Source organism: Narcine bancroftii, chromosome 1, assembly GCF_036971445.1.
Source record: "Narcine bancroftii isolate sNarBan1 chromosome 1, sNarBan1.hap1, whole genome shotgun sequence".
Classification (NCBI taxonomy): Eukaryota; Metazoa; Chordata; class Chondrichthyes; order Torpediniformes; family Narcinidae; genus Narcine; species Narcine bancroftii.
The window spans coordinates 202,239,882-202,384,060 of NC_091469.1; the positions used below are offsets into that span (position 1 = coordinate 202,239,882).

General features: G+C 41.6%; 1 protein-coding gene and 1 long non-coding RNA gene across 3 annotated transcripts; one reads left to right on the forward strand and one right to left on the reverse strand.

The window, feature by feature from the left end:
• Positions 1 to 9,216: 9,216 nt before the first annotated feature.
• On the reverse strand, positions 9,217 to 22,550 carry LOC138738102 (uncharacterized). The gene is made up of 5 exons (XM_069888367.1): positions 22,347 to 22,550; positions 20,524 to 20,702; positions 18,607 to 18,746; positions 15,164 to 15,368; positions 9,217 to 10,598 (listed from the first exon to the last, which is right to left on the reverse strand). The coding sequence occupies exons 1-5, from the start codon at positions 22,533 to 22,535 to the stop codon at positions 9,956 to 9,958; spliced, it is 1,356 nt and encodes a 451-aa protein (XP_069744468.1). The 5' UTR covers positions 22,536 to 22,550; the 3' UTR covers positions 9,217 to 9,955.
• Positions 22,496 to 113,112, forward strand: LOC138738193 (uncharacterized). Of its 2 annotated transcripts, XR_011341492.1 has the most exons (6): positions 22,496 to 22,667; positions 24,313 to 24,515; positions 46,290 to 46,362; positions 63,281 to 63,364; positions 75,202 to 75,349; positions 75,907 to 76,041. It is a non-coding gene; the product is annotated as an uncharacterized lncRNA (long non-coding RNA). The 2 variants fall into 2 exon arrangements; XR_011341494.1 differs by lacking the exons at positions 75,202 to 75,349; positions 75,907 to 76,041 and adding an exon at positions 111,789 to 113,112.
• Positions 113,113 to 144,179: the final 31,067 nt, after the last annotated feature.

The window sequence follows — 144,179 nt, forward strand, 5'->3', positions numbered from 1 at the left end:
ACCATTAATTGTGAATATACAGGTAGAACAAGGATAAAGGGTACAGCATTGAGGAATAAGGTTAGTAGGAATTTCTTTGTTTTATGAGTTATAATTGTTTAAAATTCTCTGAGGCCTTGAGGATTACAATTAATTATATTCAAGACTGAACTCAACACAGTTTAGGTATCTGCAAGAATCAATGGATCTGAGAATCAGGTGAGAAAGTGGAGTTGAGGAAAAGGATTAACCATGATGGAATAGTGGAACAGGTTCCAAAAGCTCTATGTTCCAACCTGCCTCCTTTTTCATATTTTATAATTTTTCACTTTTCAATCCGATTTCAAAATCAGGAAGAGAGTTTGTATGAATTGATTCTGATGACTGCTCCTTTGGAGTTCCCTTTATTGAACAAAACCTGAGAAACATTTCACAGTAAATAGTGTGCTAATGGACTTCTCTAGTTCAACTAGATTCTGAAGTATCATAACAAGATACATTTTCCATCAGGATCTATTTATCAAAAAAGCATATGATGGCAGCCAGATAAATTCTGAAGCAATTGAAGATTTGGTTTAGGAAGACATTGGATGCATTGTTTAATTGTCAATAACATTGCCAACCCTTTGGAGAGAGTATACATTGAATCAAAAACCTCACCTACTGCCCAGAGATACACCCACCAGCTGCAAAATACAAGGAATTCTCTGAATTTGTTATAAATTTACCCTTTTTTTTTGCAGCTTATTATATTTTAAACCAACCTGTACTATTAACCTGATTGGAAATGGCATATATCTTTAACTTATGAATTTCTGCACATTATTTGGAATGGCAGAAACATTGGATTCAACGTAGGACAGAGGGATATTGCTTTCCTGCCAATAAAATTGCGAGTGATACTTGTACTTGGCTTGATATCTGCTGGAAGGTTGAATTATCTCACCCCTGTCTTGCGCAGAATGGAATACTCAAATACATTATGGAAGACACAGCAGAGAGAATGAACTCACCACACATATTTTGGAATTCCATAGTTTCCACGGAATTTGTAGAGCTTCCTTGGTATTAGCTAAATTGCCAGGTGGCATGGATTATTGACAGAAAATATGAAGTGATTATATTTTGAAACCCTCCGAGTTCTACTCAATTTCAGATTCCTGGGTCATTACTTTTCTGTTGTACCATTACATGATTTCTTGTGGCTCCTCTTTTGACTGGTGGCTTCAGATGAATAATGGCATTTTTCATTGTTGAAGTGTTTTGTGTAAACCCAGCTGTCACTGCTCCAGTCCAGCTGTGCTGGCTGATTAATCTCTGCAGACACAGAAGAGCTGGCTGGAAGTGAAAAGTTACTCCTCAATTTAGCAAGTTAATGGGTCCTATCTGGATTATGCTATTTAATGGAAGAGGAGTTAAAAAAAAAGCTCATCAGTTCACACTCATAAAACAATGTTTCAATGATTTAAAAATAATTAGTAATAATAGATTACTATTATTGAATATCTAGCTACTATTTCTGGTCTTGCATTCAACTGTGTTTTCTTCATTGGCTGTGAGCCTCAGTTAAACAAGATTCCTTGAGTCACAAACCCACCAGTCAATTTCAAAGAAGTTATCATGCCAACAGAATTTATAACTGTCTCTTTTACTAACTCTTTGTAATGAAGGATCCTAGACCAGGAAAAAATAGTATTTTCTTTCCAAAGATGCTGCCTGAACTGTTTTTGTAGAATTTCTGTTTTAATTTTAGACACTCTGACATCTGTGGATTGTGGACCTCACTTAAAATAAAGTTGTTCACCTCAATGCTGCAGATGGAAAACACATTATCTTACCCATTCTCTGCCTCCGAGAATTCCCTCAGCAACAACTCTACAACCCTCCAACCCTCTAATTTCAGCAAGTAAAATCAATCCCACTCACAAGTCTTCTATCACTGGTGGTCATGCTTCCAGATACCAAGGTCTTAAGCTCTGAAATTTCATGCCTCCAAAAATTTATTTAATCTTTTAAGATAGTTCTTCAAGCCTACTTCTTTCACCAAGCTTTAGTTATCTGGCTTAATATGGTCTTGTGCATGCTGCCATCAGATTTTGCATGATTGTGCTCCCATGAGATGCCTTAGAGTGGTTTATTTTCTCAAAGGTGCTATAGAAATGGAAGTTGTTATTCACAGTATGCAGAGGTTGAATGACTGATTCCTGCATGTACAAAAGTGAATACTTGAACTTGGGCCAAACTGAGTGAATCCTGTGATAGTTCCACTGTGTTAATAAACTGCAATGTGTTTTGAAAGGTGTTCCAGTGTAGAAATGTCAGCCAGGAGATCTTCTGTGGAAAAAAAATGCCAATTGAAATTTTTCAGCAATACACATTCTATGATTTTAGGAAAGATTTTGAATCTTAGACCCAAAAGGAACTGTGAATAATTATTTTTCATTGATCTTAATTGCTGTTCAATAATCACCGGGGAGGCACAGTTGGCAGAATGGTTAGCACAGTGCCTTTTCAGTGCCAGTGATCAGGCCCATGCCACCTGTAAAGAGTTTGTATGTTCTCTCCATGTCTGCATGGGTTTTCCCGGGGGCTCCCATTTCCTCCCACCATTCTAAATGAATTGGGGGTCTATGTTAATAGGGTGTAAATTGGATGGAATGGACTCGTGGGCTAAAATGGCCTGTTACTGTGCTGTATATCTAAATTTTTTAAAATATTAAAAAGCCAATGAAGGTTGGGAGATTCCTGGTAATGCAGTGCTAACCTGGGACATTTGAGAACCATTCATGTGTTCAATCAATTTTGTACCTGTCACACATCACCATGTCAGTTCATGTAAATCTCTGCCCATTACCATTTATTCTTCTTTAAAGAGAATGAAATAGCCATATTTTCAAAATCAGAATAAAAATTTATTGTCATGAACAGGTCATAAAATTCAGTGTTTTGTGGCAGCATTATAGTGCTGTGACAGAATATAGATATGTTTTGGGGAGATAAATTGGGGCAAGGTTTATTAGTGTAGGTCACATACAAACAGATCTTGTATAAAATACTGGAGTTCTGCTAATGCTAGACATGTTGGGACCTCAGAGCCTTTGCAAAAGCTTTGGAGAGTGCCCAAGAGATTTCACTAAAGGATTGGTGTTTACAAAAAGGCAACAGATGAAAGAGCTTGTCAGAGTTGCAGACAGTCTGGAGGGGAATTTGTGTTCTAAGAGGGTCATGTGGTTTTGCAAGCAGAGAGAGTCAAACAGGATTTCTCCGAGTGAGAGAGAGAGACTCAGACATCAGTTCTACAGTTTTACAGTTAGCAGCATCAACTTGGACTGAAACAGGTCAAACTGGCAAGCTGGTGGAAATAAAACATTTGGACGATGGGTTGTGAGTGCTTGGTTCAGCCTGGTCAAAGCCCTTGTGGTTCATGCAAGAGAAGAGGACTGGCTGTCTAACGTTTCACTTGAAATAGAAGAAACAAAAAGGCACTCTGTGGTGACCTGAAAGAAAGAAGTTATCATTTGGAGAATCCTGAGGGGCCAAGTTTCTTCAGCAAGACACTGAAGTGGCTGATGGAAGTAAATCAGTTGTGGGTGTCCAGTGAACAACAAATCTCTCTCTGAAAACCGACAATAACCTTCTTGAGTGGTAACCATTTACCTTTCAAGCACCAAAGCTTGGTGAACTTTATAAATGTTAAGTTCTGTGCACAGGATAAGAATTGCCTGCAACCAATGAACTTGGAGGAATGAGAAATGAGATTGGACTGTGAATCAAAATTATTCTGAACTTACACACACATTACATACAAGTGTGCTTAGAATTAGAAGGGGGTTGTTAGGTTAGTTAAGTCAATAGTGATAAGTTAAAGTGTGATTTTTGTTTTTATGCTTAAAGATAATTAAAAGCAACTTTTGATAAAGTAACTATTTGTCAGGGTGAATATCTGTTGCTGCTGTGTTTTGGGGTCTTCTGGGCCCGTAAGAGTCCAAGCATTCTTATGAACCACTTTTACAACAATACATTTTAAAAAAAAAGTGCACTAAAAGACAAAAACTAGGGTTGTCTTTGATTCATTGATCATTCAGGAATCTGATGGCAGTGGGGAAGAAGATGTCCTTGTGGTGCTGAGTCTTTTGGCTCTTGTACCATTTTCCTGAGTGAAGAGGGCATGGCCTAACTTATGGGGGTTTTCGAGGATAGAGGCTGCTAATTAAGACATTACCTCTTGTAGATGTCCTTGATGGAGTGAAGGCTGGTGCCTGTTAAGATTTTTGTTTTATTGTAATAAAGAAACTTGGGTTCTTTAAAACTACTACACTTTATTAGCTAAAGTACACAAATAGAGGCATCCATCTTGAATCCAACCCACCTATAAACTTGTCTCTGACTCCCTCTAGTGGTCACAATTATCACTACCAATATATCACTACATCCCCTTTCCTTGAGATGTTTAATTTAACAGCATGCCACACTAATATAGTATTCATTTTAATTTAAAGTACAATACAAATGTAAACACAAACATTGGCAGCACAAACTTTTAAAGTGTGCAGTTTTTTTTTCCAGAGATTCGGCCTGTCAGTTGCCTTAATAACGTATGTGGATCTTCTCAACACAGGTGCTTGTGTTGGCTTTGCTGTTTCACTACTTTCTAGCACTGGTAGGGTTTCCTCTGTTGCTCTGCAGGCTGGATCTTCTACATATGTCTGTTCCTGCATTGTTTCTTGCATTTTCAGTAGGGTCTTTCGATTCCTTCTTAGTATTTGACCATCCTCTGTTTTGACAGTGTAGGATCATGGATTTACTTCCTTCAAAACAGTAGCCTTTTTGCCCCATGTGTTGGAATCTCCGAGTTTCTGTGTCATGTTGGGAATTTTCTACAACTGTAGCACAGTGTATTGCTACTGTAGACAATTTAATGAATTCCATGTCTTGCAAGGATCAATTTCATATTGATCACACAAGCATCAGACATACTAGGAATTATTTCAGGATAGTTTGATAGATAATCAATAACCAGCAAGTAATTATTTCCATCCATGAGGAGCAGATCAGTCCCAGCTTTCTGCCATGGTTCTGTTGGTAAGTCAGTTATTATCATGGGTTCCTTTGTCTGCTTTGCATGATGTTTCAAATTGGTCTTACAGCTGGAAACCATCCTGCCAAAGACAGCATTTATCTCTGGTTAATAAACAGCAGTTCTGACCATTGTGATGGAATATTTGGGAATGTTTTTGGGAGATAAATTGGTAAAATTAGAGTAGGTTACATACACACACATTAAAACAGATCTTATTTGAAATAGTGAAGAATTCATATTCAGTGACTTTACAGAAACTATAGAGAATGCTATGCACATTTCACAAGTAGGTGCTAATTGAAATGATGTCATGAAATGAATGGGCTATTGTCTTGGAACAACAACCAGAGCTAGGTTGTCTGTTTTGGACCTTTTTGCAGGTTTTTCTTTTACCTCTCTGCAAAGTGCTCGCTCAGAGGTTATTGAGAAGTTTTTTTTTACCTAAAACAACAGATGGAGCAGAAGACTAACTCCTATTGTTTGCTGGAGAAGGTCATGGGTTTTGCAAGTGAGAGAGAGAAGGATATGCTGGTGGCAGGTTTGAATCTCAGATAGATAGAGAGAGAGACAGAAGGGAATCTTTGACTGTGTGTGTGACAGAAAGCTGTAACAAGCAGGAGAAGCTTGTTGGAACTGAAACAGAAGCTCCGGATGGGTGGATGGCTGGAAGTGCTATCTATCTGATGTTTCTCTTGGAATAAGAGGAACTCTGTGGTACTGAAAGAAAGAGGTTATTATCTGGAGAACCCTGATGGGGCAAGTTTCATCAGCAAGAGATTGAGGTGACTAATGGTGGAACCTCAGTTGTGGAAATCCTGGAACAACACATCTTTCACTGCAAACCTTCAAGAACCTTCCTGAGTGGTAATCATTTACCTTTCAAGCACCAAAGCCTGGTGAACTTTAAACATGTTAAATTCTGTCCACAGTATAAGAATTGCCTGCAACCAGAAAACTTGGAAGAATGAGAAGTGAGGAGGTCAGGAAGAGTAAGAAGAGGTGGATTCCAAGAGCTCCCAGGATTTTTTATTATAAACAAGGTCAAAACCTCAACTGACCAGTCCAAAACGCCAAAAAATGATGTGAGCATTTTTTAATGAAACATGACAACAAAAAGCAAGTCTGCAAGCAAGAGTGTGAAAGAATCACCACTGAAGCGAGAGGGCAATGCCCAGCAGGTACAGAGGGAAACCCCTCTAGAAGACCCTGGAGAGAAGGAAAGGGCTGGGTCCCCCCTCCCACAGCAGGATCGCAAAGTCAGGCGCGCTCGTGGCGGGTGCGAGCCCCAAGGTTAAGTCAGCGTCGGGTGTGGGACAGCATTGGCAACCCCCGTGGGGAATGGACCTGCCCGGCAAAAGAGGAAACTGCAAGAAACCAGCATTGCTGCTGGCACTAAGGGAGAGAGTGAAACTGCAAGTCTCAGTGGGAGTCCCAACAGCAAGCGACTTCAGAGAAAGCTCTGGATCAGAGGAGGCAAGGAGCACCAGCAGCAGTGAAGAGGGGTCCAGCAGTCCAGAGGAGGAAGAGTTCAATGGCCAGGGAAGACCCTGTGAAGCTATGAGCCCCAGGCGAAAAGGACTGTTAAGAAAAAGTAAGCAGGAAAGCTCAGAGCCCTCCCCGCAGGATGTAATTAACAAGCTAGGGCAGATGGAGGGCAGGCTCTTCCTAGCTGTAGACAAAAGTGCCCAGGACATGGGGGAAAAACAAGATAGGGTCTAGAGCACCCTATCTAGGTTAATGGGCAGGGTGACTGAGGCAGAAAGAATAAGTAAAAATGAAGATGATATCCAAGTATGTCTAATAAAATGGAAAAGTTAATAAATGAAAGGGAGAGCATCTGGAAGAAGCTGGATGCCCTCGAGAATTATAGCAGGAGGAACAATATTAAAATAGTGGGGCTAAAGGAGGGGGTGGAAGGTCAGAACCCAGTGCACTTCTTTCAAACCTGGATCCCTGAGGTGTTGGGTAAGGAGATACTGGGTGAAAGAATAGAGGTGGAGCGAGCACACAGGTCCCTCTTCCCAATATCTGGTCCCAGACAAAGGCTGCGCTCTGTTCTGGTGAGGCTGTTGCAGTACCAGGACAGGGAGAAAATATTAGGAGCGCCAGTGATTGAGGCAAAGAGAAAGGGATCCCCTCTAGAGTTACAGGGGAACAAAATCTTTTTCTACCCAGATATTAGCTTGGCACCCCTGAAGGCCAGGAAGGCATTTGAACTGACTAAGAGACTGCTCAAGCAGAAGAAATATGAATGTGTGTTGAGGTACCAGCCACCCTGAAAATATCATTGCCAGAAGGAGCAAAGAAATATTTTACAGATCCAGATAAAGCCCAGGAATATGTCACTGGCTTGTCCACGTTGGGGAGCATGACACGAATGTAAAGGCTGGTCAGGGGACTGCCTGCGGTAGTTTTAATAAGTAACAAATTTGACCTGTAGGGGGATATAGACATGTACCTCTTCTTTGGTGCACCTCTGTCACGGTGGCCAGTGGAGAGCTCGTCATATAACACGATCTTGGGAAGGCGATGGTCCTCCATTCTGGAGACGTGACCCACCCAGCGCAGCTGGATCTTCAGCAGCGTGGACTCGATGCTGTCGACCTCTGCCATCTCGAGTACTTCGACGTTAGGGATGAAAGCGCTCCAATGGATGTTGAGGATGGAGCGGAGACAACGCTGGTGGAAGCGTTCTAGGAGCCGTAGGTGATGCCGGTAGAGGACCCATGATTCGGAGCCGAACAGGAGTGTGGGTATGACAACGGCTCTGTATACGCTTATCTTTGTGAGGTTTTTCAGTTGGTTGTTTTTCCAGACTCTTTTGTGTAGTCTTCCAAAGGCGCTATTTGCCTTGGCGAGTCTGTTGTCTATCTCATTGTCGATCCTTGCATCTGATGAAATGGTGCAGCCGAGATAGGTAAACTGGTTGACCGTTTTGAGTTTTGTGTGCCCGATGGAGATGTGGGGGGGCTGGTAGTCATGGTGGGGAGCTGGCTGATGGAGGACCTCAGTTTTCTTCAGGCTGACTTGCAGGCCAAACATTTTGGCAGTTTCCGCAAAGCAGGACGTCAAGCGCTGAAGAGCTGGCTCTGAATGGGCAACTAAAGCGGCATCATCTGCAAAGAGTAGTTCACGGACAAGTTTCTCTTGTGTCTTGGTGTGAGCGTGCAGGCGCCTCAGATTGAAGAGACTGCCATCCGTGCGGTACCGGATGTAAACAGCGTCTTCATTGTTGGGGTCTTTCATGGCTTGGTTCATAACACGGTGTTTTTTTTAATGGTATCTAAATTGTATAAATACAGATGTTAAGAAAGAGGTAGTGAAGGAGGGAGTACATTGGGAAGAACCTTGGATTGATGACTAAGAGCATAAAAGTTGTCTTTTAATGTTAACAGCATAAACAGTCTGGTGAAATGGAAAAGGGACTTGCCACACATTAAAAAAAAATGGGGGTGGATTTGGCCTTTCTTCAAGAGACACACTTAACTGAGCTAGGTAAGGGGTATGAAAAGGGGAGAGTTTATCGATTAAGGGGTGGGTTAGAGGGGTTTCGCCTCAAACCGTGCATCTTGGCGCCTCACAGTTCGGCGGGCAGCAACCTCCTTTGAAGAAGACCGCAGAGCCCACCTCACTGACAAAAGACAAAGGAGGAAAAACCCAACACCCAACCCCAACCAACAAATTTTCCGCTGCAACCGTGTCTGCCTGTCCCGCATCGGACTTGTCAGCCACAAACGAGCCTGCAGCTGACGTGGACATTTACCCCTCCATAAATTTTTGTCCGCGAAGCCAAGCCAAAGAAGAAAGAAAAGAAATGTATACTTACTAATATATATTGTGTACTAATTGTTTATTAATTGTATGTATCATGGCTTTAAAATTTTAAGTCTTGTTGATGAAAAAAGTATTTATGGGTACATGTAAATATAAATACTCCAAATAACAGCAATAATATATTCCTGTTGAATGCATACAATGTATTTTTTTGGAGAACAGATACAAATGTGCATATTATTATGTTTAAGTGTTGAATACTGCATAAATAAATCATTTTATCAATCTTTAATCTGAACATGACCAATCTATTAATATTTCCCCTACCTAAAAAATACTGGATTAAACTACCATAAATAAAAATGCACAATGTCTCATACAAGAATAGTCACAAGCTCTTTCTTTATTCAGATGAAGAGCAGGGAAGTTTCAATCCAACTAATGAGTTATTTCTTCATTTGTAATTTGGGAGTTAAAGATGGAGGGAAAGATGAGAATTTGACACAAATGTTTTTCAGAGAATAAAAAATATGGTGCTGATTTAATTATTAATACATTTTTGAATATCCTCAAATCATGAATTCCAAAATGATACAGCATATGACAACCAATAAGGAGGTTTGTCATAACTTATTCGTGGTTCATTTCAAAATAAATTATTAAAATATTACTTTATATTTGTAAATATTTGGATGACTTCAATAACAAAAGACATCAACAATATTCGTATGCCATTAAGTACATTTCCAATTTTTATACCATTTTAAAATAAATCTTAAAAAATATATTTACACTGCATAACAAATTATACAGAATTGGGAGAATCCATGCAACCATTTTGCCCGTGTCAGCTCCTTGAAAAATCTAACTGAATAGTTGCTGCTCCTTTGCTTTTTCCTGCATTGCAATTTTTTTCTTTTCAAATTTATCTCCAATTTCCTTTTCAAAAGTATTATTGAGTTTACCTCCCTGATAAGCTGTGGATTCCAATGTATAACTAAAAATAAATCTCATTTTCTTCACTTGGTTCTTTTACTAAATGCCTTAAATGGAAATTAAATAATTTCAACCCCTGAACCTAGAGTAATATTTTCTTTTATTTACTACAAAACCCTCATAATTTTAAATGCTATTATTCAATCGTCCCCTGTCTACACTATCTAGCTTTCCAAATTTGTTATCATTAATGCTTGTGAAGTGGTAACCTATACTGTGAACTGGAAATTGAGTTTTTTTTTGCCATATGATCGTATGTTTAGCTTCGAGCAAGACATTAATAGCAGGTTCCTTTAGCTCACTTTCATTGAATGGAAATATCTTTGATTTTACTTTGTCATTCTTGGCTTCGGAAAGAGTTGGATTCTCATTGGCATTGAATTGTGATTTGTTTTGTATGCTCTCCTGGAGACTCTTGGCATTGTCTAGTTCAGTTTCTAAATCATATATGTTTAATTCAGCCATTGAATCTATTCTGCCATTGGCCTTCAATGGTTGTGGTTGGTTCAATCTATCTTGGGAATCTTGAAATATTTCAGTTTTTTGTTTCATAAAGTAACAAGTAATTGGAGTAGGATGAGCACATTTCCTTGCACACATTGATCTCCTCTGCATTTGACCTTTAAGTTCACCATTAGATTTATATAACCAAGCTGAACCTTTTATCCTGCTTGAGTCTTGTATTTTATTAATGTTTTTATATTCTCCTTTGATGTTTATGTTCTCTGTGGATTCTTCTGCCTTCTGTGAAACACCCATATCTGGTTCCCTGTGAGACAGGTTAAATTAACAATTTCTCAAAATATAATATCAGATTTATTTTGCATTCATTCAATTACTAACTAATTTTATTTACACTAATAATTTATAAAAATGGAGGTGCAAAACATTTTAAAATATCATGGTCTTCTGATGCTGAACTAAAACACTTGTTTTAATTTATAATGTCATGAAAGCCTTTGCAAACAATACATACAGTATTGTAAATACCTTCATGATAAATCAAGTTCAAGAAGTAAAACATGAAAGTCTGTAGATACTGTGGATGAAGTAAAAACACAATGCTGGTTAAACTTAGCTTAATACCTTAATGAAAATCTCAAGCCCGAAACATTGGTTATGTATCTTTATCTTTGCTACATAAAGGACACAGTTTGAACAGCTGAGTTTCTCCAGCATTGTGTTTATAAATCAAGTTCAATATCTGGTATGTACAGAGTTAAGATAATTTCAACTGGAGGTGTATAGACACAATAGTTAGCTACATACATCTGAGATTTAATCCAATTCCAGCATTTAAGCAATATATTATGATAATCTAGAGAGGCAAAATCAATTCACGTATTCACCTGTTGTCTTTACCATCAATCTATTTAAATCACTTTGATGCTACTAAATCCTAAAAAAAAATCTTACGTGGTAGTGGTAAGAAAGATTAATATCAAAGCATTTTGGAAATCCAAAATAAAAACAAACCACTGCAAATACTCTGTTTATGCAACTCCCCTGGAGGTAGAAATGAAACCAAATTTACCCTGAAATGTCACCAACCAGCTATAAATGCCAAATGGAATTTACATTGGAAATTGTTATTATGAATAATATTCCCAATGGATATGTCATCCATTTCAGGAATTATTACAGTAATCAGCCAGACCCCAACATCCTCAAACATGATGAGTTTTTGGAGATCTGTGATTGCACTCTTCATTCTTAAACTGATTTATTAATTATTCTGGCCACACTTGATACAATCTGATAAATACAAATAAAATTTCAACAGAAATTGTCTGAAAAGGTGCACAAGTCACTATCACAAATGTATCAAAAATGTTGCATGCCATTTAATCATCTAAGGATCTTTCTTTCATAAAAGATGGTTACATTAAAACTATAATCAACTGAAAAGATCTTCATTTCTTCTAGTAATAATACATAAATCACCAACTGTCCTTTAAGGAAACTCACATTTTCACTGCTGAGTTAAATACTTCTTTGAATAAAGTGTTGTTCAATTCTGGAGGACTCTTTTTAAAGTTCTTAGATAAATTTAAGCAGAAAAATGATAGTACTTCATAAATTTTGAAGTTTGGGTTACAGTTTTAGTTTTTTATAATTTGATTTTATATTATTTGACTTTTTATCTGATTTTCAAAAGGTTCAAAGGTTCCTTTTATTGTCATGTAATAATGCTCATGATCACAATCAGTGAGGATTGGTAAGAACATCTCCATCACAATACTGTGTTCTCACTTTACACCAATGACTATGTGGCTTGGTACGACAACACCACCATCTACAAATTTGCTGATATTACAGTAGTGGGTTTCATGGCTTGGTTCAGCATCATGCTGAAGAAGATTGAAAAGAGGGTTGGTGCGAGAACACAGCCTTGCTTCACGCCATTGTTAATGGAGAAGGGTTCAGAGAGCTCATTGCTGTATCTGACCCGACCTTGTTGGTTTTCGTGCAGTTGGATAATCATGTTGAGGAACTTTGGGGGACATCCGATGCGCTCTAGTATTTGCCAAAGCCCTTTCCTGCCATCCGCACGGATGGCAGTCTCTTCAATCTGAGGCGCCTGCAAGCTCACACCAAGACACAAGAGAAACTTGTCCGTGAACTACTCTTTGCAGACGATGCCGCTTTAGTTGCCCATTCAGAGCCAGCTCTTCAGCGCTTGACGTCCTGCTTTGCGGAAACTGCCAAAATGTTTGGCCTGCAAGTCAGCCTGAAGAAAACTGAGGTCCACCATCAGCCAGCTCCCCACCATGACTACCAGCCCCCCCACATCTCCATCGGGCACACAAAACTCAAAACGGTCAACCAGTTTACCTATCTCGGCTGCACCATTTCATCAGATGCAAGGATCGACAATGAGATAGACAACAGACTCGCCAAGGCAAATAGCGCCTTTGGAAGACTACACAAAAGAGTCTGGAAAAACAACCAACTGAAAAACCTCACAAAGATAAGCGTATACAGAGCCGTTGTCATACCCACACTCCTGTTCGGCTCCGAATCATGGGTCCTCTACCGGCACCACCTACGGCTCCTAGAACGCTTCCACCAGCGTTGTCTCCGCTCCATCCTCAACATCCATTGGAGCGCTTACACCCCTAACGTCGAAGTACTCGAGATGGCAGAGGTCGACAGCATCGAGTCCACGCTGCTGAAGATCCAGCTGCGCTGGATGGGTCACGTCTCCAGAATGGAGGACCATCGCCTTCCCAAGATCGTGTTATATGGCGAGCTCTCCACTGGCCACCGTGACAGAGGTGCACCAAAGAAAAGGTACAAGGACTGCCTAAAGAAATCTCTTGGTGCCTGCCACATTGACCACCGCCAGTGGGCTGATAACGCCTCAAACCGTGCATCTTGGCGCCTCACAGTTTGGCGGGCAGCAACCTCCTTTGAAGAAGACCGCAGAGCCCACCTCACTGACAAAAGGCAAAGGAGGAAAAACCCAACACCCAACCCCAACCAACCAATTTTCCCTTGCAACCGCTGCAATCGTGTCTGCCTGTCCCGCATCGGACTTGTCAGCCACAAACGAGCCTGCAGCTGACGTGGACTTTTTACCCCCTCCATAAATCTTCGTCCGCGAAGCCAAGCCAAAGAAGAGTAGTGGGTTGTAAAAAAGGGGGTGATGAGTCGACCTAGAGGAGGGAGAATGAAAACTTGCCTGATTGGTATACTAACAACAATTTTGCATTCAGTGTCATCAAAACCAAGGAGCTGATGGTGGACTTTACAAAGAGAAAACCAGAGATGTACAATCCAATGATCATTGGGGTATCAGAGGTTGAGAGGAAGAGCAAATTTAAATTTCTGGGAGTCACTATCTTGGAGGTTCTTTTCTGGATTGAACACACTTATGTCATTGTGAAGAAAGTACATTAGTGCTTTTACTTCCTCAGGAGTGTGTGGAGGTTTGGTATGACATCAAAGACCTTAGTAAAATTCTACAGATGTGGGGCGGAAAGTGAACTGATCAGCTGCATCATGGCCTGGTATGGGAGTACAAACACCTCCGAGTGGAAAGCCTGGTAGTGGACACAGCCCAGTATATCACAGGCAAACCCTCTCCACCAACAAGAAAACCTACATGGAAAGAGCAGCAGTAATCATCAAGGATCCACACCATCTAGGAAGTGCTCTGCTCTTGCTGCCTTCACCAGAAGAGAGGTCTAGGTGCCACAAGTTCAGGAACAGTTGCTACCTCTCCACCATCAGACTCCTAAACAACAAACCCAGAAACTCATTTAGGGACTCTTATTTTGCACATTATTTATTGCTCAATTTTTTTTCTGTATCTGTATTGCAGTCAGTTTTTTAACATTTCCTTTTTTTGTTTACAATTCTCTCTTTTGTATAAGTATCTTTACTTCAGTACAGTTTTTGTACTACCAATATGTAGAAATTCTGACTGACCCACAGGAATAAAAGAATCTCAGGGTTGTATATGACAATAAATCTGAAGTTTGAACTTTGAACAATAAAAATGTAATACAGAGAGTATAGATGATATAAGGCAAGAAAAGAATCACCATGAATATTTCCAAGTGTCCCTAATAATAGGAGAATGAGAAGCAAAAGAGATTCCCTTCAGAGACACTGAGTGTCTGTGTATTCACCTTGAATGCTACTGCAGCCTCTGCAGCCACACAGACTATCGACAGCCCGAGCTCCAGATTCAAACCTCTGAAACAATTAGGAAGCTTTCAGTGCCTGAGACCTTTCAGGAGCCTCTTGCCCTCAGTGCCCTCTCCAATCCTGGCTCCCATGAGCCAGTCTCCAACAGCCCGCAGCTTATGTGGGTCCTTTTACTGCAAGTCGCCTGCAACCTGTGTGAGTACTTTGACTGCAAATCACCAACTGTCTGCAGTCTGTGGGAGTCCTTCAGCAGCAGCATTACAGGCATTTCAGCAGTTCCAGGAGTGTTGCCACTTTTAAATTCTAATGTTTGGTTTTTATTATGTCTGGTACTCCCCTGCAGTAGGGCAGGGGGTGCATGTTGACAATATTTTCATTTAACAAGAGACCTTTCCAGAAATAAAATGTGTAGAAATAAAAGTCATATATTTAAGATAACCAGAGTTCGATGAAGAGAAGTACTCCCATTTTCAGTCGAACATTTATCCTTCAAACTAAATTCCTAAAACAGATTATTTGATCATCTAGTCAATTAAAGTTTGAGGAACCCTAGCTATGTGCAGGATAGTTGCTCAATATCCTACGTTACAATAGTAACCACAATTAATAATTGCCAGTGAAATAGTCTGAGTACATGACCATTTCTTTCCTTGTTTAATACAGTATAATAGAGTTTACCATGTGGTTAATTCCTCCTCTTCGTAAATGTCAGGATTGGGCAAATAAAGGTGAAGCGTTTCTCGAACATTTACTTTGGTCTGCTGAAATTCTGAATCAAGGGATTTGTATGGAGTCTCTATTTCACAGGATGTCTCTATCCCAATTTCTTCTTTCCTTGAAAGATGGTTGTCAGCATCTAAGTTAGTATCTATACTGTCTTTTCCTATTAAAAATTGAAACAATATATCAAGTTTGATCAGCACCCAAGATCTTTCTTTACATATGAAAATAAGATATTTGTATCCCTGTGCTGCTGAGTCATCCAATAATATGTTTCTTCGATTGGAAAATTCTAAATGGTTTACCAGGAACTTAACTACTTGTTTACTTGAGCTTTTTCCATCATTCCAGCAGATTATTGCCGATTTATAATGTATCTCCATTTATTGTCCTTAAGATTTTTTAGATAAAAACTGATCAATGTCAGTCTTATAAATTTTCATTTGACCCAGCATCTATAGCCTTGACAGTCAGAAAGTTTCAGGATTTCACTGTTGATTCAAGTGATATTTTTAAGATTATGTTCTCTGGAATGCCCATCAAAGAATATAGGCTCTATTTATTATATTTATTAAAATCTTTGGTGAACAAACAGCTAGATTAAAGCACCTCATAGTTTAAGTTTATGCAATTTGATTTCATTATTTAATTCTTTAAACCTGGTTTTATTCTGATAATTGGGTGGCTTATCCTCTAAGGCCAATATGTCCACTCTAAAGTTTGGTCTCAAAACACATATATTCCAGATATTATTTTTCAATTTCTCTGTAGTTTACGTAATGTTTCCATCTCCCAAGGCACATCTTCTGTGACAGGATGTTGCAAGTGATGCTAGTCTACTAATCTTGCTCTAGGGCCCAAACATCAATCTGATACTAAATGTAAATGTCAACAAGCTATTTAAGTATGAGAAATAGGAAAGCCCACATTCAGAGCCCACATTTACTGTTCAGATGGTTTTACCCTATAACAAACAGAAACTGTGGTGTTACCACTGACACATTAAGCATTTTTCCCACTAGAACTTTGAAACCACTCAGAATCTTTATCTCATATGGTATCAATTCTATACTTCACTATCTTTGAGCAACAAATACTATTTGGGCAACATTTACATAAAATGTAAGCTGCATCATAAAGACAAAGAATTTATTGTTTAGATTTGAGTGAACTTTTAGATATGGTTCAAGAAATAAATAGATAAACTGATGAGACATTCTTTTCCTGGTATTTGATTAACAGGAAATGAAAATTATATTTATATAGCTTAATATTTAATTTCTATATATCTGGTCAAATCTGAAGATTTTCCATTTGTAAAGTTTCATCAATGGACATGTTTTAACTGGATGCCTGAAAAATAGCCAAAAGGGTATGAATTTTTTGCACTGGGAATGCTTGCATTCTAGGGAATAATTGAACTCATCAAACTTTTTAATAGAGAATAAAACCAGGAAAAGAAAAACTGTTTTAAATATACAAATACATCAAATCTGGATCACAGTGCAAATACATTAGAAGAAATAATGTATAGTGCAATGTAATTAAATGTGAATCATTGTAGAAAACCATTTTACATTCTGAACTTTGGGAATAATTCATGATAATTTCTTCAGTGATCTAGCAGAGTTAATTGAAGGGTTCAGACTTCTTATTTGTTTTCAACATTTCTGAATAGATATTGAAAATCTGCTACCAAATTCACTCAGGAACATAGCATTAAGTTTAATATCGTGGCGGCTCACATTCCCGTGGCAAACCGGCCCACTTGTACTGCCACACCAGCAGGGCAGCCACGAGAAGATAGCACCGTTGGGGGACCTTCTTGCCACGTGGTTTGAATGTAACGCACACCTCAGGCAAGCGTGAAGACGTCACCGCCCACATGGGGGCAGAGCTCACGCTGCCCTTAAAGGGGTGTGCGCGAGTTTTGAATGGTCGTTGAAACCCCTATCGTGGTGGCTGTGAGTCTCATTCCTCGTAGCTACCGCTACATTGGGTGACCCCGTTGAGTCCAGACGTTTTTCTGCCCTCTCACTATGGATTCCTCGGAGATCAATGCTGTTGCGGTGAAACACATCGCCCACGTATTTGGTTTGGGCAGGCAGGGGAAGTTTCCCTTCCCAGACATTTCATCAGACGCCACGATGTTTTACCACGTCATGAGTGTACTCGATGAAGAGACTGTGGCCAGGGTGGACGACCTCATCCACAACCCGCCGGAGGATGGTAAATATCCCACCCCCAAGAACCTCCTCCTCGGGACCTTCAGCCTCTCCCCGCAGCAGCGTGCTTCCAGGCTCCAACACCTGGATGGGTTGGGAGCCAGAACCCCGATTGCCCTGATGGACGAGATGCTGGAGTTAGCAGTGGACCGCAAACCGTGTTTCCCATTCTGGCAAATTTTCCTCAAGCAAATGCCCTAAGACATATAGCTCCTGCTGGCAGACGAGGACTTCTCCAACCCACGGTGAGTTGCGGCCCATGCAGACGTACTCTGGCGGACCAAGCGGGAGAATGAGGCCGCCCTCAGCCAGGTCACCAGCCCAGGGCCCAGTCAGTCGCAAGTGCCCCGAAAGCACAAGCCGGAGGAGTACCAACCCACCTGGTGTTTCTACCATCAGCACTGGGGGCCTCAAGCCCGCAAATGCAGGCAGCCCTGACCCTTTCAGGGAAACGACTCGGCCAGCCGATGTTAATGGATGCGGCGGCTGGTCACGTGAACAGCCTCTTGCATGTGACCGACAAGTCCACTGGCCGACGGTTCCTAGTAGATACCGGAGCTGAGCTGAGCACTCTCCCCCCGACTGCCCTCGAGACCCACACCCAAGCACGAGGTCCTACCCTAAGGGTAGCCAACAGATCCTCCATTGGGATCTTCGGCACTCGCAGAGTGCAGATCCAGATCGGAAAGGACAAGTTCCGCTGGAAGTTCATGCTGGCCTCGGTGGGCGCAGTTGGGGGCCAATTTCCTCCGGGCTCACAGCCTGTTAGTGAATGTCAAGGGCAAGAGGTTAGTTAACGCGTGCACCTTTCTGTCCGCCTTGATGCCACAGACACGGGCAACCCAGGGATGGCTGCCATCAGCGCCCCCGAGGATGAGAAGATGGTGCCGTCGAGGGACCTTCTTGGGCTGCGTGGTTTGAATGTAGCACGTGCCTCAGGCAAGCTTGATTATGTCACCGCCTATGCAGGGGCAGAGCTCACGCTATTCTTAAAGTGGCATGCATGAGTTTTGAATTAAACGGTCGTTGAAACCCCCAACGTGGTGGTTGTGAGTCTCATTCTTTGTAGCTACCACTACAGTATTTTACTTAATAAAAATTACATGTAAATCATAATTATTTTGTGATAATTAATCAAATGTTCAATTGACAATGAAGTTACATTTGTAGTATTACCTGTAATGTATGGCATTCTGTTCTCAGTGAGTGCTTTGCTTTTTGGCTCCGTTGATCTGAAGGGACACCTTCGAATTTCTGCCTTAGGCCTACATTGATCGTGGCCTTTTATTAGTGCAGGAATGCAAGTTGTATTGGTCCTTATAATTAAAATAAATAGGTAAATTAAAAAAGCTTAAAAATTATATGACATTTTAATAGGTGCACTATCTTGTTTGAGTTTATATTAAAGGCTTCCATTGTGACATACATGTTATTTGTATGGTATCAGAAGTTGTGTGATGGTAACCAAATTGGTTGTCTTTTGAGTTTTATTTCTGTAAGCTATTCCATCTATATTTAACACACAGAGGGTGAATCCTGGTTCTCTTTTACAGTAGTTCATCTTAGATGTCTGATTGTTTTTACATTCCTTGATTTAAATTTATCTGGCCAAAATATCTATTATTTATTCTTTTCATTTATGGAAGAAATCTGGTAAAGTAACAGATGGCAAAGCTTCTCTCCCAGAGGAACTCAATGCATTCTATGCCCGATTTGACGACAGTAACAGCGAAAAAACACCCTTCCGCACCCCCATGTCCCCAATGATCACATCCTTTCCTTATCTGATAACTGCCTTCAGCAGAATGAATCCGAGGAAAACATCCAGCCTGGGTGGAGTACCTGGTGAGTGATAAAAATCTGTGCTGACCAATTTACCAAGGTATTCATGGATATTTTCAAAATCTCACTCCACCAGGGAGTGGTACCCACCTGTTTCAAACAAGCGTCAATCATACTGGTGCCCAAGAAGAGTGCATAACTCGCCTTAAAGACTATCAACCAATAGCACTTGCACCAACAGTGATTAAGTGTTTTGAAAGGCTGGTGTATCAGCTCCTGTCTGAGCAGTGACATAGATACATTCCAGTTTTCCCTATTGTAGTAACAGGTCTACGGTGGATGCCATCTCACTCACTCTACACAAAGCGCAGGAACACCTGGACAGCAAAGATGCATACATCAGGATGCTCTTTATCGACTACAGTTTGGCATTTAACACCATCATCCCCTCAAAAATGATCAGCAAACTCCAAGACCTGGCAGTTAACACTCCACTGTGTAATTGGATCATAGATTTCCTGACCTCCAGACCACAATCAGTGAAGATTGGTAAGAACCTGTCCTCCACAGTCTCCATCAGTACCGGAGCACCACAGAGCTATATTCTTAGCCCTCTACTCTACTCACTTTACACCTATGACTGTGTGGCTTGGTATTGATTTTCTTTTTGTTCTCTCTGTATTGCACAGTCAGTTTATTTACATTATCTGTTTACAATTCTTTGTGTACAGTTTTTCTTTGCTCTACTAATTAGTGGTAAAAACTGCCATGCCCGGAGGAAAAATGAATCTCAGGGTTGTATGTGATGTCATGTATGTACTCTGTCTAAAAATCTAAAATAAACTCCAATGTAAATTATTAGTAATAACTAATACAATAAGAGGAGCATCATTAATTGTACAAAAATGCAATCCTCCAAGTGTAAGTATGAATAAAATTAATATCTCTATCCATTGATAAAGGACTGTCTTAGCATGTACTGAGGTTCTGATAGATTTTCTTTTCAGCTAATACAGTGTATCTTGACTGAGATTCTTGTGCATATTCTTCTGGGAAAAATATGTGGTGCGGTTTTTTTGTGTTATCTGAAGCTACGAGAAGAACTTTATTCGGTGATAGTTGTGGTCCAGTTTCATAAGTCAACCAGGCTAAAGTAAAGTGTTTTTGAACTACTGCATACCTACCAAGTTTAAATTGACAAATATAGGAAGAAAACAATTATAATTAACATCCTTGGAGCCAGAAAGTTACACAGTACGATTCTCAACAATTTCTCATAAATTATTAAATAAAACACCATTGACAACTTACCATGCTACTACTTTACCTCTATTTGGTTGAGGGGATTCAGAAGGTTTGTGTGAACTATTGAGAGCTAGGTATCGATCATTAGATCCAATTTCATATTTTTTCTTGATGGCAACTTTAAAAACTGTTGGCTTAATCAGTTCCAAGGCATGTGCACAATTTGCAGAAGAATGTAACTGATTCTATACAAAAAGAGACATTTATTAATTAAGGATTGTCAATGCGCGTGAACTACTAGCCAAACTTTTATAAAGAATGCTAATGCTATACAAAATCAAAACAAAGGGTCTCTAAAGTGGCAACCAGAATAATAAAATACAATTTCATTAATGAGTAAGGTCTTTAAATGGAACAAACCAAAAATATTTTGTTTGAAAATTGATAAGGGTAATAATGTCTGGATCATGAGAAATATTGGAGAAAAGGTCAGCAATAGTTTGGAATCTCCAGTGTAATAAAATTTCAGAATCTCCTCTTCAGGAGTTTACCTTCAATGGACTAAAAGTTGCCATGCATAAAACTTGGCCTCCAGAATGTTTTCACCTTTCTTGAACATAGACAGGATCATTCAGAGTAATGTAATGGATGCTTGATTTTTCCCTTAAACTAAAAAAGCATTCCAACAATTTGTAGACTGTGAAATCAAATTAATACTAACAATGCAGGGAGTATTTGCTAATCCAGAAGAATTTGTAGATCAGTTTGTTGAGGAACCAATTAGAGTATAGGCCATTTTAGGTCCAGAACATAAAAGGGTCATTATTAATCCTACTGTAAAGAGGCTCATATAAAAGAGAGACCATAACACAAGTGACCTCAATCTTGGCATGAGTGATGTGTTTCTGAAAGGTAGGCTGATGAGTGAGATCCATCTAGCCTCCAGAAGTCAATAACCAGCTTTGCTCATTTGAGGGTTTGTTGTCCTGGCACCAAGACTAATCAATGTATCTCCCTTCTGTAGTCCGACTTGTCTTTGCCTAGATCTTGATGGAGTTAGAATGGTGTTTTGCCATGCAGGCATGGGTCTATGGAGAGTATAACAGACATGGGTGTATGGGGAGTACAGCAGTCATGAGAGTGCAACAGTCATGAGTGTACAGGGAGTATAGCGGATATGGGTATTTGGGGAGTAGAGCAGGGGACTGAGTATACAGTGTAGCAGGGCCAAAGAAGAGGAGGTGTCTTCACCAATTCTCACTGATTGTGGCATGTGGGTTTAATTGTGGAAGGGTTGGAGAGACCAAGATCACAGAGTTTGGGGGTGAGTTTGTTTGTTAAATATCCTGTTGAAGGCAGAGTTATAGACAAGGAATAGTTGTCTGATGTAGAGTCCTTGATATCCAGATGTTTCAAGGCTGAGGTATCACCTGCCAACCTGTTGCAGCAACAGGTGAATTGGATAGGAAAAATAGGTTTGTAACAAATACACTCATCTTTAAGGCACAAAATACAACATTCTTTAATTACAGATAGTATTAAATCTATGAAAAATATGTATCAAATTGGTATAAATGCAATAAGCCTATGGTTTGGAAATACTTTAGAATGTAGCAAAGGGTGACCAAGAAATCAATCAATAAAGGGAGTACCTGTGTTGATTATGAGAGTACAGGTTTGTGAAAATAAAAATGAAGACACTACCTATTGGAGCTCATGAGCAACGACGTGACGATAAGCAGAACATTTGTGCACTGAGCAAAGAAATCTGAGATGAAGTAAAATGACTGGTCGTGTTCAGCAGCAGATCGAGCAACAAATTTAGAAATAGGATTTCTTTTTAAAAAGTATTTGTCAGTCCGGAAATTGATCACGAGTTTAGAATGAACCTTTTGGTCCGGATTGAGGCGAGTTGTCCGGGAGCCCAGCCAGGATCTGCGCCTCGGATGATACTCTGCGCAGTTTTCCATTCCACGTCCTTGCAAAGCTGCGGCCAACTGACCAGAGCCCGCGACGAGGGCGAACAACGGCGGCCCAGTCACCTGGGCTTTCCGGCTCACGCGGCTCCAGCGTGTCATCGTCGCTCGGCAACAGCATCTGGCGGTCGAGGTGACGGTCGACGGTTGGAACCGCCGTCTCGTGGAATGCGAGATGGACACTGAGCAAGTCGTCAGCCCACACATTGCGTTCACCGTGGGTATGGATTAGAGGTAGGAAGCAGTATTTAACCAGGGGTGGGCATAGTATTAATCCCCTTTAATAATCTTTCCCTGAAAGACCCTGCTGAGAAGAATTTTTTTTCTCTGAAGGGTTCATGAAGCATCAACTGAGTTGCTTCAGCGCCCAGTTCATAGATTCACCTCCTTCTGCAAGATGAAATTCATGATCACCTTGGTTTTCTTTCTTTCTTTTTAAATTATTTTCATTCTTTTCAAACATTACAAATTTAAAAGTACAATGAAATTCGATTCTGAAGTGCTATATGTGGCTGTTCAATAATCGAATCCACGCTGCTGAAGATCCAACTGCGCTGGGTAGGTCACGTCTCCAGAATGGAGGACCATCGCCTTCCCAAGATCGTGTTATATGGCGAGCTCTCCACTGGCCACTGTGACAGAGGTGCACCAAAGAAAAGGTACAAGGACTGCCTAAAGAAATCTCTCGGTGCCTGCCACATTGACCACCGCCAGTGGGCTGATAGCGCCTCAAACCGTGCATCTTGGCGCCTCACAGTTGGGCGGGCAGCAACCTCCTTTGAAGAAGACCGCAGAGCCCACCTCATTGACAAAAGACAAAGGAGGAAAAACCCAACACCCAACCCCAACCAACCAATTTTCCCTTGCAACCGCTGCAACCGTGTCTGCCTGTCCCGCATCCCCAAATCGTCAGCCACAAACGAGCCTGCAGCTGACGTGGACATTACCCCTCCATATATCTTCGTCCGCGAAGCCAAGCCAAAGAGAAGAAAGAGACATCACAACAAGTCTATAAATTGAAAAATACATTCATAAATCATAATCCAGGTAGTATATTACATTCAAACAAAATTAAAAAAGAAAAAATCCAAACCCTTTCCCTTAACACCATTGTATGATATATATACATTGAAATAAAAGCGAAGGGAGAAAATAAGGAATTAAAAAAAATATGGGTCAGACAGTCAAATGTTGCTGAAAAATTATAAAGTGGAAAAAAGAGTCATGAATGACCCCACAACATCTGAAATCTTATACCTGAATTATTAACTGAATATCGAATCTTTTCCATATTCAAACAGGACATGATGTCCCCCCCCGCCATTTACAATGAATGGGCAGCAGCCTTCCATTTTAGCAAAATTGCACATCTTGCCAAAAGAGAAACAAAGGAAAGAAGTCGACTTTTAACTGAAGACAAACACGATCCTTTTCTGTTGTGCCAAGGAGAGCAACCAAAGGATTTGGCACTAATTTTATATTCAGATTTAAGGATCGGGTGCAGAAAATCTCTCTCCAGTAATTTTCCAGACTAGGACAAGTACAGAACATATGAATTAAGGAAGCTTCTCTCTTACACCCATCACAACTAAAACTTGTATCAGGATAAAAGCAAGACAGTTTAGACATGTGTGCTCTATGTACCACTTTGAATTGCAATAAACAATGATGAGCACATAATGAAGAGCTATTAACCATTTTAAAATGAACATCCCAATCTTCATCTGATATAGTCAAATTTACATCCTAATCCAGGCATTTTAAATTTTAAGTAATGAGGTCTGTTTTAAATGTGCTAACTTCTTGTAAATTATAGATATTAAACATTTATGAAAGGATGAAAATTTTTAAAAAAAGTAATCAACAAAATTTGTTTCAGACACCTTCGGGAAATCAGAAATTTGAGACTGTAAAAAATCCAGGATTTGCAAATAGCTGAAAAGATGAGAAAGGCAAGTTAAATTTACCAGAAAGCTGATTAAATGATACAAAGCACCTATCAATGAAAAGATCATTAAAACATTGAATACCCACTCTACTCCACTGCTGAAAAACAATATCATGCAAAGAAGGTTGAAAGAGGTAATTAGATAGAATAGGACTTGAGAGAAAAAATATAAAATGTAAAATGTTTTCTAAACTGTGCGCAAATTCTCATAGAATGCTTAACAATAGGGAATTATATTAACTTCATTGAAAGAAATGGAAGTGTTGAACCAAGAAGTGCCAAATTAGAGAATTTTTTTTGGAAAATTTTATTTATAGTTTTACAGACTCGTATTGGCCAAGTGTTATAGGGGAACAATCTCCCCCCCCCCCCCCCCCACCTTTCCCCACCCCCAATCCTTCACCCTTGTTTATGTTTTTTTTTGTAAATGTAATACTGAGGTACGTAAATTGGTTTTCAACAATCTTAAAAGTAAAACCAACATACATTGACATAGGAGAATTTAAAGGAAAAGTTCTCTTTTGTGCGGATTTAATTTATAACCTGAAAATTGACTAAATTGTGAGACTAATGACATAATGGGGGGGGGGTAGGGAGGCAATTGGGTCCAAAATGAAAAGTTAGAGAGCATAAAGAGAAACTTTGTTCAATATCCCCCCCGTCTCCCCCACCCCCCCCACAACCCTAAGACATCCATACACTCTTGGAGAGCAATTGCTAATGGTTCAATGGTCAAATCAAACATTAATGGACTTAAAGGGCACCCTTGACAAGTGGCTCACTGCAGATTGAAAGACTGTGATTGTTGTTAATTAGTAAGAATTGTAGCAGTTGGACATGAGTATAGTAATTTAATCCATGAAATAAAATCAGTACCAAAGTTAAATTTTTCTAAAATCATAACAAATATGACCATTTTACTTGACCAAATACTTTTTCTGCATCCAATGAGAGAACACACTTGGGAGTCTTGTCAGAAGGCAAATAAATAATATTCAATAAATGATGTACGTTAAAATCAAAATATTAGTTTTTAATAAGAATGTCTGGTCTTCAGAAATAATTAGTGGTAAAATATTTTCCATCATATTGTCCAAAATCTTCACTAAAATTTTAACATCAACATTCAATAGCAAAATTGGTCTATAGGAGGAACATTCAGTTATATCTTTACCCTTCTTTGCTATTAAAGATATACAAGCTTCGTTGAATGATTCCGGACGTTTATTCTGTTTAAACAAATCCACTAATACCAAACCTAAGTAAGGTGACAACAACTTAGAGAATAATTTAAAAAATTGCATTGGAAACCTGTCAGGTCCCAGGAACTTTCACTGTATTAAAAAAATAGCAACCATTATTTCCTTCTGTGAGATAGGTTCATCTAGTCTAGTTTGACTATCCGAAAGAATTATGGGAATATTTAACTGTTCTAAAAAAAACCATCAGATGAATAGAGAGTAAAATTTCCTAAATGTATCATTTATTTCAGAATGATCTGATATTATGTTATCATTATATTTATGAATCTTTGTAATATGTCGTTTAGCTCCAAATCCTCTCAATTGGTTAGCCTGTGGTGAACCACGCCACTCCATAATCAAACTGGCGACCATGGTTGCAGGCCCACACAGGATCAGGAGTTCCCGGTAGCTGGGTGGGGGTACAAAGAACTCTGGGAGGCGTGTGACTTCAGAGGTCGGGTGATCGTGATAGCACGCTAACTGTAATTATTTAAATTCCTGCGAGTTCTGTTGATTCAGCTCACAGACAACTTCTATTGTGCTTTATTCACTGCAGCACTCTCTCCAATGGTGACCCCCAACCCACCCCCCCCCCCCCCCCGACAGTCCAAATGACATTTTGAACCTCACTATGGATGTGCAGTACACCATTTCATTCAAACTTCCAGTATTTTGGACATTGCAGCCATGGGTTTGGATTGAGCAGGCCGAGGTCTAGTTCTATCTACGCCAGATTACCGCTGACAAAACTAAGTACTAGTATGTTGTGGCATCGTTGGATCAAGACACCGCGGGATGTATTGTCTATTTCTTAAGCCAGCCTCCAGCCAACAACAGGTATGAAGCCATCAAAGTCCTGCTCATATGCATTTTCGGCTTTTCCCAATACAACAAGGCAGCACAATTTCTCCATATGGACAGCCTGGGCGACTGCATTCCTTCTGAACTAATGAATGAGATGCTGGCATTCATGGATAGACACAAGCCCTGTCTGCTTTACAAGCAACTCTTTTCCAAGCAAATGCCAGAACACATTCAATTGCTGTTTGCACATGAAGACTTTAACGACCCTTGTCTGTTAAAAGCCTGTGCTGATGAATTGTGGCATGCTAAGCAGCATGGTAGACTTTTGGTTAGGCATGTAGCTGTGCTTTGGCAAAAGTTATGAACCCTGCCCACTCCGTTTAGCTGTTTGGCATCAGACATAACCGTACGCAGTGCAGACAGAGATGGGGAGCTGCAGCCCATCACTGGCATCCCTTCTGCGCACATCTGGGTAACACCTAGGCCGGCCGTCACTAATGGCTGTGACGGCTGGCCATAAGAACTGGAGGAGTTCAATAACGGTATTTGGAAACCCCTTAGCTTTCTTTAGTTGTCAGTTAAGACCAATAGAGAAAAAGTACAGTGCTTTTGACAGGGAGCTTCTTGCCCTCTACTTGGCCATATGGCATTTTTGCTGTTTGCTCGAGTGCAGAGGGTTCACAGTCTACACGAATCACAAGCCGTTGACTTTTGCCTTCACCAAGTTGTCAGATCCGTGGTCAGCATAACAACAACTGTCCTACATTTCAGAGTTTGCGACTATGATAAAACAGATTGCCAGACAGAACAATTAGTCACTGATATGATATCCCGCACCACCATTGCTTCCCTCCATTTTCCTGCTCCCAGTATAGACTACATGGATTTGGAAGCAGCTCAGCAGGAAAATGAAGGGATGGGCACGTATCGCACTGCCATATTGGACAGAAATTGGAGGACATATGTTTTGGTCCAGCAAATGCTTCCCTACTTTGTGATGTATCCAACAGCCAACTGAGGCCCATTGTATCTGCTGCGTGGGGACGTCGGGTGTTTAATGCCATACACGGTTTGGTTCACCTTTCCTTTAGGATGACAACAAGGCTCATGGTGGGTAAATTCATGTGGCATGACCTGCACAAGCAATTGGTGCTTGGTCAAGGACATGCATCCAGTGCCAGACCTCAAAAGTTCAATGCCACACCAAAGCCCATCTACAGGTTTTTGCACCCACACAGCGCAGGTTTGATTACATCCACATGGATATTGTTGGCCCATTGCCCCCGTTCATGGGTGCTACTCACCTCTTCACTATAGTAGGTAAGTTCACACAATGGCCAGAGGTTTTCCCGCTCTCCACCTCAGCTTGTGCAAGAGCCCTCATCACCAATTGGATAGCTCATTTTGAACTACCCATGCATACCTCCTCTGACAGAGGAGCTCAGTTTACATCTGGGTTATGGTCCACAATCACACAAATGCTGGGCATGCAACTGCATCAGTTGACAGCCTATCATCCCCAGTCCAATGGTTTAGGGGAAAATTTTCACCATCATATGAAAACTGCTTTCATAATACATCCTAAGGGAATGGATTGGATAGATGAATTTCCTTGGGTACTATTAGGTATCCTTACTGCACCGAAGAAAGACCTAGCTACGTCCTCTGCAGGATTGGTTTACGGAGCCTTCTTAATGGTCCCAGAGGATTTCATTCCAGTGGCACATGGGCAGCAGGAACCTCCCACTTCAGTACTCACAGATGTAAGGGAGAAGGTGGGTACAGTGGCACCTATCCCGGCCATCCGACATGGGTCTTCATACATTCCACCTGAACTCAAGAACTGCCTTTATGTATTCTTGCACAGAGATACACATAGGACGCCACTTCAATGACCATATAAAGGCCCTTTTAAGGTGGTACAGAATGATGGCTCCATGTTATAGATATTGGCAGCAGGCAATAAACGGTTTCAATAGATCGCCTTAAGTGGATCTAGATCAGCTGGTATGGGTGGCATACTCCTGGTGCAGGGGACATCTCTGGCCTGTTTTTGTCATTTAGGCAAGACTGCGGTATTGCCTCTGAACTCCAGTTCTTGCTTGGGGGAGGGGGTTATGTGGCGAACCATGCCACTCCATTGTCAAACCAGCATCTGTGGTTTCGGGCCTCTGCAGGATCAGGAGTTCGCGGTGGCCAGGGGGCACAAAGAACTCTGGGAGGTGCATGACTTCAGAGGTCAGGTGATTATGATAGCATGCCAACTGTAATTATTTAAACTCCTGCAAAGATTCCATTAAAGAGTTCTGTTGGTTCAGCTCACAGAGAACATCTGTTGCGATTTATTCATTGCACCACTCGCTACAAGCCAAGAATTTACCAGATTTATCACCATGAATGTAAAACGGATCTATTTGTTTGATTTGGTTAATTAACTCAGATCTTTCTTTATTGGACTCCTGATGCCAGACATCATAAATACCATAACCTGATAAGAAAGAATGAATGAGGCAGATTTACTTAATATAGCAGGGATAGTGGATGAACGATCTAAAATAGGATCTAACCAGCAGTTAAAATCCCGACCTAAAACAAGCAAATATAAATTTAAATCCAGCAAAGAAGAAATGTTCAAAAAAACCCATGCTGCCCATTTCTATACTACTCTCACTTTCATACATGACTCATCCTTTCTCAATTTCCATATTAATATCTTCCTGGATGGTTTCTGGACCAATATCCATCAAAAGACCACAAACTCTCCTTCCCATATTTTGCACTGTATTGTTCTATAGCTTGAATGCAGTTTGTAGAATCAAATGCCTGGAATTTCAATTCATTTTAGAAACAATGTAACTTGGGACTTCAGAATATACAAGCACCAGGGCCTGCATGAAACTTGTCTTTTGAAAAAGAGGAGTATATTAACAAAAAGCAACTAACCACCTTTTCAGAATCCAACTGCACAGTTGACTTGATTTAATCACAATTAAGCCTTTGAACCTCTCCTGAAGGCGTTCCTAGTCCCAGTCCTGAAATCTGTGTAATGTTACCATCAGAGAAGTAGAGCTTCAAATGTATCTGTGGAAACAAACATATCCCTAGCTGCCCTTGCAGATGGTAAACAAGGTCATGGCTGTCTCCGAGTTGCTCATTCTTTCTGTGACTATAAGTTTACCCGAGTGTTGCAGTTTCCTGCCACATCCTAAAGCTCTGTTGATCAGAAGGTTGACTGACCCAGTAAATTGGCCCTTACATGTGGGTGAATGGTGGTATCTGGATGAAGTAGATGGGTAACATTATTGTAGGATTATTGCAGATGGATGTTTGATGTGGGCATGAACATGATGTACCAAAGTGTCTGTTTCTGTTTCTTTAAACTCGATGATTTGATTTGGATCAGAGTAAATGACCATGGTAAGATACTAATGTTGGACAGTTGTGCTCAAAAAATGTTTTGAGGCAAATTTTGTGGAATATAACTATATTATAGGTTTCTTTGGAAGCCTGGATTTTAAGATGATATAATGTTGATGAAAATCAATGAATAGAAGTGAAATCCCAAAAGATTGATTTCCTCTTAAATTGAACATTAATTTCATTTTTCTTTATAAAGTTTTTGTTTCTCATAAGGAATAAATGCAGCATTCTTATTACTAATCTAAGTCTCTAACACAATACATTTTGACTTTCTAATGTGTAGGAATGTGTTTCTGAATTCCAGAAGTTTGTCGTTATGTAGACTTACTAAAGCATGATAAAACCCATCATAAAAGGTGTTCATTGTTGTTTTAAAGGGCAATAGCTCTAAATAGTTTTGCAAAGGTCAAACTACATCGTAAAAATTAATGTTCATGTGGGAAGCAGACAGACACATCATCAATTGCAGTCTTAACTTTAACAGGATATTGTTAGGACAATGAACAGACATAACACATTAACATGTTGTTTCCCATTTTCTGTCATTAACTTTAATACCCTTTTTATAATATTACTTGTCTGCATAACACCAGGAAAATTAGTATAGCGTTACTAAAAATCATTTAGATTTTACATATTTCAAAATTCAATTTATTGTCGTGTAATAAAAATGGTGCAATATTATACAGAATTTGTTTTCATCTGCCATAAGGCAACAGATTCGCCATAAGCAAAAATTGCCTGAAGTGTCTCATAAAGTAGAGAAAGGGAAGCAAAAGAGAGTCCCCTCAGAGTCACCGAATGTCTGTGGGTTCGCCTCCAGTGTTTCTGCAGCCCCTGCAATCACACAAAATCCAGTCCAAACCATCAGCAGCCCAAGCTCCAGATCCAAGCCTCCATCACAGAACCCTTCAGCCCCCTTGGCACTCACTTGCATCCCATTTCTACTATCTGTTACCCTTTCAGCCAGTCTTGAGCCATTCTCCAGCAGTCCAGAGCCCAGTGTGAATCCTTCGACCACAATCACCGGCAGCCCTCAACCTGCATGGGTTCATCGCCTTGAGTTACCAACTGCTCACCTTCAACTGCAAAACCCCTCACTGGTCCCCCGCCATGGTCACTGTCCTATGAGTCATCTCCTCTGCTTCTTCTTCTCAAATAGGGGTTGTTCTCCAAATTTTCTGATGACCTACCCCAGACCTCTATTTTCCCCAGAGTTTGCAACCCTCGTGGCTGCTGCCAATCATGGGCAAGGCCATTGTGATCTCTGAATTTTTAAATAAAACCACTGTCAGCTCCATTTACAGGCATTCAAAGCCTGTATTGAGCTGATGGCAGTCGGACTGGGTGGTTGGACCCTGTGGGAGCGCTATGACTCTGCTCCCTGCTCTCCACACATCTGCGCCCACAGCAGCACTGCCGTTACAGCAGCTCCAGCAGTGCCACGATCTTCCTCATTTTTCTAGGAATTAGCAACCGTCATTATCATTGTTTAGTTATTTTGCTGCAAGATATTTGTGTGCCATACCATCGTTTTTCTGGAGTCCAGCTCACCCAAATGATAGCATCCATCATGCAAAATTCATATCCCATTGAGATTTTGAACCACTTTGCTCTAAATTAGTTAACATGGTTTTTTGCTTACAAAACAGCAAAATTAATTATATTGAACATGATTTATAGATCAAACTCATCACTCCTTCTCCTTTCCTTTCATTTGTCCCATACTGTATACACATACACCAAAATTGTTACTTGCTGCCCCTGAACACATATTTCATTAAAAAAAACTACAATAATATATGTACTTTAAATTAAAATGAGACAATAAATACATAAAATAGATAATAAATATTCACAGTAATCCTAGTGACTTGTAATAGAGTATGCTGCTGGTGTCAGCACTTTTGTGCTGCTGGAGCAGTATTTGAATAGTGAAACAAGGTGAGATTCAAGAGTTTGATAGCTGTTGGAAGGAAACTGTTCTTGAACCTAGAGTTGATGGTTTTCAGGCTTCTATATCTTCTGGCTGAAGGAAGAAATGTGAAGTGGTTGTGACCAGGATGGCTGGGGTCCTTTAATATGTTGGCTGCCTTCCTGAGGCAGTGCCTCACATGGATATCTTCAATTGATGGAAGATTGGAACTTGAAAAACTGGGTATGATTGCTACCTTCTGCAGCCTTCTGCATTCCTGGGCACTTGAATTTCTAAACCAGGATGTGATGCAACTAAGTCAGTATACTTACCACAGTGCACCTACAGAAGTCTGATAGTGTATCTCACAACATGTCAAATCTCCTCAGAAAGTAGAGGTGTTGGTGTGCCTTCTTCATGGTTGTCTTGATGTGTTGGCTCGAGGAGGTGTCTGCTGAAATATGGATGCCCAGGGACAAAGGTTGTAACCCTCTCATCCTAAGTCCCATCAATATAGACAGGTACATGGGCCCTTGGCCTCCTTCTAAAATCAACAATAAGCTCCTTGTTTTTGGTATTGTTAAGAGTAAGATTGTTGCTCTGATACCACTAAGCAAGGTTCTCTATCTCCATCCTGTATTCTGACATAATTTCCAGTTATTTGGCCAACAACAGTGGTGTCATCAGCAATTATGTAGATTGAGTTGGTGCTGAACTTGGCTGCGCAGTCATGGATGTACAGAGAATAGAGTGGAGACCAAGCATGCTGTCTTGGGGAGATCCTGTGTTTATGGTCAGTGTGGAGAAGATAATGTTGCTGATCTGCATTGATTGGAATCTGCTGATTAGGAAGTCAAAGATCCAGTTGCAGAAGGATGAGCAGGGTCCCATATCCTTTATCTTGGTCTCATATTTTGGAAGTATAATCGTGGTCTAAGTAATCTAAATCAGAGTGGAGGGGTATTGAGATGGCTTCTGCACTTGACCAATTATTTGTTCCATTGTCTTCCAGAATTTGAAATCAAAACAGACCATCACATATCCATCCAGTCAAAGAGTACAAAAACTTCCAATACACTCTAGTAATAGTTGTTTCTATATAAACTACATTTTAGTTAAGAATCATTCAGAAAAATGTTCTTTAATTCTGATTGAGAGGAATATGAGAAAAGCACCAAAATTCTGAAACATTCAGGATACGCAGGATTGTCCTCAAAGGATCTCTGCGTTCAGGAATTTAGTTTAATTTCAAGCAAACTAAACACAGAAATGTCATGTTAATTATTTAGTTATTTGAAGATGACGTTCTCACCTGTCCATAATCAGTGGTTAGAGAAAAATAACCAGTGATATCTACCAGGATAACAAGTGCTTTATGCTAAAAGCTGTACTTGAGAATAGTTGTTAATTACAAATGGAAAAATCAACATTTTGATTTTAAAGAAAAACTTTATCCATTTGGTTTACAGGCAATACATCCTCTACATTGTACAGATTGTAGTGCAAGAATAGAAATATGGTGTTACAATGAAACAAAAGTGCAGGGTACAGTGATATTTAGCTCCTATAAAGTGAGATTTTTATATTAGTTCAAAATAAAACAGCACATTCTAAAAGTCAAAGAATCTGAGAAGGTATATAATATTCCTATCTAGTATGTTCTAGAATCAAATTTCACCAATTACTGCTAAATATTCCCCAAGCCTCAAAATTAAATACATGATATACTGTTGTATTTTTCCAATATCCCAAAGCAATTTAAATATCAAATTTGGGAGGGAACATGATTTGCTGCCAATTTGTCAAGATGCTTCAAAAGGAAACAGTTGTTTAAAAATCTGCTGGGAAAGAACAAATACAATAAAGAACAAAAGTCAGTTCACTTAATATCTGTTGATGGCAAGATGCTGGAGCTGATAATCAAGAAAGAAATAGCAGGTAATTTAGAGAAATTTCATGCAATCAAACAAAGTTAACATCGTTTTCTGAAAGGAAAATTATGTTTGGCAAACTTAAGAGTTGTTCAAGGATATAAAAGCAGCATTTGTTAAAGAGAAGATATAAATGAGGTACTTTTAAATTTTCATAAGATATTTGACAAAGTGACACATAAAAGACTGTAACACATTCTTATGGCATTGGGAAAAATGTTGTAATTGGCATCACAATAAATAGATTGTTTTCAGTCTGGAAGGATAAGTTCTGGCCCTCCATTGTTTACTTTCTTTTATCACTTGAATGAGGGTATAGATCAGGGGTGGCCAAACTACAGACCCTGAGCCAACTGCAAAACTGGGACATTGCTTCACTGAGCACCTTTACTCTGTCCGCATCAGTGACAGGGATCTCCCAGTGGCCAAACGTTCAATCCTGCGCCCCAATCCCATGCTCACGTGTCTATCCATGGCCTCATGTACTCCTACATGAGTCCCGCAGAGTCCCTCCATGTCAGACTGCCCGTAAATTGGAGGAACAACAATTGATTTTCCATTTCGACACTTTCCAACTGGATGGCATTAACATTGACGTCTACAGTTTCTGTAGTCTACTCTCCATTCTCCCTCCCCTTTCCATTTGTCTTCATTACTCCAGCTCTCCACCCTCTTCACTCTCCATTCACAGAGCCATCCCTTCTCCCCCTGCTTGCTGGTGTGCTCGCCCCCTCTTTTCCACCTATTACCTCCTGCCTTTGGGACCATGCTCCTCCCCCACCCCTATCCACTTATATTTTTGTTCAGGTGCCTGCTAACATTTTTTCATACCTTGATGAAGGGCTCAAGCCAGAAATGTTGATTATATATCTTTGTCTTTTTTTGAAAAAGTACACTGTTTTGTTGTGTATGCACTTACACAATTAAGACTTGGAGACATAATGCTTTCTTATCCTTTACTTCTATTTGACTAACATGGCTACTGACACACAGGGTTATATATATGGAAGGGTGACATCATGATGTGGGCATCATGATGTCCAGCAGAGGGTGTACTTATACCCAACACTCTACCCCCCCCCCCCCCCCCCCCCATGCAGTAAATGCTGATTACATCTCATGAGTAATTATAGAAGGGAAAGTATTTAATAAAAATCAGGGCACATAATCCTTAAAGTGTTGTTCAGGTAGTCTTCTTTCTTTTGGACCGCCTCAGTATGGTTTGCTATGCCAGTCTTTGCTTTGGACCCATAGATAGTCAGGTCGGCAGTCGAGTCGGTGGCAACTGCCTGCCTTTACTCACCTTCGGTGGTGACTGCCTGTCTTCGCTGCCCTCCTGGCTGTGTGTCTGAGTTACTGGACTCCTGTGATAGTACAGTCCTATCACCAATGTATATAGTTACAGTATCTAGAGTGTAATGACTGTGCTTACAGCGATTGGCTGAGAGCTTAGCCACGCCTACTGTCTGGGCCTTAAAGGGTTGTGACCCTAGCCAGGTCGGATCATTCCGGACTGGTCGGCCACCTGTGAAGAGCTCCTGTCTTTTGCTTTGGTTCTTTCGATGAGCTCTACAACTCCTCACTGGACTGCTCGGCTCTGCCACTGTCTCTGCCCCAACCCCCCACCCCCCCTCACTCGGCCTGAGGGGTGGGATGGTCGGGGCAGGCCACAGCAGGTCTGGTTCCACCTCCTCCAGTTCATGAGGCAGTTCATGGACCTTAGTGTCAGTCAATGCTCATAGTTGGTCAATGTGTCACTTCCACAATCTGTTCCCGCACTAGAACAGAGCATGATAAGGGGCTCAATTTTTTGTAAGGTTACTCCTACCACCCATGGGTCTTTATATTGTCTATAATCTTGTACTAGAGCTATATTGCCCATTACCAATGATCAAGGTGAGGTTTGTGGCGATGCTGTTTTTTGCAATCAGTGACCCAGATCTGGATGAACTGTGGACTGCCTGGTCCGCAAATTGCGGCCAAACATTAGTTCTGCTGGAGTGCGTTTTGTGGTAGAATGTCACGTGTTTCTGTATCTCAATAGGAACCCTGCTATTTTGTGTGTCCAGGAAGCATTTAGAAGTTTCATGGTTTTCATTGCTTTTTTGAAAGTTTATACAAAATGTTTTGGCTCCCCATTAGTACTTGGGTGATAGGGTGCAGACAAAATATGTCTGATATTGCTATCGCGCATAAATTAAAAAAAATGTTCTGATGTAGTGGTACGCCATTAAGCAGACGAACTGGCACCGCTTGTCACGCATGCGGCAGGGCAGCCGGCCAAAATGGCACCATCGGGGGGTTTCCTCCTGACCTTGGCACTGGGATCAAAAGCCCGCGCTTGGGGACCCACTTGATGTCGGGGCCCCTAGCGCAGTTCTCAGCCAGGTCTGGGCTGGGAGTATAAGACCAGCCAGGCAGCCTGCAATAAATTAGATTTTGCTCACTGAACTCAACCCGTCTGGTGGTGCGATCCTTCAGATAGCAGTGTAGCCGCCATTACAATCAGTGACCCCGACAGGTTCAAACGTCTTTGAACCCAACATGAATGACCCTTCGATCAACGCTATAGCCATCAAGCTCCCTGACTTGTGGGTTCAGGAGCCGGAGACCTGGTTCAGTTTCACCTCCGCCAGATTTCATCGGATTCAACCAAGTTTTACCATGTGGTCGCTGCCCTGGACCAGGCCACCGCCAAATGAGTGCTGCACCTCATTCAGCACCCACCCATGGAAGATAAGTATGGGACCATCAAGCAGGTGCTCACCAGCTCCCTCGGCCTCTCCACATGCCAGCATGCCGCTCGAAAGCTGCGCTTTGATGCCTTGGGGGAACAGAACTCCAATCGAATTGATGGATGAGATGCTTGCGCTCATGGGTGATCACACCAACTGCCCACTCTTCGAGTGCATCTTCCTCAACCATCTGCCTGAAGACATCCGGCCGTTATTGTCCCAGGAGAGCTTCATCGTCCCTAAGAAGGTCGCTCAAAAGGCTCAGGAGCTATGGCTCGAACAATTCCTGGAGGGCTCAGTAGTCCAGCAGGTTACGAGTCACGGGCATGACCACACCAAACTCTTCCTCTAGCCCCCTGCAGGGGCCTCAAAGAGCATAGCCAGAAGCAAGTCATCCACTTCAGGCCTCTGCTTCTTCCACCAGAGCTGGGGAACCAAGGCTTGGAAGTGTCATCAGCCCTGCTCTTTCCAGGGAAACGAGCAGGCCAGCTGCTGTTAATGGCTGCGGTGGCTGGCCAAGAACACAGCTTTCTCTACCTGCGGGATTCAGTCAGCGGCCGACGCTTTCTCGTCGACACCGGGGCCCAGATCAGCGTCATCCCGGCCACAGCCATCAAGTTCTGGAACTGGCCTCAAGGATCTCCACCTGGTCCTGAAAGCCTCCAGCGGCTGGCACCCCTCCAGAGATTATCGATGGCTTAACGACGCAACAGTACCTGACTGTTACCTGATCCCTCACATCCAGAACTTTACGGCCAACCTGCATGGGGTGAGGGTATTCTCCAAGGTTGACCTGGTGTGCGGGTATCACCAAATCCCGGTGCACCCTGAGGACATACCCAAAACGGCCATCATCACCCCCTTTGGATTGTTCGAGTTCCTACGCATGCCGTTCAGGCTCAAGAACGCCACCCAGACCTTCCAACGCCTTATGGACACAGTGGGCATGGATTTGAATTTCATATTCATTTACCTGGATAACATCATTGTCGCCAGCAGAGACCGGGCACAATACAAGTCTTACCTGCGCACCTTCTTCTCCTGACTTGCTGACTTTGGCCTAACGATCAATCTAGCCAAGTACACTCGCCTGGACTCCAGAGGCCAGCAGGGCATTCAAAGCCACGAAAGATGCCCTCGCGAAGGCTACCCTGCTCGTCCACCCATGCACCGACCTGCATATGCGCTCTCCATCGATGCCTCTGCCACAGCCGTCGGTGCCATCCTGGAGCAGCAGGTGAATGGACAGTGGAAACCACTGGCATTCTTTAGCCGACTTTTTCGCCCGCCAGAGCGCAAGTATAGCGCTTTCGATCGTGAGTTGCTGGGCATGTACCTGGCGGTGCGTCATTTCCATTATTTCTTGGAGGGGAGACCTTTCACCATTTTTACTGACCACAAACTCCTCACTCAGGTGCTCGCTATGGCAAGAGATCCCTGATCGGCCCGCTAACAGCATCAACTCTCCTTCGTGTCGGAGTTCACCACCAACATTCGGCACAAGGTGGGGAAAGACAATGTGATCTCCGACGCACTCTCACGACCGGCCATTTGCATGCTGACATCCGGCCTTGACTTCAACCAGCTCACCCGGGACCAGAAGTCCGACGAGGAGATATGGGCCTTCAGGACTGCCATCACGGGCCTGCGGTTCCAGGACTTCCCAATTCCTCACGGTGAGGGCACCTTCCTGTGCGATGTCTCCATGGGCACCCCGCGACCAGTGGTTCCCCAGCAGTGGCGCAAGCAAGTCTTCCACCATATGCATGACCTTTCCCATCCTTCCATCAGGTCCACGGTCCATATGGTGGCAGAAGTTTTGTCTGGCACGGGCTTCGGGAGCAGATTTGAGACTGGGCCAAAATCTGCACCCATTGCTAGGTACACAGGCACACCAGAGCGCCCATACAAAATTTTGAACACGTCTGGGAGCAGTTCAGCCACATACATGTGGACATCGTCGGACCCTTACCCATTTCCCGAGTAACTGTTACCTTTTCACAATGGTAGAACACACCACTCATTGGCCCGAGGTGATCCCGATGCCAGATGCCTCCATGAACTCCTGCTCCTGAGCTCTTTTGAATGGTTGGGTTGCCCGGTTCGGCGTCCCGAATCACCTCACCAGTTCACCTCTACACTCTGGGCACAGCTCACCAACAGGATGGGGATCGAGCTACATCACACCATGGCCTATCACCCGCAGGCCAATGGGCTAGTGGAGCGATTGCTCCGCCACCTTATGTCGGCACTTATGGCCCACCTCACCAGCCCCAACTGGGTGGACGAGCTGCCTTGGATGCTCCTGGGCATTCGCTCGACACCCAAAAAAGATTTACAGGCATCATCAGCTGAGCTAGTCTACGGTGCACCGCTAGCCCTACCTGGTGAGTTCGTCAACGCACCTCACAACTCCCAGCAGTCACTGCATGGTCTACTTCCCCACCTCTGTGCCCAGTTGGACTCCTTCACACCACCACCGCCGCCCAGACACAGCACACAGGCCTCTTAGGTCCCCAGTGAGCTGTACTCCGCAGAGTACATTTTTATCAGGCGGGGCGCATCCACAGCACCTCTACAAAGACCATATGAAGGGCTGAACAAAGTTGTCCAGAGTTCAGGATCCACTTTCACACTGGACATCGGTGATAAGAGAGAACTGTTTATGGTGGACAAGTTAAAGCCAGTCCACCTCAACCCCACCGAACCAGTAGTTGTGCCCCAACCAAAGAAGCGAGACTGCCCAGCAAAAAAGGACATTGGTGCCGGATCTGGGGGGGCTGTGTGGCGGTACGCCATTAGACGGGCGAACCGGCCCCGCTTGTCATGCACGCAGTGGGGCAGCCGGCCAAAATGGCGCTATCAGGGGTTTCCTCCCGACCTCAGCACCGGGCTCAGAAGCCCTGGTGATGTCGGGGCCCCCCAGCGCGGTTCTCAGGCAGGTGCAGGCTGGGATTATAAGACCTACCAGGCAGCCTGCAATAAATCAGTTTTTACTCACTGAACTCAACCCGTCTGGTTGTGCAATCCTTCTGTTAGCAGTGTAGCCGCCGCTACACTGACGTAAATTGAGGCCCATTGTCCGTAATTAATTCATGAGGCAATCCATAAGTGGCAAAGGTAGCTCGTGGACAGTCATTCGTGGGATGTGCTTTGGTATTTTTCAACTGTGAAACTACTGGCCATTTGGAGTGTGTGTCCACAGCTATTAGGAAAGTCTCACCCATGAATGGCCCAGCCAAGTCTATGTAAATCTGATGCTAGGGTGTGGATGGCCATTTCCATGGAATAGCCAGGGCTTGCTGCCTTTTTGGCTGCATTGACTGACATACTTTGCATTCTTTTACTGTTGTTTCAATGTCTCCATCTATGGAGAGCCACCAGACATGCATCCAGGCCAATGTCTTCATTCATACCATTCCTGGATGGTTGTGGTATAGTTCTGATAACATGGTAGTTTGCTATTTGGCTGAAATAATTGTTCAGATACCCCATAGTAAACATTCTTTTTCGACTGATAGTTCATGGCAGTGTGAGTAGACAGGTTTTAGATCTTCTGGAATGACTTCAGATTCGGGTCACCCATTAAAGGTGAAGTATAGGATTTTGCTTAATGCTGCCTCTTTTTGGGTTTCCTTTGCCATCATCTAGGCTGTAATGGGGAGTTCTTGGTTGATGTCTGCTGCCTGTGCTGTCCATTTAATAATTTCTTCTTGTTGTTCTGTCTTGGGAAGTGGCATGCATGATAAGGCTGTTGAGTGTTCCTAGTTTATATTTTATATCATAGTTATGTGCCGCTAGTAGCATGGCCCATCTTTGAATTCTGGCCACAGCTAATACTGGTATACCTTTGTGTGGCCCCAGGATTAAACTAAGAGGCTTGTTGTCTGTGATTGGGGTGAATTTTTTTCTGTAAAGATATTGGTATAATTTTTTACACCAAAAATTATTCTCAATCCTTTTTGAGTTGGGCATAATTGCGTTCGCTTGTGGTTAATGTTCGCGAAGCATATGCTACTGGTTGCTCACCTTTTTCTGTGATTTGGGATAGTACCACTCCTAGTTCCACTGGTGAAACATCCACGGCTAGTGTAACTTCTTTACTAGGGTCATAGTGGATCAGCACCTTATTTGTTGACATTAGTATTTCCTTTATTTGATTGACTGTGTTTTTTAGTTTCTGTGTTCCAATACCATGTTGATCTTTCTTGAGTAATTGGTTCAGCAGGCTGCATGGTGTAGATTTATTAGGGATATGTTTTCGGTAGTGAATAACAAGTCCTTGGAAGGACTGTAATTTCGATTTGTTGGTTGAGTATGGGGCCTTGCAAACGGCTTCTGTTCCTGTTGGATTCATTTGCATCCCCTCGTTGTCGATTGTCAACCTAAGATATGTTACTGAGGGGCGCATGAAAACACATTTGTCATTTTGTAATTGTATATTAGCCTATTGTAGTCTGGTTAAAACCTTTTCAAGGTTTTGTAAGTGTTCATTATCGTTTCGGCCTGTGATGATGATATCATCTAGGTTACACCCATCTGAGGTGTCCATCGTTGCTTGAAAAATTAATTGTCACATATTCCCTTGATTTTTTTTTTGTCCAATTCTTATCTTTTGATAGGCTTGTGACAAATCTAGTTTTGTGAATTTTTGCCCTCTGTTTAGTGCTTGGAACAATTCTTCTGCCTCGGGCATTGGGTGTTCGGGTATTTTGAGTGATGGATTGATGGTGATTTTATAATCGCTGCAAATGCGAATTTCACTGTTTGTTTTTCATACAGGTACGATGGGTGCTGCCCATTGCTGTATTGTATTGGTTCTAATATGCCTTCATATTTTAGTCTGTTTAATTCAGCCTCAATTTTCCCTTTCATAGCAAATGGGACTGTTATGGCTTTGAAGAACATTGATTCTGCATTATCTTTTAATTGCAGTTTGGCTTGAACACTTTTGATTTTCCACAATTCTTGTTGGAAAACCACTGTATGGTTGTTAAGGATTTGGTTGAGTTCTGGCTGGTGTGGTTTACATTTAGTATTGAACCAATTTCCAGCCAGTCTAGGGGAATGTGTTGTTACCAGCTTCTTTGGAAGAGTGCTGGTCCCTGGTTATCTACAATGTAAAGAAAGGACTGCCTAAAGAAATCTCTTGGTGCCTGCCACATTGACCACTGCCAGTGGGCTGATATCGCCTCAAACAGTGCATCTTGGCGCCTCACAGTTCGGCGGGCAGCAACTTCCTTTGAAGAAGACCGCAGAGCCCACCTCACTGACAAAAGACAAAGGAGGAAAAACCAACCAATTTTCCCTTGCATCCGCTGCAATCATGTCTGCCTGTCCCGCATCGGACTTGTCAGCCACAAACGAGCCTGCAGCTGACATGGACATTACCCCTCCATAAATCTTTGTCCGCGAAGCCAACAAGCCAAAGAAAAAAGAAAGAGAGAGTGTTTTTGGTTGCTGTTGTTTGTATTGTACTTGGTCCATACATTGTCTCCTGCAACAGATCTTAAAGTTATTTCAGTTGTTTTTACTGGGAGGTGTGGTAGCAACCGTTCCTTTACATGTAACGGCATTAGAGACACCTCGGCCCCTGTGTCTAACTCCATCTTCAGGGGTGTCCATTTATTTTTAGCTATATAAAGATTGCTGTGTTTCCTCCATTTATTCCTGGAAATTTCAGGAGCTTGAAGGTCAGCCGTTAGGCTGTTATCATCCTTGCTCTCTCTCTCTGCGCAATTGTTTGAACTTTAGCTGCCTGTTTATTTACAGGCCACCTGCACTTTAGAAGTGGAAAATTAGTTTTGATATGTCCTTCTGTTTTACAATGGTTGCATTTAGAATTTTTGAAGGAACAGTTTTCTGGTCGGTGGTTGTATTTCCCACAACGGAAGCATTGTTGGAGAGACCTCCTGACTAGTAGGTCTGGTTGACCCACATCCAAGTTTTTATCTGGCATCTCAGAGCTCCAGGCAGCCCTTTATACAATCTGTAATGTAACATTTTCATCCATTGCTAATAATTTTTGCCTTGCTTGGCAATTTGCCAGCCCCATCACTAATCTGTCTTGCAGTGCCTGATTTAGAAACTGCTCAAAATGGCAGTTTGCGCAACGATGCTAGGTATTCACTTACTGTTTCTCCTGGTCCTTGTCTCCTTTCATAGAATCATTGCCTTCCTGCCGTTTGGTGGTTTGGGGCTTAAATGATTCCTTAGATCCTCCAGGGACAGCAAGGACTTAAGGAGGATGAATGTTTTGCTGCCCATTATTACTGAGGAAGAGGGCACATTTGCAGTTTACTGGACCTTCCACCAATATTGGGGGCTACGCAGTACCAGTTAAACCATTCTAGTTATCCCAACTTTCTTCTACTTCGTTGAATTCCCTGAACTTTCCCTCCACCATCTTGGTGTGCTTTCACCTTGATCTTTTGGTGGAAATTTGTTGGGGTTGTTAGGTAGCCATTTTCTACCTTTCTTCTGTTGTTTTCATTCTCACGGTTGGTGCATGGAGTATGTGTAGGGTTTGTTTTGTTTTTTGTCGCCACTGTTGTGTATGTACTTACACAATTAAGACTTGGAGACATGATGCTTTCTCATCCTTTACTTCTATTAGACTAACATGGCTACTGACACACAGGATTTTATATATATATATATATATATATATATGGAAGGGTGACATCATGACGTGGGTGTTAAATACAGCCTCCCTGCCTCCAACCCCAACCCCAACCCCAACTCTTGACTCAACCTCTACCCCTACCCTTACTCCAACCCCACCTCCTACCCCTACTCCAACCCTTACACCTATCTCTACCCCTACTCCAAATTGTACTCCTACTCCTTTCATTATTCCCACCCCAACTCCCCCTACCTTTACTTCCCTCAGTCACCTCAAAATAAAAGTTGTTCAATGTAAGAGCAAAAATAGCCACGTGAAAGAGAATAATATGGAAGGGCCCTGATTGGGCCTCTGTTCAAGGAAACAAAAATCATACCCCATAGACCATTCTGGTGTGAAATGAAGGATTAAGGTTTTTGAGATCTATGGCATTGTATCAGCATTTTCTGCTTTTAATGCAGTTTGGTTTCCGCTGTTTGCCTTTCAGCATAACAAAAGCATTATATTTCACAGTGGACAAAATTGTATTTGCATATACAATTTGCAAATTGCATATACAATTTGCAAAAATCTGATTTTTGATTAAAATCATAAAATGAAACCTATCTTTTCACAAAGCAGAGCAATGATAATTTCAACTATAATTGCTGATTATAACTCTTCAACTAACATTCTTGCATACTTTTGTTTTTATCATTTTTGGGTGGGTGTCACATTTTATATTCTACCATCCATATAAATAATTCTGGAATCTGCAGAACCTTGAATAAATAGAGCATTTACTATCACTAAAGGTACCTCATTCAAAACATTGGGATGCAGATTATGAGCTGGTGAAGGCCTGACCTATTGACTAGATGTCAAGAATGAATGCTCCACAATTAGTTCCACACAATCTAAGGACAATAAATCATACTTATGACATATTCCATTTCTCTGCCAGTGTGCTCAGTGTGGTTTAAATTCTCTAACCTTTATAAAACAAACTTTGTTGCTGTAGTCCTAGAGTTTCAGCCTCTGTGTCAATTTGAATTGAGTGTGAATAACTCTATTGGTTTGTGAGAAACAGAAGTACCTTCACAGAATTTGGTCGAGACAAAAATTGAGAACAAAGAACATTTATTGTACAACAATGCAAAGTTGGGTGCTTCCCCTTACCCTGGGAATACACACCCAACTTTTATACAGTTCATTTCAGTGTAGAGGTACCCTCCCCCCCCTAACATTCTTCTGCCTCCTGGATAAGTTTGGCATTAGGCAATCCTGTCTGCCTACGTGCTGTTTCTGTGAAATTGGAGGACCAGGGGGTATCCTCCCATCATGTCATTGTCCTTATTCACCTGCCTTTGTCTTTATTCACACCTTCCCAACCCTCAGGGCTTACTAAACTCTTATATGCAGAACTTGCTAATTCTGTCTAAGGCTTACTAATTACATATGTGGAACTTGCTGACTCTCTAAGGCTAGAAGACCCTTATCTTATTCAGACTAACTTTACTTCCTACATTCTATTCTTCTTCTTTGGCTTGGCTTCGCAGTCGAAGATTTATGGAGGGGTATGTCCACGTCAGCTGCAGGCTCGTTGGTGACTGACAAGACCGATGCAGGACAGGCAGACACGGTTGCAGCGGTTGCAAGGGAAAATTGGTGGGTTGGGGTTGGGTGTTGGGGTTTTCCTCCTTTGTCTTTTGTCAGTGAAGTGGGCTCTGCGGTCTTCTTCAAAGGAGGTTGCTGCCCGCCGAACTGTGAGGCGCCAAGATGCACGGTTGGAGGCGATATCAGCCCACTGGCGGTGGTCAATGTGGCAGGCACCAAGAGATTTCTTTAAGCAGTCCTTGTACCTCTTCTTTGGTGCATCTCTGTCTCGGTGGCCAGTGGAGAGCTCGCCATATAACACGATCTTGGGAAGGCGATGGTCCTCCATTCTGGAGACGTGACCTACCCAGCGCAGTTTGATCTTCAGCAGCATGGATTCGATGCTGTCGGCCTCTGCCATCTCGAGTACTTCGATGTTGGAGATGAAGTCGCTCCAATGAATGTTGAGGATGGAGCGGAGACAACGCTGGTGGAAGCGTTCTAGGAGCCGTAGGTGATGCCGGTAGAGGACCCATGATTCAGAGCCGAACAGAAATGTGGGTATGACTCTTTTGTGTAGTCTTCCAAAGGCGCTATTTGCCTTGGCGAGTCTGTTGTCTATCTCGTTGTCGATCCTTGCATCCGATGAAATGGTGCAGCCGAGATAGGTAAACTGGTTGACCGTTTTTAGTTTTGTGTGCCCGACGGAGTTGTGGGGGGGGGGGGGGGGGCTGGTAGTCCTGGTGGGGAGCTGGCTGATGGAGGACCTCAGTTTTCTTCAGGCTGACTTACAGGCCAAACATTTTGGCAGTTTCCACAAAACAGGACGTTAAGCGCTGAAGAGCTGGCTCTGAATGGGCAACCAAAGCGGCATCGTCTGCAAAGAGTAGTTCACGGACAAGTTGCTCTATCATCTACCCTTATCATATTCATACTGGCTTAATTCATTACACATATATCCATGCTAGCTTTCTTCATCTCTCATATTTTCATATTAGTTTTACTCATCTCTCACAGGTTCATCATGTTCAAATCAAGCAATGCTTTCATCAGAATAATGGGAGTAATTTGAACTTTCTAACATGCTGGAAGAGGAGATGTGGAGTTGCACAATTTCCATTGTGGTTGCTGACTCATTCATCTACTCTGCTTATCCGGCTATACTTTGTGAGGCATCTGAGGAGATTTGGTATGTCATCGAAAACTTCTACAGGTGTACCATGGAGAGCATTCTGGCTGGTTGCATCCCTGCCTGGTATGGAGGCACCAACTCTCAGGACAAGAATAAACTCCAGAGGTTGTTAACTCGGCCTGCGACATCATAGGCACCATAGGTGGTATCTTAAAAAAGTAGCCTCTATCTTCAAAGACCCCCATCACCCAGGCCATGCCCTCCTCATTCTGCTACTCTCAGGAAAATCGTACAGGGGCCTAAAGACAAGCACTCAATGGCACAAGGACAGCTTTTTTCCTGCTGCCATCAGATTCCTGAATAATCACTGAACCAAAGACACTGCCTGGCTTTTTGTGCACTACTATTTTTTTTTAATTTATAGTAATATTATAAGATATTATCTATGAATGTTTGCAACAAATTTCTTGACTTCTCTACAATAAATTCTGATTCTGATTTGCATATTTCCAACTGTGATAACCCAGACATCTCTCATGTCAAGACCAATGAACTTCACCCGGGTTGTTGGAGACTAGGCATGAATTAAAAACTGTCAAGGTAAGAATTCTAAGAGTCAGTCTTTAATTATGGTAATTTTTTCTGACATGAATAAATGATGTGAGAATTGTGGCTGACTGTGAGGCCCCAATCATGTTTCAGTAGTGACAATATTTGTTCTTTTTAGTTCATGATATCAAGCAGTGCAAAAGACAACCCTTCAGATCTAACTTTTTATCTGTTGTATAAATTATATTAAATTTCAGCATAAAATAATGAAGCTGAAACCAAGTTGTGGGTGCTGTCATTACATCTGCTCTGTCTATTTGGCTGAAATCCCAAAAGAATGTTGATGACTCCTGGTAACTGCAGGTCTCTTCCCCAGCATGTCGGAAAATTAAATCCTGCCCATCTTCCCCCTCACCCCAACATATTGAGAAAGCTGTGTTTGATATGAACCTGATGAAAACAAACATCAACCACTCCACCAGTGGAAATGACATTGGTTTTAATTTTATAGTGCAAGAAGAAAAACATTTCCCAGGAAATGGAATGAGATTTTTCCACAATATTGTGGGAATCTGACTGATTTACATCTGAGTGATTTAGAAATTAATTTAAAACTTCATTATCAGTTTTTTAATGCTACTTTAGTTACTTATGGTGGGGAGCTGGCTGATTGAGGACCTCAGTTTTCTTCAGGCTGACTTCCAGGCCAAAATTTTTGGCAGTTTCCGCAAAACATGACGTCAAGCGCTGGAGAGCTGGCTCTGAATGGGCAACTAAAGTGGCATCGTCTGCAAAGAGTAGTTCACGGACAAGTTGCTCTTGTGTCTTGGTGTGAGCTTGCAGGCGACTCAGATTACCAGCCCCCCCACATCTCCATCGGGCACACAGAACTCAAAATGGTCAACCAGTTTACCTACCTCGGCTGCACCATTTCATCTAATGCAAGGATCAACAAAGAGATAGACAACAGACTTGCCAAGGCAAATAGCGCCTTTGGAAGACTACACAAAAGAGTCTGGAAAAACAACCACCTGAAGAAACACACAAAGATCAGCGTGTACAGAGCTGTTGTCATACCCACGCTCCTGTTCGGCTCCAAATCATGGGTCCTCTACCGGCATCACCTACGGTTCCTAGAACGCTTCCATCAGCGCTGTCTTCGCTCCATCCTCAACATTCATTGGAATTACTTCATCACCAACATCGAAGTACTTGAGCTGGCAGAGTCCGCAAGCATCGAATCCAAGCTGCTGAAGACCCAACTCCGCTGGGTGGGCCACGTCTCCAGAATGGAGGACCATCACCTTCCCAAGATCGTGTTATATGGCGAGCTCTCCACTGGCCACCGAGACAGAGGTGCACCAAAGAAGAGGTACAAGGACTGCCTAAAGAAATCTCTTGGTGCCTGCCACATTGACCACCGCCAGTGGGCTGATATCGCCTCCAACCGTGCATCTTGGCGCCTCACAGTTCGGCGGGCAGCAACCTCCTTTGAAGAAGACCGCAGAGCCCACTTCACTGACAAAAGACAAAGGAGGAAAACCCCAACACCCAACCCCAACCCACCAATTTTTCCTTGCAACCGCTGCAACCGTGTCTGCCTGTCCTGGATCGGTCTTATCAGTCACCAACGAGCCTGTAGACGTGGACATACCCTTCCATAAATCTTTGTCCGCGAAGCCAAGCCAAAGAAAAAGGGAGTTACTTATGAATATTTTGTAATGGAGGTTCAAAAATGCTAGTTTCATAGCTTCAAAATCAACAGTTGACTTTCCAGGAGATCTGCAGAATATTCCAGACAAGTTGGCAAAGGTAGAATCTCAGGATAAAAGATAAATTCCATCCTACCACCTTTTGTCTAATGGCTGTGTAACACAAATAATGAGTTACCTCACCATCCATTTGGACTGCAGTTCAACATAATTGCTAGATTACTATACTGTCATTCTTATATTATGGCCAGAGATGATGTTTTTTTTTGCAACCAGAGGTGTCACTGAGAAATTTAAGATTATTGAACTGTGGAGGAAACATCTGAACTATCAAGAAAGGTTGATTAAAAGACCTTATTTTGGATACCACTGCATGTGTTAACAACGTACTTCATTTCTATGTATTTTGTAATTCCATCCTGGCTTCCTGGAGTTTTATTGCCTTAGAGGAGAGACTCTAAAACAAAATTCTCAGATTTCTTTTTCTAAATTGTTCTGCTTTGCCCATACCAAGAGATTGCATGACTACAAGGGAAAGGAAATGGAATTGGTGCAGTGCCATGTTACACTGTGCCAATTTCTTCTTTGGCTTGGCTTCGCGGACGAAGATTTATGGAGGGGGTAAAATGTCCACGTCAGCTGCAGGCTCGTTTGTGGCTGACAAGTCCGATGCGGGACAGGCAGACACGGTTGCAGCGGTTGCAGGGGAAAATTGGTTGGTTGGGGTTGGGTGTTTGGTTTTTCCTCCTTTGCCTTTTGTCAGTGAGGTGGGTCTGCGGTCTTCTTCAAAGGAGGTTGCTGCCCGCCAAACTGTGAGGCGCCAAGATGCACGGTTTGAGGCGTTATCAGCCCACTGGCGGTGGTCAATGTGGCAGGCACCAAGAGATTTCTTTAGGCAGTCCTTGTACCTTTTCTTTGGTGCACCTCTGTCACGGTGGCCAGTGGAGAGCTCGCCATATAACACGATCTTGGGAAGGCGATGGTTCTCCATTCTGGAGACGTGACCCATCCAGCGCAGCTGGATCTTCAGCAGCGTGGACTCAATGCTGTCGACCTCTGCCATCTCGAGTACTTCGACGTTAGGGATGAAAGCGCTCCAATTGATGTTGAGGATGGAGCGGAGACAACGCTGGTGGAAGCGTTCTAGGAGCCGTAGGTGGTGCCGGTAGAGGACCCATGATTTGGAGCCGAACAGGAGTGTGGGTATGACAACGGCTCTGTATACGCTTATCTTTGTGAGGTTTTTCAGTTGGTTGTTTTTGCAGACTCTTTTGTGTAGTCTTCCAAAGGCGCTATTTGCCTTGGCGAGTCTGTTGTCTATCTCATTGTCGATCCTTGCATCTGATGAAATGGTGCAGCCGAGATAGGTAAACTGGTTGACCGTTTTGAGTTTTGTGTGCCCGATGGAGATGTGGGGGGGCTGGTAGTCATGGTGGGGAGCTGGCTGATGGAGGACCTCAGTTTTCTTCAGGCTGACTTCCAGGCCAAACATTTTGGCAGTTTCCGCAAAGCAGGACATCAAGCGCTGAAGAGCTGGCTCTGAATGGGCAACTAAAGCGGCATCGTCTGCAAAGAGTAATTCACGGACAAGTTTCTCTTGTGTCTTGGTGTGAGCTTGCAGGCGCCTCAGATTGAAGAGACTGCCATCCGTGCGGTACCGGATGTAAACAGGATCTTCGTGATGCCACCATCATCACCCTGTACAAAAACAAAGGCGAGAAATCAGACTGCTCAAACTACAGGGGAATCACGTTGCTCTCCATTGCAGGCAAAATCTTCGCTAGGATTCTACTAAATAGAATAATACCTAGTGTCGCTGAGAATATTCTCCCAGAATCACAGTGCGGCTTTTGCGCAAACAGAGGAACTACTGACATGGTCTTTGCCCTCAGACAGCTCCAAGAAAAGTGCAGAGAACAAAACAAAGGACTCTACATCACCTTTGTTGACCTCACCAAAGCCTTCGACACCGTGAGCAGGAAAGGGCTTTGGCAAATACTAGAGCGCATCGGATATCCCCCAAAGTTCCTCAACATGATTATCCAACTGCACGAAAACCAACAAGGTCGGTTCAGATACAGCAATGAGCTCTCTGAACCCTTCTCCATTAACAATGGCGTGAAGCAAGGCTGTGTTCTCGCACCAACCCTCTTTTCAATGTTCTTCAGCATGATGCTGAACCAAGCCATGAAAGACGCCAACAATGAAGACTGTGCCAATATAGGCTGAGTAAACATCATTTGTTGTTCTTTTTCAAATGTTCAGTAGGTTTCCACATTGTACAGTAAAGCTTTTTAGACCAGTTATAATATTACTTTGTTTTTATTGCTGCCTTTGTTTTTATAAGAATGCTACAATGTATTTAATTTGTGGAAATCTTATTTTCAATATTTTCGCACATAAATTCTGCAAGTCCTATTGATACATAGGACATTCAATACTTGATTAAAAGTCGGTATTTCATACAAAATAATCTTGTTTTCTAGATTAATCCACATCAAGAATATTATGATAGATAGCAGAATTAACTAAAGATATATGTATTCATGTTGTTAATACTAATTAGGGGAAATTAACCTCAATTCCTGCACATAAGCAGTTCACTTATATTACAGTTAGAATTTCACTCAGCAGATCCAATTGCCTTTTGGATCTAGTCTGGATAACATCAGAGATAATTCCTTTGTGAATAGAAGGTGCAATGATTAATTTTTGTGGCGATGCCAGATGCGTTATTCTTTTAACAAGGCTATTTAATGAAATACAAATGTTGGCAACTCAGCAATGATCTTTGAACTTTGACATATCTCCCTGAGTCTCAGAAGGAGACTACATTGTCCCTTTAGCCTGTTCTATAATTTGACAGATGTTGGTAGATCTGTCACTAGCTCTATATTATTTGCCTTTGTAATAGAAAATTTGGACCTAAATTGCTAAATAATTGCAATGGAAATGCTCCAACCTAGTTGTGTGAAGCGAACACGTATAATTCAATTCTTTGTTGTCATAGCCCCATTTGTAGTCCTATTTAGAGTAAGAAGTCAGATTTTCAGGATTGGTGTGCTAATTTCTTAAGAAATATTTGCATTGCCATTGTCAGGGTTTGCAACAGCTCTCACAAGTGTGGCCATTAGGTCAACTTCAAATATGCACATACTGAATTAGTAAACATGCTTTTCTTAAAAGTTGCAGAATGATCAAAAAGTTATGATGTCTGAGGCACCCATGACCTCAGCAACTAAATCCTAGCCTTTCTGGTAGGAAACTCTAATATAACAATTTTGCAATTAAATAAATGATGGAATGTTAAGAAAATAATTTTTCTACAAGTTACTCAGAGTAAAGTGTCAACTCATTATAGTTTACAATGAATCACCATGAAACAACATTGTCAGGAATCTTCATTGCAAAATAATGGTGTTCCTGGAAATCTGATAGCAAATTCATGAGAGGGGCTAAACACATTTGGGAAATAAAGCCATTACGGGACAAGAGCTTTGTAGTGAAGTGCAATGGGATCTTAGAAAAAAGTTTTAACCAGTTTTCTGTAAAAGTTACATTTTTCAATCTTGGAAAAAAATTCTTTTTTGAATATTTTATTTTTGATTTTTAAAGACTCATATAGATTAAGACAACAATACACTTGCTTTCAATACTTATGTATAACATATAGGGTATGTTTTTCCCCTCCCTACCCCCTCCCCTTTATAAAGGTTAAAACCTTGTGTTTTTGATTTGTAGTTAATTTTATGACTATCCTTTTTAGGAAAATTGTTATTTGTGGTGTTACCATAGTCCTTTGGCTTGGCTTCGCGGTCGAAGATTTATGGAGGGGTATGTCCACGTCAGCTGCAGGCTCGTTTGTGGCTTACAAGTCCGATGCGCTACGGTTGCAGCGGTTGCAAGGGAATATTGGTTGGTTAGGGTTGGGTGTTGGGTTTTTCCTCCTTTGTCTTTTGTCAGTGAGGTGGGTCTGCGGTCTTCTTCAAAGGAGGTTGCTGCCCGCCAAACTGTGAGGCGCCAAGATGCACGGTTTGCGGTGATATCAGCCCACTGGCAGTGGTCAATGTGGCAGGCACCAAGAGATTTCTTTAGGCAGTCCTTGTATCTCTTCTTTGGTACACCTCTGTCACGGTGGCCAGTGGAGAGCTCGCCATATAACACGATCTTGGGAAGGCGATGGTCCTCCATTCTGGAGACGTGACCCACCCAGCGCAGCTGGATCTTCAGTAGCGTGGACTCGATGCTGTCGGCCTCTGCCATCTCGAGTTCTTCGATGTTAGGGATGAAGTTGCTCCAATGAATGTTGAGGATGGAGCAGAGACAACGCTGGTGGAAGCGTTCTAGGAGCCATAGGTGATGCCGGTAGAGGACCCATGATTCGGAGCCGAACAGGAGTGTGGGTATGACAACGGCAAATTACCCAATCAAAAAACTGTCGGATCTAAAGGTATTTTAATCTTATACAGGTATTCCTGAAACAATTGAACTTTCTTCAAAAAAGATTGTATATGTATACATGACCAAACCGCATGAAAAAAAGTTCCAACAGAGTTACCACATCTAAAACACAAATCTGATTCATGAAAACCATACTTTTTAAATTTTTCAGGTGTTAAGTATAATTGATGTAAAAAATTATAATTAATCATTGCATAACGCGCATTTATCAGTCTAGTTACACTATCATAACAAATATCTAACCAATCATCCTCGGAAAAAATAAAACCGATATCCACTTCCCATTTACCTTTGGATTTATCCCAACCCTTTTTATCCATACCATCCTGTAATATTTGATACATAAATGAAATATAACCCTTCTCTGGTACCTTCATAAGAAAAGTCTCAAATTTAGTCATTTCAGGTAAAATCATATCTCTACCAAACACAAGTTTCACCAAAGATCGAATTTGATAATAAAGAAACAAAGAGTTCTTATCAATACCGTAACTATCTCTCATCTGGTCAAAAGATAAAAATTTACCTTCTTTAAAACAATCTCCCAGATTTTCCACACCTTTAAATCTCCAATGTAATAAACTTTGATTATATATTGAAAAAGAAATAAGTTGATTATTATACAACGGAGTCAAGGCCGATAATTCACCCCCAGAACCTATCATTTTCTTTTTCTTTGTCCATAACTTCATTAAATGTTTTAATATAGGCACATTATGTTGCTGTAACAAATTTACATTCCATCTAAACAAAAATTGATGTATTTCAAATTCAGAGATATTTGCCATCTCAATTTTGGTCCAATTAGGGGGCCATTCCAAATCCATCAATGAACTAATAAATTTAAATTGGGCTGCTTCATAATAATTTCAAAAATGTGGTAAACGTAGTCCATATAACCATAACCATATAACCACTTACAGCACAGAACAGGCCAGTTCGGCCCTATTAATCCATGCCATAACAAATCCCCACCTTCCTAGTCCCATTGACCAGCACTCGGTCCATACCCCTCCAGTCCTCTCCTATCCATATAACTAACCAGTCTTTCCTTAAATGTAACCAATGATCCCGCCTCGACCACATCTGTCGGAAGCTCATTCCACATCCCTACCACCCTTTGCGTAAAGAAATTTCCCCTCATGTTCCCCTTATAATTTTCCCCCTTCAATCTTAAACCATGCCCTCTAGTTTGAATCTCCCACACTCTTAATTGAAAAAGCTATCCACATTTACTCTGTCTGTCCCTTTTAAAATCTTAAACACCTCTATCAAGTCCCCTCTCAATCTTCTACACTCCAGAGAAAAAAGCCCCAGTCTGCACAACCTTTCCCTGTAACTCTAATTCATATTTCCAAGTTAATTTATTCAAGGCTACTCTTGAAAATTTACCTCTCCATAAAAACTCCCTAACCATTTTATTCATATCTCGAAAAAAAATATTATCAAGTAAATACGGAATAGATTGAAATAAATATTGCATACATGGAAAAATATTCATCTTAATTGTATTTATTCTACCCAATAAATTAATAGGCAAATCTTTCCATTTAATCAAATCAGTTTTAATTTTTTTTATTAACAGAACATAATTTAATTTATATAAAGATTGATAATTAACATCCAAAATTATACCCAAATAACTAATTCGATCCGCCCATTTCAAATTAAGAATATTCTTATAAGCTGAATAATCTCCTTCACTCACCGGTAATATTTTGTTTTTTTCCCAATTAACTTTATATCCAGAAAGACATCCATATTGCATCAAACACTCCTTCAAATGTAAAAGTGATTGAGCTGGATTTGTTAGATACACCAATACATAATTGGCAAATAAATTAATTTTATATTCCTCATCTAAAACTTTCATACCTTGTATCTGTGTATTTTGTCTTATCAACTGTGCCAAAGGTTCGATCACTAACGCAAACAAAGCTGGTGATAAAGGACAATCTTGACAAGTAGATCGGGTCAATTTAAACGTTTCCGAAATTAAACCATTCATCAGTACTCTAGCTACAGGTTTACTATATAAAGCCTTAATCCAACCAATAAAAAGAGGACCAAACTTGAATTTCTCCAAAACTTTGAACAGAAAATTCCACTCAACTCTATCAAATTCTTTTTCGGCATCTAAAGATATCACCATCGGATGGTCTGAAGATTGTCGAAATCTATTAATCAAACTAATCACACGTAAAATATTATCTGAGGCATATCTATTCTTTATAAAACCTGTCTGATACATATGAATCAGCTTAGGTAAAAATTTAGCCAATCTATTCGCTAAAATTTTAGCTATAATTTTATAATCTACATTTAACAACGAAATCGGTCTATATGAAGATACTTTCAAAGGATCTCTATCTTTCTTTGGAATTACTGTAATTAAAGCACTAGAACAAGACTCAGGCAATTCATAATGTTCTCCAACCTGGTGTTGCACATCTCCAAACACTGTGGAGCAGTCATCATAAAAAATTTTATAAAATTCGACCGAAAATCCATCATCACCAGGCGATTTACCGTTCAGCACCTATAGCCATTTTAATTTCCGAGTCAGTAAATGGTGCTTCCAACTCCTGTATATCTACGTCCTCTAATGTCGGTAAGTTCAACTGTGATAAAAAAAAGATCAATCGATCCATTTTCTTGTTTTCCATCAGAGGTTATGTATATAACTTTTTATAAAATGAACAAAATTCATCACTAATCTCACGAGGTTTATACGTGATAAACAAATTCCATCTGACAGCATTAATAGTCCTCGAAACCTGTTCTTTCTTTAATTGCCATGCAATATCTTATGTGCTTTCTCTCCCCATTCATAATATCGTTGTTTAGTCCTATTAATCATACATTCAAATTGGTAAGATTGTAGAATATTATATTCCAGTTTCAACCTAGACAATTCTATTTTCTGATCTTCTGTAGCATCTTTCTGAAATTCCATTTCTAACTCATTAATCCGTTTCTCAAATTCAAGATCTGATTTAATTGATTCTTTTTTTATTTTAGAAGTATAACTAATTATTTGTCCTCTCAAATAAGCTTTCATAGCGTCCCATCATACAAACTTACTTTGAACAGAGTTAGAATTTTCTTTCAAAAAAAAATTTGTTTTTTCAAAAAATCAATAAATTCCGTACTTTTTAAATAACATTATATTAAACCTCCAACGATAGGCCACCTGAATTTTCTCAGAGGTTGCATATGTAAAGTATAACAAAGAATGATCTGAGATCACCCTACTTTTATATTCCGTTGTATTTTCCCCTGTAAATGTGCCGATACTAAAAAAACGTCAATCCCTGAAAACGATTCATGTCTAGTTGAATAAAAAGAGAAATCCTTCTCTGTCGGATTAAGACGTCTCCAAATATCCACTAAATTAAGGTCTTTCATCAACGCCTGAACCTGAACTGCCATTTTAGATTGGTTAACTTTCTTCGGAAATTTATCTAATAAAGGTTCCAAAACACAACTAAAACATTATTATTAACCTGACCCAGATATAAAAATGCATCAGAAATAAACATTTCATCATCTACATTTGGGGCATAAATATTAAGTAAAGTCCAAAATTCACTAAAAATCTTACAATTTAATTTAAGAATACATCCTGCCTTTTCCTCCATTGATTGTAATTCAAAAGATAAATTTTTATGTATCAAAATTGCTACACCTTTAGCCCTAGAATTAAATGAAGAAGAATAAACATGCCCTACCCAGTCCCTCTTCAATTTCATACTTTCTTTGACATTCAAATGTGTTTCTTGTAAAAAAGCAGCATCAATTTTCATTTTCTTAATATACGCCAAAATGTACTTAGGCTTAATCGGACTGTTTAAACCTCGAACATTAAAAGTAGCAAACCTCAACTTTGACATATCCACTAATGTTACTAAGAACTTATAATATCATTATATAAAAACTCAAATCAATGTAAATAGGCCCTCCAATAGGAGAAAAAAACCCACAAATTAAAGGCTAAATAAAATGAAAATAAATAAAAATAATTAAAAAAAAATCAAAAATAGAGAAAAAAAGAGACCCCCCCAAAAAAAAACTACCAAAAGGTAGTAACCCCTAAGCAAAACTTGGGTGTGGATCACCCACCAGTGGCTGATGACTAATAGAACTTAGAGCCAATCTCTCCCTCCTCAGCCAAACAAAGAGTAACATCAAAATATCATAATGACATATAAAATAAAATAAGAATAAGTAAGTTCTTCTGTTCATCCAAGAGATTCCAATCTCGGAGACCCAATTTCCAAAGAAGTTGGACTCTTTCCATTCCCATTTCTCCCATTTCTTCCATTTCCAAAACAACCAGATTTTTCTTTAGGAGACAATGGTGGACTACGTCTTTGTCCTCTTGCATCCGGCAATGAATCAGCAAAAATCATTGCTTCACGATCATTGTCAAAAAACCGAGATTGAAATTCTCCATAGAACACCTTCAACACTGCCGGATAGCGAAAAGTAGACTTATAGCCTCTATGCCACAAAACTTCTTTAACTGAATTAAATCGACGCCAACGCTGAATAACCTCTTGACTCAAATCTGGATAAAAAAAACTCTACTATTCTGAATCGGTAACGGAGCCTGTCGTTGTCTCGCATTTTGCACTGCTAAACGAAGTATTGCTTCTCTGTTCAAATAATTCAAACATCGAATTATCACAGGTCTCGGTGGTTGACCAGGTAGAGGTGTTCTTCTTGAAGCTCTATGAGCTCTTTCCAATACTAAACCTCCAGAGAAAAATTCTTGCCCCAATACTTGTGGAATCCATTCTTTAAAAAAATAAAGAGGATCTTGTCCTTCCATACCTTCTGGCAAACCAACAATTTTCACATTATTCCTTCTACTTTGATTCTCCTCTCTAACTCCTTTTTCATGTTCACGCAGTTCTATGACGGATTTTTCAACTTTCAACACTTTTTCTGTATTAGAGGCCACTTGCTGCTTACATTTCAAAAAAGCAGTATGAAATTTTAAAAAATCTTCACAAGATGCTTCCACACGTACTTTAACTGTAGTGAATTCTGACCTCATACTAACATTAATTTGAGCCAGCTCTTGCATTATAGGCTGAATGACAGCATTTAACTGTTTATATTGTTGCTCAGAAAAGCTCAGCCCTGCTTTCTCTAACGTAGTGGCAGAACCAGGTAACTGCAGCTCCTGCTGCATCTCAACAACAGGCAATTTAACGGTTCTACTGCGGGTCTGGACTCCCAGCGACGGCACCCCAACTTCCTCAGGGGGTTGCCGCTGTTCTCCCCTCGCAGCTCGGGGTTGTTTCAAAAACTCACGGATTAGATCGGTCTCTTCAGTGTGAAACATTGACTGAGTCATTTCAAACAATGGAGTCGTCTTCCTGCGTGCTCCCTCCGTTAAAATCGGCAGGCTGCCAGAATCGGGATCCACTTCGTGGGCACATGCACCTTCCTCTTGAGAACGGGTAACTCCAGCAAAGTCCTTCTCTTGGTGAGTAGTAGTCATTTTTTTATGCAGCTCCCACAGGCAATCTTTGTGGTTTAGGCACTGAAGAAATTAAACCTGAGGCTGTAACAAGTTGTTTAGGCCCCAATTCTTCAACACTCCGAAAATGTAATTTCTTCTGCACTTGAGGTTTAGTCTTTTTACCATTAATGGCTTTAACAGTTCCTTAATATTTTAGACTGAAATTTAAAAAAGTTTAAACTTGAAAACAAAGGGTTCAATCTGAGTTCGAAGGTCTAATAATGTCATTCCTCAACATATATTCCACCTCCTGATCATGATTTTACTCTTCTGAATGTTTATTCTATATGGGTGCTGTTTTATGGGATTTGCTTCTCCTACATCTAGTTCATGGTAAATCAATTATGTCTTTTTTGGTACATCAGGGAACAAATTTGTATATTTCAAAAGTTATTCTTTCAACTGCATATGCTCTTGTAACATAAGATGGCCTAATTTTTCTTCCAAATTTTCCAAAATTGTTGAGTTAGACAGGCGCGCAGGAACCATGGTTTCTTTAAGGTTACCCTAACAAGATTCTGTTTCCATAATCTTATGATCCACCACTTCCTCCATTCTGTCAACAGCCAACACCTCTGATACAGGTTGTTCTCCATTACCCTTATTCATGTAATAAGGTTTTAATGTGGTAGCTCATCACAAGGCAGGCAAACCGGGCCCGCTTGTAAGCCACGCGGTGGGGCAGCCGGCCAAAATGGTGCCGTCGGGGTTTCCCTTCCTTCCAGCTCAGGGCTCAGAAACCTGCGCTTGGGGACCACATGACACCCGGGTGACGTCAGCGCCCTCCAGCGCGGTTCTCAGCCAGGTCCGGGCTAGGAGTATAAGTGCAGCCCAGCAACCTGCAATAAACTAGTCTGCTCACTGAGCTCAGCCCATCTGGTTGTGTGTGTTATTGCAGGAGCATTGTAGCTGCCAGTACAATTGGTTCAAATGTCATCAAACTCATCATAAACGAGCCTGGGATCAGCGCTATATCCATAAAACTGCCTGAATTCTGGGTTCAGGACCGGAGACCTGGTTTGACCATGCAGAGGCCCAGTTTCACCTCTGCCAGATTTCGTCTGACACAACCATATTTTACCATGTGGTCGCTACCCTGCACCATGTTCAGCACCCACCCGCCGAGGACAAGTACGAGACCATCAAGCGAGTGCTTACCGGGTCCCTCGGACTATCCAGACACCAGCGTGCCGCTCGGGTGCTGCACCTTAACGCCCTGGGGACAGGTCCCCAATGGAACTGATGGACGAGATGCTCGTGCTCATGGGTGAGCACACCAACTGCCCACTTTTCGAGCGCATCTTTCTCGAACATATGCCTGGGGACATCCACCCGCTGCTGGTTCAGGAGAGCTTCACTGACCCAAGGAAGGTCGCCCGAAGGCCCAAGAGCTATGGCTCGCACGATTCTCGGAAGGCTGTGGTCCAGCAGATCACGAGGCACGGGCATGACCACGCCAAGCCCGCCCCTAGCACTGTGGTAGAGCACCTGACCCCTGCAGGGGCCCCCAAGAGCATAACCAAGGCTGCAGCATCCGCTTCAGGCCTCTGCTTCTATCACCAGCACTGGGGACCCAAGACCCAGAAGGGTCGTCAGCCCTGCTCGTTCCAGGGAAACGTCCAGGCTGGCCGCTGTTAATGGCTGCGGCAGCTGGCCAAGTACACAGCCTTCTCTACCTGCGGAACTCAGTCAGTGGCCTGCGGTTCCTCATTGACAATGGTGCCCAGATCAGCGTCATCCCGGCCACTGCCATCAAATCCAGGAACCGACCTCGTGGACCTCCCATCCGTGTGGCCAACGGAACGGCAATCCAGACATTTGGAGACAAGACAGTCCACTTCCAGATCGGCCAACGGAATTTCACGTGGAGGTTCACCGTCTCATCCCTCCCAACTACCATCCTGGGTGCAGACTTCCTCCTCATACACGGGCTTCTGGTGGACATTCAAGGTAGGCACCTGGTGGACGCCCATACCTTAAAGGCCATTCGCCTTGATGACGCCCGCTCGGAGCAACTGCAGATGGCCATGATCAGCATACCCAGAGATGTGTTCCAGCAGATCTTGGACGGGTTCCTGACAGTCCTTAAACCACAGTTCTCTCCTGCCCACCCAGGGCCCACCGGCTCCCACCTGACAAGCTCCAGGTAGCGAAGGAGGAGTTTTCGCACCTGTTGGAGTTGGGGATCATTTGGTGGTCCGACAGCCTGTGAACCTCACCCTTCCACCTGGTCCCGAAAGCCTCCGGTGGCTGGCGTCCCTGTGGAGACTATCGACAGCTCAACGAGGCCACCGTTCCTGACCGTTAACCCATCCCTCACATCCAGGACTTTACAGCCAACCTGCATGGCTCGAGAATCTTCTCCAAGGTTGATCTGGTGCGTGGATATCACCAGATCCCAATGCACCCTGAGGACATACCCAAGACGGCCATCATCACCCCCTTTGGTTTGTTCGAATTCGTGCGCATGCCGTTTGGGCTCAAGAACGTTGCTCAGGCCTTCCAGCGCCTCATGGACTCTGTGGGCAGGGACTTGGATTTTGTCTTTATTTATTTGGACGACATCCTCATCACCAGCAAGGACCGGGCACAACAAAAGGCCCACCTGTGTGCCCTTTTCTCCTGCTGGCCAACTTTAGCCTTACCATCAACACGGCCAAGTGCCAGTTCAGGAAAGAATCTATGCAGTTCCTGGGCCATACCATCAGGGCCAAAGGAGCCACGTCCGCTGCTGCGAAGGTCACCACTATCAGGGAGTTCCCACGCCTGGACAGCCTCAATGGGCTGCAGGAGTTCGCGGGTATGGTCAACTTTTACAACCGCTTCATCCCAGGAGCTGCACGCATCATGCAGCCGCTGTTCGGCATCATCGCAGTCAAGCACAAGATGCTCGCTTGGAACCCAGAAGCCTGCACTGTATTTGAGGCCACCAAGGACACCCTGGCGAAGGCCGCCATGCTCGCCCACCTGCACACCGATCTGCATATGGCACTCTCTGTTAATGCCTCTGCCACAGCCGTCGGTGCTGTCCTGGAGCAGCACGTGAATGGACATTGGAAACCACTGGCATTCTTTAGCCGCCTGCTTCACCTGCCGGAATGCAAGTATAGTGCCTTCGACCGCGAGTTACTGGGCATGTACCTGGCAGTCCGGCATTTACACTATTTTTTGGAGGGGCGGACTTTTACCATTTTCACAGACCACAAACCACTCACCCAGATGCTTGCGATGGCAAAGGATCCCTGGTCGGCCCGCCAGCAGTGTCACCTCTCCTTCGTGTCTGAGTTTACCACTGACATTCGGCACAAGGCGGGGAAGGACAATGTGGTTGCTGATGCACTCTCGTGACCGGCCATCTGTGCGCTGATGCCCAGTCTTGACTTCGATCAGCTCGCCCAGGACCAGGAAGCTGATGAGGAGACGAGGGCCTTCAAGACCGCCATCACCGGCCTGTGGTTCCGAGACCTCCCAACTCCGAGCGGCGAAGGCACCATCCTGTGCAATATCTCCTTGGTCACCCCGTAGCCAGTGGTTCCCCAGCTGTGGTGCAGGCAGGTCTTCCTTCACATCCATGACCTTTCTCATCTGTCCATCAGGTCCACGGTCTGGATGGTGGCAGAACGGTTCGTATGGTGTGGGCTGCGGAAGCAGATCGCGGGCTGGGCCATAGCATGCACCCATTGCCAGACATCCAAGGTGCACAGGCACACCAGAGTGCCCGTACAGGTGTTCGTGCACGTCCGGGAACGGTTCAGCCATATTCTCGTGGACATCGTCGGGCCCTTACCTGTTTCCTGGGGCAACTGTTACCTCTTTACAGTGGTGGACCGCACCACTCGCTGGCCGAGGTAATCCCGATGCTAGTCATCTCCACTGACTCCTGCTCCCGAGCCCTGTTGCATGGCTCGCCAACAGGTTGGGGATACAGCTACACTGCACCACGGCCTACCACCTGCAGGCCAATGGACTGGTTGAACGTCTGCACCGCCACCTTAAGTCCACGCTCATGGCCCGCCTCACCGATCCCGACTAGATGGATGAACTGCCTTGGGTGCTCCTGGGCATCCACTCCACTCCCGAGGAAGATCTGCAGGTGTCATCAACTGAGCTAGTCTTCAGTGCACTGCTGGCACTACCTGGTGAGTTCGTCAGCGCACCTCAATCCCCAGCGGTCGCTGCATGAACTACTTCCTCACCTCAGGGCACGCTTGGACTCGTTTGAACCCCCACCGCCACCCAGGCATGGTACCCGCCTGACTCACGTTCCTGGTGAGCTGCTTTCCACGGAGTTCGTTTTTGTTCGGCGGGGTCCGACCGCAGCACCTCTGCAGCGATCATACGAGTGGCCACACAAGGTTATACAGCATTCCGGTTCGACATTCACACTGGACTTGGGTAGCAGCCATGAGCTGTTTACCATGGACAGGCTGAAGCCAGCACACGTCGATCCCACCAAGCCCGTGGTCATTGCCCAGCCCAAGAAGCGAGGCCGCCTGGCAAAAAAGGACGTTGGCGCTGGTCCTGGGTGGGGGTGGGGTGCTGCGTGGCGGCTCACCACAAGGCAGGTAAACTGGGTCCTCTTGTAAGCCACGTAGCATGGCAGCCAGCCAAAATGGCGCCGTCGGGGTTTCCCTTCCTTCCAGCTTGGGGCTCATAAACCCGCGCTTGGGGACCACGTGACGCTCGGGTGACATCTGCGCCCTCCAATGCGGTTCTCAGCCAGGTCCGGGCTGCGAGTATAAGTGCAGCCCAGCAGCCTGCAATAAACTAGTCTGCTCACTGAGCTCAACCCGTCTGGTTGTGTGTGTTATTGCAGGAGCAGTGTAGCCGCTGCTACATTAACATATTTATGTGACACACCTGAGTTTTATTCCTTCTATCTGGAGTGTTAACAACATAGTTAACATCATTCAGTTTTGATTTAATTGTGTATGGTCCAGAAAATCTAGCTTTCAAAGGATTGTCATGTGTTGGAAACAAAATCAAAACTTAACTTCCTGTCTTAAAATTTCTCACCTGAGCTTTCCTGTCAAATAAATGCTTAATTTTACCCTGAGCCATTTCTAAATTCTCTTGAGTGTAAGTCCACACTTTTTGTAATCTATCCTTAAATTTAGAAGCATAATCTAACAAATTCAACTGTACATCTTTCATCAACATTAAAGGTCCTTCAAAATCTTATTCATGTTTTTCTTTACTCTAAGATGACCACCCAAAAGTGTACTGTGGGCTAGATCTAATATTTCCTTCTGATAATTTCTAGGAACAACCCCCTGATGAATCACTCTCCACTGTTCGTTAGCAGGAATATCAAGAGGTCTCCATTTTCTCATCAACACTTCACTTTGTAAGTAATATCCACAAGCCATTTCTTTACTCTCCTGTTCAGTTACTGCTTTCTCTCTTAAGATAGCAAGATCTGCATTTATTTTCTGTTGCTGAATTAACCCTTTCCTTGACAAAGATAAATCCTTACTCTCACAATGACCCTGCTCTTTCAAAAGTACTTCAGAATACTGGGCAAATCTCTATCAACTGGATTTTCTTTAGCTGTCATCATTTTCTTAGTCACAGACCTAGTTACCACACATGCAGGATATATCTCACCATCCTCTCTAACCAAATCCTTACTAGGCCGACTTGTCAAGTTTAAAACTGACCTAACTTTATCCTCTGCCAAATCATTCCCCAACAAAAATGAGACACCCTGCATGGGTAACTTTGGAATTACTCCTACTACAACAGGTTCTTTGACTAATTCTGAATTCAGCACAACCTTGTGAAGCGTTATTGACTCTTCCTCACCTCCAACACCTTTAATCAAAGTTGTCTCCCCTGTGTCAGTCCTTTGATCCACAGTTAAAACACTTTCCAACAACAATGACTGAGCAGCCCCAGTATCTCTAAGAATTTAAACTGGAACCTGTGGTTCTCCCTCCTTTATCGAGTCAAAGCCCTCTGACACGAAAGGCTTGAAAACATCCATGTCCTCCTTAACAGGTTTTGCATCTCTGCTCTCCTTAAATTCCACTGTTTGAATACATGTTTCTGGTAAAACCTGTTTTTTTCTTTTCTTTTTCAAGACTAGACAATTCATAATCACATGACCAGGTTTCTTACATGAATGACATACAAATGCAGAAGTTCTGTCCTTTCCTACCTTTCCTTCATCTTTTCTTTTAACGTTTTCTCCAGACTTTATTTCAGGTCTACTATCCTGCTCCATACTAACTTTATGAACAGGTTTATTAATCTGTTCCACATTAGCTCTCTGAAAATGCCTATTATTCTGGAATGTACTTCTGTGAATCAGAGCAAATTCATCTGCTAATCTAGCTGCCTGTTTCCACATCCCCATGTCTCTCTCATTCAGGTATGATTTAATCTCCTCTGGGACACACCTTTTAATTTCCTCTATTAATATTAATTCTCTCATCCTGTAAAATCATTGTTTATTCATTTTGAGGGGCACCAACAGTCAAAACACACAGATTTCTTCAGAGCAAAATCCATATAAGATTGATTACATGTTTTTATCAAACTCCTAAATTTTTGCCTGTATGCCTCTGGAACCAACTCATAAGCTTTCAATATTGCTTGTTTAACAGTTTAATAATCTGCCACTTGCTCTGCAGTCAAGCTACAATATGTAATTTGTGCCTTTCCTTTCAATACACTTGAAGCATTAGAGGCCACTTTTCTTTCGGCCACCTTGAGCTCTCAGCAACCTTTTCAAAAAGCTGAAAATAAGTATCTATATCTCCCTGTTAGGAATTAAAGTACCTTTAAAGAAATTGCTCGAGACAAAAATTGAGAACAAAGAACATTTATTACTACAACAATGCAAAGTTGGGTGCTTCCCCTTACCCTGGGAATACACACACATACTGGGGCTCACCCAACTTTTATACAGTCAATTTCAGTATCAGAATGCCCTCCCCCTTACATTCTTCTGCCCCCTGGATGGGTTTGGCATAGGTAATTCTTCCTGCCTACGTGCAGTTTCAGTACACTTGGAGGACCAGGGGGTATCCTGTGGGTGCCCCATCATGTCATTGTCCTTATTCACACCTTCCTGATTCTCTGGGCTACAGTCTCTTAATATGCAGAGTTGACTCATTCTATCTAGGGTTGGCTAATTTCATATGTATAAATCTGTGTATGGTTAGCTAATTAGAAATGTATGACTTGGTACTTCTGTCCAGGGCTAGGAGACCCTTATCTGATCCAGACTACCTCAACTTCCTACATTCTATTGTACCTTACCATTCCTTATCTTAGTCCTATGGTCTTGTCACAAAGGATAGAAGATTCTTATGTTAATCGTGCTGACTCTGCTTTCCTGCATCCTAAGCCCCAAACTTATCCTGTTTGAACTGGTTTCAGCCATTTTACTGATGAACTTTAGTTTCTTCCATGTTCATAATTTTAGGTCAATTTTCCCATCTCTCACAATCCTCACTTTTCTTTTAGATCAGTAATACTGATCTTTCACCATGATCAGTGTTACTGATCTTTGGTTACTAGTGTCAGTGTGACTGATCCCCCCCCCCCCCCCCCCCTCTCCTCACTTTTCTTTTAGATCAGTAACACTGATCTTTCAAGTGTAAGGTGTAGTTTTACCCAGCTGGTCAATAACCGAATTGTAATGTCTGTGTAAAGTCTTTAGGTAGGGGAGCACCATGAAGGTCAGGGGAGTGAGTCCAGCTGCTTATTAGGGTTTGGAGTATCAGGCTCCAGTTCTCAGTAAAGAGTCTAGTCCATCCCATACGTTGAAATATTGAAGCAGTGTCTTTGAAGCACACGACCTTTGTAAGTGTTGTCCCGACGAAGTCTGTGAGAGGCGCTGCCTTCAGCAGCGAACAAGTAGCAGTCTATGAGAAGCGCTGCCTTCAGCAGCGAACGAGTAGCAGTCTATGAGAAGCGCTGCCTTCAGCAGCGAACGAGTAGCAGTCTATGAGAAGCGCTGCCTTCAGCAGCGAACGAGTAGCAGTCTATGAGAAGCGCTGCCTTCAGCAGCGAACGAGTAGCAGTAGTCAGGCGGTTCCGTTTGATTGTGGCTCGTATCTGATGTCCTCTTCAGCCCCGAACCCTAGGGCCACCGATCTCCGAAGGCTGTTTGGAGCCTGATATTAAAGTGTCAAGCAGCTCACGTTGTTGGAAACTGGTGCTCCCTTTCATGGGGTGATGAAAAGTGACCAAGCAGGGGGGGGGATTGTTTCTTGTGATTTAACTGTGTGTTGCAGCTTGTCTGCTAACATTAGCATATATATCATTGAACTTGTGAGTTGCAGCCTGTCTGTGTACATTAGCATATGTATTAACTCTCTCTCTCTCTGTTACATGTACAATGCTGACTACCATTCTGTCTGTCTTTGTCCCACCATGTCCTTTGTGCTATCGCTTCAAAACTCCTGTCTTTAATACCTGTGTAGGCTAAGATACAAATTAGATGTACTCCACTAAAGCTGTTCAGTTCCCCTGGTCCGTATTGGAATCCCTTGTTAACCCATATCCCACTATGACTATACATTAAATCTATGCCCTGTCTACATTCTAAAGGAGCACAATTGTAACCTCTGCTGCCCCTATTCCAGGGGGACTTAAAACATTAACGAACAATATTCCAAAGAAATTAGTAAACAACAATGAACAATACATGTAAAGCTCATTGAAAACTGCAATAAAATACAATAATAACTGAATAAAACACAATAAATGTAAAGCTCATTGAAAACTGCAATAAAATACAATAAGAACTGAATAAAACCACAATAAATGTCAAGCTCATTGAAAACTGCAATAAAATACAACAATAACTGAATAATCAAAAGACAAGTAAAATACAACAATAACTGAATAAACCATTAAAGAAACGAAAAAAAATGTTAAATTACGGCACTTTGTAACAATCTGACTTTCCTTTGTGTTAGTGTAAAAATTGTAAAATGAAACACAAACCATATTTGCATGGGTTTTGAATATGTTAGACCTTATTAAAATGCAGTTGGAGCTGCTTGTCTGTATGGGGCACAACCCTCCAATTTGTTAGAGTGAGTACATAACAGACATTGCAGCACAAGAGCCCCTGCAAGAGAACTTGAAACATATTCAACCTTTAGTTCTGCCTTAAGTAAAATGCCTTGTGCCACAGCTCACAGGAGCTGGCCTTATTTAAAACAGTCTGTAAAACAGGCACCAAAAAAAAGTTAAAGATGTTCTTATGAAGATTGCACACACAATAATTTAAGTACAGGCTAGTTTCTATTATATTCCACTTAAAAGTTCTGCTGCATGAATCCTGGAGCTTGTGGAGTCATTATTGAATCAAGAAATATTGGTACCATGCCAATCTCATTCTAACATGCCAATTTCTCCAGTCCTTAAGTCAAGATGTACTGAATAGCATCCGGTACAAGATCTGTGAGTTCTTAATGATATTATTATTCTTATGCACCCAATTGTTCTGAACTATGCCACCAATTTAAATCATATTCCACCTATTGCAGTACTCACACAGCACCATAGACCAGTTCGCAGGTTTATTTCTCCATTAAGCTGAATCCAGTTGCGCAGGGTTTACCTCCGTGATTATTTACAATGTAACTTCCGCACTACCGGATTTAAATATAAACCTGATGAATGGGGGAAAGTTATCATGAATTAAATAACAGCGGCAATACAGAGAAATTGTGCTGAGGCATTAATTTCACTCCAGAGGAAAATGCACCAGAGAAATGAATGATTAAACTTATAGGAATCCCCATAGGAATCCCCAGAGGTATCTTTATTCTCCAGAGGTGGGTGATCTTTAAACTCACGGACCTTGACTGCTGAATGTGTAGAAGAAATGTATTAAATGTGTTGATAGGGCTCCATACCTCTAACTGCAAGACAAGAGCCTGAAGCCTCAATTTCAAGTGCCACAGTGCACTTAAAGGGACATGCACACTCCCCCTTCAACTGGCTGATCCAGCCACTTTACACATCAGATCCTTTCTTTATCTCACATACACTTAAAGTTAAGATGTATAGAACTCACCCTATTTGCGCAAACATTTCTCCCTGCAAATGTTATAACATCACTCAACTCTCAGGTACTCCCTGTGCAAAATCACATTTAAATACAATTTATTTCATAAATTGGAATTAACTGGTAGTTAAATTCGCTAATTCTACAGTATTGAAAAACGATCATTTATGACATTTAATTTTTAGCATGAATTTTAATCAATATTGGTCAGTGACTGAAGTGGGAAGTCGTGATTTATGAAATTATCTCTGGTCTCTACTCTCCCACTCCCTGCACTTCTCCCAACATTCAGGAGCTGGCACACAGTCCCTGCCTTTTTTTTTCATGTTACTCATCTACTATTCCTTTAACTGCTTGCATCAAAATGTTAGCCTTTGCTTTCTGCTTATCCTCAGATGTCTGGACAAATGCTTTTTGTGTGATCTGTAGAAGCTGGGTTATTCCCTGCTCATGCCAATTTTCTGTCTTTTGTAATTTTCTCTTAATGTCTGGGGCTGAGTTGGTAACAAAACCTGTTAGTACCAATTGTTCCCCTGCTGGGGATTCTATGTCGAGACCCCCATATTGTATATATATTTGGTCCCAAAAATTGGTCTAACTGTTCAGCACATCCCTGGGGATCTTCTATCAGGGAGGTCAGTTCTTTCTTAAAGTTACACACTTCAGTACTGGTCAGGGGCACATTTACGAAACCGAGACCCTCTCCCATGGGAACTTCCCACAGTGGTCTCATCCAATTGGTTTCTAGCTTATTAGGTCTGGGTTCCTGCTCCCTGGGAAATGAATCAAAGGGTTCTGCCCTTTCTTCCTGAAGAGTCTCACGCTGTTCTGAATTAAAGTTACCTCTCTCTCCTGCCAACAGAGGTGGTAATCGAGTGCTTTGTGAGCAAGTTATCATACCACTCCTGCTCTCTTCTCTCTTCTCTAGTGGTGGGGGAGGTGGGGAAGGTGCAGAAGGGTAGGTCATAGGAGGGGAAGGAAAGATAGGAGCTGGCATAGGAGGAACATAGGGTGGAGGGAGGGAATGTAACACATCCCAACCCTGTGATTCAGGGACAAGAGGTTCCTCCTCTCTCTTATCCCTGGATTCTTTCTCATTCAAAACCAGCTGTTCAATGGATCCCTTGAGCCAGCAGGCTGCATATTCCCTGCTCTCAACATTGTCTTTCTGGTTTTGATAGAGCCATAAGTTCAAAGCTTCACACATCCATTCATCCTCGGATCCGAATTTTGGCCAGTACACGGAGCTCCCTTTAACCGGGTATCCCACCCATTCATTACAACAATACCTGACCGTCGTCAGTTTGTCTTTACCGCGGGTCTTTCCTGTGCCCCACTCAGATAACATCATCCCAAGCGGGCTGTACGTAGCTATCTGGTGGTCACGTCCTGTGTCAGGACTCTCATCTCTACTGCCCGCTATTCCCATACTTAGGAACAAGTAAAATACTCTTACCGAGTTCTGGCAGTACTGCTCTAGCGCGCGTCCTTCCGCCGTTTGTTCTCAATGCCTCTTCTCGGATATCACTCGCTTCTTCCACTGACCAGCCACCCGTCGCCCGTGAGTCCAGCTGAATCAGCCGGGGTGCACCTACTCTCGTCGTCGGGGTACTCTGTCAGTGGAGGGAGTGTGATCCCGGACGAGCCCCCATTTGTTAGGAATTAAAGTACCTTTAAAGAAATTGCTCGAGACAAAAATTGAGAACAAAGAACATTTATTACTACAACAATGCAAAGTTGGGTGCTTCCCCTTACCCTGGGAATACACACACATACTGGGGCTCACCCAACTTTTATACAGTCAATTTCAGTATCAGAATGCCCTCCCCCTTACATTCTTCTGCCCCCTGGATGGGTTTGGCATAGGTAATTCTTCCTGCCTACGTGCAGTTTCAGTACACTTGGAGGACCAGGGGGTATCCTGTGGGTGCCCCATCATGTCATTGTCCTTATTCACACCTTCCTGATTCTCTGGGCTACAGTCTCTTAATATGCAGAGTTGACTCATTCTATCTAGGGTTGGCTAATTTCATATGTATAAATCTGTGTATGGTTAGCTAATTAGAAATGTATGACTTGGTACTTCTGTCCAGGGCTAGGAGACCCTTATCTGATCCAGACTACCTCAACTTCCTACATTCTATTGTACCTTACCATTCCTTATCTTAGTCCTATGGTCTTGTCACAAAGGATAGAAGATTCTTATGTTAATCGTGCTGACTCTGCTTTCCTGCATCCTAAGCCCCAAACTTATCCTGTTTGAACTGGTTTCAGCCATTTTACTGATGAACTTTAGTTTCTTCCATGTTCATAATTTTAGGTCAATTTTCCCATCTCTCACATCCCTCATCAAAAGGAGGCACTAGATTTACCTCTCTACTCTCCAAAATTCTCTCCCCAGGAGTTACAGCCTCAATCCTCTTCTCTCTACCTCAATTTTTAACTTCTTTAATTGAAACTGTCTGTCCCTTTCAGCTTCCTCTTACTCATATTGTTGTCGGTGCAACTCAAAATTATGTTTCTCCCTTTCTCCCTGCACCCTCAATTTTTCCAATTCTAATTGCAATTCAAAAGATCTATTCTCCGGAAAATTTTCTAAGTTTTCCTCAACAAATTTTCTTTCACTTATATAATATTTCACTATACTCCTCTGTATTTGTACTTTTCTCATCCAGTGTTTTAACTTCAACCAGTTTTAATGACATAGAAATACCCATCAGTTCATCTTTTCTCATGCTCTGCAGCTCTGCAGGTGATGGTTGTAACAAAAATGTATCAACTTCCATTGCTGTTGTTTTTCCAGGCACCAGCTTTAAGTTAGCTGACAAAAATAGCTTGCAAAAATTCCAGACACAATAGCTTGCAAAAGAAAACCCCAATCAACTAATAAATAAATGTTCAAATCCTAAATGACGAGCCCCCATAAAATGTTACGGAGTCCAGAGGACCCCAAAAATCATCAGCAATAGATAGGCACCAAAACACAGGGTTACTTAAACAAAAGTAGTTTTTAATTATAATTGAACAAGAAAACAGAATTAAACTTTAACTTATTACTTAATCTATTTACTTAACCTACCTATTTAATCCCCCCCTTTAATACTAAGGTGTGTATAATGCATATTTAAGATTAGAAAAGTTCTTTGGGTCACAGTTCAATCTCACTGGTTGCAGGCAATTCTTGTACTGTGCACAGAAGTTAGCATTAACAAAGTTCACCAAACTTTGGTGTTTAACAGGCAAATGGTTACCACTCAGGAGGGTTCTTGCTGGTTTTCCGAGAGAGATTCCTTTTCCAGGACATCTGCAACTGATTCCTTCTCAATCATTCTTGCTGACGAAAGTTGCCCCCTTCAGGGTTCTCCAGATGATCTTCTTTCTTTCAGATCATCTTTCAGACCTCCAGCCTTTTCCTTTGACGAGGCAAGCTTCCAAAGTTTGCCAGCTTTGTCCTTCTGGAATGGATTTCTGTGTCTCTCCTCTCTGTTTCACACCCTCCCTCTCTGAGAGAAAATCTGTTCTGAATCTGCCTGCAAAAATCACATGCTCTCCCAGGCAAGCTGTATGTCGATACTTTGTTGCCTCTTGCAAAAAGCATTCTGCAAAAGTCCTGCAAATATTCTGTGTTTTAAAATGTGTGTGTGCAAGCTGCTCTGGCAATTCCTCCCAAGCCACCTCTAAATACTCTGTCACACCATCGTTATGAAAATTTCAATGCAAAGTTATGCAAAATGTTTATATCAACGAATTAAAGATACTTACAGCTGAAAATATGAAGTTTGGTTTATTGGAGTGAAAAGAGTAATTCGGAATATCATTGCTTATGTTTCTGTAAAGATGACATGTTTTGAAGTTGGGAAATATGAGAGATTGGAAAGTGTCACCTACATTATTATTCAAAGAAAAGTAATAATATTGTGAACTTGGTTTGGAAGAAAGAATCGTAGAAATTTGTCTGAGAGAATTTACAATCAGATTTAAAATTGAGAAGCAGTTTTCTGTGAGAATATCTCTACCAGCCATGTATTGTGCAGTTTAAAATTGAAACCAAGAATGTCTAACTGAAAGACACCTGTGGCCTTGGGAATGAGATAAGATAGAACCAAAGCCATTGCTACCAGCCAGGTTGGCAGGAAGCCCAGGAATGTTTTGAAAACAAGTGATAAGGAAAAATGCTAAGCAGAACACAGAGACTTCAGTGAGAGAAATCCTCTTAAAGGATCATGCAAGATACAAATTTGTTGACAATTCCCAGGAACCAGAAGAAGCAAGAAGACAGGCTGCAGTGTGAAGAATCCAAGATGAAGAAGTCTCATCAGGCTAAAGACATTGAGCAAACAGCTCCTCTCAAAGAACTGTTTGATCGTGAGTTGAGCCAGCAAGGTTGGAACCAGTCAGCATAGAAGAAGTGACTTCAATTACCAAGCAAGAAGAAAGGGGATGTCATAGGGAATGCAGCACTCCCTTACACCTCCTGGGGATTTTAATTTTAAAAGTGTTAATTAAGTAAAGTTTTTATCATTAAAGTAATTTTAAAGTCTTTTTAAAGTACTGATAATGTCACCGATAAAAGAAAAAACTCCAAAAACTACACCAAAAGAAAAACACAAACTGAGGAAAGAAAAAGAACCTGAGCCTACCTCTTCAATGAAGCCGCTGTTGGAGTTCCTCCTGGACCTGCAGGAGACAGCCCCGGAGAGGGAGCATTTTATGGAGCCATCTTTGCGGCTCTCCGCAAATGGAGCCATCTTTGCGTCCTGAAAGTTACTTCCTCACTGATGTGGACAAGAAAATTAAAGGGAAAAATATTCACCCAGTCCAGGACTACAGGAAGAAGAAGAAGAAAAAGAATGACCTGGTATGGAAGATGATTCTATTGATTCTACAGGTGAAGAAGAAGATACAACCACTGAAGAAGGAGAATTCAAAGGCAAGGGAAAGTTTTTAAAGAAAAAATGGATAAAATTGAGGCTAAAATTGATAAACACAAATGCAATGGAGAATAATTTTAAATTTTTAACTAGAGAAATACAACAAGTTAAAATTGATCTAGCAAATCAATAAATAACATTTCACAAAGAGTTGAAAAATTAGAAGAAAGAATTCAAGACGACCGTGAAGAATTTCAACACATTGCGGAAAGAACAAATTTTAATGAAAACTCTTACTGCTATGAATGAAAAATTGTTGGAGAAGGTTAATATCTTGGAAAATTGTAGTAGAAGGAGTAATCTTAAAATTGTTGGTATGTCTGAAGATAAAGAAGGCCAAGATGTAATTCGTTTTTTTTCACTATTGGATACTGCAAACATTTAGACGCGAAAACTTTGAAGAGAAATTTTTGATTGAGAGAGCTCATAGAGCTCTCCAATCAAATCCGGGAATAGAATCAAAGACCTTGGTCTATATTGATCAGATTTTAAAATTATCAAGATAGAGAGAAGAATCTTGGTTTGGCAATGAGACTTATATCTTTGCTAAATGTAGATTATAAAATTCTAGCAAATCTTCCTGATTTAATAAATATGGATCAGATGGGTTTTGTTAAAAATAAACAACTTCGGAGAAAATAGTAAGGTTATTAAGTATAATTAATTTAGCTCAGAAAAAAGATTTAAGTCTTATTGTAGCTTTAGATTCAGAAAAAAGCTTTCGATAGGTTAAAGTAGGATTTTTTATTTAAGGTGTTAAGTAAATTTGGTTTTGGTATTAACTTTATAAATTGGATTAAGGTCTTATATAGAAGTCCCAAAGCTAAAGTGATTACAAATGGACAGATATCTCAATCTTTAAAATTAAATAGATCTAGTAGGCAGAGGAGTCCTTTATCACCAGCTTTGTTTGCTTTAGCTATAGAACCACTTGCACAAAAAATTAGAGATGATCAACAATTAAAGGGATTTAAGATAAATCAGATACAACATAAAATTAGTTTATTTGTTGATGATGTATTAGTTTATCTAACTCAACCAGAAATATCATTACCAAGACTTTATAGTCATTTGATAGATTATGGGAAAATTTCAGGACACAGGATAAATTGGGATAAAAGTGAAGTAATGGAATTTGTAAAAGGAGATGATACACAATGTATACAAGTGGTTTGTTTTAGATGGACAGAGAAGATTAAATATTAAATATGTATTGATAATTTGAAAAATTTATATAAATTAAATTATATTCCATTACTTAAAAAGATAGAGGAAGATTTAAAGAAATGGGTAAGTTTACCAATTATGTTAATTGGGAGAGTTAATTGTATTAAGATTAACATTTTTACAAGACCAATATTTATTCCAAACTTTACCTATGTCTTTACCTCAAAAATTTTTTCAAGATTTAAATAAGCAAATTAGGAAATTTCTTTGGAAAGGGAAGATGGTAAGAAAGTCGTTAGAAAAATTAACATGGAAATATGAACAAGGAGGACTACAACTTCCCAATTTGAAGAATTATTACAGAGCAGCACAATTAAGGATTTTAGTTGTTTATGTTCATTAAAATTAGACCATCATGGGTGGATATTGAACTAAATAAGAGAGAAGTTAAACCAGATAAGTTTATTTATAAATGGGATTTTAAATCAAATGTAATAGGCAAGGAGGCTCTGATATTAAAAAATTTGTTGAATATCTGGAATAAAATTAAATTAGAAACTGATGGATATATCCTTTAATTAAAAACACCATTAATTAATTCCTTATTGATATTTTTCAAAAAATAATCCTTTTTTAAACATATGGTATATCAGAAGGGAATATCTAATTTAGGGGATTGTTATGATAATAATAGATTGATGTATTTTGATCAATTAATAAATATGGTAGGCTTATTTAAAAGAGAAACTAGGACTGAAAATTATTTTAAAAGAACTTTCAAATTTGAATGATTAAAAAATTTATTTAAATTGCATATATATTATTACAAGAACAGACACCTAAAGTAGGTTTGTTTAATTCAAAACAAAGATGGGAATGGGATTTGGACATAATAATAGATCAATAAGACTGGCAAAATTTGTGTAAAGAAGTTATGACAAATACTATTAATGTACAATATAGATTACTTCATTATAATTTTTTACATCAATTGTATATTATTCTTTAGAAATTGAATAGATGGAGATCAGATTTATTGGATTTTTCTTTTAGATGTCGAATAGAAATTGGAACGTTTCTTCACTCTACGTGGTCTTGTTCAAAGTTTAACCCTCTTTGGGTTTATATTAATAAATTTCTACAATGGATAACGGGAGTGAATTTTCCTTTAAATGCTGAATTACTTTCATTAGGAAATTTTGTAAGTGTTATTCCTAAATAATTATTGTGATATTCCCAATTAAAGTTTGTTAAGTTGTTTTTAGTAATAGCAATGTCACTGTCACATGGAAATCCGCTGTTTCATTAATATTAGATAGATGGCATGCTGAGATTCAAACCTGTATTCCGTTAGAAAAAAATTATGTATAATTTAAGGGATAAAAATTCTTTATTTTTGCAAATTTGTGGTCCATATGCTAAAATAATGAAATTAAAATAATGATTTTATTAATTTATTTTTTGATCAGTGAAGTTTTCCCTAAAAGTATAACTTTATGATGTTTTTGAGGTCTTTGAGTGTCAACTGATGCAATCCAAATTAATTAAATATTTTATATTTCAGTTTTGGGATTAGATTAGTTTAGGGGGAGAGGGTGGGCTAATATGGGGTTAGCTTTTTTGTAGCTATTTAAAAAGTTTTTAGATTTTAGTATTTTAGTTTTTATATATAAAGTTAACATTTTATTATGTACTTATGGTATAATCTTAATTTTTGACATATGTTGAATAAATAAAATATTCAAAAAAAAAAACAAGCAAGAAGAAGATTCCAATAAGGCACTGCAGACCTCATTCGCTAACTTACAGGTTAGTGGGCTGAAACAGATGAATGTACGTTGCAAAGCCTCACTGGTGCTATATCAAGCATGTTGCTGAAAATAGAGACTCAATCAACAGTATCTGAAAGTTCAGATGTGAATCTTGATGATAATATTTCCAAGGTTATGCACTCTGGAAGATCTTCAAAAGCATCTAGAGCAAGTACAGCTTCGCGTGCTTCAAGCATATCAGCTATGCATGCTGAGGCGCTAGGAGACTTAGCTACTCTCGAAGCACAACATGCGTGGTTGGTGAAAAGATATGCTCTGGAAGATTAAGAAGCTGAAATGAAAAATCAGCAAGTAAGGCAAGAAGCTGAAATCAAGAAACAACAATTCCAGTAAGAAAAACAAAAAAGATTATTGAATGGACAAAAGAAATAATTAGATCTCAAGGAACAACATGCTATAAATAGGGCCAGAGTAAAAGCTTTAGCTCAGGCTTCTGCAAGATCTATCACTCAAAGTGAAATACCCAAAGGGCTAGTACCTAACATTCCAGTAGGTCAATGGGTACCACAGCCATAAGAATTGAAAATACTCGAGCAAGGAGCCACGGGGGTGGGGGTGGGGGGGGCTGTTAGTGCTCATATGTCAATGACTAACCCTGTGGAAAGAGTTAGTGACATTCAATCCATTCAATACATTTATGAATCTTCCCGAAAGGAGAGCATTTCAACCATGCGAGTTGATCATACTCAACAAACAATGTCTCTTCGTGTTGTTGAAGAACCAGTGACAAGTCAAGGATCCCCACCAATGCCATCACTTATATACCAAGGAACCCCATCAATGCCATCACTTACATACCAAGGTTCTACACTTATGACACCAGTTCAAGTTCAGCCAGCTCCAATCACCATAAGACAACCAGTCACAAGCCATGGTGGACAAGACAACATATTATCACTCATAGCAAAACAAAATGAAATTTCTGCTATGTTAGTGCAGCAACAAGGTTCCTATGGTTTACCCAAGAAGGAAATTCAGTTTTTAACGGAGATCCATTATAATATCTGATGTTCATAAATTCATTTGAACATCACATTGAAAGTAATACTAAAAATGCCAAAGATTGTCTGTATTACCTAGAACAGTATACTGGAAGACAGGTGAAGGAACTAGTCAGAAGTTGCCAATATATGGATCCAGACCAAGATTTTAAAAGGGCAAAATAATTATTACATCATCATTAAGGCGATGAACATAAAATCACAAGGGCCACATGGACAAGATTCTTTCTTGGTCAGCAATTGAATCAGGGGATGCAAAGTCTTTACAAGCATATGCACTTTTTATGGGAGGATGTGGTAATGCAGTGGGAAGTAGTGTATATTTACAAGAGCTGAATTTGTTGATTATTGTCAATAAATTTCCTTATAAGCTGAAGGACTTATGGAGAACCAAAGTTGCAGAGCTTAAAATGATTCCCGGAAGGGATTCTACCTCTGAGGAGGTGGTACAATTTTTGGAATGGCATGTGCATGTTAACACCATACCAGTATTTGGAAATATTAAGGATACTTCAATAGTTCCTAAGGATGTAAAGAAGTCCAAATCATCATCTCAACAGAACTGCTGTGTCAGACACAAGCACAAGAAAGAACAAGGATACAATGGAAAAAGAAGATCAGACTGCTCAGGAAAGATGTTTGTATTGCAAAGATAAGCATGCTTTAGAAAAATGTTCACCATTGAGAAAAACTCGTATGATGAGAAATTAACCTTTTTAAAGAAGAATGGAATATGTTTTGGTTATTTTTGTAAAGGACACATCAGCAAACTTGTAATAAATGACTCAGTTGTGATATATGCTGTTTAAAACATCCCAAGTTACTGCATACTCAACGAAGTAAAGTTGAGAAGGAAGTCAAACAATCTAAATCCAAGATGAAAGAAAGGCACAGTCACAGAACGCACAACTTCAGTTCAGACAACAGTCTTCTGGGGCTGGTGACAAAGCTCTCTCAATCGTTCCTGTGCAGGTTAAAGATAAAAAAAAGGAAGCTTTATATTGAAGACCTATGCATTTCTTGATCCAGGAAGTACTGCATTATTTTGTACTGTTGAGTTAATGAATAAACTTAATCTTCAAGGTAAGAGATCACATATCTTGTTGAAGACAATGAATGATGAAAAGAACATTGAAACTAATATAGTTTCAGGTCTACAGATTGCTAGATTAAATAGCAATGAATTTTGCGATCTTACAAGTGTATATACTTGGAGAATAAAGAGAATATTCCATATCAGGATTTTATCAAACAGTGGGATCATCTAAAAGACATTTGCTTATCCAAGATTGATGCTAAGATTGAGATGTTAATTGGATTAGAGGTCCAAAAGCTCTTGAACCTTTATAAGTAATAAGAAGTCAAAATGATGGACCTTCTGCTGTGAGTGAACAATTAACGGACCATTAGGAGGAAAAATAAATAATGATCAGAAGTTGTCAAATGTAAATGTCAACAGTTGTAAAACTTAATGATCTGTGGGAATGACAGTTTAAAATTGATTTCCCTAAATGTTGTACAGATATTCAAAAACCTTCGAAGGAGGATAGGCAGTTTCTGGATTTAGTTTCAAATTCTGTGAAACACATTGATGGCCATTACTGTAGAGTATTACCTTTGAAGAAAAGAGAAATTTGTCTGCCAGATAATAAAATAATTGCAGAACAGTGTAGGCTGAATTCAAAAAGAAAATTCAAGAGAAATTCTTCCTTTAATTTGGAATATACCAATGTCATGTTGGATATGATAACCAAGGGTTATGTAGAAAATGTATTAGAAGATATATTGGAACATAAAGAAAATGGTATTTACCTCATCATGGAGTTATACATCCACAAAAGGAGAAACTACGTGTAGTATTTGATTGTGGAGCATCATTTCAAGGAGTTTCATTGAATTCTCAATTTATACAAAATCCAGACTTAACCAGTACTTTAATAGGTGTTCTAATAAGATTTTGTAAAGAGCCTATTATAATTACTGCAGATATTGAAGTGATGTTTCATCAAATTAAAGTACCATCAGAAGATCATGATTTTCTACAATTGTTATGCTGGCCTAATGGTGATTACAGTAAAGATATGATTGAATACAGAATGACAGTTCATCTTTTTGGAGCAACTTCATCACCGAGTTGTACAAATTTTGCTCTCAGGAAATGTGCTGAAGATAATGAAGATCAATTTAGTTCTCAATCTATAAGCATCATCAGAAATAATTTCTATATTGAAGATTGTCTTAGTTCAGTGGTTTCAGAAAAAGAAACAATAGATCTTTATCATGAGTTAAAAGAGATCTGTAATGAAGGAAGTTTCTTCCTCACCAAATGGATTAGCCACAGTTGAGATGTGTTGGATGTTATTCCTGAGACAGAAAGAGCAAAGGAGATAAAACATCTTGTCTTGGATTGTGACATTCTACCTGTTGAAAGAATTCTGGGAGTCCAATGTTGTGTTCAATCTGATGTTTTCAAATTCAAAATTGTTTTGAAAGAATGGGCTTTAACAAGAAGCAAAAATTTCTATCAATTCAAATGATGTTGAGGAACTTCACTGAATCATCTCTTACTTCTTAAATCTAAACCTTTAATGCCTCCAGGTCAATTTCAGAAAGAAGATATTTATGCAAGTCGCAGATAGAGACAAGTGCAGTTTATTGAGGATTTATTTTGAAAAATATGCATTATTACAAGAAAGATAAAAAATAGTCTAAAGCTAAATGCAATTTTGTATGGATAATTCTGCGCCAAGAAATTCTTGGTTGCTGGGGAGAATCATAGAAACAGTTCCAGACATGAAAGGTTTCATTCAGCAAGTGCAGATTAAAACCAAGACAGGTTACTTAAATCAACCTATTCCTAAAATCTGTCTTATACAAAAAGCAGAAAATTTTGATTTCTAATTTCATACTTGGCATATTTAATTTTGTATCTGTAATGGTAATTATTATGTATTAGTCATTAATGCCTATTATAATAATTAGGGGCTGGAATGGAAAAGTTAAAACCTCGTGTTTTTGATTTGTAGTTAATTGTATAACTATCCCTTTTAGGAAAATTGTTATTTGTAGTGTTACCATATTTACTATGGCATCATATGTCATAATATATGGGCATATGGGGAGCTTGTTTTCATTCTTTGAAGAACCATGGAGGAGGTGTAAGCATTGAAATAGTTTTCTTTGAATTCATCTTATTTTGTTTATTTCTTTTATCGTTTATCGTTTTATGTCATTATGTGTTTAAATATAGGTGAATGCTTTGTTTAACCTCAATATGAAGTTATGCAAAATGTTTATTCAATGAATTAAAGCTACTTACAGCTGATAATACGAAGTTTGGTTTATTGGAGTGATAAGATAATAATTCGGAATATTGCCGAAGATGTGAAGAATATTGTGAATATTGTGAAGATGACATGTTTTGAAAATGGGAAATACGAGAGATTTGAAAGTGTCATCTACACCCTCCCCCCGCCCCCCATGCCCCCCCATTCTCAATACAATTGAGAATAAAGTTATATAAATTATACAAATACAAAAGACACAGCTACCAGTGAGGTCAACGACCCTTGCGAGAAACTAAAAAAAAAACAGGCACAAATAAAAAGGGGTAATAGGGAAAAAAAACAAGAGCATTTCATCTGTGCCTCGCACCACTTCTTTGATCCCAATCATTTCCCTGCTGGGATGGATTGTTTCATTTTCTTTATTCCAAAGGGGTGAAATTATATCTGTGTACCTATGTGTTTTAGATAAAGTTGCCATACTCTGATGATGTGTTACATTTTGTTCTTAAATTGTTCATGATTTTTTCCAGGGAATGCAACTCTGCATTTCCATATTTTATCATGTAATGTTTAGTTGGGAGTTGGACTTCCACGTGAGTACTTTACACTTCTTGGCTACTGACAAGGCAATCTTCACAAACTGAATTTGTCTAAAACTCACACCCCCAATGTCTCCCAGAAGGTACACTTCTAAATCCTGTGGAAAATCCTCCTTTGTAATTTTTTCCAGTGTGACAGATTATGTTGTGTTTATTTTGTATATAGATATGTTTTTTGGAGATAAATTGAGGCAAGTTTTTTTTAAAGAGTAGGTCACAAACAAACACTTTTAAACAGATCTTATTTAAAATATTGGAGCTCTGCTCTTGCTAGACATGTTGGCCCTAGAGCTTTTGCAAAAGCTTTGGAGACTGCCCAAGAGACTTCACTAATGGATTGTGGTTTATAAAAAGGCAACAGATGAAAGAATTTGTCAGACTGTTTCAAGTGCAATTTGCAGTTCTAAGAGGGTCATGTGGTTTTGCAAGCAGAGAGAGTCAAATCGGTTTTTCTCTGAGAGAGAGAGAGAGAAACAGACTGACAGACACACAGTGATCTGCTGCTGCTGACTGGATCACTGCAGAACTGCTGAGACTGGAGCAGGACAAGCTGGCAAGCTTGTAGAAAACCCCATTTGGAAGACTGGTTGTGAGTGCTTAGTTCAGCCTGGTAAAAGCCCTTATGGTTCATGCAAGAGGAGAGGACGGGCTGCCTAATGTTTCACTTGAAATAAGAGAAACAAAAAGGAACTCTATGGTGACCTGAAAGAAAGAGGAGAACCCTGAGGGGGCAAGTTTCTTATGCAAAACACTGAAGTGGTTGATTAAAAAAAGAATCAGTTGTGGGTGTTCAGCGTACAACAAATCTCTCTCTGAAAATTGATAAGAACCTTCCTGAGCAGTAACAATTTACCTTTGAAGCACCTTTGAACATTATAAATGTTCAATTCTGTGCATAGTATAAGAATTGCCTGCAACCAGTGAACTTGGAGGAAGCATAAGTGAGATTGGACTGTGAATTCAAGAACTTTTCTGAACTTACCCACACTTTATATACATGTGCTCTTAAAATTAGAAGGGGGTTAAGTTAGGTTAGTTAAGACACTAGTGATAAGTTAAAGTGTGATTCTGTTTTCATGTTTAAAGATAATTAAAAGCAGCTTTTGTTTAAGTAACCATTTGTATTGGTGAATATCTATTGCTGCTGGGTTTTGGGGTCCTCTGGGCTTGTAACACCAGAATGTCTCTCAGGTCCTTCCAGAAGGATCTCACCTTTGTACACAGCCCCGTTGAGTGGATAAAAGTTCCAATCTCCACACCACATCTCAAGCATATTTCTGAAATTACTGGTTTAAATTTATTTAATTTTTGTGGTGTGAGGTACAATTGATATAGAAAATTGTATTGCTCCAATCTGTACCTGGCATTAGTAACTGCTTGTCATGCTATCCAGATACCAGTCTGACCAGCACCTCTCATGGATTGTTGTGCCCAAGTCCGACTCCTACTTTCCCTCAACTTGTGTAAGCCTGGCTTTGGGCCCTCCCTTTGGAATATGAAATACATTATAGAGATAAACTTGTGTACATTCACCCTTCGAATTAGAATTTCCATGTCACTGCACATGGGCAAAGTCATAGATGGTCCCAATTTGTCTCTTAAAAAAAGATCTTAGTTGCAGATAGTTGGTGTAGAGCTCGTCGAAAGAACCAAAGACTTGTTGATCCAAACCAAGGCTTTTATTAGCAGAAGACCGGAGCTCTTCACAGGTGGCCAACCAGTCTGGAATGATCCGACCTGGCTAGGGACACAACCCTTTAAGGCCCAGACAATAGGTGTGGCTTAGCTCTCACCCAATCGCTGTAAACACAGTCTAGATACAGTAACTATATACACTATGTACATTGGTGATAGATCTGTACTATCACATTCACCCCTTCTTGGAGAACTGACCCTGGGAAAAAAAACAAAAATGAGGGAGAGAATGAAAGGAAGGGGTAGGTCAAGGACTGTAGCGGTCAGGGGGTCTGACCATCCGGCGTGACCGCCGTGGTGCCGGGATTGGGGTCGCTGGAGTGGTGTCGCCAGTGGGCTCGTCGGGTGCGACTGCTCCGTCGCTCAATTCCCCAGTCATGTTGTCGGCAGGGTGGCCCGGGTCATTGGGGTGCTGTTGGTCCTTCTGTTGCGGCACGGGGCCTGGAGAATAAAGAGTTGGGGAAGGTTGGGTTGGGGGGTTTGCTGGGTCTACCGCGTCCTGAGCTAGGTCCCACACCGAAACAGTGTCCTCCCGCCCGTCTGGGAACTCAGCGTAGGCGTAATGTGGGATCGCGTGGAGTAGAGTCACTCAGTCGACCAAGGGGTCGTTCTTTGAGTGCCGGCCGTGGCGTCGCAAAAGGATGGGGCCAGGGACGGTGAGCCATGCTGGTACAGTGGTTCCTGATTCGGATTTCCTCGGGAAAAGGAACATCCTTTCGTGGGGGGTGGCATTTGTTGCAATACATAGGAGGGAGCAGATGGAGTGTAAGGCACTAGTGAGAACCTCCTTCCAGTGAGAGGTGGGGAGACCTTTAGACCGGAGAGCCAGTGTAACCGCTCTCCATATGGTGGCATTCTCCCTCTCGACCTGGCCGTTACCGCGTGGGTTATAGCTCGTGGTCCTGCTTGAAGCAATACCACACTCCAGAAGGTACTGTTGCAGCTCTGCGCTCATGAATGAGGACCCCCTATCACTGTGGATGGAATTGGGGTACCCGAAGATGGTGAAAATACTGTGAAGGGCCTGTATCACTGAGGTGGCAGTGGTGTCTGGGCAGGCCACAGCGAATGGGAAGCGGGAGTACTCGTCGATGGCTGTAAGGATGTAGGTATTACGGTTGGTCGACGGTAGGGGCCCCTTAAAGTCTACGCTAAGACGCTCGAAGGGGCGGGTGGCTTTGATAACGTGGGAGTTATCTGGACAGAAGAAGTGGGGCTATCATTCAGCGCACACCGAACAGGCTCGGGTCATGGAGCGGATCTCCCCGACTGTGTAGGGTAAGTTGTGCGCCTTGACAAAGTGAGCAAACCTAGTGGCCCCTGGATGACAGAGCGCCTCATGGAGTTTCCGTAGTCTGTCCATCTGTATGCTGGCGCACGTCCCCCTGGGGAGCGCGTCAGGCGGGTCGTTGAGCTTACCAGGCCGGTACAGGATGTCATAGTTAAAGGTGGAGAGTTCGATTCTCCATCTGGCGATTTTTGTCGTTTTTTATCTTATCACGTTGGGTGTTGCTGAACATGAAGGAGACCGCGCGTTGATCAGTCAACAGTGTAAAGCGCCTCCCAGCGAGGTAATATCTCCAACGACGCACCGCTTCAACTATGGCCTGGGCCTCCTTCTCGATCGAGGAGTGTCTACTCTCCGGACCCTGGAGGGTTCTGGAGAAGAAGGCTACAGGCTGACCGGCCTGGTTCAAGGTGGCTGCCAGGGCGAAGTCGGATGCATCGCTCTCGACTTGAAACGGGACAGACTCATCGATCGTGTGCAGCGTTGCAGCAGCGATGTCGGATTTGATTCGATCGCAAGCCGCTGTGGCTTCGGTCGAGAGGGGAAAGGAGGTGGTCTTGATAAGAGGACGCGCCTTTTCGGCGTAGTATGGAGCCCATTGGGCGTAATACGAGAAAAGGCCCAGGCAACGTTTGAGAGCTTTCTGGGTATGTGGGGGGGGGGGGGGTAAGTCCATTAGGGGACGCATGCGGTCAGGATCTGGCATGACTTTCCCGTTCTCCACCACACAACCTAGAATAGCGAGTCGTGTGGTCTGGAAGACACACTTGTCTAAATTGTAAGTCAGGTTCAGCCGACGGGCAGTTTTAAGAAATTTGACTAGGTTGGCGTCGTGGTCCTGCATGACGTGGCCGCAGATAGTGATATTGTCCAGATACGGAAAGGTAGCGGTTAGCCCGTTCTGGTCCACCATCCTGTCCATTTCCCGCTGGAAGACTGCGACACCATTTGTGACCCCGAATGGTACCCTGAGAAATTGATATAGCCGCCCATTCGCTTCAAAGGCCGTGAATGGTCGGTCCTCGCAGCGGATCAGGAGCTGGTGGTAGGCCAAACGTAGGTCAATAGTGGAGAAAATGCGGTATTGGGCGATCTGGTTCACCACATCCGTGATGCGTGGCAGGGGGTACGCATCCAGGAGCGTGAAGCGGTTAATGGTCTGGCTATAGTCGACCACCATCCGTAGTTTTTCCCCATTCTTGACAACCACCACCTGGGCTCTCCAGGGGCTTGAACTGGGCTCGATGATGCCCTCATCCAGCAATCTACGCACCTCACTCCTAATGAATTGCCTGTTTTCGTAACTATATTGCCGACTTTTAGTGGCCACAGGCTTCCAGCCAGGGGTGAGGTTTGCGAAGAGTACTGGCGGGGCAATCCAGAGTGTGGAAAGGCCGCAGGATTGGCCCTGGGGCACGGGGGCGGGTTGCTCGGGTGCTTCGGGGGTGGGGCGATGGCAGACCGAGAGGGGGGCATGGGGTCCCCCAAAGTGTAGGGACACCGTTTGGAACTGACACTGGAAGTCTAATCCCAGCAACACTGGGGCGCACAATTGGGGAAGGACGAATAATTTGAAGTGGGTGACCGTTACGCCCTGTACTTCCAGCGTGGCGATGCAATACCCCTTTATCCCAGTCGAGTGCGACCTCGTCGCTAATGAGATCCTCTGGGTAGTGGGGATAATGTCAAGTCCCCAACGGACAGCCAGATCTGGCTGGATAAAACTGTCAGTTGACCCAGAGTCAAATAAGCAATTGGTGTAGTGTCCATGCACTTTAATCAGTTCCATTGCTCTGGTGAGGGGATGAGAGCATTGCTGGTTTAGTGTTATTGAAGCAGTTGACAGGGGAGTTTTGCGCGATGACATCATACAACGGGATGACGTCACGCCACGGGATGACGTAGTCAACGCTCGAGGAGCAGGTTGGAGGACCTCCCGGAAGTGCTGTTGTGGCGGCGTTGGCGGGTGAATGGTAAGTAGTGGGGTTTGTAGTTGCTCGCGATTGGCGGTGGGTAGGTCGTTGGTCACGGTGGTCAGGCCCTGGCGGTCGTCGGCGATGGATGCTAGGGTGAGCACCTGGTTGGCCGCGGGGGTGGCTGTGGCAGCGGTAGCAGCGGCGGTAGCGTCGGCCCCGGGGGTGTCTGTGGCGGCGGCAGCAGCGGCGGTAGCGTCGGCCCCGGGGGTGTCTGTGGCGGCGGCAGCAGCAGCGGTGGTAGCAGCAGCGGCGGTAGCGTCGAGTGTTCCGCACGGGGGCGAGAGGCGGGCCAACACCATGGTTGCGAGGGTGGGCTGCCCCTTCCGGGTTCGGCGTCTCCGTGACGTCAGGCGTTGCCGTGCAGGGGAACCCTCGCTCTCATTGGACGAGAGCTCTGGGGAACAAGAGTTTGAATGGGATAGTGGCGATTGGGCTTCACACGAGGCACTGTGTTTGCTGGCGGCCATTTTAGACCTACAGACTGCAGCAAGTGGCCGTTTTTAAGGCACTTCTGGCATCTGGCTTTTCTTGCTGGGCACTGGGACCTGCTGTGCTTGTCCCTCCCGCAGAAATATCATTTTGGGTTCGCACGGGGAAGGGTAGCAGCAGCCGACAGGCCGTCAATATCTCGGCGGGTGGTAGGGTAGAAGGGCACTCTATTCACATCAGAACGAGGGGTCCAGTCCCTAGAGAGCTCGGTGGACTTTAAGGCTGCATCCTCCTTTGTGATTGCAATCCGGGCCACGTCCTCTAGTTTTTCTACCCCTTGTTCGAGCAAGCGCAGCCTCACTTCATTCGATCGGAGCCCGGCCACATAGGCATCCCGGACGAGATCATTTGTGATCTCGGCAGCAGTTTTGTCCACACAGTTACAGTCCTTGCCCAATGCCTTTAATACTTGTAAATATGCCCTGCTGGACTCGCTGGGCTGTTGCTTCCTCGAAGCAAGCACGAGCCGGGCATGAACTCTGTTCACCGGTTGATTATACAGTTCTTTCAGTACCTTTACGGCTGCGGTGTAAGTGGTCTCATCCTGGATGTTCTCGTAGACTCTCAAGGACACCATAGACAGCAATGCTGTTAGATGCTGGTTATCCTTCTCCACCTCAATGAGTCTCAGGAAGTTTTCAAAGTTCAGCAGCCAGAAGTTAAAGGCTTTGAAGGCTATAGCTGACTGTGGGTCAATATCAAGTTTTTCTGGCCGAGTTAAATGCTCCATCCCTTTCAAAAAAATTCTTTTTTTGCTAATAAAATTGTAGAGCTCGTCGAAAGAACCAAAGACTTGTTGATCCAAACCAAGGCTTTTATTAACAAAAGACCGGAGCTCTTCACAGGTGGCCGACCAGTCTGGAATGATCCGACCTGGCTCGGGACACAACCCTTTAAGGTCCAGACAATAGGTGTGGCTTAGCTCTCAGCCAATCGCTGTAAGCACAGTCTAGATACAGTAACTATATACACTATGTACATTGGTGATAGATCTGTACTATCACAGTTGGCCTTGCTTGTAACAAATTCTCAATATACCTGATCCCTTTCTGGTACCAGGTGTCCAGGAACTTATTGTCCAGAGTCATGGGAATTAAGTTATTCTGGGTCAAAGGCATTTTGGGAGATATCCCCACCTTCAATCCAATACATTGATTTATTCTTTGCCACGTCTGAAGTACGTGCTTTAAGATGGGGTTATCCGTTTTCTTTGAAATTAATTTGAGTTTATATATAAACTCTCTTGCTATCTTTTCACCTACAACATGTAGTCCAATTTGTACCCAGGAAGTGGGCGAGAAACCTCGCCTGGGCTACCCAGTAATATTTTTTGAAATCTGGCAATTTTAAATCCCCCCAGTCAACTTTTCCTTGGAGATTCTAGCCACTTTATTGTTTCACAGGAACTTTCTGACACATCAAGAGAGGTCATGTCATGTGGAGAGAGTAGGAGGCAGAATCTCAGAGCTCCCAAGGTAGAACAAAAATTAATGAAAGAAAGCTTCCAAAAGAATCATCTGTATACAATTAGAGGATGTTGGAACATGCCGAGAGCATAAAAATGACGAAAAAAGGAAAGTCCACATCAAAACAACAGTAAAGAAGCACCTTTGAAGCTGAAGACCAATGTGTAGGAGCCTTGTGGTGAGGAAAATGGCAGAGGAACATCAAGGCCCACTGAAAGAACTGCCACTTCAAGTGAGCAGCCCGCTAAGCAGGAGGACCCAGACCTAAAAGAAGACGTCGCCTCAGGCTGTCAGACAGTGGCAGGAAGCTCTAGATCAAGTGGTGGAGAGAGAGAGAGGCCTGGTATTCCCTCGCCCACAGTGTGAACGTCAGAGTGAGCAGCAGTCCCCCCAATCGCGAGGATACAATCCTGGGAAGCGGAACGTAGTGGAGACGGATGTGGGCCAGCACACAAAGAGGTCAGGGAAGGTGCAATTACCGGACCTGACCCCGAGGAAAGCAGTGCTTAGCTAGGTGTTGGTGGTGGGTCCTGCTCAAGATCGAGTGGAGTGGCAGGTTGAGAGGATCCAGGCAGCGTTGCACCTAGCATGAAGACAAGCCCTGGAGGCATATCCAGCCACAGTTTGGGTGGATCTGCACATGAGGTGGATCCAGGCAGCGTCAGGTCGGCTGCGGAGGTGAATTCCAGCAAAGGGTCCAGCATTCAATTAACTGAAGAGGAGAGAAGCAGCATCGAGTGTGAGGAGGAACTGTGATGGCCCCAGGCAGCAATAGACCTGGAGAAGGAAGCCTTAGGGTTCAGGATGAAAGCCTCAGTGAGGCAAACCACACAGGGAGGCTCAGAGCCCTCCCTGTGTGATATTATGAAAGCACTCAACCTCATGGAAGGTAGGCTTTACTGTGTTATGGATAAAAGGGCTGAGGATATGGATAAAAAGCTAGATAAAATACAGGGGGCCCTTTCAGGATTAATGGGAAAGTTATCAGAGGTTGAAGAAAGAGTGAGGGGCAACAGAGGACATTATTAATAATATGGGGAGGAAAATTGATACTCCAATGAAAGAAAGGGACTGGGTATGGGGGAAACTAGATTCCCTTGAAAATTTCAGTAGGTTGAGAGAGGGGAGTGAGGGACAGAACCCCATATGCTTTTCGCAAATGTGGATCCCCAAGGTGCTGGGAGAAGGTGTGCTGGGGGAGAGAGTGGAGATAGAAAGGGCACATATGTCCTTCTTTCCAAAGCCAGACCGCGCTCTGTCCTGGTAAAATTATTACATTATCAGGACAGGGAAGAAATACTGAGGGCAGTGGCAATTGGAGCTAAAAAGAGAGGTGGCCCCATGGAAATAGAAGGGAATAAGATTTTTTTTTACCCTGATATTAGTGTGACACTCTTAAAGGTGAGAAAGGCGCTGGAGCCAGCAAAAAGTCTAATCAAACAGAAGAGCCATGGGTGCGTGCTGAGATACCCGGCCACCCTGAAAATGGTTTTTCTTGGGGCGGGGGGGGGAGGGAAGGAAATTTATTACAGACCCAAGAGAGCACAACAAATGGCGGAAGATTTACCCACACTAGTGGGTAAAAAGAAGAGCCCAAATCAAAATGAGAACTAATCCACTAAGATATATGGACTCATTGTGAACTGTAAGGTATTCAGGTGTTTAAGTAAAAAGAAGATATGAGAAATGAGGCTATGACAAATGGAAGTGAACATTACAACTGTAATTTCTTTTTGTTTGGGAGTGTGGGAAACATGAGGAGATGATGAATTGCACAACTTACTGTTGGGAGGGGCGGTGACAACTGATGGGAGATGGTCACTGACCAAGGGGGGAACGGAGTTGGGTGTAGCATGGGGCAAAAGCTGCAATGGAAGGGTAGTAGGGGACTGAACAAATGTATGATTGTAAATGGTATTTGTGTTTTTCTTTATTTTCTTTTGGTTAGTTACCTTAGTTTTTTTTTAACCTTCGCCCTTGTTATTGTTCTTGCCTCTTATTAGTGAAACAAGTCACTGCAAGTTAAATATGTGTCTTCCTTTTCTATTTTGGTGTGGTTAATTATTTTGGTTTTAGTTTTTAATCCTCTGGGGTCTGGTGTGGCTCAGGTACTTGGGGGTGAGGGGCTGGGTGAGGAGGTGTCTAAGGGCGACAGAGGCACAAAGAAAATACTGTTATGACAACCCCTGGAGAAATGGCTAAAAGTATAAGATTTGCAAGTTTCAATGTTAATGGACTGAATGGAACGGTGAAGAAAAAAGAGTCTTGGCACATATCAATAAAATGGGAGTGGACCTGGCCTTCCTCCAAGAAACTCATTTAACAGAACCAGAGCACCAAATGTTATGGAGAGGGTGGGTGGGCCAGGTGCTGTCCTTGTTTGATTTGAAAGCAAAGGGTGTGGCAATTCTGATCGGGTTAAGTGTTCCCGTGAGATTGCAGAGTGTGACAACAGATAAAACCGGCAGATTCATAATGGTATACTGTCAAATATACTCAGAGTCCTGGACCCTATTGAATTTATATGCCTCCAACATAGATGACAAAAAAGTTATGCAAGATATTTTAATGAGATTGGCAGAAACAAAAGAGAATATTCTAATTGGGGGAGATTTTAATTTTTGTCTGGACCCTGTTTTGGACAAGTCCACAAAAAGAATAATGAAAACAAAGGTGGCACATGCCGCTATTGGCGGTATGAAGGAGCTGAATCTGATAGATGTGTGGACGCCGAAGCATCCGAGGGAGAGGGGCTATTCCTTCTACTCAAAGCAACAGACTCCTACTCTAGAATAGATTTTTTTCCTGACCATATAGAGGGTAGAATCATGGAAGCTGAATACACAGCAAGGCTACTCTCAGATAATTCACCTTTAGTAGTCAAGATTGAAATAAGCAGGAAATGGTATATAGATGGTGTATTAATGCATTACTGTTAAAGAAGCTGAAGTTTTGTAACTTTATCAGAGCACAGATAGGTCTGTTCTGTGAGGCCAATGCACCTCCACTCCAGATAAATTCCTTTCATGGAACACCCTCAAAGCATATTTGAGGGGTCAAATAATCAGATATACTAAAACAATAAAGAAAGAATGAAAAGGAGGTGGGTGAATTGGAACAAGATGGCTCATTTAGAAAAAGACTTTCAAAAGTTGGGCTCAGAAGATCAATGCAAAGTCCTAGCGAACAATATGCTCCAAATGTATAATATTGAGAAGGCCACACTACAGTCCAGGCAAAATATTATGAATTGGGGGAGGGAGTTCATAAGGACCTGGCATGGCAGTTAAGAACAGAACAAGCTTCAAGAAGGATCATTTCAATACAAAGGGAGGATCTCTTACAAACCAAAGGAAATCAATGACATCTTATGGGAATTTTATGAAGGTTTATATAAATCAGAATGGAAGGGAAGTCCAATAAAATGGTGAGTTCCTGTCAAAGATAGAGTTGCCAAACTTGGATCTGGAAGGACATGAAGGCTTAAACTGTCCCTTTATGGAAGAAGAAGTAATGAGTGCATTGAACCAACAAGTATCTAGGGAAGGATGGGTTTCTGTCTGAGCTCTATAGCGAATTTTAAGATTTGTTAATACCTCTTTACATGGAGGTGATAGGCCAGACAATGGAGACTCATAGATTCCTGGAATCTTTCTCTACAGCAATCATTACGATGATTTTGAAAAAAGATAAGAACCTGTTAAAGCTGTCCCCTTAAGGACCTATTTCTCTATTAAATATGGACTATAAGATAATTGCCAAAGCCCTGGCAAATAGATTGGCGAAGTATTTGCCAGAACTAATTAACAAAGATCAAGTGGGCTTTGTACCAAAAAGACAGATGGCAGATAATGTGGGCAGACTGCATAATGCACCTGGCACAAACTAGAAATGAGAGGGGTCTTGCTGTGGTTCTCGATGCAGAAAAGGCATTTGATGGATTAGAGTGGGACTTTTTATTTAAAGTCCAGGAGAAAATTCGATAAGGGTGCTATATCATGCGCCCAAGGTGAAAGTTATGACTTCCCACTCACAAGATCAAGTAGACAGGAATGCCCGCTATCTCCAGCTCTGTTCACACTGGCAATGGAGCCATTGCTGAGGCCATTCATCAGGATCCAGACATTAAAGGATTTCAAGTAGGCCTGGAGGAACATAAGATCAGTTTATTTGCTGATGATGTATTAGTCTATTTGACAGACCCAGTAAGTTTGTTGTCCAAGCTGTGCTTTACTCTGGAAGACTATTGGGAGGTATCCAGGTATAAATAAATTGGGATAAAAGTGAGATTATGCCACTTACGGGAGAGAACTATAGCCAATTAAAAAAAATAATAGTTACCTAAAGTGGCCCCAAAATGGGATTAAGTACCTAGGAGTCAAAATTGATAATGTCTTAAACAACCTATATAAGTAAACCATTCCCCCTTGCTGAGAAAAATCAAGGAGGACTTAAGTAGATGGATGTCCCTGCTCATAACGTTGGAGGGCAGGGTCAACTGTGTAAAAATAAATGTGTTGCCAGACTTCAGTATCTCATTCAGTCCTTGCCTGTGGCATTGCCCAGGGATTTTTTTTTTCAAGCCTTGCTCTCACGATTAGGAACATTCCTGTGGAATGAGAAGGTAGCCAGGGTCTCTATGGAAAAATTAACCTTGGACTACAGTCTGGATGGATTACGGTTGCCAGATTTAAAAAAATACTATTGGGCAGCCCAGTCGAGGTACATTTCCTCACTCTTTGAGGGGGGAGAGATACCGTCCTGTGTACAAATTGGACTGCTCTTGGTGGATGAGAGGGTAGCAGAAGACTTTATTTATAAATGAGATGCCAAATTATTATCTGGAAAAACAGACAGCCCCATTTTAAGGAAAATTATTTGCATTTGGAGTGATAATAACTGATATTTAGGAATAAAATTGGGGCTGTCTCCAAAAACACTCCTAAGTCCAAACTGTTTAATACCTTTGGCGGTAGGTAACAAGATCCTAGACACCTGGCCAGGATGGCATCAGGTGTATAGAGGACTGTTATGAGCAGGGACAATCGGTGTCATTCCAGCAGCTTAAATAGAGGTATAATATGTGAAATAAAACATTCCACTGCTACCTTCAGATAAGATCTTTTCTCCAGGACAAACTAGGTCCAACCATGGTCCTGCCGAAGTGCAGTACATAGAGACCAGGATTCAAAGGGAGAACACGTGAAAATTCATTTCAGCAATGTATTTCCTGCTCAAAGCAGAAGGATCCAAATGAGGTCTTCATAAAGTGAGACAGAGGTGGGAGTTGGACTTGGGGACAACGATTGATGAGTGGTGCTGGTTCGACTTGTGTCGGATCAGCATGACTAATGCAAGATAAGGCTGGTGCAATACAACTTTCTGCATCAGCTGTATCTAATGCTGCAAAGAATTAACAGGTCCAAGTCGAAACAGTTGGATCAGTGTTTCAGATGTGGGATTGAGACAGGAACCTTTCTGCATGTGACCTGGACATACTACCAAGGTGAGGCCCTTCTGGGCAGAGCTAGGTGAAGTACTAGGGAAAATCATAGGTAAAGAATTCCCACTGGATCTTGCTGGTTAACATGATGGACATAAGACTGACAATTCCAAATTCAATTTGTAATGATCGCATTGGCGGTGGCCAGGAAGTACATAGTGGTTACCTAGAAATCTGACTCTCACCTGAGCATTGTGCAATGGAGCAGGAGGATGCAAGCTTGTGTTCCCCTGGAGAAGATTACTCTTCCCACCTAAGTTATGGGCAGAGTTTTCTATCTACCGAGGTCTTCCTCAATCTTCCTGAGCAAAGGGAGATAATTGAGTTCGTATAAGTGGCGTAAATCTTTATTTAATTTTATCCACATATATTTAATGCCTTCTTGTGCCATTTGAATGGACTTCTCTGTTGGTATTGTCTATAATCCCCTGTTGTCATAGGCATAATTTCACTCTTGTCCAAATTGATCTTATACCTAGAGATCTTCCATAATCCTCCAGTCTGGTCTCTGGAAATAAATGCTTGCAGGATATTGCCATATATTTACAAAAGAAAACCCCGTGGGAAATAAAATATGTTTGACAAATAATTGGGAGTGTGTCTGTAATAAATGAAAGATGACTTACAAACAATGAGAAGATATATAAGCAGGTCCTTGCAAGTTGCATAAAGAAGCTAACAAATTTATTGCAAAGAATATATTATTTATTTGGTAATCATTTAAAAAAGCTAAATGATGTGGTAATATGAAATGCCACAAAACATTTGAGGAAAACTCTTGAGAAAGATTTTAAGACAGTTATTTTTGTAAATTTCCTTTTGTATTTCAATCAAGGAGTCAGAACTTAATAGTAATATATCTGAGCTCAAATGTTCTCAAAATTCTAATTTTAAAAAAACATGCCTGCCTTTTGACTGAGTTACTGTCAAATTCAACATCATATAATGGTTTTTCCATTTGGTGCAATAGGATGAGCTTGAAACATTTATTCAGATTGACAAGAAGCTCATATTCCTGGTCATGATTTCAGTACATTTAACTAATGAAGGCTTTTTTCCCATCATTTCTGCATATTGGAACTTGTATTTTAATAATAATATTGCTTGTCATATCAGGATTTCCCCAATTTATCCTTGGAAGGGAAAGATTACATGGATAGAATAGATTTAGAGGAATATGGTGTAAATGCAGGTGGGACTCGTGTTGGTGGGACATTTTAATTGGCATGGGAAAGTTGGGTCCAATGGTCTGTTTGCACACTGTATGACTCCATGACTCTATCTGCTGTCAGAATGTTGGTAAATTCCAATGGTTCTGAATAAGTTTCTCGGTGTGCTGATTCTCCCTCAGACATACTTGGGTCCCAGTTCATGCACTCCTTCTGACACACTAGGTCTATGGCTCTGCACTCCCTTTGAGTGGTATGTCAGTTCCCGTGCTCCCTCTGAACATTGTTAAACTTAAACCTACTGAAGATCTGAACAAAGACTACAAATTTTATTACAAGAAAAAAAATTGTTTTAGATTTTTAATTGGTTATCTTCTGAGCATGACTGTAATTCTCAAACACGTCCCCTTTGATATGCTAAAGAAGGTTCGAATGTAAAAACAGAATGGTGGAGAAACTCAGTAGGTGAAACAATTATTATATATGTTATTATATAGCAAAGATAAAAATACATAACTGATATTTCAACGTGATCCCCATCAAGGTATGGAAAATTTCAGCAGACATCGGAATAAAAGAGAAGTGGGGAGGCATGTTTGCAAAGGCAGGAGGTAATAGATAGAGAAGGGAGAGGAGGGCACTGCAGCAAGAAAGGGGAGGAGAGATGGCTAAGTGAATAGAGATGGAAGGGGTTGGAGAGCTGGCAGGGTGAAGGGAAGGGAGCAGGAAAGGAGAGCAGGTTAGCAGAAACCGGAAAAGTCATGTAAATGCCATCTGGCTAGAGAGTGCCCAGATGGAAAATTGGATGTTGTTCCTCCAATTTACGGGTGGGTTTGGTGGGATAGTACATGGATAGACATGTGAGCATGGGAATGGGATGGAGAAATAAAATGGTTGGCCACTAGCAGGTCACTATCATGATGCAGAGGGAGCAAAGGTGCTGAGCAAAGCAATCTCCCAGTCTGTGCCTGGTCTCTCCGATGTAGAGAAGGCCACAAAAGGAGCATTGGATGCGGTAAATCAGTCCTGCAGATACACAATAAAAGTGTTGCTTCATTTGAAAGGACTGTTTGAGACCCCATACTGTGGTGAGGGAGGAGGTGTGGGTGCAAGTGTGGCACCTCCTGTGTGCTGGGGGAGATGGGGGGAACTAATAGTGGGGAGGGATGAGTGTCCAAGGGAGTCACAGAGGGAGCGATTCCCACAGAAGGCAGAGAGGGGAAGATGTGGCTGGTAGTGGGATCAAGTGTGTTGGAATGGCATTCTCCATAGCAGGCTGGATGGCATGATGTCAGTAAAAAGCAAGATGCATAATTCCAATGAACATTATGCTCCATGTGATCTGGTTATTCTTGTTATCTGTTGGTATTTGGGATTCAAAAATGTGGATAGATGAAAGACTGCTAACAATGACGCTAAGACTACAATTACATGGAACCTCTCCATAGGTATAACAACTTCAACAGTGGTTAATTTTAGCTTGTAAGCTTCAATTTGTATATTTCAACTTGTCATGGTTTGTTTTTGATTCAGTGAAGCCTATGGGAGGAATTTGACTAGCTTTTGATATTTCTCGGTATTCAGAGCAGCTGGCAGCTATGGCTGTAGCAGCAAACAGTTGTCAACACAATTACCCTTGTTTCCAACCTTAGCTCCAGCTCCAAACCTCTCCACATACCTAACCCCCACAGTTCCTGACCACAACCCCAATCCGAGCTTGAGCTGCACATATAGCCCATACCCTGAAATCCCAGCTCTGTTGGAAAACATGTCATATTCTTGATTCCATGTTCTTGATGCTGGCTCCTGTCCCATAACTGATCCAACATATCAACTATTGACATTTTACCACTTGCCACTACAGGATATTTACAAATACCTAGTCACAATTCACCTACTAAATGCGTAGGATTTTCAGAGGATTTACTTCTATTTTTAATTTTATTTCCTAACAACAGTTGAAAGAAGGGACTTCCTTTATTTCCTCTGTGAGTCACTGAGGGTTTCTGGAACTAAGATTTTGCAAAGATTTCTGGACAGAAGCAGTTTTGTTCCTATTTCTATATATCCTCTTGAGTATAGAAGATCACTAACAATAGCATTGCTGTATATTTGTTGCAATTCAAACTATATTGATTCCTACTCTAGAAAGTAGGTGCGTATTGTTATGGGCCCAGAGGACCCCAAAACCCAGCACTAATAGAAGTTCACCAGGACAAATGGATACTTAAACAAAAGTTGTTTTTAATGATCTTTAAACATGAAAACAGAATCAAACTTTAACTTATTACTATTAACCCCCTTTTAATTCTAAGCGCACGTGTATGTAATGTGTGTACAAACTCAGAAAAGTTATTTGATTCACAGTCCAATCTTACTTCTCACTCCTCCAAATTCACTGGTATCAGGCAATTCTTATACAGTGCACAGAATTTAACATTTATGAATTTCACCAGGCTGTGGTGCTTGAAAGGTAAATAGTTACTGCTCAGGAAAGTTCTTGTCGGTTTTCAGAGAAAGATTTGTTGCTCATTGGACACAAACTGATTCCTTCCAATCAGCCATGTTAGTGTCTTGCCAAAAAAATTTGCCCCATCAGGGTTTTCCAAATAATAACCTCTTTCCTTCAGATCACCACAGAGTTCCTTTTCTATTTCCCTTATTTCCAGTGAACCATTATATAGCCAGCCATCTCCTCTTGTATGGACCACAAGGGTTTTGACCAGGCTGAACTAAGAACTCACAACCCATCTTCAAAATGGGGTTTTTCCATAAGTTTGCCAGCTTGTGTTCTAGTCCCAGCTGCTGCTGCTGAACTGTAGAATTTAATTCTCTCTCTCTCTCTCTCTCAGAGAAAACCACATGACCCTCTTAGAACAGCAAACTGCACTCAGACTGCAGCTCTTGACCCAATCTTCTGAGTCTGTTCGTCTGTTGTTTTCCAAAATAATAATCAATTACTCCACAACATGTCCTATTAAGACCTACTTGTGAAGTCCTTTTAGGCATTCTTCAAAGCTTTTGCAAAGGCACTCAGAGCCTGGAGTGTCTGGCTTGAGCCAAGCTCTTGGATTTTAAATGAGACCTTTTTTGAAGTGACCTAACTAAAGAAAAGGTGCCACAATTTATGTCCTTTAAAACATATCAATAACAATATAAAATATAAAATAATCTGTCACAATATGAATATTATATTGTAGATATGAAAAGCCTGAAGATAACTTGCTGGTTAGTGAAAACTTCTGGGTTTTAAATTAGTTTTTTGAAGCAGTAATAAGCTTTGTCAAACATAAAACTTTGTCCAACATGAAACTTTCTCATTCTTATGTTTATTGAACAATTGTTTGCTTCCTTTTTGCTTATAGTTGGTCAGTATATAAAAAAATTCAATTATTAATTATCCAGAAGTAATCTCCATGTTGATTAGTCCATAAACTTTGTGCTGCATTGGCTGAGTACATGAATGGACATATTCATATTTGTAATTTATCTGAAGGAAGTACTTGGCATTACAAGTTGTGGTTTTTCATCTGTATCATATTAGATTAAGGTGAGATTGCAACTGTAGTTTCTCCATTTGGGTCATAAATTTGTGAAATCAGTTACAAAAGTAGAGGCAGAGGATAGGTCATGATGTTGTTAGCTAGCAGGGGAGAAAAAGGGGCCGATTGTTCTTATGAAAAGCTGCCCTTACAGGGAGTCATGGCCATGCTAATAGGCTGAGCAGAAGTATTTTGAAAGGGCTCTCCACAAAAAATATTAAAAAGACGGTTTAAAAGCTCAAAAACCAGAATGTTATCATCATAAATGGATAAAACAAGTACTAAATGACCAAGGCAACCAAAAACAAAAACTGAAGAAGTAACAGCCCAGCCAAGAATATCAAGAGGAAGCCTGATGAGGAGTGACTCATCAGGGGTCTTGGGACCAGCTGAAGCCAGCAGAGCAGAGGAGTCGGCCCAAGATATAGTCACCATCCTGAACATGATGGAAACTCTATGCAGTCATTTCACGAGTATGGAATCAGCAATGAGAGATATATCAAAGAAGGTAATGGAAGGTGTGGAAAACTTAAATGATCGAATGATTAATTCAGAGGCTGAGCTGGACAAAACAAAAGACAGGCTGAAGGCACTGGAAGTAAAAGCAAAAATATGGGACACAGAAAAGAAAGAGCTGATGGACAAGATCGACCATATGTAAAATTTTAGCAGATGTAACAATGTAAGAATCATTGGACTGAGAGAAGGATTAGAGGGAAAAGACATAGTGAGTTTCTTTGAAACATGGATCCCATATATGCTGGGACAAAATAAGTTAAATGCAAAGCTACAAATTGAAAGGGCTCACCAGACCCTTAGACCCAGAAGAACCAGTGAACAGCGACCACAGCCAGTCCTGGTAAGACTTTTAAGTTACCAGGAGAGAGATGCGACCTTGGGAGCAGCATATGAAATAATAAATAAAAAAATAATAATGACCCATTAATGATGGACTATGCAAAATTAATGTTATTCCAGGACTTCAGCACTGCCTTGGTCAAACAAAGAAAGGAATGATGAGGTAAAGAGGCAACTGGGATATAAAATCTTTAAATATTCAATAATTTATCCAGCAATACTGAGGTGGATGTCTCAGAAGGTAATTTACGAATTTTCAAAAATAAAGAAATAATAGAATTTTTAAGAAAGTTACGAAAAGATGAAAGTCACCAGCTGAAAGGGCTGAAAAGACTGTTTCAAAATGGGACTAAGTGAAAGACATATCTTTTTATCTATTCTAATAGTACTGAACCGTCTAGATTTCATTGTTAAAAGGAAAAAAAACATTGGGTTATATGGAGAGCATTGAAAAGACAGAAAGGTGGTAAGGAAAGAAGCAAGGTGCGAACTCTGACTGGGGGGTGGGGGGTGGGGGGTAAGATGGCACCGAGAGAGGAGCGATTTTAAAAGATGGCGCCAAAGAGAGGGTTTATTTTTCTTCTGAAGAAGAACCTGCAGGCTTTTTTCGCAGGCTTCTGGGTGCTATTGTCAATGTCACTGTCAGAGCTAGGGATGTGTGTGTTTTTCTTAAAGGGGAAATGTATGTGTTGGGAATGTCTTTTAATTGGGAAATGTTATGACAGTATTTAGAAAATTGGGAAGATATTATTGTTATACAATATTTTTGTGAAAAATGGTATGGATAAAACACTAAAGTTTATTAGTCTTAACATTAATGGGATAAATGGAGAAGTGAAGAGAAAGAGGGTCTTGGCATTCTTAAAGGAATTAAAAGTGGATATAATCTTTTTGCAAATCTTACCAAATTGGAACATGATAAATTAAAAAGAAGATGGGTGGGACAAATAATATAATCTTCCTTTGGTTCAAAGGCAAGAGGGGTGGCGATTCTAATTAATAAAAATACACCAGTGTGTGGCATGAATAAAAGCTCTCATAACTGGAGGGAAAACAAATACTTTTATTAGGTTATAACTATGGGTAGGGTCTCACAGTAGTCTTCAGAAGGGTTCTGGATTTAGGTGGGAAACCAGGATTATATGTGAGCAGATGGGCGCAGAGCCAGCCACCAGCACAACACACTATCAGTGAATCCCAGTTCACTGTATTCACCCCTTCTTGAAGAATTTAGGGTCTGTGAATGAAGTAGAGAGCATGGATTCAGAAAAAAAGTTAAAAAATATGCAGTTATTTACAAATTTACAGATTTAAGTGGTCCAAGAGTCTGGAGATCCTGGTGGAGTGCCATAGCACCAAGGGGTCTTGGACTCCTTGGGTCTCCTGGTTCCGTTGTGAGGGAGGAGATGCAGGGTGGATCTCTGGCTCTACGGTGGAGGGGGATGCACTTTCCTCCTGAACTGGATCCCCTGAGGCCTTGTCTGGGGTGGCGAGAATGAGCTCTGTGACTCACAGGGCACTTGAGGCAACGGACCCTCTGTTCCCTGATGGCAGGTCCCTGATGGAAAAAGTGTCCTCTCTGCCATCCAGGTACTCTATATAGGCATATGTGGGATTGGCGTGGAGCAATTTCACCCTTTCCACCAGGGGATCAGTCTTGCTTCTCCTCATGTGCTTCCTGAGAAGGACTGAACACGCACTTGCTAGAGTTATAAGTGAGGTTCAGGGCTTTCACTGTATGGAGAAAGCTCTTGAGGTTGGTGTCATGGTCTTCCAAGATATGCCCACAGATGGTGACATTATTGAGGTAAAGGAAGTAGCTTTACATAGAAGAATAGAAGATAGGAGCAGGAGTAGGTCATTCGGGCCTTCGAGCCTGCTCCGCCATTCAATGAGATCATGGCTGATCTTAAAGTTCAGTACCCCATCCCCGCCTTCTCTCCATAACCCCTAATTCCCTTATACTGAAGAAATATATCTAATTCCCTCTTAAATATATTCAATGAACCTGCCTCTACTGCTCACTGTGGCAATGAATTCCACAGATTCACCACCCTCTGTGTAAAGAAATTCCTCCTCAGTTCTAAATGGTTTGCCTATTATCCTCGAACCATGGCCCCGGGTTCTGGACTCCCCCACCATTGGAAACATCCCTTCCGCATCCATTCTGTCCAGTCCTGCCAGAATTTTATAAGTCTCTATGAGATCCCCTCTCAATCTTCTAAACTCCAACAAGTACAATCCCAATTTGCGCAATCTTTCCTCATAAGTTATTCCTGCCATTCCAGGTAACAGCCTGGTGAATCACCTTTGCACTCCCTCCATTGCAAGAACATTCAACCCATACTCATCCACCATTCTGTCCATCTGCCTCTGGAAAATAGAAACCCTGTTAGTAATATCAAAAGCGAACCTCCAGAATTGATAGAGATGACCGTTAGCTTCAAATGCTGTATATGGATGGTTCTCGGAATGAATTGGCAGCTGGTGATAAGGGGCTTTCAGGTCAATGGTTGAATAGACCTGATACTGTGCAACATCATTCACCATGTACGAAATTTGAGGCAGCGGGTATGCATCCAGGAGTGTGTACCGATTAATAGCTTGGCTATAGTCAATTACTAGCCTGAACTTGCTTTCCCCATTTACCACTACCACTTGGGCTCTCCATGGGCTGGTGCTAGGTTCGATGATACCATTGTCGAGCAGACGTTGTGTCTCAGACTTTATGAAATCTCGGTCTGCTGTGCGGTATCTCCTGCTTTTGGTAGAAATAGGTTTACAGTCTGGGGACAGATTCAAGAAGAGAGGTGGGGGGGGGGTCTTGATATTCAGTGTGGAGAGGATGCATATGGGTTTTAATTTTTCAGGCCCTCTGTTCTGAACCATTACAGGGGGGAGGGGACCAGAATACTCCAAGGTCTCACTTTTAAGGTGACACAGGAAGTCCAAACCCAACAGCACTGGAGCACTTAATTCATCAAGATTTTACAAAATTCCCCCCCCCCCCCTTCAAACAATAAGTGCACTATACAATGTGGTTGAATACGCATAGAATGCGAATGAGATGCATGGAATATGTGATAATTGGACGAATACATCTTTAGGTTGTACTCTTGCGCAGTCCGTGAGTCTATGAAGCATTTAGTGGAATGTCGATTTACCTTCACAGTCACTGAGTTGCTGAGCTGGTGAGGTCTGTCCTGATCTAGAACCATCGAGGCTAGGACACTGGAATCTCCATACTCTTCACTCGAGTGGCCCCCACCATCCTGGGTCACCCTGTATGGTTAAGATGCTGTCGACATTGTGGCACGGCAAGATGACTTTCTTCCTTTGGGTCATAACAAGATGGCTGCTGAGCCTTTTTACACCATTTCCTCACTGCTACCCTCTGTCGGCATGTAGCACAGCAAATGGGTTTGGGTAAACTTGGGGAAGATGTCTTGGGGATAGAATCGGATCTGGGTACAGTGCAGGCTGTGGACTTCCCTTCACACAGCAAACCCTCGCCCAATGCCCTTTCTTGCCACAGCTGGAACACACTGAGTCTTTAGCCAGGAAATGCGATTGGGGATACTGGCTCTTGCCACAGAAAAAGCACTCCCTAGCACGGGATCTCTCCCTAGCACAGGAAATTAGGAGAAGCTGGTTCTTGGATGTGTAAGCTAGCTGGCTTCGAGGTTTTAATTTTCGAGCTTGGCCTGTTCCAACGATTTGGCCAGTTCAACGTGACTAGCCAGATCCTTCTTACCCAACTCGAGCAGTCACTACCTCATGTACCTCGAGCGGACCCCCGCAACTAGTGTGTCCCGGATCTGTTCTTCTTCATGAACAGGGCCCATAGCCACTTTGTATGTGCACTTCTTGGCAAACGTGGGTAGTCATCAATAGTCTCTCCTAGCCTTGCTAGGATCTCGTTTTGTGACTTCAGGTACTGTGCCTTCAGTGCCTCGATGGCAGCATCATATGTAGTGCAGTCCCTGATGACTGCATACCCTTTTGTTCTTACCCTCAAAACAAGTGTGGACCTCCTAAGTTCATTGGTGTGGAAGATGTCTCTGGTCACATTCAGGTAGACCTAGAAGCAGTCTAGCCAGTACATGAATTCCTCAGCTGCATCGGGGGTCAGAGGGTCTGTCAGCAGCATACCAGGCTTGAGCAGCACTTCCATAATTTAGGGAATGTTAATAAAATTGTAGCATGAATAAAAGCTCTCATGACTGGAAGGAGAACAAACACTTTTATTAGATTATAACTAAGGGAAGGGTCTCATAGTAGTCTTTGAAGTGTTCTAGGTTTAGGTGGGAAACCAGGTTATATGTGAGCAGATAGGGGTGGAGCCAGCCATCAGCACAACACACTACCAGTGATTCCCAGTTCACTGCACAGTGTTAATAGAAGATACCTTGATTAATCAAACAGAAAGGTACGTTATAGCACACTGTAAAATTTATGGAGAAGCATGGACATTTATGAATATCTATGCCTTGAATTATGATCATGAAGCCTTTATGAAGGATCTCTTAAAAACAGCAGAGGGAAGACAAAATATATTAGTTGGAGGAGACTAATTTCTGCTTGGACCTAATACTAGATAAATTAACAAGAACAATAACAAGGGCAAAAGCAGCAAAAACCATAATTTCATGTTGGAAAGATCTAAATCTTATTGATGCATCTTCTTTCTTTGGCTTGGCTTCGCAGACGAAGATTTATGGAGGGGGTAAATGTCCACGTCAGCTGCAGGCTCGTTTGTGGCTGACAAGTCCGATGCGGGACAGGCAGACACGGTTGCAGCGGTTGCAGGGGAAAATTGGTTGGTTGGGGTTGGGTGTTGGGTTTTTCCTCCTTTGCCTTTTGTCAGTGAGGTGGGCTCTGCGGTCTTCTTCAAAGGAGGTTGCTGCCCGCCAAACTGTGAGGCGCCAAGATGCACGGTTTGAGGCGATATCAGCCCACTGGCAGTGGTCAATGTGGCAGGCACCAAGATTTCTTTAGGCAGTCCTTGTACCTTTTCTTTGGTGCACCTCTGTCACGGTGGCCAGTGGAGAGCTCGCCATATAACACGATCTTGGGAAGGCGATGGTCCTCCATTCTGGAGACGTGACCCACCCAGCGCAGCTGGATCTTCAGCAGCGTGGACACGATGCTGTCGACCTCTGCCATCTCGAGTACTTCGACGTTACGGATGAAAGCGCTCCAATGAATGTTGAGGATGGAGCGGAGACAATGCTGGTGGAAGCGTTCTAGGAGCTGTAGGTGATGCCGGTAGAGGACCCATGATTCGGAGCCGAACAGGAGTGTGGGTATGACAATGGCTCTGTATATGCTTATCTTCGTGAGGTTTTTCAGTTGGTTGTTTTTCCAGACTCTTTTGTGTAGTCTTCCAAAGGTGCTATTTGCCTTGGCGAGTCTGTTGTCTATCTCGTTGTCGATCCTTGCATCTGATGAAATGGTGCAGCCGAGATAGGTAAACTGGTTGACCGTTTTGAGTTTTGTGTGCCCGATGGAGATGTGGGGGGGGGGGGCTGGTAGTCATGGTGGGGAGCTGGCTGATGGAGGACCTCAGTCTTCTTCAGGCTGACTTCCAGGCCAAACATTTTGGCAGTTTCCGCAAAACAGGACGTCAAGCGCTGAAGAGCTGGCTCTGAATGGGCAACTAAAGCGGCATCATCTGCAAAGAGTAGTTCACGGACAAGTTTCTCTTGTGTCTTGGTGTGAGCTTGCAGGCGCCTCAGATTGAAGAGACTGCCATCCGTGCGGTACCGGATGTAAACAGCGTCTTCATTGTTGATGTCTTTCATGGCTTGGTTCAGCATCATGCTGAAGAAGATTGAAAAGAGGGTTGGTGCGAGAACACAGCCTTGCTTCACGCCATTGTTAATGGAGAAGGGTTCAGAGAGCTCATTGCTGTATCTGACCCGACCTTGTTTGTTTTCGTGCAGTTGGATAATCATATTTTTTTTGTTTTTTTTTCCTTTTTCTGCAGGTCAGATTTATTAATCTCTTTAAAGGTGACTATGCTGTAAACAAACTATGCAGATGTAGATGTAGGTATCCATGTACAGTAATAAAGATCAATGATGAGTCTCTGAATGAGTGTTGTTTAGGAGACTGATATATGAGGGGAAGTAATTATTCCTGAACCAGATGGTACGAGTCCTGGGGCACCCATACATTCATCCTGATGGCAGTAGCGAGAACAGAGCGTGTCCTGAGTGGTGTGGATCCTTAATGATTGCAGCTGCTCATTGATAGCAATATTCTCACTGGGGAGTGGGGGATGAGCCCCGTGATATACAAGGCTGAGTCTGCTCTCCTTTGCAGGATTTTTCGCTCGGAGGTATCAGTGCCCCCGTGCCAGGCCATGATGCAAGCGGTCAGCCCACTTACTGCTACATGGTTTCCGGTGACATACTGGACATCCACAGACTCCATGAGGAGGTAGAGGTGCTTCCTTTACAATGGCGTTAATAAGATGGGTCCAGGACATGTCCTCTGAGATAGTGACTCCAACAATCTAAAGTTGTTTGATGTCCTGTGTGCTGGTTTGGCCATTGGCTTCTCACTGGTCACCCCACTACTATTGTTTTTTTTTTAAATTTTTTATTTTTCACACCATAAATCACATTAGCCATGATACACACTTTTTCCTTTTCACACATATACAGTGACATTTTCTCCCCCCCCTCCCTTCTCCCAACCCACCCCTCCCAACCCCCCTCCCATCCATTTAAGGTATACAATCTAGGTTACATTAAACCAGTCAGACAATGTTGTCATTCAACAAAAATACACCTGAAAATCTACTGAGTCCATTCTTTTCTTTCCTTCTCCTTCCATCAACTTAGGTAATGATTGTCCCCGGTAGGTTTTCGCTATTGTATTTAATGTAAGGCTCCCATATTTGTTCGAATATTTCAATATTATTTCTTAAACTATATATAATTTTTTCTAATGGAATAAATTTATTCATTTCTATATACCATTGTTGTATTTTCAGATTATCTTCCAATTTCCAGGTTGACATAATACATTTTTTTGCTACGGCTAGAGCTATCTTAACAAATCTTTTTTGTGCATCCTCCAAATCAATTCCAAATTCTTTGTTTTTTATGTTACTTAGGAGAAAGATCTCTGGATTCTTTGGTATATTGTTTTCTGTTATTTTATTTAATATCTGATTGAGATCTTCCCAAAATTTTTCTACTTTCTCACATGTCCAGATTGCATGAATTGTTGTTCCCATTTCTTTTTTACATCGAAAACATCTATCAGATACTGTTGGGTCCCATTTATTTAACTTTTGAGGTGTAATGTATAGTCTGTGTAACCAGTTATATTGTATCATACGTAGCCTCGTATTTATTGTATTTCTCATCGTTCCAGAACATAATTTCTCCCATGTTTCCTTTTTTATCTTTATATTTAAATCTTGTTCCCATTTTTGTTTAGTTTTACCATTTGTTTCCTCATTCTCCTTTTCTTGCAGTTTAATATACATATTTGTTATAAATCTTTTGATTAACATTGTATCTGTAATCACATATTCAAGGTTATTTCCCTTTGGCAAACTCAAACTGCTTCCCAATTTATCCTTCAAGTAGGATCTCAATTGGCAATATGCCAGCGCTGTATCTCCAGTTATATTGTACTTATCTCTCATTTGTTCAAAGGATAAGAATCTACTTCCTGAAAAACAATTTTCTATTCTTTTAATCCCTTTTTTTTCCCACTCTCTAAAGGAAAGGTCATCCACTGTAAAAGGGAGCAACTCATCTTGCGTCAACATTAGTCCTGGTAATTGATAATTTGTTTTATTTCTTTCTACATGAATCTTCCTCCAAATATTGAGGAGATGATGTAATACTGGAGAAGTTCTATGTTGTACCAATTTTTCATCCCATCCATATAACATGTGTTCAGGTATCTTCTCCCTTATCTTATCCAATTCCAATCTCGTCCAGTCTGGTTTTTCCCTTGTTTGATAAAAATCTGATAGGTATCTTAATTGTGCGGCTCTATAATAATTTTTAAAGTTTGGCAATTGTTAGCCTCCTTGTTTATACCATCCTGTTAATTTATCTAGTGCTATCCTCGGTTTCCCCCCTCTCCATAAAAATTTCCTTATTATTTTCTTTAACTCTTTGAAGAATTTTTCTGTCAGTTGTATTGGCAATGCCTGAAATAAGTATAATATCCTTGGAAAAATGTTCATTTTAATACAGTTTATCCTTCCTATTAGTGTTAGTGGTAAATCTTTCCAATGCTCTAAATTGTCCTGTAATTTTTTCATTAGTGGATAATAATTGAGTTTATATAGTTGGCCGAGATTTTTGTTTATTTGTACACCTAGGTATCTTATTGCCTGCATTTGCCATGTAAATGGAGATTCCTTCTTAAATTTTGAGAAATCCGCATTATTCATAGGCATTGCTTCACTTTTATTTACGTTTATCTTGTAACCCGACACTTCTCCATATTCCTTCAATTTCTTATATAATTCTTTTATTGATAGTTCTGGTTCTGTTAAGTACACTATAACATCATCCGCAAATAGACTGATTTTATATTCCTTGTCTTTTATTTTTATTCCTTTTATATTATTATCTATTCTTATCAATTCTGCTAGTGGTTCTATAGCTAACGCAAACAATAAAGGTGATAGTGGGCATCCCTGCCGCGTTGACCTGCTTAAGTTAAATTGCTTTGATACATGTCCATTTACTGTTACTTTCGCTAACGGTCCCTTATATAATGCTTTAATCCAATTAATATACTTCTCCGGTAAACTGAATTTTTGCAATACTTTGAATAAATAATTCCATTCTACTCTGTCAAAGGCCTTCTCTGCGTCTAAAGCAACTGCTACTGCAGGTGCTTTATTTCCTTCTACTGCATGAATCAAGATAATAAATTTACAAATATTGTCTGTTGTGCGTCTTTCCCTGATAAATCCAGTTTGGTCTAAATTTACCATTTTCGGTACATGCTCTGCTAATCTGTTTGCTAATAGTTTAGCTATTATCTTATAATCTGTGTTTAGTAAAGACATTGGTCTATATGATGCTGGTGAGAGTGGATCTCTCCCTTGTTCCAGCATTACTGTAATTATTGCTGTCCTACATGAATCTGGCAAGCTTTGTGTTTCATCAATCTGGCTGATTACATCCGGGAGGGGCGGAATTAATGTCTTTAAATGTTTTGTAGAATTCTATTGGGAATCCATCCTCTCCTGGTGTCTTATTATTTGGTAATTTTTTTATTATCTCTTGTATTTCTACTATTCCAAATGGTTCTGTTAATTTATTTTGTTCCTCCATTTGTAGTTTTGGCAGTTCAACTTTAGTCAGAAATTCATCTATTTTCCCTTCTTTCCCCTCGTTTTCAGTTCGGTATAATTGTTCATAGAATTCTCTAAAGTTTTCCTTAATTTCTTTTGGATTATATGTAATTTGTTTGTCTTTTTTCCTTGATGCCAATACCATTTTCTTAGCTTGTTCTGTCTTAAGCTGCCATGCTAGGATTTTGTGCGTTTTTTCACCCACTTCATAATATTTCTGTTTTGTCTTCATTATATTCTTCTCTACCTTATATGTTTGTAGTGTTTCATATTTTATTTTTTTATCCGCCAATTCTCTTCTTTTAGTTGTATCTTCCTTCATTGCTAATTTTTTTTCTATGTTTACTATTTCCCTTTCCAACTGCTCTGTTTCCTGATTATAGTCCTTCTTCATCTTGGTTCCATAACTTATTATTTGCCCTCTAATGAATGCTTTCATTGCATCCCATAGTATAAACTTATCTTCCACTGATTCCGTATTTATTTCAAAATACATTTTTATTTGTTTTTCAATAAATTCTCTAAAATCCTGCCTTTTAAGTAACATGGGGTTTAATCTCCATCTATACATTCTTGGAGGGATGTCCTCTAGCTTTACTGTCAATATTAAGGGTGAATGGTCCGATAGTATTCTAGCTTTATATTCTGTTTTTCTTACTCTATCTTGCATACTAGCTGTTAACAAAAATAGGTCTATTCTTGAGTATGTTTTATGTCTAGCCGAGTAATATGAATATTCCTTTTCTTTTGGGTGTTGTTTCCTCCATATATCCAAAAGTTGCATTTCTTCCATTGATTTAATTATAAATTTGGTTACTTTGTTCTTTCTGTTAATTTTTTTCCCAGTTTTATCCATATTTGAATCCAAATTCAGGTTGAAATCCCCTCCTATTAATATGTTCCCTTGCGTATTAGCTACCTTCAAAAAGATATCTTGCATAAACTTTTGATCTTCTTCGTTAGGTGAATATACATTGAGTAGATTCCAAAACTCCGAATATATCTGACATTTTATCATTACATATCTCCCTGCTGGATCTATTATTTCCTCTTCTATTTTAAATGGCACATTTTTACTAATTAATATAGCCACTCCTCTTGCTTTTGAATTATACGATGCTGCTGTTACATGTCCTACCCAATCTCTCTTTAATTTCTTGTGCTCCAATTCAGTTAAGTGTGTTTCTTGGACAAATGCTATATCAATTTTTTCTTTTTTCAGTAAATTTAGCAGTTTCTTCCTTTTAATTTGGTTATGTATTCCATTAATTTTTAAAGTCATATAGTTCAACGTAGCCATTTTATACTTTGTTTATCTTCCCTTTCCGTTTTTCCATCATTACCTTTCCTCCTTTTCCATTTCTGTTTTCTTATTTTAAACCCTTTATAAGACAACATTCCTAAAACATCAAACATTTTCCTTATTCTCCTATTTATAACTTCTTTAGCCCCAATCTCCCCTTCCCCTCCTGAGTTGTCCTTTATCCCTTGTCGGACAACCACATCTCCCCTCTCCATTTGGGTTTGCGAATTCACTCGCAAGCGTCAACTGATTTTGCAGTGACCGCAACTCCTCCCCACCCAGCCCCCCCAGAAAAGATTTCACTTTTCATATGTAACAAAGGTCACTCTTTTAGTTCCCTCCTTATTCCCTCTATTCCATTTCCTTCCCTTATTAATTCTTGTCTATACTATCTATATTTTCCTCTAAATACAGATACATTCACGTATGCACATTATACATATACACTCTTATACCTCTTTACCCACATACATATCAATCGTGATCATTTTTACTCTCATTACACGTCTTCATCCCTCCGTCTATTTTGTAATTGTTCTGCAAATTTTCGTGCTTCTTCTGGATCCGAGAATAGTCTGTTTTGTTGTCCTGGAATAAATATTTTCAATATCGCTGGATGCTTTAGTATAAATTTATACCCTTTCTTTCATAAAATCGCCTTTGCTGTATTGAACTCCTTTCTCTTCTTTAGGAGTTCAAAACTTATATCTGGATAAATGAAGATTTTTTGCCCTTTGTACTCCAGTGGCTTGTTGCCCTCTCTTACTTTTTCCATTGTCTTCTCAGTACCTTTTCTCTTGTAGTATATCTTACGAATTTTACTAAAATAGATCTTGGTTTTTGTTGTGGTTGTGGTTTAAAGGCCAATGCTCTATGTGCCCTTTCTATTTCCATTTCTTGCTGTAGTTCTGGACATCCTAGGATCCTAGGGATCCAATCTTTTATAAACTCTCTTATATTCTTGCCTTCTTCATCTTCCTTCAGGCCCACTATCTTTATGTTATTTCTTCTGTTATAGTTTTCCGTTATATCTATTTTCTGAGCTAACAGTTCTTGTGTCTCTATAACTTTTTTATTAGATTCCTCCAATTTCTTTTTTAAGTCCTCTACCTCCATTTCTACTGCTACTGCCCACTCTTCCATCTTGTCCATTTTCTTTCCCATTTCTGTTAAGGTCATATCTATTTTATTCATTTTCTCTTCTGTGTTGTTTATTCTTCTTCTTAAATCATTAAATTCCTGTGTTTGCCATTCTTTAAATGACTCCATGTATTCTTTAATAAGAGAAAGTATATCCTTTATCTTGCCTTTCCCTTCTTCTTCTATTTCACTGTATTGTTCCTCTTCCTCTTCTTCTTCCTCTGGGTTGGCCATCTGTTGTTTCTTTGTTGCCCTTTTCTTCTCTTCTTTCTTGTTTCCATTGTCTTCTGTGTTCTCTTCTTGCTTCAGGTGTTCTGCAGCTGTCGTTGCCGGCTGTGGAGATCGACTCCCCAGCTGGTCACCCCTCCCGTCGGTGTGTTTTATTGCATGCGCGGTTGCGCACTTTTACTCGGCTCAGCGAGCCATTTTTGTAGTCCAATTTCTACCGACCTGAGGGAGCGGGTTTCTCTCTCCACCGCGGGCCTCTTCGAACAGGTAAGGCCTTCTCCTTCTTCCTCCGTTGTCTTATCTTCCTCTCTTCTTACCGTTGATTTCGATTTTTCTTTTTTTGTCGCCATCTTCTTTCCACCTTTATACTCACTTTTCTTTAACTTTTATTTCTGTGCCTTTGTGTTTTCCTTTGTTTTTTCCGACTTTTCTGGAGAGGGCTGGAGTTCACCGTCTGGCCACTACTCCATCTCGTGACTCCTCCAGTTGGATAATCATGTTGAGGAACTTTGGGGGGCATTCGATGCACTCTAGTATTTGCCAAAGCCCTTTCCTGCTTACGGTGTCGAAGGCTTTGGTGAGGTCAACAAAGGTGATGTATGGAGGCAATTAAATCCCACAGTGAGAGACTACTCTTTTTACTCAAGGGTGCACGACTCACATACAAGTATTGACTTACTTTTAATGTCTGTCCAGTTAAAAAGTAGAGTGATAAAAGCAGAATAGCTAGTGAGGCTTCTGTCAGGCCATTCTCCATTAATATTAACTATAGCAACAATGGAAAGGCAAGAGAATGTATGCAGATGGTATCTCAATACTACATTGCTTAAAACAACAGACTTCTGCAAATTTATAAAGAGACAGGTAGACATATTTTGTGAAAAAAATCTGCCATCTACTAATAATAATGTTCTGTTATAGGACACGCTTAAAGCATATTGAAGGGAACAAATTATATCCTATACAAAGAATCTTCAGAGGGAACATATGGCAAAGTAAACAGTTTGGAGAAGGATATTAAAGAATTAGAAAAATGCATCAAAGAACAGGACTACAAGAAGAATTCAGATTACTGGAGATTGAAAAAGCTAAGATATAATACAATACAAAAATATAGGACAGAAAAGGCTATATTAAACACTAAACAACAATTCTATGAGTTGGGTGAATGGGCACACAAAGTTTTAGCTTGGCAGATTAAAACAGAGGCATCATCAAGAAAGATAAATGCTATGAAAACAGAAACAAATACTCTAGTATATAAGCAAAAAGAATAATATTACACAAAACTATACAAATCAGAATTACTAGGAGATGAAAAGGAAATGGAAGAATTTTTCCTGAATATCGAGCTTCTAAGGCTGGAAGAGAGAGAAAGGATATAATAGATACTTCCTTCACAAGGGAAGAAATTGAAAAGAACCTGGGCACCCGACAGGCTAATAAATCACAGGGAGCCGGTGAATTTCCTCTTCGTTTTATAGATAATTCAAAGAATTATTAATGCCTCTTTTAATGGATGTCCTGGACCACAAGCTACCAGAGTCCTTCTCAACCATGATTATTACAAGGTTACCAAAAAAGAATAGGGACCCACAAAGAACTTTGTCATACAGACCAATATCCCTGTTAAATGCTAATTATAAGATACTAGCGAAAGCATTAGCAAATAGGTTAGGACAATACTTGCCAAAACTGATACATATGGACCAAGCAGGATTTGTTAAAGGAAGGCATTCCTCAAACAATTTAGAAAGATTATTTAATATATTACACATGGCTAAATCAGAACAAAATCCAAGTATTCCAGTCTCCCTAGATGTAAAAAAAATTGACCTGTTGGAAAGGCCATTTTTATTTAAAATACTGGAAAAATTTGGTATAGGCAGAACATTTATAAATTGGATAAAAACTTTATGCCATAAACTACAAGCTAAAATAATATCGGAGTGGCCTTCTCCTATGCAGGTTTCTTACCCGGGCTGGAGGGGCCTGCCTCCCCTCCTAGGTCTGACCATACCTGGTCGCAAATCACCTGTGGACATGGCCTAGGCTTTTGCCCGGATCAGGGCCGCCGCCGCCTACTCTCTGCCCAGACTGGGGCCGGGGCTGCCGCCGCCTTCCCTGTGGCCGGACCAGGGCCGCCACCTCCTTCTTTCTGCCCGGACCAGGGCCTCCACCTGCTTCGCTCTGCCGAGGCCGGGGCCACCGCCTGCCCCTCGCTTCTGCCCGGACCGGGGCCTCCGCCTGCCTCACTCTACCGAGGCCGATGCCGCCGCCTCCCCCTCGCTTTTGCCCGGATCGGGGCCACCGCCGGCTACCCTCTGCCCAGACCAGGGCCGGGGCTGCCGCTGCTTTCCCTGTGCCCGGACCGGGACCACCGCCTCCTTCTTTCTGCCCGGACTGGGGCCTCTGTCTGCTTCGCTCTGCCGAGGCCGGGGCCACCACCTCCCCCTCGCTTCTGCCAGGACCAGGGCCTCCGCCTGCCTCACTCTACCGAGGCCAGGGCCGCCGCCTCCCCCCTCACTTTTGCCCGGATTGGGGCCGCCGCCGCCTACCCTCTGCCCGGACCAGGTCTGGGGCCGCCGCTGCTTTCCCTGTGCCTGGACTGGGGCCGCCGCCTCCTTCTTTCTACCCGGACCGGGGCCTCCGCCTGCTTCACTCTGCCGAGGCCGGGGCCACCGCCTCCCCTTCGCTTCTGCCCGGACCGGGGCCTCCGCCTGCCTCACTCTACCGAGGCCAGGGCCGCCGCTGTTACGACCCAACTACCTCGCTGCCACGTCCCAGCTTGCTTGGCCACGGCACACGAACCATGGGTGTAAAGGGTGGGGCCAGTACTGCGCACACTGCACTTCACCTAAAAGCTCCTTTGCGCAGGCCCGAGGACAGGTCTATGTCCTCCCCCTCAAAAGATGCTCACAAACTCAAGCTAGCATGCTGGAACATCAGAACCATGCTAGACAAGGCTGACAGCCACCGACCTGAACGTCGGTCTGCCCTCATCGCACATGAACTCCTCAGACTTGACATCGACATAACCGCTCTCAGTGAAGTCCGCCTTGCAGATGTAGGCAACCTCCAAGAACGCGGCGCGGGCTACACACTCTACTGGTCTGGCAAGCCTATGGATGAACGACACCTATCTGGTGTAGGCTTCATGGTCAAGAACTGCATTGCCTCCAAACTCGAAAACCTCCCGACAGGCCACTCGGACCGGATCATGTCCATGCGACTCCCCCTTCCAAACAAGTGTCGCATCACCCTCATCAGTGTCTATGCTCCAACCCTCCAGGCGGAACCAGCAGAAAAGGACAAGTTCTACACTGATCTGCGCAACCTCTTTCAACACACCCCTACAAGCCGACAAGGTTATCATCCTTGGCGACTTCAACGCTTGTGTCGGCAAAGACTCAGAAACCTGGCCAGGAATCCTGGGCAAGCATGGGGTCAGCAAGTCCAACGACAATGGGCGCCTCCTGTTGGAGCTCTGCGCAGAACAGCGGCTTGTCATTACAAACACCCTTTTTCAGCAGAGGGACAGCCTGAAGACTACCTGGATACATCCCCGATCCAAACACTGGCACCTCCTGGACTACATCCTGGTGCGAGAAAGAGACAAACGAGATGTGCTCCACACCAGGGTCATGCCCAGCGCGGAATGCCACACTGACCACCGGCTGGTTCGCTGCAAGCTCAACCTTCACTTCAAGCCAAAGTCCAGGAACAGTAAAGCCCCCAGAAAGAGGTTCAATGTTGGAAACTTGCAGTCAGACGAAGTGAGAGGAATCTTCCAGGGAAATCTCAAAGCAAAGCTCGAGGATGCAATCCGCCTCACGGACTCGTCCCCTGAAACCCTCTGGGATCAGCTGAAGACTGCCATACTGGAATCCACTGAAGAGGTACTGGGCTTCTCCTCCAGGAAAAACAAGGACTGGTTTGACGAAAACAACCAGGAAATCCAGGAGCTGCTGGAAAAGAAGCGAGCTGCCCACCAGGCTCACCTTGCAAAGCAGTCCTGGCCAGAGAAGAAACGAGCCTTCCGTCGTGCATGCATCTATCTTCAGCGCAAACTCTGGGAGATCTAAAATGAATGGTGGACTAGCCTCGCCAAACGAACCCAGCTCAGCACGGACATTGGCGACTTCAGGGGTTTTATGAGCATCTAAAGGCTGTGTACGGCCCCTCACCCCAAGTCCAAATCCCACTGCGCAGCTTAGACGGCAAAGTCCTCCTCAGCGACAAGATCTCCATCCTCAACCGATGGTCAGAACACTTCCAATCTCTTTTCAGTGCCAACCGCACAGTCCAAGAATCCACCCTGCTCCAGCTCCCTCAACAGCCCTTAAGGCTAGAGCTGGATGAGGTCCTCACCCGGGAAGAGACATATAAGGCAATTGAACAACTGAAAAGTGGCAAAGCAGCAGGTATGGATGGAATCCCCCCCAGAGGTCTGGAAGGCTGGCGGCAAAACTCTGCATGCCAAACTGCATGAGTTTTTCAAGCTCTGCTGGGACCAAGGAAAGCTGCCTCAGGACCTTTGTGATGCCATCATTATCACCCTGTACAAAAACAAAGGCGAGAAATCAGACTGCTCAAACTACAGGGGAATCACGCTGCTCTCCATTGCAGGCAAAATCTTCGCTAGGATTCTCCTAAATAGAATAATACCTAGTGTCACCGAAAATGTTCTCGCAGAATCACAGTGCAGCTTTCGTGCAAACAGAGGAACTACTGACATGGTCTTTGCCCTCAGACAGCTCCAAGAAAAGTGCAGAGAACAAAACAAAGGACTACATCACCTTTGTTGACCTCACCAAAGCCTTCGACACTGTGAGCAGGAAAGGGCTTTGGCAAATACTAGAGCGCCTCGGATGCCCCCCAAAGTTCCTCAACATGGTTATCCAACTGCACGAAAACCAACAAGGTCGGGTCAGACACAGCAATGAGCTCTTTGAACCCTTCTCCATTAACAATGGCGTGAAGCAAGGCTGCGTTCTCGCACCAACCCTCTTTTCAATCTTCTTCAGCATGATGCTGAAACAAGCCATGAAAGACCTCAACAATGAAGACGCTGTTTACATCCGGTACTGCACGGATGGCAGTGTCTTCAATCTGAGGCTCACACCAAGACACAAGAGCAACTTGTCCGTGAACTACTCTTTGCAGACGATGCCGCTTTAGTTGCCCATTCAGAGCCAGCTCTTCAGCGCTTGACGTCCTGTTTTGCGGAAACTGCCAAAATGTTTGGCTTGGAAGTCAGCCTGAAGAAGACTGAGGTCCTCCATCAGCCAGCTCCCCACCATGACTACATCTCCATCGGGCACACAAAACTCAAAATGGTCAACCAGTTTTCCTATCTCGGCTGCACCATTTCATCGGATGCAAGGATCGACAATGAGATAGACAACAGACTCGCCAAGGCAAATAGTGCCTTTGGAAGACTACACAAAAGAGTCTGGAAAAACAACCAACTGAAAAACCTCACAAAGATTAGCGTATACAGAGCCGTTGTCATACCCACACTCTTGTTCGGCTCCAAATCATGGGTCCTCTACCGGCATCACCTACAACTCCTAGAACACTTCCACCAGCATTGTCTCTGCTCCATCCTCAACATTAATTGGAGCGACTTCATCTCCAACATCGAAGTACTCGAGATGGCAGAGGCCGACAGCATCGAATTCACGCTGCTGAAGATTCAACTGCGCTGGGTAGGTCACGCCTCCAGAATGGAGGACCATCGCCTTCCCAAGATCGTGTTATATGGCGAGCTCTCCACTGGCCACCGTGACAGAGGTGCACCAAAGAAGAGGTACAAGGACTGCCTAAAGAAGTCTCTTGGTGCCTGCCACATTGACCACTGCCAGTGGGCTGATACCGTGCATCTTGCCGCCTCACAGTTCGGCGGGCCGCAACCTCCTTTGAAGAAGACAGTAGATCCCACCTCACTGACAAAAGACAAAAGAGGAAAAACCCAACACCCAACCCCAACCAACCAATTTTCCCTTGCAACCGCTGCAACCGTGTCTCCCTGACCCGCATCGGACTTGTCAGCCACAAACGAGCCTGCAGCTGACGTGGACATTTATCCCTCCATAAATCTTCGTCCGCAAAGTCAAGCCAAAGAAGAAAATAATAACAAATAATCAGATGTCCGCAGTGTTCCTCTTGAGTAGATCGAGTAGAGAGGGATTCCCCCTGTCCCCAGCGTTCTTTAATTTAGTGATTGAACCACTGGCGGAGGTGATAAGGGATCTGGATATAAAGGGGTTCAAAGTCGGGCAAGAAGAACACAAAATCAGTCTATTCGCTGATGATGTGCTATTGTACCTATCAGACTGCCTAAAGCTTTGAAAAAATTACAAGTAACACTGGAAAAATATGGAAGACTTTCAGGCTACAAAATAAATATGGATAAAAGTGAGATATTAGGAGAACATGAACCAGTTGTCACCAGGAGTCATGCGATGAAGTAGTGGCCAGTCGGGAAAATCAGCCCTCTCCAGGAAAATAGAAAAAAAAGTTAGGTAAAAGCAAAGCATAACAGAAATAGAGTACAAGAAATAGAAGATAAAGATACAGAGAAGAGAAAGAAGATGGCTTCCAAGAAGGAGAAAGTAAGAACAGCTGGAAAAAAAGAAATAAAAAAGTCGCCGGAGAAGAAGGGAGAAGGTCTTACCTGCAGGAAGGAACAGGACGCTGTGGTGATGAGGAATGCCCAACCCTCGAGGTCAGTACCTGCCCTGCAGAGTTATGACCCACCAGCCGGTACACTACAAAAATGGCTCTCAGAGCCAAACATAAGTGCGCAATGGCGCATGCGCGAGGAGTTATGTATGCGCAGTGCGCAATCAGAGGAGAAAGAGGACACTGGCGGGGGGGGGGGGTGCTCAGCAGAGGAGTGTGCTCTCACAGACTGAGGAGCTGAGAGATGCCCAACACCAGGGCTCTCAGCTGCAGGATAAGGAAGACAGCAGAAGAGGGTGTGATGAAACAGATGTGGAAGACAGATGGAGGGAAGATTGACAAAAAGACCAACGTCAAGAAGCACAACAGATGAGCAGCCCAAGAGGGAAGGAACAGCAACAAGAGGCCCAGGAAGAAGAGGCTCGACAAAGAGATACAATCAGTTCATCAAGAAAAACAGAAGAGACACAGACACAAAGAAGAGAAGAAGACACAAACACAGATACAGACACAGAAGAGGAAGAAGAAGACCAAGATCTTCACAGAGAAATAGAAGGTAAAACTGATGGACAAAGAGAAATAAAAGGTAAAACTGATGAACAGAATATAGATAAAGTCTTTTTTGAAGAACAAATGAGATCACTAAAAGAATGGTTGTCATTAGAGTTTAATGCAATTAAAAGAAAAATGAAAAGAACAGAAGATAAAATGCAAAGGTTAGAACCGGTAATGACAAAAATAGGGGAAAGAGTAGAGAATGTGGAAGAGCAGGAAATGGCTGTAGAAATGGAAGTGAATGACTTAAGAGAAAAATTGGAAGAAAGTGACAAAAAATTAAAGAGACACAAGAGTTGTTATCTCAGAAAATTGTTATGTTGGAAAATTATAGTAGGCGAAACAACATAAAAATAGTAGGCCTGAAGGAGGGTGAAGAAGACACAGATATGAAGGAATTTATAAAAAGATGGATCCTGAAGGTACTGGGAATGACAGAAATGCAGGAAGAAATGGAAGTAGAAAGGGCACACAGAGCATTAGCATTGAAACCACAGGCACTTCAAAAACCAAGATCCATCTTAGTAAAATTTTTGAGATACACGACAAGAGAAAATATACTGGAACGGGCAAGGAATAAAATTAGAGAAGATAATAAACCATTGGAATACAAGGGTCAAAAAATATTTTTTTACCCAGACATAAGTTTTGAACTCTTAAAGAGGAGTAAGGAATTTAATACATCGAAATCAACTTTATGGAAAAAAGGTTACAAATTCATATTAAGACATCCAGCCATGCTTAAAATATTTATACCTGGGAGCAAAACAGATTGTTCTCGGATCCAGAGAAAGCCCAAGAATTCGCAGAACATTTGCAGGACAGGAGAAAAGATGAAGAGATATAACAAGAATGAAGAACGGCGATAAAGTATATATAAAGATGTAAAAACAATGTATATGTAAAGAACTAAAGAGCGAAAAGAGATGGGAAGGAAGGGAGTAAGGGGGGATAAAAGAGAGAGAGCTTTGTTATATGTGTTTAAAAAAAAGTGTTTTCTGGAGAGGGCTGGGTGGAGGCGGAATAACCATCACTGTAAAATCAGTTGACGCTGCGAACAAGATCGCAACCCAAATGAAAAGGGGAGATATGGTTGCCTGGCAAGGGGGAAAAGGGGGGTGAAGGTGGCATAGAAATGGAAAAGAGATGTATGCAAGATATAGGATGACCATATTGAACTATATGACTATAAACATTAACAGAATACATAGCCAAATTAAAAGGAAGAGGCTACTAAATTTATTGAAGAAGGAAAAAATAGATATAGCATTTGTGCAGGAAACACATGTAACTGAAGCAGAACATAACAATCAAAAGAGAGAGGGGGTAGGACACTTAATGGGAGTATCCTATAATTCAAAAGCTAGAGGTGTAGCCATACTAGTTAACAAAAATGTACCAATCAAAATAGAGGAGGAAATAATAGATCCAGCAGGGAGGTTTGCAATGATAAAGTGTCAGATATACTCAGAATTTTGGAATTTACTCAATATATATGCTCCTCACGAGGAGGATCAAAAGTTTATGCAGGATTTTTTTTGAAAATTGATAGGAGGAGATCTTAACTTTAATTTGGACCCAATGTTGGATAAAACTGAACAAAAGACAAGTAAAAAGAATAAACTAGCCAAATTTATGGTTAAATCAATGCAGGAAATGAAACTTATGGATATATGGAGGAGGCAACATCCAAGAGAGAAGGAATTTTCATATTATTGGAGTAGGCACAAAACTTACTCAAGGATTGATATGTTTTTGTTGTCAGCCCATATTCAAAGGAGAGTTTGAAAAACTGAATATAAAGCTAGACTACTATCAGATCATTCACCCCGATTAATAGCAATAGAACTGGAGTACATCCCACCAAGAAAAGAAAGATGGATGTTAAACTCCATGCTACTTAAAAGACAGGGATTTATGGAGTTAATTGAACGCCAAATTAAAACATATTTTGAAATAAATACAGGATCAGTGAAAGACAAATTTATATTATGGGACGCAATGAAAGCCTTCATTAGAGGGCAGATAATACGTTATGTGACTAAGATGAAAAAGGATTACAATCGAGAAATAGAGCAGTTGGAAAGGGAGATAGTAAGTACAGAAAAGGAATTAGTAAAAAGGGATGATATAACGAAAAGGAGAGAACTTGCGGAGAAAAAAATTAAATACGAAACATTACAAATGTACAAGGTGGAGAAGAACATAATGAAATCAAACCAAAAATATTACGAACTGGGAGAAAAAACACCTAAAATATTAGCCTGGCAACTTAAAACAGAACAAACTTAAAGAATGATACTGGCATCAAGGAAAAAGGACAAATAAATTACATATAATCCAACAGAGATTAATGAAAATTTTAAGGAATTTTATAAACAATTGTATCAAACTGAGAACGAGGGGAAAGATGATAAAATAGAAGAATTTTTAGCTAAAATTGAACTGCTGAAATTGCAGGAAGAGGAACAAAACAAACTAATAAAACCATTTGAAATAGAGGAAGTACAGGATATATTAAAAAAGCTACTGAACAATAAAACACCAGGAGAGGATGGATTTCCAAAAGATTTTTATAAAACATTTAAAGAGTTATTAATTCCTCCTCTCCTGAAAATACTGAACCAGATAGAAGAAACACGAATCTTGACAGATTCATGTCTCTTCTCTTTCTCTTTGGCTTGGCTTCGCGGACGAAGATTTATGGAGGGGGTAAAAAGTCCACGTCAGCTGCAGGCTCGTTTGTGGCTGACAAGTCCGATGCGGGACAGGCAGACATGACTGCAGCGGTTGCAAGGGAAAATTTGTTGGTTGGGGTTGGGTGTTGGGTTTTTCCTCCTTTGCCTTTTGTCAGTGAGGTGGGCTCTGCGGTCTTCTTCAAAGGAGGTTGCTGCCCGCCAAACTGTGAGGCGCCAAGATGCACGGTTTGAGGCGTTATCAGCCCACTGGCGGTGGTCAATGTGGCAGGCACCAAGAGATTTCTTTAGGCAGTCCTTGTACCTTTTCTTTGGTGCACCTCTGTCACGGTGGCCAGTGGAGAGCTCGCCATATAACACGATCTTGGGAAGGCGATGGTCCTCCATTCTGGAGACGTGACCCATCCAGCGCAGCTGGATCTTCAGCAGCGTGGACTCGATGCTGTCGACCTCTGCCATCTCGAGTACTTCGACGTTAGGGGTGTAAGCGCTCCAATGGATGTTGAGGATGGAGCGGAGACAACGCTGGTGGAAGTGTTCTAGGAGCCGTAGGTGGTGCCGGTAGATGACCCATGATTCGGAGCCGAACAGGAGTGTGGGTATGACAACGGCTCTGTATACGCTTATCTCACAGATTCATGTAAGACAGCAATAATTACAATAATACCAAAGATGGGGAAGGATCCACTAATGCCACCATCATATAGACCAATATCTCTACTTAACTCAGACTATAAGATAATAGCAAAATTATTAGCAAACAGACTGGCTGACTGTGTACCAAAAATAGTAAAACAAGATCAAACTGGATTTATTAAGAAAAGACGAACAGCGGACAATGTCTACAAACTTATTAATCTGATTCACGCAGTTCAAGGAAATAAGAAACCAACAGTGGCTGTTTTTCTAGACACAGAAAAAGCCTTTGACAGAGTAGAGTGGAATTACTTATTTTAAGTATTATAGAAATTCAATCTACCAGAAAAATATATAAATTGGATTAAAGCATTGTATAATGGACCATTGATGAAAGTAACAGTAAATGGATATATATCAAGTCACTTTAAATTAAGTAGGTCAACTAGACAGGGATATCCACTATCCCCCCTCATCGTTCGCCTTTGCAATAGAACCTTTGGCAGAACTGATAAGAACAGAAAATAAAATAAAAGGGATAAAGATAAAGGAGAAGGAGTATAAAATCAGCTTATTTGCAGATGACATCATAGTATACCTAACAGAACCAGAGGTATCAGTAAAAGAATTACACAAGAAATTGAAGGAATATGGAGAAATATTGGGGTACAAGATCAATGCAAATAAAAGTGAAGCAATGCCAATGAGTAACACAGACTATACAGAATTTAAAAAAGAATCACCATTTAAATGGCAAGCACAAGCAATCTGATACCTAGGGATCAGGTTAGATAATAACTTAAAACACTTGTACAAACTAAATTATCAGCCACTAATAAAGAAATTGCCGGAAGACTTAGAACAATGGAAAGAATTACCGCTAACGTTGATAGGGAAGGTAAACTGCATTAAAATGAACGTGTTCCCAAGGATACAGTACTTATTTCAAATGTTACCAATTCCCTTAACAAAAAAATTCTTTAAGGAACTAAAGAGAATAATAAGGAAATTCTTGTGGAAAGGGAGGAATCCAAGGGTAGTGTTAGATAAATTAACAGAGAGGTATAATCAAGGTGGTTTACAGTTACCAAATGTTAGAAATTATTATAGAGCCACTCAATTGAGGTATTTATCAGATTTTTACCAGACAAGGGAAAAACCAGACTGGACGAAGATAGAACTAGATAAAATAGGGGAAAAGGTACCGGAACATATACTTTATAAGTGGGATGAAAAGCTGGTGCAATATAAAAACTCACCAGTACTGCATCATTTACTTAATACATGGAAGAAGATCCACCTAGAAAGGAAAAAAACGAATTATCAAGTACCAAAATTGCTATTGATCCAAAATTTGCTGATCCGTTTTACAATAGACAACCTTTCCTTTAGAGAATGGGAGAGAAAAGGAATCAAAAGAATAGAAAACTGTTTTTTGGGAATTAATTTATTAACATTTGAACAGTTGAAGTACAAATATGGAATAACTCATGGTACAATGTTTGCATATCATCAATTGAAAGCGTATTTAAAGGATAAATTGGGAAACAGCTTGAGATTACCTGAAGGAAGCAGCTTTGAATATGTGATGACAGACACAATGATAATCAAAAGATTTATAACCAACATGTACATTTAGCTGCAAGATAAGGAAAATGAAATAAACTATAAACCTAAGCAGAAGTGGGAAAAGGATCTAAACATAAAGATAAAAAATGAAGTATGGGAAAAGTTGTTCCGGACTATGAGGAATACAATAAACACAAGGTTATTCATGATACAGTATAATTGGTTATACATGGTATATATTACTTCTCAAAATTTTTTAAAAATTGGATTCAACATTATCAGATAGATGTTTTCATTGTAAGAAGGAAATGGGAACAACATTACGTGCAACTTGGGCATGTACGAAAGTAAATACGTTTTGGGAAGAATTAAATCAGATACTAAATAAAATTACAAAAAATAACATACCAAAAAAACCAAAGATATTTCTTTTAAGTAACATAAGAAGTAGAGATTAAGCCTCAAATTGGATAAAGTGCAAAAAAAAATACATTATGATAGCCTTAGCGATAGCAAAAAAATGTAAAATGTCAACTTGGAAAGTGGAAGAGAGCATGAGTATACAGCAATGGTACATGGAAATGAATACATGTATTCCATTGGAAAAAATAGCATAATTTAAAAAATAAAGTTACATTGTTTGAACAAATTTGGGAACCATACATGGAACATATCAGATAGAGAGCTTGCCTACGACCTCCATTCCCTAAAATGAGAATGAAAGTGATAAGAAGACAAAACGACTAGATTCAGTGTGTAATAAATAGATGACGTATTTTTCTTGTTTATTTTCCTTTGTGTGAAAATAGTGTTTTATGGTTTTATTGTATTGTATATGTTGAATATTTATGGGTATTGGAGGGGAGTGGGTAGAGGGGAGGGAGGGAAGGGAGGAGGAAAGGGGAGAAAAGACCACTGTAAATTTAATGAGATATGTTTGTACATATTTTGGTTGATATGGTTCACAGTGTGAAAAATTAAAAAATTATAAAACCAGTTGTCACCGAGGGTTCAGTAGTGGAGAAAGTCAAAAACTTCAAATTCCTGGGTGTCATTATCTCCAAGGATCAGTCCTGGAGCCTCCACATTGATGCAATTATGAAGAAAGCTTGCCACCTATCCTTTGGGAGGAATTTGAGGAGATTTAGTATGTAACCGAAGACTCTCCAAAACTTCTACAGGTGTACTGTGAAGAGCATTCTGGCTGGGTTGCATCACTGATCAGTACAGAGATGCCAATGCACAGGATAATAAAAAAACTCCTGAGGATTGTTAACTTGGCCTTCGACATCACAGGCACCAGACTTCACTCCATCAAGGACATCTACAAGAGGAGGTGTCTTAAAGCAGCCTCTATCCTCAAGGCCCCCCACCACTCTGCTACCATCAGGAAAAAGCTATAGGAGCCTGAAGATAAGAATTCAGTGGGACAAAGTCAGCTTCTTCCCCTCTGCCATCAGATTCCTGAATAAACAATGAACCACAGACACTGCCTTCCTTTGATTTTTTTCTTGCACTTTTATTTATTTTGTAAGGTGATTTATATAAATGTTTGGACTGTGATGTTGCCATAAATCAATAAATTTCATGACAATAAATTCTGATTTTGATTATTTTTGGATAAGGAGTTTCATTTCAATATACAGTGAAACCCCCATTATCTGGTATTCAATCAACTGGCAACCTCAAGCAACTGGCAAAAAAAATTGTGGGAAATAAATAGGTAAAAATATGCAAGTTTAAAATTGGTGCCCCTTACCAGTTAGTTTGCCAATCACTTAACACACAATCTCAGTCAACTGGTAAGTACACTAATCCAGCATCTATCAATCCTCATAGGTGCCTGATACTGGGGTTTTTTACTATAACAAGAAAAATGTATTAAGAAACATGGCAATAAAAAGTTGAATTTCTGAAGGGAGTTGAGTGAATAGAAGGTACAAGGCTACCTAATGAGGCAAGGGGAAGGCTCAGATATTCTAATTTTTGCTCCAAGTATATTTTTCCTCACCAGAGCTAAATATTTCTGGTTTATTTTCGCATCAGCATTAGCTGTTTCTTTAAATACATTCTCAAAATGCTGGAGGCACTCTGTAGGTTAGGCATCGAGTGAATCTTTCAGTCAAAAACCCTTGAGAGTTCAAGTTAAATTTAAATTGCAGAGAGGGTGGGGGAGAAATGGATAAAATGAAGGGATTACCTCTGTTAGGGTGAGGCTGGGTATGCCATGGTGACAAGCTTTTGATTAAACCAAATAATTGATGGATTATTGAGGGCTATTAGAGGGGAGAAAGGGACCATTTAATAGCTATGAATTGCAAATCAGAGCCTTGATGAATGCCCATCAGATCAGCCAGTGTTAATGGAGTTAATATTACAGGATATTTGCAGTTAAATAGGTCTATTTGAATCAGATAATTTGTTTAAAATTCATAATTGAAGCTGTAAAGTGTCCAGGGCAGGTCGGAACAAATGGTCAACCTTTTTTTTCCCATTCACATGCTACCTTAAGTAATACCTTTCTACAGAGCTCCTATGGCATCCTGTGCTTTGGTGAGCAGAGGTTAAGGAGAAGGCTCAGGAGTTAAAGCAAGGTAAGGACAGGTTTTTCTAGTTCTTTCCATTTTATAGATAGTGGGGGATGAAAGCCAGGCCAGGGACATGCTCTACTTGCAGAATGTGGATTGTCAGGGAAGCCAGCACTATCCCTGACAAATTCATCTGTGAGAAGTTCATCCAACTACAGCTCCTTACAAACTGAGTTAGGGAATTGGAACTGGAGTTGGATGAATTCCTGATCATTTGCAAGGCTAAGACCACAATGGGAGCACTGGATTCAGTAAATGACCCTGCAGATTCACAAGTGAAATGTTGCTTCACTTGGAAGGACTCCTCTCTCTGCCTTCCACAGGGACTGCTTGCTCTGTGACTCCCTCATCCACTCCTCCCTATACACCAATTGTCCCCTTGGCACCAACACCTGTGACTGAAAGAGTTGCTCCACTTGTGGCCACACGTTCTCCCTCACCACCTTTCGAGTCCCCAAATAGTCCTTCCAAGTGAAGCAACATATCACTTGTAATGCATTTATTAGTGTCACATCCAGCAGCCTCCTAACATGTATCACTTGCATGGAGAATTTTAGTAGAATATATGATTCTGTAGTGCCTGTGTTCAGAAGAGAGCCAATCATGTGTAGTAATTGATTTTCATATTCACATCTATATATGATAATACAAAGACTGCAGATATGTAGATTTTCAAAACTGACTTCGAATTTATTATTAAACTTCAATATAAATACCACCCACATTTGTGCTAGAAGCTCAAGAACTAGAAAACATTTCAATTACTGCATTTATGATATATTTGTGCAATGATTATGAAATTGATAAATAGCATAAATAATATTCCATATGCTCAAGCTTTAATTCATAATTTGCAACTTTGAAATTGAAATGTGTTTACATTTTGGCATCTATGAATCAGCAGGTTTCAGTTGTCTTTCAGCTGATTTAGTTTACTGTAGAACAAAGCAAAAAGAATTATGTTGAATACTTTTGTATACTATGCTTAAATTAACGCAATGCACATCTGAGGGATATTTCAATTCCACCTATCATTTGTACATTTTTAAAATTAAATTATTTATAATGACCTGCACTCCTCCAGCTAAGATCTATATTATTTCAAACCTTGTACACTCTGTACTTCGGGTCTCTGCACAGGCCATGCACATGGAAAGCCAATTTGCTTAATACTTCAACTTGAGCTCACTTAATCTTCAATTTGCCAGTTGCACTTATGGAGATAGGCCCATGACAAGCATGTGATGGACTTGGCTATGTTTGCTGTCTTTTGCAGCCTTCTGCATTCTTGGATCACCACACTACCTTCTATTTTCTTATATCATGAGAATAAGCATAAAAAAATGATTTTATTTTTCTTGGAATTAAACTAATAGGTTATTTAGAACCTGTAACCTTGAGGGTCTCCTATCATTGATGGATATTACATGAAAATGAAAAAGCTACCTAATGTTGAAAATCTGAAATAAAGGCATATAATGAAGGAAATACTCAGCAGGTCAGACCATCAATGCCAGTAAATAAATAAAAATAAATGATCAATCCATGAGTCAAACCATTTTGAGATCTGTTCACAAAAGAACTTCTATCATTCCATTTTGAGAGAAAAAAACCTGAACCTGAACTCACAAAAATTAAATGAAACACAGAATCTGCAGACACGTGAAGCTTGAACAAGCAATGTGAAGCTAGTAGGACTCAACAGACCAGGTAGCGTTAATGAAGAGAAATGGACAATCAACATTTCTGGGTTTAGGGTTGGGTGTAAGTTACCAGCAAAATTGAAGTTGTCAGATGTTGACCTTTTTTTCTCTCCATGTAGAAAATGAAGTTGGCAAAAGACGCACACCAACAACAACCTTCAACTATATAACCTTATTCAGATTGAAAAGACATTTCAAGGCATCCAAAGGAAAAAAGAGGTAATAACATTGATGACCAAACCACAGTGAAAGATGAACTTTAAGAATGATCTTAGAAGATGAAAAGAGGCTGTTAAAGGGAGAAAAATCAAAAGTGTGTGTCTGGCTAGTTGAAGCTACAGGTACAAAACACAGGGACAAAGGAGAAAGGGATGAACAGAAAAAAAAGTTATGAAACATATTCAGGGTTCAATGTCACTCATTATGAACAGAGAGACAAGTGATTGAGTCTCTGTATACTTCTCTTTCTAGATCAGTCTGTCAGAAAATAGGTTAACAACCAACAGCCAATGCAAGCCCACATACTGCCTTTTGTAAGGACTCTATTCCATTCTCCAAGTTCAGGGGTGGCCAGAATCTTTTGATTTGGTCACATACAGAAAGATACAAGGATTTACAGACTAAACAATATTAAACCTGGCAGTTTTCAACCACTGCAAGAAAAATGATGCTTTTAGGCCAGGGAGAGTTGCACTACTGGTGAGTTGTGCTGAGCCCACATCATTGGAGATGTTGGAGGGCTCCCAGACTATTGCAAAGTTGTCGCTCTCTGAAACTGTGCAGGATGCCTCATGTAACAGCAAGTGGGGAAATTACCCTGCTTTGCCCAGTATCTACCCTCATTACTGCCAGAAAGATGATTTGGTCACCAAGTCTTGGGATCTTGCTGTGCAGTCAGCTGCAGGAGGCAGGAGGGAATGGACTGCAATGGTTTGGAGGACTTAGGACCCTCTGAAGGAGATGCAAGAGGTGTTGCAGATATTCAGGTGCCTCCCCAGTGAACAGCCATCAATTGGTCTTGTACAAAGAGGCCTCGCAGGCTGGGAGATGTGGAATTTCCCAATCCAACACCCCTTAGACCCAGATGGAGCAGTTTGTTCAGACTTACAATGGAGCAGACAGTGCACCCTGAGAAGGCCCAACCCCCTCCACCACCTCACAGTTCTGATCACTGATGCAATGGTCAATTTCCACAGAGCACAATCCCACAGCTTTACTGCTGCAGATACAGGCCCAACACCTTCTGGTCTTATGGCACCCACAGCTGCCTCATGGGATGTCACACACCTCTATGCTTCTCCCATGCTTGGTGGGTAAGGATTACAGAATGCCCTGGGAGGCTTGGGGAGACCTATATGGGCTGTTACTCTCACACGTTTGCCCTCTTGAGCACCCACACAGGTGCATTTGGAGCCTCTCAGCTTATCGTCCACATCTGACATTGCTCAACTGTAACTTTACAACGTCTGTTTCACTACACTGCGATCTCTGGGAAGGGAGAGCTTGCAACAGGAACAAAAGTGACTGCAAGAATGGGAGTTGGAGCAGCGTGAACAAAGAAGAACACCCCCATCTCACCTTCTCGCCCTGCGTCTAAGCACAAAGCAGTTGCTCACTGTGTAAGAACCCAGGCAGGGAACACCAGTGAGCTTGAGGAAGATGGCACAACTGGCTTGGATCTTGCTCCCAGCCCGCATCAGGTCAGCCCTCAGGAAGTCAAGCCTGGTCCTCCCTCAAGTAATATTAGTAAATTACTGGGTTACTCAAGCGAACTGCAGAGCTGCGGTCTCCAGTGCTCAAAATTCAGCCTATTTAAAAAGAACAGGAGAAAATCCATCCACCCCACCGAATCCATTTGTGCAGAAAAAGGGAATAGTAAAGAGTGGTAATTCAAAACAGCAGCAGCATAGGACTATAGAACCACAGAACATTACAGCATAGGAAACAGGCCATTTGGCCCTTCTAATCTATACTAAAATATTATTCTGATAGTCCCACTTACCTGCATCCAGTCCCTAGCCCTCCAAACCCCTCCCCATTCATGTACCTGTCCAAATTATTTTAAATGTGAAAATTGAGCCCACATTTAACACATCAGCAGGCAGCTCGTTCCACACACCCAATGTTCTCTGAATGAAGTTGCCTCCAATATTCCCCCTATAAACTTCCCTTTCATCCTTAACCCATGTCCTCTGATTTGTATCTCACCTAACCTCAATGCAAAAAGCCTACTTGCATTATCTATTACCCTCATCATTTTGTATACCTCTATCAAATCTTCCCTTATTCTTCTACACTTCAGGGAATAAAGTACTATCCTTGTAACTTAGTTCATGAAGTCCCAGCAAAATCCCAGTAAATCTTCTGTGCACTCTTTCTATCTTATTCATATCTTTCTTGTAGTTAGGTGACCAAAAATAGACACAATACTCCAAATTTGGCCTCATCAATGACTTGTACAACTTTCCCAACTCCTATACTCAATACTTTGATTTTATGAAGGCCAATATGCCAAAAAGCTCTCTTTACAACCCTGAGATCTACTTGAGACACCACTTTCAGGGAATTATGTGTCTGCATTTCCAGATGTTTTACTGCATTCCTAAGTGCCCTGCCATCTACAAGGTATGTCCTAACTTGGATTATCCTTTCAAAATGGAACCCCTCACACTTGTCTGGATTAAATTCCATCAGCTATTTTTAGCCTATTTTTCCAGCTGATCCAGATCCCTCTGCAAGCATTGAAAACCTTCCTCACTGTCCACAAAACCTCCAATCTTTGTGTCATCTGCAAACTTACTGATCCAATTTACTACATTATCATCTAGATCATGGATATAAATGACAAACAACAATGGTTACAGTACTGATCTCTGAGGCACACCACTTGTCACAGGCCTCATCTGAGAAGCAATCATCCACCACTACTCTCTGGCTTCTCCCATCCAGCCATTGTCGAATCCAGTTTACTACCTCACCATGAATACTGAGTGACTGAACCTTACTGACTAACCTCCCATGTCGAACCCTTGTTAAAGTCCACAGCCTTTCCATCAACTTTCCTGGTAAGTTTCACGAAAAAACTATAAGATTGGTTAAACACGACCTATCATGTACAAAGCCAATCCCTGGCTATCTAAATACTTGTATATCCGATATCTTAGAACACCTTCCAATAACTTACCTACCACTGATGTCAGGCTACTTCCAGAGTTACTTTGGAGCTGTGGCAGCCCACAATTGCGAGATCGGGCTGGCACATTGCGCGGCCGCAAATGCGGATGGAGATTGCTAAAGCAACTCCCAGGAAAACGAACTGGTGGGGGTAGAAGCTGGGGCAGCATCAGACCAACAGCCCTAAAATGGCGTTGGTCAAGCTGCCCAGCTATCTTAGCAGAAACAGGCCGGGGGAAGAAGGGCATTTGTTATTTTAAAACTTTATTTAGTATTTTTTCAATAAGAATAGACAGACTTTTACAGAATAAATAATCTAATAATAATAAAACAGTAAAACAAACCCATCCCTCCCCCCTCCCACAATGGATCCCTCAAGGGAAGCATTAAAAATAAACCAAAACATTCAGTAATTTACAATATTATAAATTGATATTCTTCATATAAGGTGTCCACATCTTAACAAAATAATCATAATTATGTAAATTATATGTTATTTTTTCCATATAAATACATGACTTCAACTCATTATGTCATCAAAATACATTTAACTCCGCTTCATCTTTCCAAGACATAGCAATACATGTATGAGCAACTGCCAATGTTAGACGAATAAACCTGTCTGAAACTTATCCAACCCCAAGTCCACTAACGGAGTAAAATAACCCAACAAAAAATGTTTTGGATCTAAAGGAAATTGAATTTTAAACAAATTTTGAAGAAAAATCCTAATTTTAAACCAGAAAGGATGAACTTTATCACAAAACCAAACAGAATGTAGAAATGTTCCAACACATAATCCACACCTAGAACACAGATCTGAATTACTAAATCCATATTTGTTCAATTTTTCAGGGGTTATAATTAACCATACTCATCTTACATTAATTAATTTAGTCAACCCATCATAACACTTCTTTTCCAAATCCACCTGACTCATCTTAAAACATGCTCCCATTTAATCCTAGATGTATCTAAATATTTTAAACCATAGTATCTTGTAATAATGCATACATTTCTGATATAAAACCTTTATCTGAAAAATCTGAAAAAAGGGAAGAAGGGGATTCGTATGCATGGATGTTCCCGCCCTCTATTGTTATTCATATGGATGACTCAGTCAATCAGCAAAAAACAGCGGGAACTTGAACACTATAAAAGCAGCCTTTCCAGCCCTAATAAAGGAGTGAGCTTAACCTGCCACACTGTGTGTGTGTGTGTGTGTGTGTGTTTCTTTGTAGCGGTCAGCTACAGAGCCTTATTTAAAACAACAGAACAACATGAGCTATTCTTCAATCCTCTGGCAACTCACTTGTGTCAAAGGACATTTCAAATATTTCTGCCAGAGCCCCTGCAATTTCTACACTAGCCTACCTTGAGGCCCAAGGGAATATCTGGTCAGATCCTAGGGATTTATTCAGCCTTATTTGCTTTAAGACAACAAGCACCTCCTACACTGAAAAAATACACAAATGATGGAGAAACTCAGTATGTCAAACGGTACCTTTATGTAGCAAAGATAAAGATAAATCATGAATGATTTGGGTTTGTGCCCTTCATCAAGGTATGGGAGAAATTGAGAAATGTCTGAACAAAAGAGGGAAGGGGGGTGGTGAAGGTGGGAGATATAGATGGGGGGAGGAGTCTAGAATTGCTGGAGAGAGAAAGGAGGTAGAAACTGGATAACTAGTTGAAGGGTGGGGGGGGGGGGGGGAAGCCAAGCTGATTAGTGGAATGCAGTGAACTCAATATTCATGCCCTGGGGTTGGAGAGTCTTCTTTCTTTGGCTTGGCTTCGCGGACGAAGATTTATGGAGGGGGTAAAAAGTCCACGTCAGCTGCAGGCTCGTTTGTGGCTGACCAGTCCGATGCGGGACAGGCAGACACGATTGCAGCGGTTGCAAGGGAAAATTGGTTGGTTGGGGTTGGGTGTTGGGTTTTTCCTCCTTTGCCTTTTGTCAGTGAGGTGGGCTCTGCGGTCTTCTTCAAAGGAGGCTGCTGCCCGCCAAACTGTGAGGCGCCAAGATGCACGGTTTGAGGCGTTTTCAGCCCACTGGCGGTGGTCAATGTGGCAGGCACCAAGAGATTTCTTTAGGCAGTCCTTGTACCTTTTCTTTGGTGCACCTCTGTCACGGTGGCCAGTGGAGAGCTCGCCATATAATACGATCTTGGGAAGGCGATGGTCCTCCATTCTGGAGACGTGACCCATCCAGCGCAGCTGGATCTTCAGCAGCGTGGACTCGATGCTGTCGACCTCTGCCATCTCGAGTACCTCGACGTTAGGGGTGTGAGCGCTCCAATGGATGTTGAGGATGGAGCGGAGACAACGCTGGTGGAAGCGTTCTAGGAGCCGTAGGTGGTGCCGGTAGAGGACCCATGATTCGGAGCCGAACAGGAGTGTGGGTATGACAACGGCTCTGTATACGCTTATCTTTGTGAGGTTTTTCAGTTGGTTGTTTTTCCAGACTCTTTTGTGTAGTCTTCCAAAGGCGCTATTTGCCTTGGCGAGTCTGTTGTCTATCTCATTGTCGATCCTTGCATCTGATGAAATGGTGCAGCCGAGATAGGTAAACTGGTTGACCGTTTTGAGTTTTGTGTGCCCGATGGAGATGTGGGGGGGCTGGTAGTCATGGTGGGGAGCTGGCTGATGGAGGACCTCAGTTTTCTTCAGGCTGACTTCCAGGCCAAACATTTTGGCAGTTTCCGCAAAGCAGGACGTCAAGCGCTGAAGAGCTGGCTCTGAATGGGCAACTAAAGCGGCATCATCTGCAAAGAGTAGTTCACGGACAAGTTTCTCTTGTGTCTTGGTGTGAGCTTGCAGGCGCCTTAGATTGAAGAGACTGCCATCCGTGCGGTACCGGATGTAAACAGCGTCTTCATTGTTGGGGTCTTTCATGGCTTGGTTCAGCATCATGCTGAAGAAGATTGAAAAGAGGGTTGGTGCGAGAACACAGCCTTGCTTCACGCCATTGTTAATGGAGAAGGGTTCAGAGAGCTCATTGCTGTATCTGACCCGACCTTGTTGGTTTTCGTGCAGTTGGATAATCATGTTGAGGAACTTTGGGGGACATCCGATGCGCTCTAGTATTTGCCAAAGCCCTTTCCTGCTCACGGTGTCGAAGGCTTTGGTGAGGTCAACAAAGGTGATGTAGAGTCCTTTGTTTTGTTCTCTGCACTTTTCTTGGAGCTGTCTGAGGGCAAAGACCATGTCAGTGGTTCCTCTGTTTGCGCGAAAGCCGCACTGTGATTCTGGGAGAATATTCTCGGCGACACTAGGTATTATTCTATTTAGTAGAATCCTAGCGAAGAGAGTGCTCAGATGAAAAATGAGGTGTTGTTCTCCAGTCTGCAGGTGGTCAGGGTGGGGTAATGTGAAAGAGCATGGACAGACATGAGCTTGAGAGTGTGACTCAGAATTGAAATGATTGGGTACAGGGAGGTTGGTTTTGTTGCGAATGGAGAGGAGGTGCTTGGCGATGCAATATCCTAATCTGCAACCAGTCCAATGTAGAGAAAGCCATAAGGTGCACCGGATGCAGAAAATGAGTTATTTGGAGGTACAGGTTGCTTCACCTGAAAGGTCTGTTTGCCTCCTTCATTCATGGTGAGGGAGGAGTTGTGGGTGCAGGTATTACACCTCTTATGACCACAGTGGAAAGTTCTGGGGGGGGGGCAATGGGTGGGGAGGGAAGAGAAGAGTGCACAAGGGAGTCATGGAGGGAGCGGTTCCTACAGAAGGCTGAGAGGGGAGGAGAAAGAAAAATGTATCTGGAGGTGGTGTCCTGTTGTAAATATTGGAAATTCTGGTAGATAATGTGTTGGATGTGGAGGCTGGTGGGGTGGTAGGTGAGGACGAGGGGGATTCTGTGTTTATTTTTTCTAGGAGCAGGGCAGATGAGTGGGGAATGGAGGAGATGTGGGTGAGGGCTGAGTTAGTGGTGGAAGGGAAACCTCATTTTTGGAAGAAGGCAGACATTTCAGATGCTCTGGACTGGAAGACCTCATATTGGGAGCAGATGCAGCAGAGATGGAGAATTTGAGAGAAGGGGATGGAGTCCTTGCAGGGGACAGGGTCTGAGGACATGTAGTCCAGGTAGTTGTAGGAGTTAGAGGGTTTGTAATCAACTTTTGAGATGGAGACACAGGCATAGAAAAGGACGAGTGTTATCAGAGATGGACCCTGAGGTCAGGGTGGAAATTGGCTGCAGAATTTATGAAATTGATGTTGGTGATGTACCTTTACCTTTGCTATATAAAGGCACTGTTTGACCTGCTGAGTTTCTCCAGCAATTGTGTGTTTTTTTTACTTGACCACGGTGTCAACAGAATTCTCATAGTCTTTAATATATAGGTTCCATGACCTCACTAATTGTTTTCCTTACTTCCCTAGACTGTGCCAGTTTCCTGAGTAAATACTGATGCAAAAAAAATCCATCTTAGATTGGCATGGTTGGCATAGTAGGGTGACACAGTTGGCATACATAGGGTGGCATGGTTGACGTAGCGGTTAGTGCATCTTCTTTATAGTGCCAGTGATCGGGACAAGGGTTCGAATCCCATACTCTCTGTAAGGAGTTTGTACATTTTCCCCATGTCTTTGTGAGTTTTCCCCGGGTGCTCTGGTTTCCTCCAACCATTTGAAATGTATCTGGGATGTAGGTTAATTTGGTGTAAATTGGGCAACAAGGGCTCATGGGCCAAAATGGCCTGTTACTATGCTGCATATCTAAATTAAATTAATGTAAGATATCTCCCATCACTTAGAACATAGCACAGTACAGGCTCGTCAGCCCTTGATGTTGTGCCAACCCATACTTTCCTCAAAAAATGTAGTAAACCCTCCCTACCCCATAACCCTCTGTTCTTCTTCCATCCAAGTGCCTGTCTAAGAGTCTCTTAAATGCTCCTAATGTTTTAGCTTCCACCACTATCCCTGGCAAGGCATTCCAGGCACCCACAACTCTATGTGTTATTTATTTTAAAAAAAACCTTACCCTTGATGTTTCCCTAAACTTTCCTCCTTTCACTTTGTACATATGTCCTCTGGTGTATACTATTCCTGCCTTGGGAAACAGGTGCTGACTGACCAGCCTATCTATGCCTCTCATAACCTTATAGAACTCTATGAAGTCTTCTCTCGTCCTTCTTCGCTCCAAAGAGAAAAGTCCCAGCTCTACTAACCTTGCCTCATAAAACTTATTTTCCAATCCAGGTAACATCTTGGTAAATCTCCTCTGCACCCTCTCCATAGCTTCCACATCCTTCCTATAATGAGGTGACCAGAACTGAACACAGTACTCTAAGTGTGGTCTCACCAGAGATTTGTAGAGTTGCAATATCATCTTTCAACTCTTGAATTCAATACCCCCATTAATCAAGCCCAGCATCCCTTAGGCCTTCATAACTATCCTATCAACCTGTGTGGCAACCTTGAGAGATTTTTGAATTTGCACCCCAAGTGTGTGCATCCACACACTTAAGTAACCAACCATTAAACCTGTACTCAGCCTTCTGGTTTGTTCTTCCAAAATGCATCAGCTCATACTTATCCAGATTGAACACCACCTGCTACTTCTCCACCCAACTCTGCAAACTGCCTATATCCTCTGGTAACTTTCGACAACTTTCAGCTCCATTCACAACCCCTTCAACCTTCGTATCATCCTGAAACATACTGACCCATCCTTCCACCTCTTCATCCAGGTCATTTATAAAAATCACAAAGAGCAGGGGTCCCAGAACAGATCCTTGTGCTATACCATTAGTCACTGACCTTGAGGCAGAATACTTTCCTTCCACTACTACTCTGTGCTTTCTACCTGCAAGCCAATTTTTTAATCCACCCAGCCAAGGTTCCATGGATTCTATAGCTCATGACTTTCTGAACCAGTCTATCATGGGGGACCTTGTCAAATGCCTTATTAAAATCCATACAGACCACATCTAGAGCCTTACTCTTATCAATTTCTTTTGTTACCTCCTCAAAAAAGTCAATTAGGCTTGTGAGGTACGACCTTCCCTTCACAAAGCCATGCTGACTTCCTTGAGTAGACTGAACTTCTCCAAATGCTCATAGATCCTATCCTTAAGAATCCTCTCCAATAATTTGCACACCACTGACATAAGACTCACTAGTCTATAATTCCTAGGATTCTCCCTATTATCTTTTTTAAACAAGGGTACTAGGCTTGCCATTCTCCAATCCTCTGGCATTTCCCCTGTGGCCAAAGAAGACTCGAAGTTCATAGCTACTATTCCAGCTATCTCTTCCCTTACACCCGGCCCCAGAGACTTATCAACCTTGATGTTTTTAAGAAGATCCAGTATGTCCTCTTCCTTTATCTCCATATTGACAAGCACATAAATCAGTTCCATTCCAACCCCACCAGATTAAGGTCCTTTGCTCTTGTAAATACTGAAGCAAAGTATTCATTTAGGACATCCCCAACCTCCTCTGCTTCCTTTAGCGACCCCAACTTGATTCTCATCATCCTTCTATTCTTCACATACACATGGAATGCCTTGGGGTTCTCCTTAATCCTACATGCACCCTTTGAGCTCACCAAAATCCTTTCTTAAGCTTCTACCTGGCTATCATATATTTCTCATGAGCCCTTCCTGTTTAATGCTTCCTATGTCTAATGTATGCTTTTTTCCTCTTAACTAGCTGCCTCACTTGTTTTGTCAAGCACGATTCTTTTTTACTACCATCTTTTCCCTGTCCCAGTGAGACAAACCTATCCTGAACCCAGCACAAGTGGTCCTTAAACTTCTTCCACATTAGTCCTGTGCTTTCACCCTTGAACATCTGTTTTCAATTTACTCTTACTAGTTCCTGCCTGATCCCATCATAATTAACCCTTTCCCAATTAAACAATTTCTCATTTTGTCTGCTTTTATCCTTATCCATTGCTATGCTAAAGCTCAAGGAGTTGTGGTCACTCTCTCAAAAATGCTCCACCACCTGACCAGGTTCATTGCCTGGAATTAGATCCAGTATGGCCTCTCCTCTCATCGACTGGTCCACACACTTTGTCAGGAATCCTTCTTGAACACACCTGGCAAATTCAGCCCATCTATCCCTCTTGCAGTCAGGAAATGCCAGTCAATATTAGGGAAGTTGAAATCACCCATAACTAAAACCCTGTATTTCTTGCACCATTCCAAAATCTGCCTGCTTCTCTACTCTTTGGTGTCCCGAGGGCTACTTCTGGCTCCATACATAGCTGACCACTCTGATCTTCAAGGGGATCAATTTTGTCCCTTACTATCCTTTAGCTCTTAATTATACCTGGAGAAACCCTTAGGATTTTCCTTCACATTGTCTGTTAAAGCAATCTCATGTCTTCTTTTAGTCTTCATGTTTTCCTCCTTAAGGATTTTCCTACATATTTTATACTCCACAGCTATCTCATTTGCTTCTTGTTCCATATATCTGCTATACACCTCTCTTTTTAATTTTTTTTTCACTCATATCAATAACAACATCCACAAATAATCATCAACAATATATACATGGTGACATTTTTTCTTTCCCCCCCACTTCCTCTCTCCCCTTCCCCACCCTAATCAAAAATCAATAAATGATAAAACACTTAAAACAAAGAAATAACCAAAAAAAGGAAAAAAGTTGTATCATCTACTTTCACATATTTAAATCTTATTGTGCTCATAATTATGATGTTTTATGAGATGGAGGTTTGTGGTCGGCATTCTCTGACATATTTTATGTATGGTTCCCAAATTTGTTCAAATAATGTACACTTGTCTTTCAGATTGTATGTAATTTTTTTCTAATGGAATACACTTGCTTATTTCTGTACCACTGTTGTATTTTAAGGTTTGTTTCCAATTTCCAGATTGTCATTATACATTTTTTGCTCCTGCTAGTGCTATCATAATAAATCTTATTTGGGCTTTGTCTAATTTTAGTCCTAATTTTTTGTCTCTTATATTATTTAACAGAAATTTTTTTGGATCCTTTGGTATATTTTGTGATTTTGTTTAATATTAAGTTTAGATCTTCTCAGAAAGTTTTTACTTTTGAGCATGTCCAAATTGCATGTAATGTTGATTCAATCTCTTGTTTGCAACAAAAAACATCTATTTGATGCTGTTGGGTACCATCCTTTTAATTTCTGAGGAGTGATATAGAATCTGTGTAGCCAGTTATATTGAATCATACATAATCTAGTATCTATCGTGTTCCTCATTGTTCCTATACATAACGTCAACCATGTTTCGTTCCTTATCTCTGTGTTTAAATCTTTTTTCCACTTTGTTTTGATTTATACTTTATTTCATCTTCTTATTTATATTGTAATTTGATGTACATGTTTGTAATAATTTTTTAAATTATCATTGTGTCTGTAATTAAATATTCATAGTTGCTACTTTCTTGTGATCTCAAACTATTTCCCAATATATCTTTTAGATAAGTTTTCAATTGGCAATATGTAAATATTGTACTTTGTGTTATTCCATATTTATCTTTTAATTGCTCAAATGTTAATAAATTATTTCCCAAAAAGCAATCTTCTATTTTCTTGATTCCTTTTCTATCCTATTCCTTGAAAAATAAATAGTCTATTGTAAAGGGGATTAATGGGTTTTGTGTTAATATCATTTTTGGTATTTGATAATTTATCTTTTTTTTTCTTCCAGGTGTATTTTTTTTCCATAATTTAAGTATCTGATGTAGTACTGGTGAATTGTTATATTGCACCAATTTTTCATTCCATTTATAAAGTATGTGTTCCAAGATATTTTCTCACAATTTGTCTAATTTCACAATTTGTCTAATTCCACAATAGTGTGGGTATCCTGGTGGCCACCCATTTCAATTTCCTGTCCCATTACCTTGCAAATGTATCTGTCCATGGTCTCCTGTACTGCCTCACTGAGACAACATGCAAATTGGAGGAACAATACCATCTTCTGTCTGGGCACCCTCCAACCAAATGGTATTAACATCAACTTCTCCAGTTTCTGTTAAACTAACCCCTCTCCTCCCACATCTTCCCCCTGTTGCCTTTATCCCAGCTCTGAATCCCGTTTCCCTCTGTCTCCTTTCACAGAGCCAAAATCAATTCTCGCCTCTTTTCTAATCATATCCTATTAACAACTTTTGTTGGTCTGGAATCCTCCCCTGGCCAACCTATAGTCTATTTATTCTTACTTTTTTCTGTTTTTAGCTTATTCCTTGAAGAAGTGCTCAGGCCCAAAACATCAGTAATATTTTTACCTCCTATGGATGCTGTGAGACCGGCTGAGTTTCTCCAGCATTTCTGTGTGCTTTTTTACAAGTATACCTTAAAGAGCCCAGATGCCTACCATTAACAGCTATTAAAATATCATCAATGAACCAGGTGCTTTTGATCTTTGAGTTAGTGTTCCATTTCCTTCAATGTAGTCAGGGTGCTCTTGTCTGTCTTGTATGTTAAAGTCTCCCTTCTGCCCATTCCCAATTCTGAACTGCCATTTGGAACAATAGCTGCTCCAGATCTGTCCCACGATTTGCAGTGTAGGTTGCTGATGACATTCATTGCTTTAAGATTTCCCATGTAATCCCCAACCCCACCCTCCCAACCCCACCCTCCACCATCCAGGAAATATACAACTTTGAAAATAAGGAATAGTTACTGAACCAAACTTGATGAAAATCCAACATTCGATGATGTACACATACTGTACATCTTGCACACAGTTATTACCTATTTCCCATGAGACACTAGAGCAAGTCCTCTGCACACACACACACAGCTCCATTTCAGTGCTCATTTCAATGCGGGGGCAATTTAGTAAATTCAGACTGATGCCAGCTCAGCATATTTTTCAATATACCTTTCAACTGATTTATATTTAAATAAAAAGCATTATTCCATTATGCTTTTGTTTTCATACAAAGGTCCCATTCAAGCTTTTAACCTGAATTGTTCATTCCAAGTGATGACAGTCACAGGACCTGGAAATTACTAAAAATGTTCTTTTAAATTATTTTTTATTTACTCATTTGAATCCATAAGAATGGTCTCAATTTCAGGAGAAATTGCATTTTTAAAAATAAAAGTCACAAAATATCCTTGGGTTAAGGGTGGAGAAAGTGAAAATGCCTCAGATAAACCCATGAACATGTTTGCTGAAGTGATGGACATGAGATGAAATAGGAAAAACATGAAAAGCATACATTAAATTGTTGCCTACACTATGCCTTTGACAATTTTCTTCAGTGTATATTGCATAAAGCTGGTCTGAATTGTGGTTTACTACTGTAATTTGAATGCTTCTTTTGTATATTTCAAGCTTTGGAAAAGGTCAGGAATTGCATTTGTGTTGTGAAACAGAAAACTTTCAACAATTTTTGGCAGCATGACTTCTCATTGTTCTTCACCAAATATTTATTATAATGAGAGATGGAACTGTAATTTAGAGACAGGTCACTTAATTATGTAAGATTATATAGTAGAAGCCCAAAAATCTCGATGCCAGAAATCCAGACCGCCCAAGAATCTGGACTTTACAAAAACTCTCAAACTTTTTAAATCTAGCATTCTTTTGTGTGCGTGCATGCATGTGGAAGTGCTGCAGGCGAACAGTGGCATTCTTATTTTTCTTTAAAACTGCTCATTTTGATAATTGAAGCATGCTGTATTTGATAATGAATAAACTAACAAAATTTACCTGTTCATCACTTTATTCCTCCTTAAATTTGAATTTTAGAAGTTCTGTCCGAGAATATCGAAAATCAGAAAATCCAAAAATCCGCACGGACTCATCCCTGAGCAGTCTGGATTTTCAGTCTCCTAATGTAATATTAGAGTGGTTTTTAGAAAATTATACAGTTTGGCAATCTTGTCTGGCAGCCTTATCTGTGGGGAAATCAGGAGGGTCTAAACTTTAAAATTATTAGATGAACCAATGATTTCTCATCTCCACCAAAAGTTCATTAAACAAGCACTGTGTCAGTATTTTCAAAAACATTGACTATGGTTGCTTTATATCGTTGTGGTTGGATTTTGACTGGCTAGGGTAGATTTTGATTTTTGCAATTATGTAGGCAAGTGATGGGAAATTATCAGCTGTTTTGTAATTGATGAATTTGCATCTTTGCTGTCTGAATATTTGACTTTCTACTTGAAACATAGAATCAGTCCCACAGTTGGCTATTTGTCTGAGATTTTCTATCAACTAGGTAACTAGCTGGTGCTCTAATGCAGCTCAAGATTACAATACTAAAAGAAGGTGGCATGGTTAGCACAGCTGTGCCAACGACACAGGTTCAAATCCAGCGCTATCTCTAAGTAGTTTGTACGTTCTCCCCATGTCAGCGTGGGATTTCTCCAGATAATCTGGTTTCCTCTCAGCATCCAAAAATGTACAGGGTGTAGCAAGGTTGCTACGGCTACAGCTAGGTTATAGATCTCGGTCATAGCCCTAAGGCTGTAGATCGAATCCACAGGAGAAGAAAAACACACACACCAGTAGAGTGTGTATGACACTGAGTTTATTCAGTGGTAGCTCTGCCTTTTATAGTTAGCTCATCTGTGTTCCCACTGGGGCATAGCTTGAGTGGGCCAGCTGCCGATTGGTTACCTCAGATGCTTGGGCCCTGATTGGGCCCCCGGCAATCCACAAGTTTCACCGCTCTGCTGGTAGCCTATGGAAACAGGCGTTTTAGCCTGTCACTGAGTTTGATGGCCATTTCCTGTTTTGGCCTGAGGTGTGGGCCGCTACACAACCCCCCCCTTGAACAGGCAATTGGTACATTGTTTTTAGGAGGCCGACCCCCGCTCCTTGGGGCCGGGTGAGTGATGGGCTGGTCAAAGTCCAAGTAGGCTGGTTTCAACTGGTCGAGTGTGAAAGTCTCTTTCCTTCTGTCATTGTCCAAAATACAGGAGGAGCCGTTGTGTCTGAGGGCACAGTATGGCCCCTCGTAAGACCACTGTAGAGGTGGCCGATGAGCCCCGCACCAAACAAACACGTATTTGCAGTCAGTAAAGTTCTTTGGGAAGTAAGAGCAGGGTTGGCTGTGGAGAATAGATTTAGAGGGGGCCAGGGTGCCTAGTCACTCGCGTAGTCGGGTCATTGTGGTTGCCGGGTGTCCCCTAATACCTCAGAGGCGGTCACGAATTTGCCCGGTATAACTAAGGGTGCGCCATAGTCTAACTCATCAGAGGATGCCTCGAGGTCCTTCTTGGGTGCAGATGCCTACCAGGACCCAAAGGAGTGCGTTGGCCCAGTTAGATCCAGTAACCCATGCCATTAAGGTTGCCTTAAGATGTCTGTGGAACTTCTCCACCAACCTGTTGGGCTGTGGGTGATTATGCTCTGGTATGGTGGAGTTGGGTCCCCAGGGCATGAACTAAGGCGGTCCACAGACTGGAAGTGAATTAGGCTCTGTTATGAGCCCAGAGGACCCCAGAACCCAGCAGCAATAGATATTCACTAAGACAAATGGTTACTTAAACAAAAGTTGCTTTTAATTATCATTAAACATGAAAACAATCACTCTTTAACTTATCACTATTGACTTAACTAACCTAACTTAACCCCTTTCTAATTCTAAGCGCACATGTATGTAATGTGTGGGTAAGTTCAGAAAAGTTATTGAATTCACAGTCCAATCTCACTTCTCATTCCTTCAAGTTCACTGGTTGCAGGCAATTCTTTTATTGTGCACAGAATTTAACATTTATAAATTTCACCAAGCTTTGGTGCTTGAAAGGTAAATGGTTACCGCTCAGGAAGGTTTTTGTCGGTTTTCAGAGAGAGATTTGTTGTACAATGGACACCCAGCCACTTCAGTGTCTTGCTGAAGAAACTTTCCCCCTCAGAGTTCCTTTTTGTTTCTCTTATTTCAAGTGTTACAAGCCCAAAGGACCCCAAAACCCAGCAGTAAAATAGACATTCACCAAGACAAGTGGTTTTTAAAACAAAAGTTATTTTTAATCAACTTTAAATATGAAGACAGAATCAAACTTTAACTTATCTCTATACATAACTAACCCAAATTAACCCCCTTCTAATTCTAAGCACACGTGTATGACGTGTGTGTGTATATTTAAGGAAAGTTCTTTGGTTCACAGTTCAATCTCACTTCTCCTTCTTCCAAGTTCTCTAGATGCAGGCAATTCTTGTACTGTGCACAGAATTTAACATGTATAAAGTTTACCAGGCTTTGGTGCTTGTAAGGTAAACGTTTACCGCTCGGGAAGGTTCTTGTAGGGTTTGCAGAGAGAGATTTGTTGTTCCAAGATTTCCACAACTGAGGAACCACCATTAGTCACCTCAATGTCTCGCTGATGAAACTTGCCCCATCAGGGTTTTCCAGATGATAACCCCCTTCTTTCAGGCCACTAAATAGTTCCTTTCTGTTCCGCTTATTCCAAGAGAAACATCAGACAGATAGCACTTTCAGCCATCCACTACTCTGTAGCTTTTCATCAGCTTCAACCAGCTTCCTGGCTTAAACTGTTCAACTGCTTTTGAGTGTCGCACACACTAGCTGGGAGAGCTTGTTAACTTGTCTCTCTCTCTCTCTCTCCAACTGTGACTTCCAGAAAGTCCATGTGACTCTCTCACTTGCAAAACCCCCACCTTCTCCAGCAAACAATAAGAGTTCTTCTCCTTGGTCAAGATGTTGTCTTAAGTAAACAAAACCCAGGTATGACCTTTCTGTGCACTTTGTCAAAAGCCTTGAAATGAG

Bases quoted from the DNA above. Each gene is read 5' to 3' on its own strand.
- LOC138738102 (XM_069888367.1), bottom strand. From the start codon at position 22,535: ATGACACGCTGGAGCCGCGTGAGCCGGAAAGCCCAGGTGACTGGGCCG. The intron at 18,747-20,523 runs GTAAGTTGTCAA...TTTAATTATAAG, and splicing joins AGAGGTAAAGTAGTAGCATG to GACCAATACAACTTGCATTC. The intron at 15,369-18,606 runs GTAATACTACAA...AATTTTTAATAG, and splicing joins CAGAATGCCATACATTACAG to GAAAAGACAGTATAGATACT.